A 144,179-nucleotide genomic window follows, 5' to 3' on the forward strand; every position below is an offset into this window, starting at 1 on the left:
CAAGTTTTCATGGTGCAGACAATAGAAAAGTCTTGAACTTATGATGGGAAATACAACCATAAGGTTCTGAAAGCTTTAGCCACTATGTCAGGATTTCCTTGAAAACTAATTTTGATGTCTGGAATTCTCTTTAATTTTGTGTGGAGAAATTTAAATTATAAATGTTACACCACCACTGATACTTACTGGTACTGTATATTCTGAGGAGTCCAATCCATGTTCCAAATGCACATTTGTTGAATTTCTTTCTGTCACTTTATTGTAGAGTGAACTCCAGGGCTATGGCTTAATCAGTATGAAAAATCAACTAATGTTTTTGTGTGTCAGTAACATGTGTATTAAAATTTTTGTGGCTTAGTAAAATGAGTGGAAAGGGTGTGGGAGGGTACACCAGCCATAAAAGGGAAAGAAAAAATACAAACAGAGATTAAAGGAAATCCTTAGAAGCCTTTGGAGAGATTATTTGTACTAGTGACACTTGAAAGAGATGATTTAATGTATGAAACTGAAAGAATGATCAGTGACTGGAACCCATTCCTTACAAGAATGCATGCTACCTGACATGGCACTAGCTTGGTTTTGATTAAACAGAAATACTGTTTGAAGTCAAGACATGCCGTAATGAGAACTACAAAAACCAAATAGTAAAATACTAAACTAATAGCTCAAAAACACTTGTGTCATAAATAAAAAAAATAAAAAAAAAAAGACAGTAAATGAAAGCAATGTGCTAGCCTGTCTAGAATCTCTGATATAGTAAAAGCTTGACATTTTTTAAACTATTCTCATCAGGTATTACACTTCTAAGAACTCTGTTTTGAAAAATGTATATTAAAAGGGATTTTTAATGTTTATTGAATTCACTGTACACAGCTCTGTAAAGATTCAGCTAATGCAACACTCATTTTGTTTATACTTTAAGCTGTCATTATAATAATGACAGTTTTCATTGGAAGGTAACAGAGTACCCCACACAGTCATTTGTACTCCCAAAGTTTGTCAAGCTTGGTTTTATTTTTTAGTAATAGCACTTCTGACAGCCTCAGCTCAGAAGTGCTATTAATTCAGAATGTGTTTACCTCACTGAAATCTCTAATTTTGAGTTTAATCAGACTTTGCAGCAAAAGCTGACTGGACACATGATTCTGAGCGTTCTCTTGGAAAATATTTATCTGGCATGTTACAGTAGGAAAATACAGTAGACCAGGATTTGTGAGATAAGCTGTACATTAATGAAATAATGAAGATTTTTTCTATTCATTCCAAGCAGCTGTTCAGTGGAAGCTTAAAGATAAACCCATCCTGTGTTGTCCCTGTGCAAGACACAAACATAACTATGGAGACTGGTTTACTTGAGCATGCAGATGAGCGCTTGCTGCTACACCTGTGCAAGATGATGAACAAACCACAGAAGATCAGCAAGACATGCACCTGGTGTCATGGGAAATACCTGTACTGAGTAACCAAATAAGTCACGTCCTTAATTCAAAATGCAAACTCACCTAGAAATGTAAATTCAGCCCCTTCTTCACAGGCTATTTATTTGTGAATTCAATTGATAAACTCTCTATTTAAGAGTAATTCTTTCCTATTTAATTTAGTCCCACCAACCTGTATGTTTCTGCATTTTTTCTAACAAGATCACATATGTGTCCAGGGATGGGTATTGAAATGTTGGAAAGTATGTGAGGTCAGTGTACTATATTTGTAGAACACTTTGTTAACACTCATTTTAAAAGATGTGGAAAACAGGCATCACAGAACATGAATTTTGGCCTAATATTAATTAGCTACTATTTTGCAAATAAATTAATATTAGCTAATTTTTTTTTTTGCTTAATATTTATTTATTAGGCAAAGTATACTGATCCATTGTCCCTGCAAAAAGGAAAAAAAAAAAAAACCAAAGAGAAAAGTGGGATAGTGACAAGGAACTCAAATGTAATCCTTCACCCACCTACTTTCTGAAATAGAAGGAATTGCTGGGCAGCTGGGTAAGAAACAAAAAGTGAATATTTTTAGTTGAAATTGTTTAACTCTTTTTGTAAAAAGAGAAAAAAAAAAAAACAAACCCTTAGGTAAGACTAGTGAGCCATACAGACAAATCCTTCCTCAGACTGGAGCTTTCACTGGTGCCTGTTGGCTATTTTAAATATGTACTTTATAAACTCTTCTACCTGTTGGACAGTATGGTTTATTTATTTACTTTTTTGTATTTATTTAGTGATACTTTTGTGTATCAGTTCTCCGAACATGAGTTAATATTTAATTTTTTGTGGCACTACACAGAATTCACTTGAAGTAAAAACAGGTCCAAGTTTAATGACAAGATTGAAAATGTGTTTAATTGTTCAAGAAAATAAAGGTTTTAATGGTAGAAAAGAGACATGTTTAAGTCCTCTCTGTAGAAATGAACTAACAAAGAAATAGAGCTGGGAAATTACTTTGTGTGCTTAGGCTTCTGTTAAAAATGAACACCATTTGTGTTAGGAAGCAGCATGGTGTTGATGTGTCCATGCTCAGCCCCTGTGTGCTGCCATTCGTGACACACACACTAGTGAGGGTAACAGAGCTCAGCTGGCACCACAGCTGACTGGGGCTTGCAAAGAGATGAGCCATTCTGTTTGGCTGTCATATGGAAATTCAGCCTTCATCCTTAGGGATCTGCAGCTTGTTATCCATGATCTCTTTTCTTGCCTTTAATGAGAAATGGACTTATTTCCTTTGCTTTATGAAAGAAGTTGATTCGCATTCACAGAGTGCAAACAATTTGGATGGTATGTCCCTATGTTAGACTGAGGGATAAAAATATCAAGAATTCTATGGATTTTTTTTCAGACCTGCAATTCCCACTGTGTTTCACACAACAGAAACTTTCCCTGAAAACTCAAAAGTTTTATGGGTTCCAAGGACAGAATTTTACCATTAGGTTAACACTGCATCTAATTAACATCAGTTAAATCTGCTGCAGCTGTACAGAGATTGCCTCCTAATGTGTTGAGCAACTCGGTAATGTCACATAATTTTACACTTGATCTACAGCAAAGTAGTCAGGTGTAAATATCTAGCAAGAGATACTCCTAATCTTGGGGGTAAGGGGGGTGGGCAAGCACTTTTAAAAAATGCTATGGCCAAACCATGAAAAGTGCAAACTGGTAGAAGTTCTCCCTTTCAGGTGTGATGCATTCCAAGCAATGTGTAAACAAGATGTTTATTTGAGGTGTCTGCAGCTCAGCAGTATGTGTGCTGCCCAGAGTAACCACCTGGCAGCACCTCATTTCAGAGGAAATTTGTTACTCACCTTCTTCTTTCTAATCTCTCTTGATTACTGCCTTGAGTATCCCACTGGTATTTATAACAAGGGAAATAGTCACACACATTCACTAAAATTAAAGGAACAGCAAAGGGAGAGCCATGTACCTCCAAAGGCCATAGCACTGGAGCCTGTGGCTCTGTGTTCACCCTGCCCTTCAGCACAGAGCAGGAGGTTACAGACTGCAAGGTGGAAATAGCAATGCCTCCTTCTCCTTTGAGTCTGTGAGACCCTAGAAAGGACAGGCCACATGCTCAGGCAGGACTGTGGCTGAAAAGAGAAAGGGAGATGTTCAAAGGTCCCATCTAACCCAAACCATTCTGTGATTCTCTGACTGTTTATACTTGATTGTGTCAGAAGGCCTATGAGAACACAGCTCTTTGCCTGATATTGGTGGAGTGTTGGGAAAATTCCTCATGCTTTCTCTCCTGTAAAGTTGCCCAGGAATTGTAGGACACATAAAATAACTGCCTACAGATCCTTTTAAGAAACTGCTGAAATAATTCTGTTTAATAGAAGATTGAGGGCATGTTTTTGTAGGCTTTGGAGAAAGAAACAGCATGAACCTTTCAGTCATAGACTTCATTGTGGGAAACCATCAATGTCTGAAACACAAGATCTACCCCAGCTCCCCTCTGGACACTTAGGATCCATCACTGGAAAGTTTCTTGCCAGAATGACAGATTTATAATGCAGGGAGTGGTAGCCTTCCCTTAAGGCAAAGGTGGCAAAACCTAACTAGGCCAGATGTCAATAGACTTATGCAAGTGTACATGAATCACCCAGTTTCTGTAAAGAAAAACAAAAGATCTGCTTGTCTGCTTCTCACTGTGATAAAAGGAGCACTGAATGTTTAATCTTGTTGAAAAGACTTATAGTGAAATCTTAGTTGATGTCTGTCTGGGAAACACAAATTATTGCTAGGAAATGTGCATCATGTTAATGAGTAAAATTAATATCTCAGTAGGGTTATCCAACTCAAAAGGAAAATAGTAATTATAGCAACTTTTTGAACTTCCTTTGGTAGCTATAATAATAAATTGTAGGTAGAGAAAAAGAAAAAAAGAAAACTCCAAGAGACAGTACTACATGACAGAGTAATATGTATAAAGGGAGGAAAAATAATATAACTACAGTGAAGTAACTAGTGTGATAGACAAGTGATCAACATATTTTTTTTCATTTTAAATTTGACTTTAAATAGTGATTGTTGTTACAAATGCTTAAAGATAGAAAACTTGTCAGTAGGTCATGTTTAGCACTGTCACTGATGTCAAAGAAGTCTCTCCATGTGTGTCAGAGCATACATGCATTCCAAAAATGTAACTTGTTAAATTTATCAAATTACAAGTCTTTAAAATCAATGAGGAGAAAAGAACTCTGAGTTTAAGAGGGAGATTAATGGAAAAAAACCCCCAAAAAATCCTGCATACTTAAAAGGAAAATGAAAGAGAAAGATTCTAAGACTTGTCTCTTGTCTCTATTGCTGCAGATTTTTCATTGTAATCAACACACAGCCTGGAACATTTTATTTTTGAGACCAAATTTCTTCCTTTGTCAGATCACTGAAGGACCAGTGACTAAACCTAGTTGTCTTTGTTTGCATCATTCCTGTCTAGTCTCAACAACTCAAACAAATGCAACAAAAGCATCACTGCAAATTTATGTGCTAGAGTGGCACATTTAAAAAATTAAAAATATTTCTATTAAGAGAGTAAAACTGAAGAGAGGGGGTTTGTTAGTTAATCCATGCTTAGGTCTGTTAGGCAAACATCCCACACCTGACTGCTACAAAAACTAAGACACATTCTTGATAAACCCAGAGCCAGGGTCCAAAGAATAAATGCATGAGTTGCAGATGCAAAGTAAGGGTAACAAGAAAAACCAGAAGATTCTGTAATCATTGTGTTACACATTTTATTTTCTGCTGTGCATTAGCATGGGTTCTTCACTTATCTGGAAAACACAGTTTGGTTTATCTCATTATTTGGAGTTCTAATTCTGAAAAAATAACTATTTCCTGCAGTCTGAATAGAGAAAAGTTATGCTTTTCTATGTATGTATTAGAATCTATTTGCCTTAATATACTGTATACTCTTTCTTTCTTTCTCATATGTGACAGAAAAGGCTGCAAAATTGAGTCACATCCTTGCTTTTTGTGGAATATAGTGTGGAGTATAGAATACTTAAAATAAAAGTATGTGAGAAAATAAAGGTTAGAGAAGTATTTTAATTATCAGGGTCATTGCAGAGGCATTGTTCCTCAGGAAAGTGTTTAAAGTATAGAGAAATCTGTTTTATTTTGATATCCTAATGGCAAAGACATTTAAATATAGTTGATATGATGTTAATCACATTATACTTTAGAAACAAACAAGAAAAACAAACCCCCAAAAAGCAATGTTTAGCACAAAAAGGGTGGGGAATAAACTGTCAGGGAGTATCAATCATGTTAGAAGAATCTTTCCTATCTTTCAACCAGAAAGTTGGTCAACAGAGCTGTGAAGAAGTTACTCATACAAAACAAATTACATTTGTGTTTTTTTAATAAAATGTTAAATCAAAACATAGCATGCAATTGGAATGCTCTGGGATCTCACTCTCAGTGTAACCAGTGGTGCTAATGCTATTGAACTAGATGTACAAACAATAAAAAGAAAGTCCTTGCCTCAAAGAAGTTAAATCTACATTTTAAAAACTAGGAAACAAGCTGATGGAGCATGAAAATACAGATTTAATGAGGCAAAGAAGAGACTGTTTCATCACTTAATATGTGTGAAATAAACCCACTCACCAGGGATGAGGAATAACTTCTGGATGCTGACTGCATGTATAACTATTGCCCAACATATACATACACAGAAGAGCACACAACAAACTGTCCACAACTGCCCATTATTTTCCATAACTGGATGATAAGGCTCTCCACTGTCTTACCAACAAAGCATCTGAGCAGAACTGACAAAGGTGAAACCAAAAGAAAGAAGTTATATGGGTTAGAGTAAAAGAAGGAATATTTCTAATGAGTAGTCTCTTTGACTGCTTGCAGTAAATGCAAATACTCTTAATGATATCATTTGGAGGTTCAGGAAGGGAGGCTAAGGGTAGCACAAATGAGCACTGGAGTTTATATGAACTGCAGTACTAAGCCTGTCATTTTGTGAGAGGTTTGCTGGGGCCACAACAATTGGTTGTTTCCCATTGTTCCACATGGGGAGCTGCTTGCAAGCATCAGTTTACTGAGCAAAAAGCTATAGGACAGCCTGATCCATGGTGTTGCCTCTAAATCTGAGATCCCAGATATTCCTCTTTAAAAGATGTAGAAATTGAACTATTTCAGTGGAGTGTCTCAGGATTTTCTGTTGAGGAAATGAGCTTTGAAAGCATGGAAGTCATGGGAGTCCCAGTTAGATGCCAGGCAAACATTTTCCACGCCTCTTACCACAAGCGTGGCAGTCACAGGGACTACATCATTCTGAGTCAGTTGATAATTCCTAGGGAAGCAAGGAAGTGAAATTTTTAATCCCACTCCTAAAAGTTTTGAGACTATTTGTTTTTGTCTTGACTTTTTGTAGTCATTTCTTCATTACACACTTTTGTAAAGTTGATTTGCTGTGACTTAATTTACAATTACTAATACATCAAGTAAATTTTCTTTTAAGAATGCTTTCTTTCAGTGAGCTGCCCTAGAAATAGGGCTCCTCTGATGTCCAATCATGTATGCACAGTGTTCATTTCTATCATAAAATACATGAGATCTCTAATTTCAGCTTTGATGCATGACTGTAAAAGTGCTAAGATTTAACAGCCTTGAGGTGATGTTGAGTTCATTATATGAAGCTGGCAGCACTTCTTCTACCAGATAAAAGAAATTTAATTACTGTCATCTACAGGAGACAGTTGTGTTGACTTTGAATGCTCTGATTTCTTTTATAATCTAGCTATTTATAATTTCTATGCTGTGCATTTTCCCTGAATGACTCTGGTACTTCAGACAAGGTTTTCAGCAAGAAATCATCATAACAAGAATATCTTTATTTTCTTCTCAGAAGAACTAACATTATTCTGATGGTTGAAAGGTTTCTGAAGCCTAATGGTAGAATTTCAAAGGTCTTCTTATTTATTTTTTTCGGCCAAATTCCTGATGTGCTCCCTCTTTCCTGACTTTTGGCTGATGTAGAGGAAAGTCACCAGCTATATAAAATGTTGTTTATTCAATATATAACACACAGCATTTTTCATGACAGTGAGGTCACATCATAAATGGGTTGTAAAATTTTGGGTGACATATTCAATAATTTTTTAAACAGATTTTCCTTGGTTATGTCTAAGAAGAATACTGTAGTTTATCTATTTCAAGGAAAGATGAAAAAATATACACAAGGCCTTGTTGAACATATTTTTAACTACTGAGTCTCAGGAATAAACTCAGCTATTGAAAGTTCAACTGAAGAACATTTTCAAGTGCTGGTATTGAGAAAAAAGAACTGTATCATAATTTTCTCTCAAGCCAGAGGGTAGGGAAAAGAACTTAAGCACTCATTTGGGGATGTGTGTATATTTGCTTTATGTATCATTTTTGAGGATCTTAAAGCCTCAGTTTGCCTCAGTTCAGCCTTTGTTTGGCCTCAGTTCAGCACAGGCTGCATATATTTTGGATGGAAATGGATATAAGTAGTTCCTTGGTTTGACGTATGCTGCTTTTCTGAAACGGGCCTTTCTGAGCATAATGTGACTTTTGATCAGACTAAAGTTATCTCTAATTCCTAGAATAAATTTCCATCTCTAACAACATAGGTGGAATTTTAACAAAATCATTGCTCTGCCAGGGGAATGGCATGCATACCACCAGTCTTCCAAGCCTGTTGGTAGCTCTGTGCCTGGTCTGGGTTGAAAGTTTGAAGGAAGTGAACTTGAAGGATGGTACACAGGAATTTTTCAAAGACTGCTGCTTTGGGATATTCCTTGAAAAGTCTTTTGAAAAGTCTTTAATGTGATGTCATTTCCTGAAATGTATTAACATTTGATCCATGCCAGAGCATTTGGAGATCGAACGAAACTAGACAGTAATATAAAATGGAGATGTGGATGTTGGAAGAGTAAGATGATGGAAGAGTACGAAGAGCAGATATCACAAAAGAACAAATATCCTGGAATAAGTGATGAAAGAAGTGAATGCAAAATGTGAACAAGGAGAGTTACCAGATGTAATAAACTGATGGATGGAGAAGCAAATCCACTTTTGTGTGAAGTTCAGTAAAAAAGAGACACTTAGTGTAAGGGCTTGGATAAGGTCTGGGAAAATAGCATAGAATAGAATAGAATAGAATAGAATAGAATAGAATAGAATAGAATAGAATATTAAAGTTGGAAGGGACCTGCAATCATCATTGAGTCCAACTGCCTGACCACTCCGTGGATGACCAGAAGGTAAAATACATTATTACAAGCACTGTTTACATGTCTGTTAAACATTAACAGGCTTGAGGCATTGATTATCTCTTGTAAGACAATCCTGTTGATATAGAAATAGTTCCTAAGATCTAGTCTAAACCTCTCCAGTGCAGCTTTGAACCATTCCCATGTATCCTGACACTGGACACCAGGGAGAAGAGATGAGCACCTCCCTCTCCACATCCCCTCCCTAGGAAGCCATAGAGAACAATCAGGTCAGACCTCAGACTACTTTTCTCCAAACCAGACAAGCACCTAGACAAAATGGTCTAGGGCCATTCAACTTGGAAACATGACAAACAGGAGCCAATATTGTAAAGGAATATAATACCATTAAGTTCATGGATAAATTACCAGGGAAATATTTTCACTAACCATAATGCAAGATTTAAAGGAGAGAGGGAAATTTACAATATAAAAAAAAAATTGGTTTTTATACCAATTGCCTTTATTATGAGATTCAATGCTACAAGGTGTTACTAACGAAGGGATACAATTAATTTGTCAATTGCATCAAACAAAAAATGTGTAGACGGAACCTTTGACTCCAGAATCCCAAGACTCAGAGATCAGAATCAGAGAAAACAGAAATCAGAGGCTGACCCTGTGCTTTAATTTTCCCCCACCAAAATGCCAAGTGTCTGTTGTAGAAGACAAGATATTGGGATAACGCAATTGTAATCAGATGCAAATTTCCAAGATCCTGAAAAAAATCTTTGAATCCTGAAAAAAATCTATGAGAACTGAGGAAGTGTTTGATGTTAGCATGAATTGAAGAGTCTTGAAGTAAAACTATAATCATTATTAGGAAAGCCAGACAGTAAATACAGGTAGAACATTCAAAACCTTATCTCAAAAAAGGAAAATTAATTCTGTGCACCATTCAAAAGAAAGGAATACAAAGCAGAGGATTTCCATCATTCTGTATGTCACATTACATTTCTATTCAGTTCCAAGTACATTACATTCTGTCCTTTTGTCACTTGTTACATCTTTATCTGTAATTGTTTTTCTGTTTCAGGGGATTTGTAGAGTTTTTCCTATGACTGATGGTTCCTTTACTTCACACTCTGCCTCTTCCCCATTGTTTTATCCTTTAGTCTCTGTTTCTTTTCTCTCTTCATTTAAATAATCCATCAAACAATTGTATTACATGTGACTACATTTTTAAGTTGGATCTGAAATATTTTTATCTCATTTTAGCTCATGTAGATGCACTCACCTTTGCACTGTTGTTTGACTAACTTGCTTCCTGATTAGATTATAAGAGATCTATTTGTTTTATTTTGCTGTGTTTGGGCTTTTTTCTCAAGTCCACCATTTACTTTTTGAATTAATTAGGGATGAAAATGTTCTAAGTATATGGATTACTATGCAAAAAAACCCCAACCAAATGAAACAAAAAAAAACCCCTTATATTTAAACTTAGAACAGATTTTTCAAAAACATAATTTTGTACCCACAGATTCTTATTTTGGTGGTTTAATTTTACTGGATACCTACCCTATAATTGCATTCAAGAGAATTAAATCTAGAATGCTATTTTTACTGTAGAAATGGGTTTTGACAGTTCCTTTTGGAGAGGAGCAGGACATAAAATGAAGTAGTGCAAGGTGTGAATAGTTTTGCTCAAACAATTCCCCAAGGTAAAAGAAACAACTGAGTTTGCATAAAAAAGCTCAGAGTAAGCCTCTGAATCTCAAAATTATTGATAAATTTTAGATGTATTTGTCTTGGGAAAGGAAGGAGAACACATTTGTGAATTACTACAATGAAGTTCATTTTCTTGGTGTTTGTTCCAAGTACTCTAGAATATGTATTGTGCACTGCTGAAATATCATTCCTAGTTAATGAGTAAGATTAGACCATAAAAATAACTTTTTATTTCTTAGGTAGATGGACATACAAGTTTTATCCATCAATTTCATAATAAATATTCATCATAAATAAATAAATAGTAATAACAAAGAAAGAGCCTAAGGGCCTCTAAGCTATGAGATAATAATCAAAGAGGCTGCAACTGCACAAAACTAAAAATCAGAGTGTAATTTAGCATGAGGATTAGCCCCAAAATCAGTAGGGTGATTCCAGATTTTCAAAGAAGTGTACAAACTTTCCATGGAATAGGTTTAGCCTGGTCTAGTGATTGCACCTTCCTTAGCTGGGGAACAGAATGGTCACTGCTTGTGATTAAAACTTAGTATCTACTTTGATTCCAAAAGTCTTTTGGATCTGTGTAACACAATGCTTGCATTTGCAGGTGTAACAGCTGGATGCCCTGAGGAGGTCATATTGTTCTTGATTTTTTTATATGCTGCAGCTGAAATAAAGAATTAATCATTTAAATTTTTTTTTTTATTTGAAAGAAAACTGATTGTGTAGTTAAGTGACAAATTCCTACCAAGAAGTACTATTTACGTGCTACCCCAATATTTAAGCAACAAAATCAATTATCAGCCACTCATAAAAGTGATCCTGGAACTTGGTATCTCAGCAGAGAACAGAAGATGTAAGGATAAAATGACAAAGGCAGGCTTAGATTGTGTGAACCTTTAGAAACAGGAATATTCAGGAAATCTGGATCTGTAACATCTGTTAAGCTACTCAGGATTGCTACAGAACTAAGAGTTCCCAAATTCAGGAGAACTCAAAGGGAATTATTTGCATATTGAGTTGTTGAGAGGCATGTAGGAAATCTAAGGCATCACTTCCAAATATTTTCCATATGTTGATTTTAATACAATATTATCTTACCCAGTTGCATAAGGCTGTCTCAGAATACAGTAAGCAAATACTACTACTTGAAATTTACCTACCCTCATGTTTTTGGCTTTTTTCTGTCCTGAATAAGCAAACCTCAATCCTTAGCAGACAGAAATCAATCCAGGTTTATCACAGTATTTTGGAAGTTCTTATGTCCAGAAAGTGCTATAGCAAAAAAGTCAATAGGAAATGACACAAATAATAAAAAGCAAGAGGATTGACACTGATATTTCAATATCTTAGTGACAGATGAGGAAGAACTCCCAACAAGGGAATACTCCAGGATACAGCTGATAAAGATTATTCTACCAAGGAGGCTCTGAGGCTCAATAGTAAAGTTGGGAAGGATAGAGAGGCTGAAGGTTCATCATGAATCTGTGGAAATCCTTGGAAAGAAGCAGCATTGTCAAAGAACTCCATCTTTTCCAGAAACAGAATTAGATTATTTAATCTGTCAAAATTTATCAATTAAGAATTAAGAGAAAATATGCATATATATATATATATATATATATATCCATATCCTATAAATTTTGAGCTGAATAAAAATGTTTTCTTCTGAAGATGACAGTTTTTATTGCTTTAATCAGACATTGATAATACCCAGCAGAAAAAAGATGTGCGTGCCAAATTATGTTAATCATGTTAACTTGTCTGAAATTATCATTACACCTTTGAGAAAGGAGCAACTTGGGCTGTTGAGTTTGAACTGAATCTGAGTGATACAAAGAATCCAGGAGAACCTTACAGCTCATGCTTACTCCATAATTACGGTGTTGCTTCCTGCTCCTTCCCAGACCAGGGCAGTCCTTTTGATTTTTTTGTTAGATGTGATGTAATTATTGGATTCATTTTGGGAGTCTTGAACTACTTGTCTTTGTTCTGCGGGTAGAAGAGAGCATCTCTAGTTCTAGTTATTTTGGGGGGTTTGCTGTAGAAGCTTAGAGAGTAAATGTGGTGTGAAATAGAAATACTGGACAAAACCCTGGGATGTATGAACAAACTTTATTTGGAATGGTCAGAAAAGTTCAAAAAGTGATGCCTTAGAGTAACAACTATGAAATCTTTTCTATCACTATAAAACTGGTCCAGCTCTCTGAAAATCCCTTGAGTTTAGAGATAATTTTTTGTACTGAATTGGTTTGCCTATTACTAGTTATAAAACTAGAAATCATATTATCAACCGTGAAACTATATAATTAGTTTCTTTATGGACCTGCAGTTTTTTCTAGATAAAATAAAAACTGTCACCAAATGCAGATGCCATTACGAATATGACAGGTCATTTATGGAAAGAAGGTTGTGTAGAATAACATTTGATAATTTGTTGGAAACATTAGCATATAGATAGCTATGGAATGTGTGAAATATTATCAGAAGAATACTAATCTAAATTGCTGCAATGTCCAAATAGGATTTAGTGTTTTGTTACTCTAATGCTCATAGCAATTCCAACTTAAACAATTTATAGACATAGCATTCAGCTGTGAATAGAACCATGCATTCTTTCTCTGTGTTAAAATATTGAAAGCTGTTGAGTTGAGAGCATAGATTATTGTTATTATACGAAGATATGTGATCAAATGTTCAGAAGTGACTAATAACCCTGAGGAAAAATTATTATTTTTTGCTCCAATACATTTGTATAGCTGAGGAAACTTTTTTTTTCTAATCATATTTTCTAATCATGTTTGACAAAAACTAGTAGGAGTGCTTTTACAGTTCCAGCATGCAGAAGATTAAGTCGATATTTCCTGAAAAGGAAGAATTCTTCTGTAACCATGCACCATTAGGGATTATATTAGGAGAAAAACCCCAAGCCCTACTTATTCACAGAGCAACTCTCTGTGAGTGGGACAGAAAAAACAACAGATGATACAATTACATGTGTAAATTGAATGGTTTTAGACAGAATACCCTGACCTATGGATTAAAGTGATTCATTGAAATGGAGACCAGAAATTTCCCAAGCCTGAAATCCAAGGTTACTCACAACCCAGTAAAGTAAAGGAGTGGTAAAAAGTTGGAATTCTCTTCCTGACTGCTCAGGGAACACATTACTGACAATCCTTTCTGTCCTCCACCGCTTACATGGGATATGCAATTCTTCTCAACTGTGAAATGAGTGCTAGGAGTCTTGGGTCAGATCAGAGATAATGCCTAATTTTTCACAAAGACACTTGACATTCTTTCTAAGAACTTCCACAAGAGCATTTGTAACAAAATCAATTCTCTTAACCACTGTACGTGTATACAGTAATTTAATATATTTATTTGAACACTCAACATGGGAATGTAAATTCCTTTACCCAAATGCAAATGCTTTTCACCAAACAGTAAGCTTGAAAAATCCCACAGTACATGGGAGATATAAAACTTATCAACTTCACTTCTGCCTGTTAAATAGCTTGCTCTATCTCCAAGTTTATGATTTCTAATTGAAATTTATCTCAATGAGTTTGTTTGGGTTCTGTATCTTACTATTCAATCCTAATGTACTTGTACTCCTTGTGCTTTAAAGACTTTTTTTATTCTTTCCAATCTCTGCAGAGATATAGGGAAGATAATTTTCTGCAGTTAACCACATCTTAAAAAGAGTTGCAGACTAAATATGAAGATAGTAGATTCCTTCCAGTTTATTTAAAAGAAACCCCTCTTTAATATGTCTATCAGTGATGGGAAGTAAGGATTAATTACGCAGTAAATGAAGCAATTTTACATATTTTTGTATGTAAGTGGGCCAGAAAACATGTAACTTCTATGATGGGCAGGATCTAGTTCTGAGCTTTTGGGGGGGAAATGAAGCTTTTAATTATTAATGTAATTTACTGTAACAAAATGTAATATCACCTTCTGATTTTTTTCTAGATTGAAAGTTTTTTCTATTACTTCCCTTATTTATGATAGAAAAATTATTTTATGGAAGAAAGAGTAATGAAGGGTACACACTTGTTAGATTTCTTTGTTCAGATTTTTGTTTTTAAGAAGGTGGGTAATTATTGAATTAAGTCTTGCAAAATAAAAAAAAACATAATCAAACTTCGAGGCATGCATCTCAATGGCAATTGGTATTTGTCTTCCTGGAAAAACACCTATATAGATTACACCTGGAAGAGCTTTCAGTTCATTAAAAATCCAAAATTGTTTAACTTCTATAATTAATTAGGACCCCAAAACTGCTCATTCTGAAAATACTGGGCCACATTGTCTGTTCTAAATGCATGGATCTATGTTTTTGACTGCAATTTATTAATATCTCAAACAAAGCAACACTGTGGGGTTTGGGAAAGCAAGAACCTTCTCTAGAAGTTCTGTTGTCTTTCCTGTAGCAGCTGTAATGTCTTAAACTCTGTGTCCTTCCCTATGAGGGAATCTAAAGGAACACAAGATGATAAAGCTGCTATTCATTTGGATAGTATTGCATGCTCTCCAAATTCCAGACATCTCATGGTGAATCTCTATTCTATTAGAAATAAGGGGAAAAGATAGCTAAATATAAGGAATTGTGAAGATGAACCAAGGTACTGTTGCATGTTCTGTCCTCAAAGCAAGCATAAAAATATAAAATGAAACCAGTTCGTTCCTCTCTGAATAGGTCAACTAGCTACACTGGTTAACTATTAAAATGATTGCTAAGAGAATTTCTTTTTCAAATTTTCCAGTGCAAGAGTTACACAGTCATTTGACTTGATTATCTGCTGTATTAATTGATGTTTTGAGCATTTAAATGTGTTGATTTATTGATTCAATTTAAATTGTGACATTGATGATCACAGATACGGGCATCACCCTCTGCCACTTTTAATTAATGCTCTAAAACTGGAGTGTATCAAATTGAGAATGTGTTTGTGTAGTTTTAGTAGAAGGACGAACAAGGAAATATAATAACCATAAAAACCATGAGTTTGTATTTCCTCCCTCAAATTGACACATGGGTTATGTACTCAAGGGCTAAGCAACACTAATGTACTTGCAAGCTGCTTAATTCACTTTCTAAATTCATATTAAGTCACTCATATTTTGAATTGGTCAATAGAAATGTGAGTGGAATATGTTTATTTAGAGATTAGATGATGGATATGAAATATTAGATGATCAGATATTTTATGATGTGTTCTTTTACTATTTTAAAGGAGTCTGGTTTTGGATAAAAGTATTTTTTTGTATAAAATTAGGACTGGAATAAATGTTCTTTTCTGATCAACAGAAACTAAAATGAAGTTATCTTTGGGCAAAAACTCTGAAATCTATGTAAAAGTTGCAGAAATATTGGCACCAGATTTGAAAATCACCATTTTGATAACTTAAGTTTCTCTAGAAAACAATTCACTGTACTCAGTGATACAACGAGTCTCAGGAAACAGAAGCTGGACTTTCAGGCCTGCTCAAAACATTATTTTAATGCATTAATATTGCTCTTCTGCTTTGGCCTCATTGTTATTAACAAGGATGTTATGTCCCCATTACATCTTCACAGAGCATGACCCTGATCCTCAGGGAAGGATCAAAGTTCACTCAAATTATTGCCAGTAATAAAAGAATCTTTCTAACTAGGATATTACAACTGTGAGTAATCTCCTGGCTTTAGATGCCAGAGGTGAGCTGGGGAGGATCTGCTCTGTGTCCTTGCCCTGTTGCTTTTCTGGGACATGAGGGTCGTGTGAGGAACAAGAAACCAAGACCTCAGAGTGCCTGCAGGGTTTGCATCCTGATCTCATGCAAGAGCACGCTAAGCATACTTTAGCAGACTTTATCTTTTTTCATTTACTCAAATATTCATTTAAAACTCAGCTGCAACAGATGAAATAGTACATTCCATTTCAAAACATCTCAGTGCTCTTCAACATCACATCCTGCATGCAGGATCTGAAGAGATACTAGGTGAGGTCACAGGCAATACAAAACTGGGAGAAGCTGTTGACTCCCTTACGGACAGGGAGGCCCTGCAAAGAGACCTAGACAAGTTGGAGGACTGGGAAAACATCAACCATATGAAATTCACCAAGGGAAAATGCCAGATTCTGCACCTGGGATGGGGCAAGCCTGGATGTACAGACAGACTGGGGAATGAGATAGGGAAGCCTCATCACAGTTACAACTTCCTCCTGAGAGGAAGAGGAGGGACAGACACGGATCTCTTCTCTGTGGTGACCAGTGACTGGACCTGAGGGAGTGGCCTGAAGCTGTGGAGGTTTAGGTTGGATATCACAAAAAGGTTTTTACCCAGAGGGTGGCTGGGCACTGGAACAGCTCCCCAGGGCAGTGGTCACAGCACCAGCCTGACAGAGTTCAGGAAGGGTTTGGAGAATACTCCCAGCACATGGTGGGATTCTTGAGGATGGTGCTGTGCAGAGGTGAGAGTTGGACTCAGTGATTCTTGTGGATCCCTTTCAACTCAGCATATGCTGTGATGCTGTGATTCTGTGATTCTCCTTTCTTTCTATTCATTTCTATTATTGTTTTATGCAGTGCTAAAGCACCAATTAACTGTCAGAAAACTTCCAGGTTCTCATGATTATTAATCTCTGCTTTTCAAAGAGCTAACTGAGTTACTGTTGTGTAAACCCAGAACATTATTCATGAGGCTCTGACTGAAATGGCATTTCTTTCAGTTTTCAACAAGATCAACTATATCCTTAATGAACAGGAGCAAATGGGAAATAAATACAGCAGAGGATTTTGATACTGAATCTGAAAATACTACAGTCTATCAGTCTTGGCAAGAAAATTGCATAAAAAACAGAGAAAAGGCGTTTGAATTATGCATGTTGAAAAGAAAGAAGGAAATGTGTCCTGGTTGCATGACAACATTAGGAATATTGCAGTGCTCAACTTTGCTGTACAAACCTCACAAATATCACTAGGTACACCATTCCTACTTTATAGCATATCACATCAGATAAGTGTAACTGATTATTATGACTCCAAAAAACTTTACATTTCCATGAAGCCTTGCTTTGTATATAAAATCTCATTGGTTTTTTCATTTTCCCTTGGATCCTTTAGTATATTTAGAACATAATTCTACAAATCTGAGAAAAAATGAAAATGAAACAATTTCCTTCATTTTTAAAGGTGTATTTTTTATTACATCCTTTCTATTAAGCCAGTCTTTTCTGTGAGGTGGTGAAATTCATGATCTTGTAGGAAAATCTGCTTTTTTCTCAATTTCCTTTTCATATTTAAAGTGAATCTGCCTCCATGATGACCATTTTTGCAGCAGATTTACCATCTCTAAACACTGTATTTATTCACTGCTGTTAATATTCACCAGTAAAAAGACAGCAGATTTTTGCATCAAGTAGCAGCCAGGCAGCGAGGGCCATTGGCATTCAGTGCTACCCTGAGTCAAATCCTTTCCACTGGGGTAAGGGGTTCACAGGAGATTTGGGGAGGGACTGGGTGCCCCTGCAGGGATGCAGCAGAGGTTTCTGACCCCTTCACTCTGGCAGACAGGGACTCCTTCTGGAGACCTGAAGCTTCCAGAGTCTCTGCACTGGCTGAATTATATTTTTCTGTGCCTCCACGAGAACTTTACCACTAAGCATCTGATCTTTCAGCAGCAATAGAGAAAACTTGACCTGATCCTTTAGTTCCTTGAATGCTTTTTTTACTGTACCAGTAGTCAGCAGCAGCTGGCTATTCCACACTCCGCCCAAAATACATTAACACCTCAATCACCTCTTTCTGTTAATCATCTTTTCTTTCTACTACAGCAATCACAGCCCCTTTCTGTTAGTCACTGTGTATTTTTTAGAGGCCTATTTACTTGAAAGATCTTGCCACCCAAGCACAAAATCAGAAATGGATACAAAAAGATGGGAGATTCTGAGGAAACAATGAAATTATATGAAATTATATAACATAAGGAGGGAAAGACACTTATGTCAAAACCACCCATTAACCTGACCAGCTAATTTGAAGACTGCAATCATAAAATCTGCACATGAGGGGGATCATACCTGCAACATTCTGCATGCTGGTTTGTCTGAGAGCATGTTGTTAAAACTACATTCCCATCCCTCTGTAGATGTAAATTTATTTTAAAACTAATTAGGTTTTCGTAATTTTGAAGAGATGAAAGAGGCTGAAGATGCTCAAACACTTAGAAAGCACTTCAGTCAGTTGTTACCGTTTCTTCACCTTTCATAGAAAAATTAATTTGGGGCCAAAAATTTCATTCTATTGCCAGAGTTACTCTGGCCATGGACATGACCACACAAGTCATTCTTGCATGTCATGTGGATTTGTCATCTAGAGCACAATAAGCATATCTGATTTGCCAAACCACCAATGAAGGTTTATTCTCTGAGATGTGCAGTGGATGTATATAAAACAAATAATTAAATAGATGTGAACTTATACCAGGAGACAACAAAGTCGCAGAACTGTCATCTACTAGATTCACTCTGTGCTGTTCACAGCCTCCTAAGAGGTTTGGTTTTTAATGGTCTTTGTCTCTATGCCTAGGTGGAGTATGTTACTAAGACATTCTATTAAGAAGAGAAAGAAAAAGAAAACTTCTGTGTTGGGGGATTTTAGTTCCAGCTAATTTATGTAATATTGCTACATCATTTGTACCCAATTCAGTGACAAGCTCATAAAGGGACTTTATTACACTCTCTGCCTGCAACCAATTAAGGGGAAAAAAGAGCCTTTGTTCAGCTAATCATCTGAGTGTTATCAAAATAATCCTTCTGGGCCCCATTTAAAAGTCTAAATACCTCTGGCAGTTGAAGTGTAATGCATGTAAATAATTGAAATTATAAATATCTCTAAACAAAAGAAATTGCTAGTGATCTGGTAGCTTGCCAATAAAGTCTTGCTCAGTGAATTCACTGAGTTGAGAACAACAAAAGAGGTGTTGTAATCGGACAGCATATGGCAAAGTTATTTTTAAAGTTTTCAAGTAGTGTTTTGTTTACTGACTTCTTTTTAAATGCTGTGCTATGGAAACAGAGGGCAGCTAATTCTGCTTATGGTAGGAGACAGATGTTCCAGGCAGCAAGAAAATAAAGGAATATTCTTCAGGTGTCTGACTTTATGTTTTGCTTTGCATTTTTATGCCCCAAAAATAATACCTCAGGTGTTGAATTGAGGACTTTCAGTAATTTACTGCAAGAAGTAATTTTACATTCTTTAAGAGATCACAGTTCCTCTTTAAAATAATCCAAGGAACCTAATGAATTAAACATTTTGCAGCTGCAGACTCTCAATTTTTGTTTACTTGTACTATATGTGGTAATAGTATCTTTATATGCATAATATTTGGTGTACAAATATATCTGTTTATTTATTAATCAGAAATAGCCAGAGCTGAATTAAAATCAAACAGTCAAAGAAAGTATTTTGCAGAATATTTATGAGGTTGTGGTTTGGTCTGAGTGATAGTTTACAGGTTCAAATACTTTTTTTCTGTGCACCATTTGGAAACATCTGCGGATTTTGGTATTCAAAGATGTGAAAATTCACTTCCACTTAAAATGCTTTACATTTCAGGTGCTCAAGCAAGACCTTAAATAATCAATTTCTGTTTAAATTTAAATGGAATTTTTTCAAAAATTTTCTCAGTGAAATTTAAATAAACAGACTATTAGTCTCAGAGAATAAAGAAAACCTGAACACATTCACCTTTCACTTCCATTTTGTGCATCTCTGATGAGAAATCGTGCTTGCATATAAGCAATAAGATTTACAACATTACATCAATGACTGTACTGGATGAGAAAAATGACCTACCATGATCCTATTCCCAGCTGTAGCATTGAACACAAGTCTAGGAAAGGAAAAACAGAGCACACATTTTTTGTATCTCCCACTCAGCCTTTGCCTGTCTTATCCTGAGAGGGGTCACGAGACTGATGTTGGATTGCCATTTGGTTCTCCTCATCTGATCTCTCTTCCAAGAACTTTAAAGTATCCTGTGAATCCACTTCCCCAAAATCCTCTGGAAAGAATTTCCATGGAAGCAATACTCTCTGCAATGCCCTGGCTCTTCTACCAACAGAGAAAATGAACAGCTTCTAACCCTGCTCTCTGTGTCTCACATAATTCTGCTGATCTCTCTCATGTCCCCTCTACATCAGCTCAGCAAGTGAGTTCTGCTTCACTCAGAAACTGTTTCCTACTTTTCATCATTCCCATCAGTTTTCTCTGAATCTCTTAATGTGTCTTTTATCAGGACGAGGGGATCAAAATGGGCAGGATGGGATGGAGGAATAAATAAATTTATTCCTATAGCAGGGAAAATTCTGTTTTTTTCCAGAAACTACAGGACACAACCTCAAACGTCCATCCAAAATGCTAACAGCACATTTCTACCAATGCATCATATTGCATAAAACTGATTTCCACTTCTTATTTGACTACCTAATCATAATATTTCATAAAGGCCCTTGTAATTCTTCACAACCTGCCCTGATCTCATTACCCTGAATAATTACAAATTATTCTTTCAGTATTCTACCAGTATTCTTTCTTCTCTCACTTCACACCCTGTTTTTAGATAGATAGATCATTACAATGCAACATTTCCCTGGACTTCCTCTTCCCAATGTGATATGAACAGGACAGAACAGGTTTAGGATAGATCAGGTTCACAGACCAGTACTTTTCCAAATCACTTCCTAGAAATACCCTCTGCCATCACCATTTGCTGCCTGTTCTCCTAGTTACTGTTGTTTGTTTCTGGATGAAGTCGGCACATGACAAGGAAATATATTTAGCAGATTGATTGAGAGGAACCTTCATCCTGGGCTATAGTGATGAATGACTTTCCAATTGCAAATTCTTGCAAATTTTGATACATAATGTATTTGATACATTTTAGTGACATCTAAAAGTCTGAGAATCTTGGGAAAAATTAATGAATATCAAATAAAAGTCTGCCTTTAAAATTTCAGTAAGACAATTGTGATTTCTTTCATTGTGGAAATAGTAATTAGTTACATTACATCTTCTAATCCTTGGACCAATTTTGGTGCCATCAGTTGAGACAAAGTGGTATGTCTTGCAAACCTCTAAAAGAGTATGTGCTGGAAGAGCTGTTGTTCACCACTATTAACTGCCTCTCCTATTTTAATCTGGCCAAAATTCATATTTATTTCTTTTCTTCACAGGATTATTCAGATAACTGATTAGATAATTTTTCTTGTCTCTTTCAGTGTCAGTATGACCAGATATTATTCTTTCTGTTTGCTTATTTTGTGCTACTTTTATTAAGTGATTTTTTTTTCTTGTCTGTTGGTTTTAAAAAGCATTACCATCAGTATAAGGGCCAAATTCAGTAAATATTTTTATTTAATGGAGACTATCATAGTTATTTAGATCTATATGTATGATAGAGTTAAGTTAAAAGTTTCATCAAACTGCAATTAAAACAGAGACATTGGAAAAAAAGTCTGAGGTAAAGAGATCTATAAATGTAACCTTTCAAAGGGACTTTGCAGGACTTCTGGCTTTGGTTCTGCTACTGTTCTTACTGTTGCAATGTTATGACACATTTTAGCTAATGATTTTTTTTTTACTCTGTAAATGTATAATATTCAAATTATCAGGAATATGATAAGGAAAGAGCCCCCTATTAAAAAAATGTTGGGGGTATAATTCCTCCTTGACATTTGGACTGGAGGAGGACACTAGTTTTATGTGTCATGAAATAACTCCAGAGGTCACATCAGATGTGACAGAATATAAAAGAATTCAGTGACTTATTCATCTTGTTCCTTCAGAAGCTGAACAAATCCAGAGGTCAAGATTATCAAAGCAGGGTTACAAAGGTCTAGTTCTGACACATATATATAGATATGTATTCTGAATAAAGGTCTTGGACCTTGTGTCCTAGCTCCAAAATCCCACAAAGAGTTACTGAACTGAGGCAGAGGTTCCAAGCAGACCACACACAGAAGTGAAGCCTCACTGACCTGCTTTTCAGAAGATTATTTGTTCAGAAGTTCCCACTGAAACTAATAGGACCTGCTGAAAGCTTGGCATTTCTGACAGTACCACTTTCTGTGAGTCCAGCAACAAGTAAGGACTTAAATGAAAAATCTGATAACACATTCCCTGTATGCAAGGAGAGAATGTGGGAATTGCTGATTGCATTTAAAACATCTTTACAGATGTTTCAAAATTACTTGTCCATACTGCATACAATTTTCATTTAGTGTGTTAACCCTTAAAACTAGATTCCTCTCTTCATTTCTGACAAGCAGTATTTTCATTCTCCTAATCTAAATTGAGCTGTGTGATGCTGCAAAGTACATTTCCTCAATGATAACTCCAGACTTACATAATGTTCTCACATCCCAAAGTCTAATGTGAAGGATACAGCATGAAGCACATAGATAGGAAAGCAAAATTAAGATTAAAATGTCATTACTTTAATTCTGGGGAAAATATAATTGCTAGGCTTGAAACTAATTTGAATATTATTTGAGAAACTGGATGACTGCATGCAGAGCTCTGCAGAACATGACAAATATACTTGCAACCCTCTTCCCTTTGAAAAGGTGAAAGGAGTTGGCCTTAAAGTGAAAGGCAGCTGGGGTTCATTTACATTATGTTTATATGGTTCTCCACCTGGCCATGTCAACAGTAACTGTTTTTTTCACTGGAAAAAATACCTACTTTAATTTAAAATCCATAGGAAAAGGAAGTTTTAATAATGATGTTCAAGTCAAAATTAACAGGAATTTAAGTAAGCAAGGGATAGAAAGCCTCAGGAAGCAGGGTTCTGCGCTGGGTTCAGAGCCAGTACTGACCTACTTGTTTTGACAATAAATCCTTATTAAGCTGCCATGACTACAGTCTGAAAAAAGAAACAAAACTGATCTTGTATGTACGTCCCAATGAAAAATGGAAGTAATATCTTTATATTAAACAAGTAAGGAACTCGTTAAAATGGCCTTCCCAAGGTCACACAGGGAATCTGAATAGGGACTTTCTCATGGCTCTTCTGCTTTTTACTGTTCAACCTAAAGTCTGGATTTGGATGCAGATCTGAGGATTTTTTAGTAAATCTTACATATGGCCTAACGTTATGTGACCTTGTCTGCACTATGTACACTTCTGCTCAGAGTGAAAAAGGTGAAATCCTAAATAATGTAATTCATCAGAAAATGAAAGCAAAAGAAGTACTGTAGAGGAAAACTAGAAGTCTTGATTTAATTTTAAATGTTTCTCCTTTTAATTACTCAAGAGAAAAATCAATTTAGGCCATTCCACACTTCATTTGCTTTGAAGCATGTAATTTTAAATGCTTGGTTTTGTACTTTGTCTCACACTTTTTTATTACTGCTAAGTAATAGATGTATAGAACATAAGTTAGAAAAATATGAAAACTACTTAAACTTACATTGTTTGAAATTTTTTCATTGAAAAAAAAAAGAATGAATGTGAAGTCTATTTTTCTCTTTAGTTACAGGTTTCCCAGGCTTTATAGTAGGAAAAATTAAGAAAAGGTAAATCTGAAAATACTAGGAATAAAAGTATTCATTTATTTTTAGTAACATATGTTTTCAAAATTCCTCCATTAGATATGAAACTCTTACAGCCCGTTCTAGGGACTCCTCCCTTGTAGGGTCTGCTGCTTCAGAGGGCAGTTTGGTGAACTTGTTTGAGGATATGCAGCAACATTTTGGAGTCAATTTAGAAAGAGTGACAACTCTCCTAGTCTCCAAGTCTCCAAAAGTCCCCACTTTTGCTGAGTACGTTATCCACTCCTGTAACAGCTAGAACCTTCGAAGGAGTCAGGCTAATCACTTTAAGGAATAATACATGTTACTGATAACAGAAAACTGACAGTTTTGCCATTGACAGTGACTGACTGCAAAAACTAATTTAACACAAAATACAGATAAGCTCTAATCACCAATGAGTTAGCTAACTCTATGCACCCTAATCATTTAGGGTGCATAGAGTTAGGTTCTTATTCAATAGGTGTCCCTGTTAGGTTGTGAGAGATGGCTGAGGCAGGGTAGAAATCAGGTTCAAGCTGTCAACCAAACCCAGAGGTATGATGGAGTTTTCCTTAACTTCTCCCCATTTCTATATTACTTTTATACTGTTTCTTTACACATAGGTGGAACCTGAGTGACTCTGGTCTTACATACCTTTGTTACTGATTGTTGTAAAACTCTCTCACTTCAAACATAAGATATAGTCAAGAAAATATGGAATGCATGCTCAGGGAGGGGTGGTCATTCCTTGCAAGTGGATAGCTTTGGGATGGAACTGTGTGTTAGTATCTAAAATTAGATTAAAATGAACAAAGTTCACCTGAGAGGAGCCATGGTTGCTGGTTCAGCAGCTGGATGTTCCCTATCTCCCTTGGCTGATGGGTACTTTGTGGTTTATTGGCTACTTGGAAACATCAAGTTCTCCCCTGCAAGCATTAGAACAGAGCCTGGCTGTGGTGTTTCCTCTCTGCTCCATCCTCCATCCCACCCCTCTCAGCAGCTGCCTAAAGTTGCAGGCTGTGTTGGGTGAGGAATCATGGTGGAATAGACTTTGTGCACACCAACTGCATTCCATCCAGGAAGCAGCAACTGCATTTCACCATATAACATCTGTACTGTTATAACTTCTGCTAGAAAGTGAGTATAACTGCCCAGTTTTCTATAATTTCACCCCTAGTCATCTTCCCACAACAAGAGACCATCATAATATTAGGCATGGTACAGATACATGGAAATAAGAGTTCTTCCTCTCAGAGCGCAATCCTAACATTCTCTTTCATCTTAGCCTAGCAAACATGCTGAATACTTGTTTCCCAAGATGTATTTGTATACAGAAAATAATGCATTAATCTCTAGAAACAAATAAATTATTCTGCCAAAATGACCTATGAAAGGAAAGCCAGGGTAAAAAAAAAAATCAAAACAAGAAGTGGTCCCAGATTTCAAACACCTTTGAATTCCAAAGTAGTCCAATGAGCATAATGTAAAAGCACACACCATCTGCAAATTTAATATTTCCCATAGACTGATTCTTGTAGAGTGGATAGTTGATTTCAGACCATGTGTGAATGGGTGGCAGGTTTTCTCTACAACATATTTAACAAAACCCACACTGACATTTTATAGCATTATCATGTCAGCACATGACATTAAGAATAAAGATTAAAAAACATTTAAGGCATTTAACTGACTTAATTCCAGCAAATGACCTTTGCTGACATTACTTACATGCTGTTTTGCAGTGAAACAAAAAATTAGGTTCAACTGTTCACAGCCTGTCAACATTTTAAATTACTTGAGGAACAAATCTGATTTTTCAGAAAACTGGAACCTTTCCCAGTGGCCTGGATAAGTGAGCTCTTGAACAACCTCAGGCAGTGAAGCAGATAAAGGAGATGGTGAAAATTTTTTGGGAACACCTTTACCAGAGAGGTTTTTCTCCACAGGCTGACTGATCTGCTGTCCTCTAGCTAAGCTGAAACTTCAACACGATGCTACACTTTTTGACAGGGACCTAACTATATCTCCAGTTTTTCTTTCCATTATTTTTGGTCTAATACCACCACTTGACATTTCCAGGTGTTTGTCTTGAACTATGTAAAAACAGCAGAGTGAAACTTCTGAGCTCCTTCTCCTGCAGTATGCCACCAGAAAGAACAGTTATTTCCATGTTCTTACATGGAATTTTCCACTTAGCATAACTACTTTTGTTTCCTTATATTCACATGTTTTGGACAAGAAACCATCACGAATAAATACCAATCCAATTTCTCCTGTCATCCTTCTGCTCCTTTCATTTCTGGCCAATCAAACTTGAAAGAGCCCTTTACACAGTTCATAAATCTTCATTTTTTTCTCACAAATACTTAAAATTTGTTGTTAAGCTTTAAGTCCTATATGTTTACCTTTCAGACTTACATTAGAATTTCTGTGCCTTAAGTCTCATTGACAACTAATATTTTTCTAAACTTGAATATTTTTGTCTGCAAGGATCAACCAGCTTGACTCACACAGTATCAGCTTGCTTTTCTAATACCTGCACAGGTCATTACACATCCTTTTTAATCCCTAATGACAATGATTTATGTGCATGATCTTCTTTTTCATTATCCTTGTCCATCTCCATAAACAGTTCTGTCTTGCTAGAGAACTGCCTGCTTCAGTGAAATTTTCTCATATAAAACTAAAGAGAATTTATCACACTATTTTTAAAAAGGATTTGAGCATGCAGAAAGATGTAACTTTTCCAATGAAAATTAAACACAATTAAAGGCATTATGATGTGCCATCTCCCTGTTAGTCTTTTGCAAGGTACAAAACCGGTTTTCAGCTAAAACAGCACTAGAAGCATGGAAGGCCTAACACATCATCATAACTTTAGAGGGGTTTATTTAAGCTTATTTCTCCATTTTCTTTATAATTTAAGTTAGAAATTAAAGTCTGCTAATTTTTAAAAAAGATAATTTCAATAAGAGCTCTCATTTTTATGAGAGCCCTGCTCTATGGATGCATATCAGCAAAACAGAAGTGTCTTTGTACTGACAGCAAGTAGATGAAAATGCAGAGGGCTGGTTACTGATGTTTGTGTGTTTTAGGTCTGTTAAATGCTGCACAGCAGCTCGGCATTAATAGCTGTGCTGCCTGGTAGCTTTGTCTTTGTTAGCTCAAGTTAATGTTGAACGGAGTGATTTTTCAACTCCCTGGCAATTTGAAGTGAGTTAGTAACAGGACATGGATCCTTTTTTGAAATCTGTATGGGATCTCTCTCTACCTGCTGTGCCTAATTTCAAAGCCCAGTGCTATGATTAGGAAAAAAGTGTTGTTTTCTCTTTTGTCTGTGTGCTCTACTTCACATCAATATCATCAAAAACCTCTCACGATTCTTGCCGTAAATTGATCCTGTGTAGCCCTGACTGACCTTCAGACGTCACAAAGTTGAATTTTTTCGAAGTTTAAAACCTTTCTTTGTGACAGATCAAATAGCCTGGGACACATTTGGACCTATTATTATTCCATTGAAAATATTTCATTTCCATTAGGAATGAATTTTTAACCAAGCAGAGCACTTTTCAGCAGTTAGTACAGCCCTGCTCTCTCCAGTATTGTAGAGGGTGCAATCTGCTTTTATCCACTGGCTGAAAAGAAGCAAGGAAAAAGAGGAAAGAAATTCCAGGCCTCACCTGGTAGTTGCTGCATAGGCAAAAGTACTTTATTTGAGAGTTCTTCAGGTGGCTGACTTAGAAGATTTATTGGATTTTCATAGGCATCATAGCTGTCTACAGCCTGCACTAAGTTATATCCTAGAATCCATCTTGCTCTTCAGTTCATCTTCTTCTGCAATTTATGCATTCATATTTTAGTGCAAACATCTGTTTATAATACCTGCTCCTACAGGAAACACTTTTTATATACTTTTCCTAATGCATCCTTTCTTTAAACTTCTAATTTTAAAGGCTGTTACTTGGTACAGATGTTCATTGGTTTTTGTTAATAGAGACAAAAATAAAGGGCTTTTTGGTCACTCCCTACCTGTATTTTATAATCAGTATACTTAGGTACATTTCTGTATTTCAACTCAATCAGCACAAAATTGGGATATTTCCAATCCTAAAAACTGGGTTTGGGCTTTACCTGTTACTAGGAGAAAGGTATTTTTAAGATAAAATAAATATTATCAAGTAGTGGTTTTGCACACCATTTTTTTTAGAATATATTGTTATCAGATACTAAATATGCTGGTAGGCAAAAGCAGAGCAAGAAAGGGGCAGAACAGAAAAGAGAGGGTTCTTGAATCCCAGCACAGGCACACTAGCTTCTACAGCTCCACTACATGGGACACCAGCTGCTTTTGTAATGCTAGAAAGCAGAGATTTTATCAGTGTTCTTCTAATACCTCCTGTGAGCACAGCATTCCTGGGAGAAGAGAGAAGATGCAGCCTGCAAGGCACTCTGAAAAACCCTCACCCTCTCTGTGTAAAAAGGAGGAACATTTTTTGTCTGATTCCAAATGTTTCTGAATAGCTCTAATTTTTTGTTATTGTTTGTTATGGTTATTATTACTAATTATTTAGGATTTATTAATTTTTTATTATTATTATCCCACACAAAAATTATGTCTGAAAATCTGTCATATGCAGGAACTGCATCAGCTATAAAGACTCTGTTAAAATAAAACCCTGGAGTTTCTTCAGATGGCTATGTAGTGAGTTTTCAGGGTTACAATGAGACAAATACCATTAACTTCCTTGGTCTGCTTCTTTCACCTCATTCTGCAGGTCTGATTAGACAGGATTTCAGTGGGAATTTCTCTGGAACTGAAATGCCTGGGTCATGTTGACTTTCTGTGCAAGGTCAAAATGGCACCACAAATTCCTAGACACGTGCATTCACATGTCAATGGATCCATGCAATATTTGCTCTTGTATTTGCTTTGAAAATGTCACAGTAGCACAGATAGTGCAGTTAGGTGCTTGGCTTTGGTAAGTTGCACCTGCTTTAATGTCCTTAGAACATAATGGCCTTTTTATTTCTTGTAATACATTTTCAGCTGGTGGAAAAGTACTTGCTGTTTGCATTGGGGTCCTTCTATGGCAGCAGTCTATGTCTCCAGAGGAATATAGGGCCACTTTTTATTTACTGGTGCTAATGGGGCCATATGACTTTTACTGTCAGTTGGAAAATGAGGCCACTGCCAGATGTGTGAAACAAAATTGCATTTTGTACTCAAATGCTTTTTCTCAGTGAACTCAAAGGAAGCCTGCAAAGACAAATGTTCTGGCTAGTAATGACAATCTACCTTTTTAAATTAAAATAGAACATGTGTTTTATAAAGGAGTTAAGGAAAATAAATGATAAAATGTGCTAAGTGCTGCAGCTAAATTAAAGCTCTTTTTTTCCAGGTGAAGCACTTTGATTTATTTCCCTAGACTACAAGGACTTTTTCACTGCCTTCTGCTATCAGCTAAGAAAAAGGAGCTTTTTATTTTCACAGTGGCACTCCAAGCTTTCTCAGATCTCTGGAATGAGTGATCCAGATGTTAAAGGACACAGCAGGACTCAATGGGGATTTGGGAAAGACTGGAAAGTAGATAAGGTCATAGCTTAAAGAGCAAGGATGAGTGTCTCTAAATTTGAGAAGACTTACAAGTTCCTACAACTAGAAGAAACTTTTTCAGCCCCTGGATAACTTGTGAATGTGTCCTTTATCCAAGGGAAACACTCAGATATGGTGCATCTACTGGAAGTAAATGTCATGGAAATCCTGCTAAGATTTCCTTTCCATAAGGTAACTAATAAATAATCAGTTTTCCTTAGTGTAGTTTCTTTTTCCCAACTCAATTTTACTGTGTCAATCAAAAGACTTTTCTAATCACATCTCAGTCCTCCAAAAAATTCTGAGAAGTATTAATTATGGTCTATTAAAATGTAAAATGTAAATTAGGGTTAAAATACCAATCAGAAGGATCATATGCATGAATTTTAACACACCTTGCACAAAACACTTTTAATTTAGCAATTTAGCAATTAGTTAAATTTAGCTGAAGTTTCAGACTGAATTAATAACAAAGATCCCCCCACCGAAAGTTTTTATATTGCTTGAAGATTTTACAGGAAAAAGCATACATACTGATTTCCATTTTGCACAAGCATATTCAGGATGTGTGCCAATTTGTACTCAAGTGTTTAATCTCTCCAACACTTTCAAATGTGGGGGTTATAGCAATGGATAATAGGAAAGTGTAATTTAAAATGTAGAGAAAAGAAAGTGTCTCATGTCCAACTGGTAGCAAAGTTAGACATGCAGAACATAAAAACCTCTGTTCTTCCTTTTTCTTTTATATACTTGCCCCAAAACACACAAACATCAGTTTATCTCCTTGCTGTTTCTCAGACCAGCTGAGTGTTCCTTCAGCACCAACTGTTTGCTTTTTGCAGTTTACCTCAAACCCTAATATTTTTTCATAGGAGTATCATCTCTATTAATTGCTTCTTGGAATCAACATTCATAAAACACACTGCACAAGGAAGTCCAAATCTGCAGAAAATTAAATATATATCAAGTTACAGGCTCAAGTGTAAAGGCACAAGGGAAGAATATCAAGGCCTCACCTCTTAAATGAAAAATTTTGTAAGCCACCTATATAAAAATACATTCTCTATGTGTGTGTGCATGATATTCATGCATGATACCTTTATACTGTGTCATATAGCTTTTCAAGTGTTAATGAATGATGAGCCAATTAGCCTGTCCAGGGAAGTGGACATCAGTATTTTTCCCCACAATGTGAACTGCAGATATATTTGTTTTTTGCAAAATAGAAAAGAATTTTTTTAAAGCAGCTAAAAACATAGAAGTTATAAATGGCCATGGATGTCATAAATAAATGCATCTAATTTGTTGTTGGATATACAAGTGGCTAAAACACTCCTCCTCCTTGACAGGGTGAGAAAGTGAGATGAAAAACTCCTTGGGGAGGAAGGTCAGGGAGGCCATTACCAGCCCCCCCTACTACCAACACCTTGACAAGTACACCAAGGGCAGGCTGGGAGAGTGGCACAGGGTGTGTGAGGGGACAGCCCAACCCCTCTGAGAGATCCTGTCCTTCAAACTGATAATGCTATGGATGAACCCCAGGAGAGCCACTCATCACATTGAACAGCAACTACATAATCAGAGACAGGTTACTGAAACTCTCTGAGCAGTAGTGTGACAGAAATTGAAACTTCTATAAGGTGTTGGTAGAGGCCTTGGAGCTGAAAAACCCTGACAGCACTGCCCTCCCCCAGGACATCCCCATCCCTGGCCTGGGCTCAGCAGGTCCCTGTGGGGTGCAGGAGCCCCTGCAGCTGGCAGAGACCCCAGTGAGGGGGAGTGGGGACAGCCCTGCTTGGCCAGGGACACCTGGGTCACCTGTCCCTGCACCACACAGGGACCTGCAGCCACACAGAGGGGAGGGAGGTTGTCTGTGCTGCCAGCCAGTGTGAGAGTGCATGGAAATACAAAGGGGCATTACCTACAGAAGGAAGTTTGGAAATGGGCTGGTTTCATTTCAAGCATCTGGGACTGTTGTTTATCTGTTGTGTCACCAATATTGATCCTGAATGTACAGTTCATTGATAGCCAGTTCACCGACTGCCAGTTAACTCTGCCATCAATAAATCAGCAAACCTTTAATCCTTATTTGATTTAAACCACTTACTACAGGTGAGTAGTTTTTCCCCATGACACATATGATCTGTCTCTACACTGATTCAGAGGCTGGAGATCCACTGAGGAGGATACAGGACCATGCTTGTGTCCATAAATAAACAAAAGTTCTTAGCTGAAATGGTCCAGTAGTGGCAAGGGTAAATATAGTGGAACATGGAGGATTTTATGCTCTAGAAAACAGAACTTATAACTCCATTACTAGGGAGAGCAAATTGAGAAAATGATACAGTAGGTTTTGCAAACAGCAAGACTCCTTATGTTTAGTAGTCATTATTTTTTCAGGTTATTGAAATACCACAATTTCCACCTTCTATTCACTGTTGATTTACAAAGGAGCTAAAAGGTTTGTGACCATTCTGGCTTCTGCAAGCACAGAATGGGTTTCTCTTGTTAGTTTTGAATATCAGTACTTTGTTGCTGATTGTGATTTCCAACTGGCAAGCTTGGTTATCCAGTGCTATGTGGAGATGCAATGGTAACCACCGTGTAGAGCAGAGAGGTTCAGCTGTAGAGAGGGTATTTACAGCAAAATCTTCAGCTTTCCCCAGGAAAAACAGATTCCTGCAACAGGGCACAGAGTCAGCCCAACAGAGACATTAGTGAGAAGAAAAATCTGAACCATGTTGCTCACTCAGAAATCAAATGTTCATGAAGAATTTTCTGAATATTTATCAGACAGAAGAATCAAAAAGCTGAGAAAGATAACCAAATTTTAGAAAAAAACTAAAAAGGATCAAAATTCACAGGGAAAACTTCTGCCCTGAATCATCCCTAATACAACAAAATTTCATATGAACAAAGTTTTCCAGTGTTTCAGAACACGGAAACAAATGACATCCCAGACACTAAATAAAGATTGTGGGGACATTCAATTGTTGGTGAATAATTATACCTTGTCTCTTAAAACATCTTTCATAAATTTAGTCTTTAATAAATGCAAAATAAATGTTCAAACTGGAGGAGCTTTTTAAGCAGTAACATCCAACATTTCTACTAAGTAATTACTAAGAATATTTGCTTTTATTTTGAACACATACTGGTTTTGACAGTCATTCATAGGGAAGAATGTATCTTTTTTCTTACCAGTTTAGTTCTGCAGCACTTCAGGCCTAGATAAAAGACCTGTTCATTGCCTGATGTGCTGAAAAATCTCACTTATAAACACAATCCTTCCTTACAATTGAAAATGCTATAATTAATTAGTTAATATTAGAGCAAGATCAAAAGGCTTGGTATTCTGCTGACATTCAGATGTGAAAAGAGTTGGGTGTTTCATTATACTTTGATTTGTAAAACCAAACAATTGGAAAATGCACAACTGGACAAAATTCTCTTGTAAAGGGACTTCTGGAAGCAATTGTACTTCTGGCTAATGGCTAAGGTAAATGACAAGTTTCATTGGATTTTGACATCTGGATTCTGCATAGCACCTCCTACAGAATGAGAATTGTAGAATTGCTGATGTATTCATACACATGAGAGATATTCATTGTTTCACCCCCTCCATCTGAGATTTAAATTTCAAGGCCAAATTTATTATTATTCTTTATATGTGCATGACAACTGCTGATGAATCTGGATATAGCTGCCACTGACAGAAAGCTGAATAAAATGCCATTGGAACCATGGGCAGTATTAGCTGTGGCAAGGCTGCAGGCTCTCTGGAAAATTCAGTACCAAAATGGTGCAAATTAATTCAGCACCTTTGTAGCAACAAAAAAGTGAAAATAAAGTGTCAGAATAAAAATTAAGTACTATTCCTAAAAAATTTGTCCCTTTAAGACCAGTTGGCTGTTCTGCAGAAACCTTAAACTAGTTTAAGCCAACTTAATCTCACCTTACTCTTGTCCACAAGTTCTCAGTCTTTTCCTTGTATCTATACAAGGCTTTATGCAATCAGGCATACATCCTACTGGCCCTACTGAAAGAAATCTTTTTCTGCATTAGTTTTTAGCAGAATGAGCTGGCTGAGCTGGCTGACTGGAAAGCTAATGTGAGTCATGCTGGCAGAAGTGCACAGCAGAAACACACCATGGAGAGAAGGCTGGGAAAAGTCCACTCTGAAGTCCCAGCCAAGCAGATCAACTGGAACCAAGGCTGCTTTTCCAATTGGCTCTGCTCTGAGCTATGTAGACTATTTTATCATCCATGTCACGCAGCTCCAGTGATATTGTGACAAATAATATGAACAAGTAGAATAAATGTTTTATCCTCTGTCATGATCTGCATAAGAACTGAACAGAATGTGCTGTATAAAAAAATAGGTCTGGGAAGACAGAGGGGTTGTGTTGTAAAAACAGTTGCCTTTGAAAAGAGTTGTTGATGAATATGCTAAAACAGCTGAAATTAGGACAGATCTTGTTAAGAAAAGAAGTTTGCAACAGGCTGAAATGTTGCATTTTTATTTTTTTAGTGTCACTGACACATGCATCTGCTTCTTAAGGAGCACGGGGTGAAAAGATCTCTCCTTAACTTTCTCATTCAGTTCCTGTCATTGCAGACACCTATGCTACATAGTTGCTTTAAGTGTTTATCAAGATCAATTTTTTAAGAAATTTGTTACATTTCTTATCTACAGTACTTTTACGAGGAGAGTTTGAACCCAGCTTTCAGTGGTAACTAACAGAAGAAAAACCAACTGAATATCTTCCCAGAGTTCTCAAGTATAATTTTTAAACACCGGAAAAAGAAACCTCATTTCCTCTTTCAAATCATAGTAAAGTCTCTCATGATGGCATTCTTTTTCTTCCCTAAAGGTTCTGTAGTTAAAAATGTCTCCTTTGTATTTCTGTTTCTTGAGCAAGCTACATTTCTTTCATATATTTTTTTACTTCTTCCAAAATCTCAACTTCAGTGACATTTTTTCAAAAATCAAACAGGAATTTATGAAATATGTAATGTTCATGACACATACTGATGATCCCATCAAATTAGAATGTGGCATCAGGATATCACCAGGATATTCAATAAAGATTTTTTAAATTAGAGTTTTAGAAGCTGTTTCAGAAGATTTTCAAAGAACTATTTTCTTACTTTTCTCAGATCAAAATGTGTTCATCAGAAAAAAGAAAAAATTGTGCAAATGCCTTTTCTTGAAGCCAGCAGGAGGTATGGCTTAATCAAAATTCATTATCATTTTGATTAACCTTTCACTGATTGTATTTCCGTATCAACAGAAATAGTAGCATATAATACTAAATAATTGAATCTCTTCTGCAATTTAATAAATCATAGAATCAATTATTTAAATCAAACATATCAATTTCTTCTCCAAAACATTTAAATTGCTTGAAAGGTCTGCAGAGAAATGGTTACAAAAGATTGAAAAGGAAACTAAGGAAATTCATATATGCTATACATAGCCATATGCATGCAAAATGCTTCAAGTTGTTTGTATAGCTCATGTTTGAGCTGTAAAAAAAGTCAACAAAATCCACTCCTCCCTAGAATTATCAATGCATCAAATAAAAGAAAAATACATAATGGAAAAAAAATCCTACAAAAAATATAGCTATTAACCTGATTTTAATACAACAGAAATTATTTTAAAATCAAATTTTACTTTAATAAGTTATAAGTGGCATTAATACTGCTACCTTGTTATGCAATGTTTCTTATTCAGGAAAGTATATCTGGAAACTGGTGCTCCAGAATTACTCAGGAATGAAAACTATAAAATATACACATGGAAAGAGAAATAGTCTTGGTCAGAAGAAAAAGTGGAAATTAATCTTGCTGAATCTCTCTCTTCTATTTGCACTCCAGCCAGCCACCAAAGTGAGTTCTTTTAAGGCTTTTGGTTCATAATTTATAGCAACAGCTATTGTTGGCTCACAGGGAATGTGAAAAGAAAATAATACTTTCATGGCATTTTAGAAGAATGAGTTGTGTGCACTTTCTTCTTATGCACAGGCCACAGGAGGATTTTCAGCAAGTTCTGCAGTCCTGAGCTACTTTGTGCTTCCATTTTTGGGAGCAGAGCATTGCACCTTTGGAAGATGTCAATTCCAAAGCACTTTCTCTTTGTCTTAATAAATGTGGACAGTTAATTTACTGTCCATTTTATGGCAATGATATTCCAACACTTGAAAAGCATAATTCATAGCAGACATTGCCCTCAGCTGGCCCTCTGCATCATTTACTTTCCTCATCCTTGTGTCACCCAGGCACAACAGAATGCCAAGCTGTAAAAGTTCCCTTGTTTGAGTTAAAAAATTGAAATTAACCTTGACAGAACAAATAAAACATGTTATCTCTATGGTGTGTACCTTTCAGTCACCTTAAAAAAATAAGACCTTCAAAAGTTGTAATGAATATTTCATATGTGTGAGAGGAACCATTGCACTCACACCTCATGGATGAAACTGCATTTTTGTAGGGATTCATAAAGACATACTCAGCTATTCTGGAATGTCAGAGTTAACTGGACTACTTTTCCCCCAAGCACATAAGAAAAAACAGAGGTGAAACACACTGGGAACAAACTCTGATAATTTTAACTGGGAGTTCAAAACCTGTACTACAGTGGTGTTATGAGCACCATGACTTTAATTAGGGAAGTGCTAATGGTGGCTCACACATAGAGGGGCTACTTGGATACCTCTGCTGGGTTTTGTTTTAAAGTAAAAAAAAAACATCTAAACATCTAAAAGTAAATATAGATCTTTAAATTTGTGTTTATCAACATGTGAAATATTTAAAAAAATCAAAAGAAGGTGTGGTGGAAGACAAAAACTTCTTTTGCATTTTTTCTACACAATAAGTTTTTCATTTCCTGAAAAAGCCAAGATATATTTATTTTTCATGAACTGCCACAGAAAAGAGACACATAAGCAAACCAAAGTGCACATTAATGAAGATTAAGCAGTTTTATGATGCTGCAAATTGTTATAAATATTAAGAATAAGTTTCTGGACAAAGGCTAGTGAAGAGAAGTGCCCTGGAGTGCATTTTCTAGCTGAAAATTTGAGTATTTGGAAAACAGGGTGATTTTGAGGCTTATTGTCTTGTTAATGTCTTGTCTGAAATTTTTCCAGCAACACTCAGTAGAGGATAATTGAATAGGACATGTATAATCTAAAAATAAACACACTTTTTATTTGAATTGCCATTATTGATCCAAATATTAGCTCTCCAGTCTGAATACATTTGGCTTCATAAGGAAAGCTATGGTATCTTACATGTGTACTGGATGATTCAGTAATGAACAAGTGCTAAACAGAGTTTGCTGGAGCTGAAATAGTACTGACAGAGTTTTTGCATATTGGTTTCAGGAACTGAGTGTAACAGCATTATTCTTGTCACATAGATAAGACATAAAACATGCAGGTAGATTAGACTAGCAGGATTAATCTTTTCAAATGAAGCTGTCTACAGTATGGATGTCTGAATTTAAGCTAGATCTTGTGAGATCTCTTAATTGTGAATGGAGAGAAAACAAGTACACTAGAGTGCAATTGACTTAATGCTGGACCTAAAGTCAGCACATTCAGAACAGGTCAGATACATGAAAATCAAGAAGGACTAGGAACCAGGACAACTATGTTAGAGTTAGATGCATACTTTGTACATTTAAAGTAAAATGAGATTATTGATACAGGAAGGATCTTCACACAGGAAGGACCAAGACTGACAGAGTCCAGCCACATGCCTCAATTTCAGTGAAGTTAATGTCCAGCAGAATTAGTTTAATGGGGAAAAGAAGTTACTCAAAACAGCTCAGTCTGAATTCTGGGAGTTACTGATTCCCATACAGTTGGATTTTTAAGATAATTCAAAATTAATTTAAACCTAAAGGAAAGTAGTACCAAACAGGAGAAGAAACATGGAGGTGAAAAAATATTACTCAGCTTGAGAAGACACCTTGGCAAAATAAAATATGTTCTATGTCATATTAATAAGCTTTCCATTGCTGCCTTCCTCCACAGGTGCACTAGAGTGTCCTCTGAGTCACACAATTTAATAAACTGTGATTTTACTGATCCCCAAATCAGAAAACTGGGAAAATATGAAAAAATGTCTCAAGGCATATTGGAATGTTTATGAAAGAAAATAGAAGTCAAATTTCCAGTGTGTCGATATAATGGAAAGCCTGACAGGCCATAGGACCCACTTTTCTTATTTAGAACTATGAGCAAAGTCTGGCCAAACGTAGAGAAATTGGGACTAGAAGAAAAAGTTTGTATGTTCAGCAATCTCACCTGAGGATAGATACCATCAGGTTCTGGACTAAGCAGGTGAAAAAGATGGATGAAATTGATACAAATAAATACCAAGCACATTCACTGAAAAGAGCATCTCTATGTCAGCCATCGAGGAGGGGAATGACTGTCTTTGATCGTGGCAGTAGCAGTGCAGTCTGCAGTCAATATGTTCATGAAATACTGAGAACCAAAACACAGATAAGTACACATTGTCTCCTAGAAGGGGACATTCTGTCAGTAAATTAACATGGGAAATTATTGCTCCTCTCAAATGAGAAATACATGTGTTAGCAGAAGATCTGATGTAAATTTCCTTAGGCAGAGACTCTGCATCACTGTTCTACCTGCCAACCTAAAGGTTGAACACTTAGCCCTATTAAATACTGTGCTTTTTGGTTCAAGCAATTTCTGTGATGTGTCAGAAGTTAATATGTGTGTATGTGTTTTTACACAGGTTTTTTTCAAGAGAAGAATTTTGATAAAAACCTGTAAAGGGAATTTGTGCTGGCAAATAGGGGGAAAAAGATTATATAACTAATGTTAGCATTTATATAATTCTAACATTAGTTCCATTCCTGTGCTGGGGTCTGTGGGAGTACTTTAGTGAATAAAGACACTGATAAAATGGTACATAAATTCCCTGGATTGAAGGCATAAATGTGATATCATGAGGAACGGAAACACCTTTGAGATTCAACTCCTCTGACACACTCATTAGTGTGATTCTGGCAAAAATTTCAGTATTAAAAACACTGACCTGAGAATAAAAACTTTAGTGGCAATTTGTCATTATCTTGCTCTATCTCCAAGTTAACCACATGCAAGGAGTGAGACTGTCCTTGAAAACACCTGGAGAACATTTGTGTTTTTAAGGAACAACACAGCTCTCTCCTTTTATTGGCAAGAGAGCACAATTCTACTGCATAGCAGTGGAATATAGTTTTTCTTTTATGATCACCAAAACCGGTGTACAGTACCTACCATGGGAAATGTGAATTGTTCATTCCTCTTTTTCACTGAAGAGATTGAAAAGAATGGAAATCCATCCTAATTTGGAATCTGCTTTTGTCATCCTCAACCTTTTGCACTCCATGTGCTGTAACTCCTGCTTTAAAGTCCTGTCAAGTTTGTTTACAGAAGCATCATCCCTGGAGCAAGCAAGATAACCAAAGTAACCTGGTCAAAAGACAAGGAAGAAAAAATTTCAAATACAGAATGATGGGATTCTGCAGAGGTAACCTGGATTTCTTAATAACTCAGTATTGTTTTTCAGAAGTTTCTCATCTATCCATTTTTCCCTCCCTCTTCTTACCCACACATAAAGGGTGTAGCTCCCTCCCCCTACATGCCTACCCTTTCCATCCTTCCCCACTCAGGCATTTGAATGCAGTTTTTCTGTAAAACACAAGCAATAAACTCAAAGGAGGGGGATAAATACTCCAATAAATATAGCTACACAGGAATATTCCATTTTCCCAAACATTCTACTGATTACTTTCCTCAAACATCCGCTTTTTGTTCTGTCTCTAGTTGCTCTCATGGCCTTGTTGAAAGCTTTCTAATTTGGAGCCAGAGAAGAGGCCAGCTGACTGCAGGCAGGGCCTCACCTCAATCTGCCTCCTGCAGCCTCAGCCCTCTCTGAGAGACATGGATTACTTAATTGCAATTTTATTGTGCCAGCGTTTGCCTTTGCAAGTGTAGCAACTTTTGGGAAAGCACTTTTCGAATGTGAGATAAGTACAATTTCAAAATAGAGCAGTTTGGACCATTCTATTTAATTCAGTTAAATGTAATGGCAAATGGTACTTGAAAAAAATAATCCAACTTCTTAAGATGGTATAAAAAAATCAATGAAAATGTATTTCCCTAGCTCTGGTTGCATCATTAGAGAAGCTGCAAATTTTGGATTCCATATCTGTGGGGCTTTACTCTTTTGATCCCAATTCAATCTTATGCTATTCTTCCCTAAGGAAGAGAAGAAAACTGACAGAAAACAAAACCAAAAAAAAACCAAAAAAAAACCAAAAAAAAAACCCCAAAAAAAGCAAACAAACCTGAAACACCAAACCCCACAAAATCTCAGAATATAATGCTTCATTTCACATTTTTGAAAAATATTTGCTTACTGACAAGGCAATAACGTCTAAAAATGAGAGACATAAAATTTCAAAATGTGTGGTTTTCAATGGTTAAATTACCTCTTTTTCTAGTTATTTTTTTCCAGGTAATGCAGAAAAGTATGTCTGATATAAGATTTGATGCTGAAATACCTCTACTAATATGAAGAAAGGTAACATACATAAATCCTGTATCCTCCGAACAAAAAAAGTTAAAAGGATAAAAGAAGGAAAATACCACTTTTTATTTCACCACCCCCAACATGTCATTCAACACATGATTTAAAATGAGCTTTCCAACAGAGAAACCTACCCAGGCCAGTGAATGTGTTTGTTTGCATTTCCAGAGCAGTGCAGGGGAGCAGCAGCCCTCCAGGCAGAAGCCACAGGTGTGCCATGCACTCAAAGTGCCCTAGCTCTATCTAGTGGATGGAAAGGAGATTCTGCTTGCTGTGCAAAAGCTGCTTAGTGCTTTTGCTGGACATTTGAATGCAACACAAACACCTTCTCTTTCCACTTTTAGTGTAGCTGTGCCATCTATAAATTGATGCATGCAACAGCAAAACTAGCTGTATTATTTTATAATACTTCTGTTTGCACAAAAACTTGGAGGTGGAGTTACAGAGAGAAATAATATTTTATTAGGCAACCGATATTATTGGACTAAAGAAAAAGTCACACAAGTTCTTCTCTGGAATTAAACAAGAAATTTTATGTTATGGAACAAACTAGGTCTTCACCAAAAATAGTATTATTTTCCTCTTTTTTCCCCTCTTTTTTCTTGCATTATGAGTTTATGGTTATGAATACTTTGTTTACAAAGATACTGCTTATCTTCTCTATACACAGTCTTGCATAAAAATCATAAAGACTATAGTACCAATATAATATGTAATATCTTTTAAACTTCTCTTAAGGCAATTAATTATGACATTTTTGTCTTAATTTTTATATATTATACCTATTTAGAGAAAATGAAAGACAATACAAGATGAAAATGTTTACACATCTATTAGCTAATAACAGTGATCCCTCTTGAAATGTAGCTGTAAATCCAGCCCAGGCTTCCACCTACTCTTTCCTGCAAACCCTTGTGCAAGGAGGAAGACCTGCATGGGGGCTGCCAAGTTGGGAATACAGCACAGCCCTTGCTGTGGACTCAGTGGATGCCCAAAGGCCTTGCATGAGGTGGGGAAGAAAAACTTTTAAGGGGATCCCTTACAACCACCAGATAAAAATCATCTTCTTTATTCAATTTGAGGATGGGGTTGAAACGAATTGTGAGGTCTACTCACAAAATCACGAGGAGCTCAGTGAGATTCTGTGGGAGGTCCCCTCTACATATATATATATATATATATATATATATACCTTGTTAAGAAATGCTCACTCATTTCTTAACAAGGTATTTGCCAGGCTGAAGGATGTGAAAGCTCAATTACTTTTTTTCATTATCATCACACATTGCACAAATTTATGTGTATTTAGGGTCTCCCAAATGAACTGATGAGATGTCTGCCATATGAGCTGTTTTTTAAGGCCTACAGGAAATTTATGCTTGTGCTGAATGTAGCTGCCAACTTGCTTACTGGAGTGAGAAATGTGTCTTTCTCTTCCAAGGACTCCAGTTTAACTCTGAACAATGTTTGTCTTTTCCTTTTGATCCATAAATCCCTCTACAGTTGAAACTTTCTTCATTGATCTGTTGAAACATTTTAACTAACTTCCTTTAACTTTTGCACAGAAACTCTTTCAATCTAGATATATCTTTATATATTGCAATTTCAGCAAAGGAACCAGTGTTGTAAAAGTCTCAGAAGCACAACTGCAATAAAAATTACATAAATCTAAATAAATCAGAACAATGTCAGGAAAGTAAAAGAGAAGTGAACGGGAATAAAAGATCATTGGCTTAGTTAGATTAGAAAAATATATTTTGTAAGAAGAGACAATCCTAAGTTAAACACATCTTAAGGCAATGTATCGTGTCCATATCCATGTAACACATGGACATGTAACATATCCACCTTCATTCCAACCAACTAAAATGAACTGGCAAAAATCTTTCTTTCCTCAGCATAATTGTGTTTACATTCAGATTTACAATAAGAAATATAGAAAACTGTACTGCTAAGTGTTGTGACTTTTTTAGTTGATGCAGTTATTTTTTTGGATGAACTGACACAGCTTTATAAAAATAGACAAGTTTTATTTATTGAGAATATATATCATTATTTTTAGCACGGATTTCTAACAAAGATTCTCCTTCTCCTCCCCTGAGAACCTGCAGCTAGTATCACTATAACACAAAAAGATTCTAGCATGAACCTACCCGTAAATCAATACTTTTAAAAATGTTTTTCCTAGCATTTTTCAAAGTATAGACACTTCGAAAGGTCTTCTAGTAGAGATAATGATTCCTGTAAAGAAAATTTTACCTTAATGTCCTTAATTAGCTTTAGAAGACCTTTGTTTAGACCAAAGATCTTGAGAGTCCCATGGAAGCACAGATTTTAATTGAGTTAATCTATTTTTAAGCAGTAGATGTACATATCATAATTTTCCTAACATGTAATTTTACCTACAACCAGTCTGAATAATTGCTGAAGATCAGAGAGCAAGCAACTGGCAGAGATGAGAAGAGGCAGTCTTGTTTAGTGCTTAGCTGTACAACACTCAAGTCTTATCACTAATTACTGTTTTTGCCTGAAGCTGAGGAAAATGCCAGAGGAAGTCTGGCGAGAGCACAGCTCTGTCTTGGGAGGAGGGGATGCTCAGAAAAGAATGTACTACAATTAAGATATTATTATGCTGGGGCTTGAACATTTCTGGGGTTTTTGGTGCAAGATGGTGATCCACTGAAATCATATCAATTCTAAGATATAGTGATTTTTTAATAAATAGTAATATTTATCTGAATGCATGCTAATATTTTATATGCATTCAGATCTTGTTGATTTAGCTTGTTTCCTAAATCAAAAAGTATACACCCATTTACACAGCTGATATTACATATGCAATTAGCTAAATTAAAAGCTGGAATGAAAATAGGAATATTATCACCATTTTGCAATTCCATGATTTCACAGTCAAAACTCTACCACATGAGGAAGGATTGTACAACTGGACACCTTAATGTGCTTGGATAAAAAATTTTCAAAATTCCTAAGACTTTTTTGTTCCTTGGTGAGGTTTTGCAGAAAAACTGAAATGTCTAAATATAACAGTAATTTATTCTACATAGACTGCCACTTAATTGAATTGTAACTTCACCATGAGAACCCTTTAAAAATGAGAAAGGAACCCCTCAGATTATTTCTTCTTGATTAGGAAAATAAAATAAGCGTAAAAGCCTCTACAAATCCCGAGTCCTTTTGTTGGCAGCATGAAGTAGCTGTGCACAGCACACAGATACTGCTTAGGCATTTATCTGATATACTGAAACACTGCTATGTAACTGCAATGTATCAGCCTCCCAAACAGAGGTTCAGGCTATGATGTGTAAAATATTAACAGGAAGATATAGGCTCATTTTATTTGCACATTTTGAAAATACTCACTGGAAAACTCCCAGGGAGGTGAAATGCTTCTGGTCTTTGGAAGAAGCATTTTCAGCATTTATTTCTTGGACCTTTATATGACTATTCATTATATTGCTGAAGGGATATTATTTCACCCCTACCTTTTAAAATTGTATAAATAGCTACACAGATTGTAACCCATATATTCCTGCCTGCAAGTGCTATCTCTATTGCACTTTGCCTATTAGGATTCAGTCATTACTAGAGACCATGGGCTTCACTCCCAAATTATTTGTTACTGCGACTTCTCTTCTCGCTTCCCTCCAGGCACACAACTGCAAATACAGTAAAAACTAACTGCATTTCTTACAACACCCCCTTATATCTCTTACTCTCACTCTGCTTCCAGTTGTAATTCCTGATTTGTAGACTACTGCTGCAAGCAGTCCCACAACACAAGTAATGAGTCATGCAGAGCAGTACAGAGTGCCCAGGCAAACAGGGGAAATCAGTTACATGCTCACAAGTGCTGCAGCCAGCGAGGCAATATGTAGAATTTAGACACTGGCAATATATCTAAGGCACAGCTGAAGATATAAGCCCTTCCTCTTTCACCTAGTCAGAGCCCAGCTGGGGAAGATGAAATTCATGTTTGGAGCCTGGGCCATCCCAAGAGGGCAGTAACAACAAATCAGCAAGAACAGCCTGCCAAAGGGAGACAGGGCAAGTGGTCCCTGTCTAAAATATGCTAAATGAAGGGGATGAGCGCGTGGTAGGGACTGAATCCCTTGCATTGAACAGGGAACAGCTCAGCAGTGAGAAAGGGGAAAAAAGGAAAGAAACTCTCTTTTTAAGGCTCAGTATTCTTGTGGAAGTTGATATATTGTATTGGCACACTTCTGAGTTGCAATATATATGGAAAAACTAGCAAACCTGATTCCACCCTCTCTCTAAGACAGATGGTTATGCTAGTGGAGGAACAGCAGTCAGTGTGCCTCGGGCACAGATGTGATCTTCAGGATATGTCTAAACTGCAAGAGGTCTTCTGGCTGCCAGGACCTAGGCCACACCCTGTGTTGTCCTTTACTGGGATGAATGCTGATCACAGACTGGTTTGGGTGGGAGGAGACCTTTAAAGGTCATCTAGCCCAACCCCCCTCAATGAACAGTGACATCTTCAACTAGGTCAGGTTGCTCAGAGCCCTGCCTAACATGAATCTCTCTAGGGACAGGACACCTACAGCTTCTCTTGGCAACCTGTTCCAATGTTGCACCACTTTCATTGTAAAAAACTTCTTCCTTATGTCTAATCAAAATTGACCCAGCTTCAATTCTAAACCATTACCATCAAAATGATGCACACCAGCTTCCTTTCATCGTGCTTCACCTCAGTTTGTGTGAAGGGATGGAAACCTGGGCATCCACTGCCAGTAAGGATCCAAAACATGTTACACTCTTTTCCCATTCTGGATGGGATTCTGTGGTCTGGGACCACAAACTCTTGTCCTGTTAATTCTTGTAAACAAAAACATATAAATGAGTCATGGCTTATATTCATATTATCTCTTATTGGGAAAAATGTAATCTACTCTGCTTAGCAAGCACAAAAATCATTTTCATCACGCCTCTGACAACATCACTGTGTCAGTAACACTTTCTTAGACTGCAGATGGTATTTGTTCAGTGCTGGTTTTGAAGACCCCGTGCTTCTCCTCAAGGATGCAAGAACATAAAATATGGGTGCATGTCCCAAAGTCTGTTCTCGCTTAGAACCATTACTTGCAGTAGATGACTCTTATTGTATACTTCAGGTTGTTGTGTGGAAGAAAACAACTAAGTAGATCACACATGAGGATCAAATTAAGGGCTGAACTGTTGAGTTAAACTCTGTCATCACCATGGTGTAAGTACAGAGAAGCTGTACTCATGTTGGTGGATTTAAACTGATATAAAATGAGGGTAAGTAAAACAAGGGCAAGACTCCATCCACTAAGGAGTCTTCCCAGTCCTTGGGGTAGTGTTATGCAGAATTAAGGCATTCCAGAGAGGAGTTTGAAAGAAAAGGCTCTGAAGAAATATTACCCTTGCATTATCACAGTTTGAGGTCTGATACGCAGAGCTGACTGTAGCCTACTATGTCAGGAATCATGTCTAAAATGTCAGATGAGCTGGAATAAATCTTCTTAAAGCTAATAGTTCCTTTCATTGTTATTCTTTACTCATCAAAATGATGTATTGATTTTGAAAAAGCAGAGTGGGTGGGATTTTTCCACTTCTATCTTTAAAAATGTAAAATCTTACAAGGCAACAGACAAGAGTTCAATAAGGTTAAAAGATCTCAAGGACCAGAATGTTGTGATTATTTGGGGTCTTTGCACTAATATAAGTAAGAATCCATGTATCTCACTGGAGGTGAGATTTGTTTTCTGTAATAATACTACGGGTTTTTTTCTTAATCACAGTGTCAGTTGAAACTGGTTTTAGAATTAAATACACATAGATGGTATGTACACTATGGCAGGTGAAAGAAATGTGGTTTTCTTAAAACAAAATATTTGTGTCAGTCAGAAATAAAAGATATCTCTGCATGCTGTAGAGGAATAGCTATGCAGTAACTCAGAAAAAATCTTGAACAAAGATAAAAAATGTCAGTTATTATGCACTTAGCTGGCAGAACAGCTCTTAACAGCAGAAATGACACACAAGAGTGATGAAAAGAGGATATTTTAAAACCTTTTATTTTACATAATCTGTAACAGAATAATTAGTTATAATTGTGATAATTAATAGCACTGATTTTGATTGGTATTAGAGAATATATAAATATTAAAAAGTTCTATTCTTGTATGGGAGAAAAAAAAGCATGTTTTAGATGCAGCAATCCAGAGACAGAAGACTAAGAAAATACCTTTTATTTTTCTTCTTTACAAGACCAGGGTCCAGCAAATCAGAAGGAAATTAATGAGAATAAAAATATTCTTGAAGTTCTTTCCTGTCTTAGTAGGTGGAAATTACATTTTACTATTTTTTTAGGCTTAGTACTATGCTGCTTAATAATCCATTTCTGCATGTTCCCATCTCCACTTGTAACACCATTGTAGGAAAAAATATTTTTATGGTTCTGTTCCACACAGTCTCACTTTAATAATTTGGTCTTACTAAATAAAAGGTATCAGCAGTACTTTAAGTTTTGCAAGTCAACAAGAAACACTGCAGAGTTAAACCCGAGACTAATTTTTTTTGCAATTACTCAAGAATCTTTAAAATAAAAGCCTCTTCCATGTTCATGACTCTTGAAAGTATATTTGTAGCCACCAGAAAACTAAGCTGGACACAAGTGTGAATTCCATCAAATATGTGAGTCTGCTCCCTCAGAAGCAGAAATCTGGTCAGTAAAACCAGCACATTACCCAACTGTATTTCCATTAGATCTCTCACCTAAGAAACAAATTTCATTGGATCTTTTGGGAAAGGTTTTGTTGCTTCGGGAAGCGTGTGCTCCCTGAAAGCTGCTGGATTGACATGGTGGCAGTTTGCACAGAACTGCTGGGATAGTCATCCAGATAGACAAAATTAAGCTGGTGCTAATATTTGACTGTCCACTTGGATATGTGCTGTTTGGAGTTTCCTGGTCAAATTTAAATTTGATTATCTACATATTTCTTGACCTTTAAAAAAGATGTGATGTGACAGAAACAAGCTATATGGACTTCCATTTATTTTGCTCTGAGTTTATGGGCATTTATCCTGTCTATGGCTCTGTAAGAAAAATCTGTCTAACCCCACTTTTAAAACAAATTATGTTTATGATGTGTGGGGAAACTGCACTGTGCTGGATCCAGTGGCCCAAGAGAGGCTGAGCAGACACAGAACACACATGTGCATCTCTTACAGACTCCTGGAACAGTCCTGAGAGGGGCCCAGGTGGAGTGTCCCTTCCTCTGAGCCCTTAATTTGTGTTCCCACATGCCACAGGGCTCTCTGCTCCTCTGGGGTGGTGAAGATCCACTTGTGATGAGCTGATGGATCCTGGATAGTCCTTGGAGGATACAGAGCAAGGTATTATTTGGCTTGCCCTCCATGTACCATTACTTCTCTGTGTTTCTGTGTATAAAGAGCTTTTGAGACATAGCATTCAGATGCTGGTGCTCACACAAACAAATTTAGTGTCTAGTCTTTGATCAGCAGGAAGTGCCACACTGAGAATGTGTGGAAAACGAGAAAATATTAGAAAAATTTGCTTTTGGGATCATCTTTGACATCTTTCGATACCTCTTTCACTGTAATTTCCTTAAGATCATGATTTTATGAAGCAACAGATTTCCAGCTCACACAGTGCACCCAGAGAGGTCCATTCTCTGCTGTCAGAGAACAATGATTGACACCTGTCTTTTTCCAAGATTTGTGGTTACAAATAGCAGGTAAAACGTAAGGAAGCACTGTGTGATTAATCAACTGGTTTCAACAAGACAAAACAGATTTTGTTTTGCAAGCTGTCATTTGTGAAGGTGCATAATGCAGTACATAAATGGAGAGTGCATCTCACACAAGCAGTATGAGCTGCATGGCTGGTTCTGACAGGATCAGTGGAAATATCTGTCCCCCTGCTATCAGGAGAACAGGTGGTAGTAACATCCATTTCTGTTCATCAAAGCAGCAGGGTGGGTAGTGCAGACTTTTCAACCATGTATTTTACTCTGAGCAAGTAACCCAGACCCACAAAAGTGACCCAGTGATATTCTGTGGCATCTCAAGAATTAATGAAAATTATACCAGATGACATTGGCATCTCCCTTGTCATTCCACACAGATCCTTCTGACATCAGCACTGAGCATTTGGTTTTAATGGTACAACAAGCAAAATGACAGCACAGAGATGTTGCTGCCATCCAAAACTCTTGCCATGGCAAAGGCTATCCAGGGGCTCTGAGAAATGGCCTGTACAGTTTCTAGATTTTAGAAATATATTAATCCCTTTTATTCCTTCAAAAGAAAGCAATAAACAATGTATAGGATACTAAAAGTGATGTTGGCTGAGCCCTGATCCAAATGATAGGTTACATTTTGGTGTCTGTAGTCAAGCACAGAGGCAAGGGGATGACAGCAGCATTTAAACTGTAACACCCAGGGGACAGAGCAAGGACCTTCAGGCTTCTCAGATCCAGCAGTACTGAGCTGAAGCAGCAGCTGAGCAGATGGAAAGCTGCTATCTGCTGGATGCCATTGTAGTACCAGTCCTTTATGGCTCTTTGATGAGTTAGGAGAAATCACACATCAGTCCCATAGCATGCAGTGACAGTTCCAGAGCTCAGAGTGCTTGAACCAGGCTCTCTTTAAAATGTCAGATTAACTCATCACTTAAATGTACAGCAACTCCAGAGAAGTCAACAACTAACTGAGTAACCACTGGCATCTATGTGGCTTCTTTAACTAATATTTGATGTCTCAGTGCAATGACATTATTTGACACTGTTGGTCATGTGTACTTCAAGGTCAAAAACATGCTCTGAGTGGGGAAGCTACATCAACATACTAACTGTGATACATTAGTAGTTTACAAAGCAGCTTTGTTAGCTGTCTCCAAAATAACTTTCACTTGGGAACTGCCTCTAGAGGCATCCTTCACAACCACTTCTTTGTTGATGGGTCATGTGCCAAGCATATATTGGATGAAGGATGAAGCCTTTTGCCTGAAGCAGCCATATGATCTCTGTCTTCTTTTGCTTTTCCACAATCAGCATCAGCTTTTTTTTCTCATTCTTCTGGTTTTATTGATGCCTGTATATCTGCATGAATGTTTCATGTTCTGCATGAAAATGTGAATTTTCAGCACACCAAAATTAGAGTGTAAACAATTCTATATGCATATATCCTTAGGAGCACTGCCCTAATTTTTCCATGAAAATATCAGAAAATATTAGTCACAAGAAAATGTGACTGATCTGAAGCTATTCCTCAAAACAAAACTAAAGTAAGTTTTAAAGTGATGTTTCACAGAGATTCCCGTGAATGTTGTTTTCCCAGTATCTAGTGAAGTATCCCCAAAGGAGAACTGAAATTTACTTTCAACTATTTATTTAATAAATGCACATGCTGTTAAGGCAACCAACAGAACTCTGGGATTAGTTCATCCTCACTGTCGAGCAAGGTCAGCAGGTCAGCAGTGGTGGAGCAATGTGCAGAATAGGGCTGTGCTAAAGAGGCCACCTCACTGCCCTCTGATGTTTAAAATTCTTTTCCTAGTATGTCCCTGTGTGTTGCAAAGCTACCGCATTTAAGCAGAATTGTGAGCATCCCAAAGGAAGCACAAATTTGATGCAGTAGTAGGTGGCCACATTCCATGTGCATCCTCAAAGTCAAGCTGATTTACCATTTTCCTTAACTCTACCTGTCAGTGACAGATACCCCCACATCATTACAGCAGTAATAATGATAGCCCAAATAAAGCAAGGTGCTTGCTGGGCCTTGCTGTAACTTAGTGATTTATTGTATATTACATGGGAGCTTAAAGGTGAACCTTATAGTGAATCTCCATGATTTAGCACATATTCCAGAGATGCTTAGCATGTAATTCTGTTGTAAATTTATATTGATTTGCTGTACAATATACAGAACCTTATGGTGTAGCTTCATTGGGAGGTTCTTCTTACTCACTTCCAGTATCATGCACTGTGACTGTAGCTCCAGTGTGAAATGCTCTGATTTACAGGGGGCACTGATGATTTCACTGTGCAACTCTGCTGTGACCCTCTAATGATGTCCTCACTGAGTCCTGCTGGAGGATAGGCTGAACTTCAACAACCCACTGAGGCTACCATGTGCTAAAGTATCTGCAGCCAACAAATTCTCTGTTTCAGAACAGAGAATCTGGATTAAAGCATATTTGCTTCTAATCCAGACACTAATAAGGTGTGACAAAACATGACTTGTTCACCTTTTCCACAAAAATCCTAGTATCAAAAATACTACACATCAATTACTCCCATTTCCAAAAGCTCCAAAATTTTTAATTTTTAGCTTGTACAGTGTTTTCACCTAGGTTTGTCTTAGGCCAGGGGCACAAATTTTCAAGTAACAGTTTGTGGCAGGTTGACTGCAGTCAGCAGCCAAGCACCCCCACAGCTGCTCACTCACCCACCCTCCCATCAGGGTGGTGGAGAGAAATGGAAGAGCAAACAGAAGAACTTGTGAGTAAAGACAATTTAACACGTGAAAGAACAAAGAGAAAAAAACCCCAAGTGACATAAAGACAATCCACCTCCCACAAGCAGATCAGTGTGCAACCAGTTTCCAAGCCACAGCTGCTTTGAAAGAATTTCCCCAGATTTATTGCTGAGCACATTATATTGTATATAAATGATATCACCTTTGTCAGTTTGGGTCAGCTGTTGCAGCTCTGTCCCCTTCCAATTTCTGGGCGACCCCAACCTATTTCCTGGCAATGCAGAGTGAGAAACAGAGAAAACTTTGCTGCTGTGTAAGCCCTGCTCAGCAGTAGCTAAAACACTGATGTGTTACCAACACTGTTTTACTCACAAATCCAGAACACAGCACCTTTGCTGTGGGCTCCTTTGAAGGGAATCTACTCCATCCCAACCAGACCCAGTACACTGTTGGACAATATCTAAGAAATCAGATTTCAGTAGCATTGTCCTCAGCCCTAATTTTGAGAATTAAACAATACAGTATAGAAAATAATGTAATTTATTCTTTTGCCCTGTGGCAATTTCTATGTGTTTCAATAAACAACCAGAGGTGCATGGGAGCTAAGCTCCTAACTGAGGTGTACCAATAAAGTGCCTAAAATTCTCTGGGGTGAGTTTGAGCACAATAGCTTCGAATTCAATTTAGTATTCTACATAAAATTCATATAGAGTGTGTATGGAAGAGACACAAAACAGCGTCAGTAGTAGCTGCAATTCTGTAAATGGTGGCAGCAAAACAAGAAACCCAAAATGAAACAACAACAACAACTACAAAAAGAATAAAAAACCAAGGACATAACATTACCAGGATGGAACATCATAGTCAGTGTGAGATGGTAGAAGGCTCTATTTGTGGACATTGTTATGATGAGAGCTCAGTGTCAGCAAAGAAATCAAAAGGCACTCCAAAATTACAGATTAAATTGAACAAATGTGATTGTATACCTTCAATCAAAAAAAAAAAAAAGTTGCTCTGTATTTGCAAACTCATGCAAGTGATTTCTCACTTTCAACCAGTCATTCTTCATCCAAGAGCTGGTCTTTTTTTCTCAGGTGATGAATTAGAGCTTGCACAAAGCACTCTCACTTGCTCAGTCCTCTTCACATCTTTCTCCCATTGCTCAACACTAACACTTTTAGTGGAGTTTCTTGCAAATAGCTCCTCTCCTCTTGACTTCCTTTACTGCCATATCCTGGGACTGCATTGGTGCGTTTTCCACAGACAGTGTATTCAAAGGGGTTAAAACAGCAGAGTTTCAGAGCAGCTAAATTAATGCTCTGCAACAACATTGCAGTATCAATTTTTATTTTGAGAATAAATTTGAAGAATTTTGAACATAATTGAGCTCTTTAGTTAAAAAGAGCCAAACAAACTAAATCGAAAAGTCATGAAGGTGTTGCAAAGAAAAGGTTGGAGGAAAAGGATTGCTAAGACTTAAATACTACAACTTTGTGAAGAAATTCCATATTGAAAAATGTGAGTTGTGGTAGCAGACTTGCAGAGCAAAGCCATATGGATATATGTAGTCAGAACCACTTAAAAATGGCTATCCCACATGCTGAAAGATATCTAGAATGTGCATCTAAATTTCAATAAATCAAACTCTGGGTAAAGTTATGTTTCTGCTCAGAAATAGAAAGGTGGTTGGAATAGGTATTACTAGGGTGTGTTTATTGACTATGCATTTATGATTTTCTTCCTGCAGATGGGGAAAAAATGACACAACAGTAAAATGGAAGTCTCTATAAGCAAGTAGATCTCCCAAAGTATTTAAGTAAGATGGAAACATGAAATAAATTCTACTAATGGCCTACATTACATTACAAAAATGGAATATTACCATTAAATGGTTCGTACTTTTGTTGCAATGCTGTTAAGGATGATACACCTAAAGATCACACACACTCACACATGAATATAGATACAAGCCTTTCACTGGACTGTGTTATTATCAAGAATGAAAACAATATTTTGGATCTATGGTGCTTTACTGAAAAAGCCATGCAAATTCAACAGATAATTAAGCTTAGCTAAACCAATGTAAAAGATACGCATTAGCTTTCAGCTGCCACACTATTTAAAAAAATATTGTAAGCACATATATAAAACATATGGGTGTATTTTAATGGGTGTTTTTCAGCAGAGCATGACAGCTTGAGATCCCAGAGGAACACTGCACAGAGCACTGCTGCCCTCTGGCTGGAGCCTGAAAGAATAAAATTTGAATATATACTTGGGTGCATGACATGATCACCTTGACTTGCTGGAGACATGTTAGCTAACAAATTCAATTCTCTTTTCATATCTCATGAAACATGAAGCCTGGTTAGAAGCATGGCATTTCCAAATAGAAAATGAGCTACTGTATGAAGGGGTTTGTAGCTTTTGTATTATTTTTTGGATCCTACATCAAAAAAGAGATCAAGTTATGATGTGTACCAGGGGTATGAGGTACCTCCATTTCTCATTGCATACATTCAACATAAAATTTTCCTGAGCAATGATATTATAGAGTTTCACTACATTTTCACTGTGTCCCTAGTGTTCCATTACATTATATGTCTAACTGTAGCTGTACACCAGTTTTCTGACTGCTTTGCTACTCTGTTTCTTCTGGTATGTTTTCTTCCATACACTCACCATGGATAGATTTCTCTCATTAAAAATATTGTGAAAAAGTAAATGATAAAAAATAAAAATAATGATAAAACTATTATTATTTTAAAAGCATCATTATTAAAAATAATGATTAAAAATAATTTTTAATCTCCTAAAATATATAGTGTAGCAGTCTGTTCAATGATCTCACAGCAAAATGGGACCCAGCAAACAATGAAAACGAGCCATCCTGTTACATCTGTAAACACTGTGAACATACCATGCATCAGTATAGACTATCTTAGTGCATCCTAAATTACACTGTGGAGTCCCTTATCAAAACACTGCCACTTTCCACGGTTATCTACCTGGCTCCAGTTTCATTCTCTCTAACACTCTTACGTATTCCAGATCATCTAATCTAAATTTTCCTTTATGAAAACCTGCTGCTATGTTTTAACGGTAACATATAGGAAGAAAAGATGGTATTCTGCTCCTTAGCTACATCCTCTACATGCCTGAAAACCATTAGTAAAACCTATATTCTGTCTCCACTTTCTGAGCTACACAATTCAGTTATTCCTAGTAAATAGGTCCTACCAAGATGTATTCACTTACTTTGGTGCCCAGATTTTCTCCAATAAATCTGCATGTCTTTGAAGTGTGTCACCTTATTACCAAATCCTGAGAAGAATTTAATTGAGCAAAATGATTAGGTTTTTGTTCTTGCAAGCTATAGCCTTGTTAATATTTCCTGATCTGCCTCTTCTATGCAATGCTGAGCTGGTGAAAGGAACACAGCCAGATTCCTCCCTGAACAAGCACAAACTGAGGCTCCTCACATCCTTGTCTCAGTGTAGGATCCTGCATTTACTCTTATTCAAGTCTATATTTCTCCCTTGAGCCCCCACTCTGGAAGTGTTCAACTCCACACTGAGTGAGGCTCCAAGAAAACCTGTTCTAGTGGAAAGTGTCTCTGCCCAATGCAAGGGGCTTGTAACTAGATGACTTTTAAGATTCCTTTTAACTCAAACCATTCTACAGTTCTATGATTTTATGAAATCCTATGGAAAATCATCAGGAGTATATGCAAAATTACAGATGCCGGGGTTTTTTTATTTTATAACACTACACTTATTTATATTATCAAACTAATAATGCTCTAGACATTGACCTCAGACCTGTAGAAGAGTGAAGTGTACTTTCAGGCAACACTTGAAGATCAAATGTTAATGGTACAACACTCAATAATAATTAATTTCAGCTGAGCAGAGTGAAGTAATTAACTTTTTCTTCCTGTCTTTCTAAGGAATATGCATGAAAACTTAGTTGGGGATACATGCAAATTTAAAATTCATTTGAAATAAGTTGAAATAAATGTTTTTGTGCTTTCTGACAGAGTTGGAGTTACTCTATTTTGATTACATAGCATATATTTAGGAAAAGATATTGAACAATATTGACCAAAATTTGGGACCCACTAGCTTCAGACTCCATCTGTGAACTTTGTAGTTTAAAAAAAATAGCATCCATTTGCCAGAAACATGAAATGTTTTCATTTAATCATATATCAATGTCTTTTCAGAGTATGAGTCATCAAGGAGTATAAGTCACTAGTTAGAAAATACCTGTAGGTTTATTTTACTGGTTTACCTTATCTCATTAAAACTGATTATAACTTGTAGAACATCAGAACATTAGACACCTGAGGTTTTTTAGTTTATAAATAATGGCTTTCTGTCAATCTAGTCAGGTAGTTGGACATACAGCAAGAGGTTTAGTTATGATGTTATTTTTTTCAATGTTGTGATAAGAAAATATATGGATAATATATGTAGTATATATCATAAACTTCATGTTTATTAAATTCAGTTGTATTTTTTTTTAAGTGAAGGTATACAGTGGCATATAAATTATAAATCCAAGACAAATGAGAAAATGTCTTATAAACCCACACCAACAAATAACTATTAATCTGTGTGACTACTGGGACTAAATATTAAGTATGCTAAGTAAGCTCTCTGAGCAAGTAAATAATTTTTATGTGTGTCTTCTGCCAAGTGTTTGTGAAAATGGTAAGTAACCAGAAAGAGAAGAGAGAAGACAGATTTCCAGAGCCCCCGAAGAAGTGCTTGGGCAGCAGAAGATTTTTTTTCAGAATGGGAAATTCTGCTTAAATGCAAGGCTATGCAAATATATGCCCAATGCAAATTAGCCTCTAGCAAAGAAAAATAGTCCCCTATATGCCTGAAAATTGGGCATTCAAAAATGTATCATGAGAGTAAGAGGGAGAATCAAATCCACACACCAATCACAGACATGGGAATTCATCGTGTTTCTTTAGATTATTTATTTCTTCTTGCTACCTGAGTATAAAACGAGTTCTTTGGAATCACACAAAAAGCTTTAGCATAGCAGGTGCTACATTTCAAGTACAATACTTTGTAGAGGAAGAATGGAAGATCCATCAGTAGGCAAGTAGCACATTCCTGTTCACACCTTCCTAATTCTGCAAGTTGACAGAGGCATTGACTGAATCTTGTTTTTACTCCACTGATGACCAAACTTTCACTGACAAATTCCTACACATAGATCAAAATATTGTGACAAGATAAAGAACACCAGAAATCATTGTTAATGCAGAGGTGGTGTAAGAAACAAAAGTTACCTTTAATAATAAAGGATGACAGCAGTAACAAGAACAAAGAGCAAATCTAAACCTCACCTCCTGCTATTCCTAAAAAATATTTTTCTTTACACCAGCTGCCATTTCTAATTTTAGGATTGCGTCTTTTGTCCCTCTATTTTAACCATGAATTTTCAATCTCTGAATTTGCATCTTCAATCTTTCTTTCTTATTTCAACTTACTCTTTCTGCTCCTCTCCTCAGTTGTTTTCTGCATGCTTGATAAAATCAAGTTTCCTAAAAAGTACAGTTTAAGCTCTAAATTCTCTGGCTTTTTTGACTTTTTTTTTCCTCATTTGCCATTTAAATCTGAATTAACCCATTAACCATCAAAACAGATTCATTTTTTATTGCACAGTGGCCTGACACTGCTGACTTTCTATTACTATTCCCTCTTCAAGTCACCATTTGATTTCTTTTAATATTTTTATTAACTATAATTCTTGAAAACTCCATTCAGCACTAGAATTCATGATGTATAGATTACTATATGATCCATCCTGTCTTTTTTATTTATATCCATTAAGATACTGATTCCTGCCTCTCAGGTCCTACAGCCTCAGTCCTTTGCCCCTCTCTCTACAATGTTCATTGTTCTAGCTTATGTTTTAAATCAAACTCATATTCTTTTGGTTTAGCAACCCATCAGTTACTGAATAGGCTGGAACAAATCCCATAACCAGACTGAACACAAAATTCCCCGCCTTCCCCAGTTCTAAACCCCACTCCTCATCACTGTCCTCATCACTCCCATTTTTCTGCATGTTATATGGTCCTGTTACAGTTGAATAGTTGCTCTTCTCCATTTCATGTTCTCTTTTCTTCTTTTCACCAGCAGGTCTGCCAAAAAAAACTCCACCTGTTTCTTAAAAGCTTGTTAATGTCACTTCATTAATACATCAGCTTTGTGCTGCATGATTGTATATGGACAATTAAGTGTAATTATCATGTACTATACAAAGGAGGGGGGGAAATCCCAAAGCATTAAAAAGTTTTTAAATATATTTAAAACTAATTTCAAGAATCTGAGCCATTCACTGTATGCATTTACACAGCACCACTACAGAAGAGTGCTCCTTCTAAATAAAATATCCCAGGCATTTATTCCTTTCACTATCCATTTCTTCAGTTTCTAACTCATAATGTTTCATGGCAACAAAGTATCGGATAAAAGTTTCGCCTAATGCTTCCGTAATGCACGTATCTTTCTCGAGTGCAACCAGAGCATCTTCTAGTTTCAGAGGGATAGAGGAGTGCTTCAGATCAGCAGTGTGATTTTCCTCCTCAAGCATATCATCATACCTGAGTCCTCTCTTTACTCCATCTAGACCTGCAGCAATAGTAGCAGCAAGGACCAGGTACGGGTTTGCTGCAGCAGAACTTAATTTATTCTCTATGTAAGTGCCTTTTCCACCGTGGCATTTGACATTAAAGGCACAGCTGTTATCATTATATGCCCACTTTGCATTTACAGTCTCTTTTGATTCTTTACTGTATTTGGAATAAGACTTGCGGCAGCTGGTGGTAGGAGCCATCAGGCAGCTGATAGCTGCTGTGTGCGCCAAGAGACCTGACAACCAGTTTATTCCAAGCTCTGAGAGCTCCTCAACTCCATAACCAGCAGAAAATAAATTCTTCTGGCCATTCAGATCCCACAGGCTGTGTGAGAGAGCCCCCGAATTGTAGAATCCTGATTCTGAGAAAAAGCTAGCCACGTAGTTATACTTCTTAGCCACCTCTTTAAGGCCTGTTCTGAATGTGAAGGCACTGTCAGCTGCATCTAGGCCAAATGCTGGATGAAAAGTGATCTCCATCTGCCCAGGCCCACTGGAAGAAGAAAAGCTTTCAATGTTGGCACCAGCATAATACATTCCTTCAATGAGCTCCTGAATGAAAGTCTGGTCATGGTTATTTAGTATCGTGGCTGCAGGAAAGGATATTGTCTTTGAATTTACAACCTCAGTAATGCCATAAATACAAAATTCATAAGTGAATGCAGAGTGCAAAGAAAAACCATTGTCCTGAAGCTGGCTCAGCTGTTTCTTGGCAATGTGCCTTGGGGAGGTCATTAGTGGGGTGCCCAGCACAGTGAAGGAATCACATATCACTCTTGCAGTCTGCTCAGTCCAGGGTAGTATTCGAAATGTCGATAAATCAGGGTTCAGAATTATGTCACAATTGAAATTGGTTGCATTTATGTACTCTAATTCATTATCTTTAGGATTCAGCGTCAGTTCAAGGTAACTTCTGGGCATGGCAATACCATGAATTGCTTTCTCCTAAACACAGAGCAGAATAACATATTACCAAACCAGAAAACAGCTCAACAGTATTTTTATGTATGTAAAAGACATAAAATTCAGATTCTCAGGTAGAACAATGATATTTTCATAAAAGAACACTAAAATGCAGTGATCACTGATGTGAAGGGTAAGAGCCAGTTGCTGTGTCTTTATAAAGCAGACAACTTTCTGCAAGATTATTATGAAAACTGTGCCATCAACGATCATTTTTAAAATTTCCATAAAGGACAAAAAAAATTGTTCAACACTTTTCTTGCATGGTGTTTATATAATTATGGGTATCACCAGTTAGATGCATACTTTGCAAGTCAGACTTTTATCTATAGTTAGTCTATTTTACTACCATTTTTTTAAGTAGACCCAAGTGACCACACAAGACTCATATGAATTAATTTCAGGCTGTAACTTCTCTTTAAATACTGTTTTTCAGATGCAATATTTAACAGAAAAATCTCACTTTCTAGACTTAAAAGTTTGGGGCAAAATGCAGAGAACACTTACAGGTGACAAAAATTCATAATTATACTTTCTTCTCCATTTGAACAGAAAGTGTCAACTGATGAAAATTAAATGCAGGTAAGACCCCAAGGAAGGATCATCCACCTTTGATCAAGCACCTTTACAACTTCCCTTACGATCAAACATTTTTCTAATGAAAGCTGCAATTAGGCCAAGTTCTATCAAGTGAAATTTGGCTTACCTTTCTTACCTTTCTTATTCTTCTAAGGGAAAAGATTGTCATTTGCGTGAGCAGAGGAGACAGAACAAACCCAGAAAGGAGAAATCTCAGAGCAGAAAATAGCCAATTTTGCATTTTCATATGGAAACTGCATATGGTGGCTTCTCTTAATATGAATGAATGAATGAATGAATGAATGAATGAATGAATGAATGAATGAATGAATGAAGTCTGTCTTCTTTTAAGCGGGTGGCAGTCAACAGTATCAATGTGTGACACCCATAACCAAACTCTGATGGTCCCTGCTCCAAGATGTCTAAGCTGTCCCTTTGGTACTGAAAAAGCTGTCAAAGGTGACTACCCCATAGTAGTACCTCTCCCTCCTTGAACACTGCTACCTAATTTATCCTGCTTCCTGATTGGATTTTTATTTCCTGAATCATTACTATAGCAAATATTGCTGTTAAATCATTGTGCAACTCAATGATATTTTCCTATCTTATTGATAATTATGACAATTTTCATATCTAAAATTATTGTATTTTCAGTCATTTTATTTCTTTCAGTGTTTACTCCTTTCTTTTTTTCAATTTAGAAATGTTTGGCAAAGTAAAATTTTTATAACGTGTTGAATCTGAAAATATATTTCTGAGGGAAGAGATAATTAGAACTTCAAAGAACTGAAATTATTAGCCTTATCTAATTAGATTACTATTTGGAGGAAAGGAGGAATAAATTATTGTAGTGATGAAAGGAGTCTAGATCCTTTGGGAACATGAGCAAGGGGAGGGAACAGATAATTTGCTCTAAGTTGAGTTGCTGCCTGCAGTATGAAAAAATATATAATTTAAGGATGGGGGCATGAAAACACATAAAGATACAACTAGAAACCAAAAACTTACTTGAAAAAAACGAGAAGGAACATTCTTTGATCTTGACACACCATGGAGGTCTATTGATTCAAATCTGACAAACTGCACGTTGTCCCTGGCCATCTGCTGCTTAATAAATTCAATATGAGAGAACAGGTAAAGGAGAGTTGGGTTTCCGAGGCCGTTTATGTCAGGGTCTCTGTTGAATGCTAGAAGTGAAGAGGAGTGTTCACGTCAAACAAAATGATGAATGCTGGAATAAGGCTCTCCTAAAAAGTGCAACAGTAGGAAATTGTGGCATGGGGTGTAAAAACAGAAATGACAAAAAGATATGGATCATGAGAGAGTTTTGCAAATAAACACAAGTATTTTTCCCTGACATCCTGTATAAAATACCTTATTTTTTGGAATGGTCTGTGGTTTAAACTCTTTTTCAAGTTAAGAAGAGAACACATGGTAAAACCAAGAATTTATGAGGTTTTTTGAGGGGTTTTAGGAGCAAAAGCAGTAACTGGATACCTATTTCCCACTGAAAACTGACAGAATACAGGTGCTGTTTCTTCAATGACTTTGTAAAGTGTGTTGATATGGAAACATAATAAAAAGGCACTTGTCTTCTACTAAACCTTTCTCAAGGCCTCTTGAGGAGGATTACTTTCTTCTCCAGCACAGGCAGTGACTTTTAAGGGAAGTTTAGGCATTTATACGTTTGCTGTTATGGAGTCATCAACTGTATTGCAGAAACTGTAGGGCACAATAAACTTCTTGACATGAAGGCAATAACACCTGAGTACAACTTCTGTAACAGTGCAGAGAGATGGGCACAGAAACTTCCTTTCTCCAACCTCAATCTCTCAGCCTGCTTTTCTTTGAAGTATCTATGCATTGTTTTTATTCAAGTTAAACTATATAAGGCATCAACTTCCACTTGATACAATAAACTAAAACAACCAAGAGTAAAATTTTATATTAACAGGCAAAAAATTGGGGAAAATATATTTCTTTTCACATTTCTGGGAGAATAGTGTTCCATTCTGAGGATGTGCACAGAGGAATTTATGCAGAAGTTTCAAATCCACAGTGAAAGATCACCAACAGCAAGCATTCACCGCCACCACCCTTCAAGTGGAAGTTTAAAGCTTCATGCTGATGCGCTCTTAAGGTTGGTGGGTCCATCCTAATCTCTCCAGTAGCAAAGTACCCAAACTAGAGCAGATCTCCTCTAGCAGGAGCCAGCAGGCACAAACACAGCTTTTTGACCTCTCCTTTGGGCCGTAGGACTGCCAGTTGCAAGGCTTTAATAAGGCTCAGCAGATGGCCCAGCACAAGGCTGTCAGATTATTCCCTGAGAAGGCCACGAATTCATCTGTAGTCACAGACTTCTCAGAATCTTTGAGTATTACTGGAGCATCCTCCAGCTTAGATGGCAAGAAGGATACTTTAGGTCAGTCAAATAAGAAAAAGTTAAGTAATAACATTGCTTCCTGTGGAATGGCAACTGAAAGCACAGAACAAATTTAAGTCAGTAGGAGAACAGAGTAAAAATTGAGCAGAAAGAAAATAATTTTGTTACATTCACTTCTCTTCACGACATCTTTCTCTTTGGCCTGTTTCAGCTCTAAATTCCTTATGGAAATAACTTTTTCATCCCCGATGTCTTCTATGAGCACTGGGGCAATATGCCCTCTAAAAGATGAGCATAAAATAAGGAAGTCCTATTTAATAGTTTTGTGTAACACTCACTCTGTTGCAGGTGCTGCCAAAACACAAGAGCAAGCAGGGAGGACTGGCCTTGCCCTGCCTATGCCACCAAATTATTTGAATACCCCTTCAGTCATCCTTCAGTCATGTCGTTTTACAACGTATGGGTTTACTGGCATTTTCCAGATTAGACTTTTTTAGGAACATGACCAATATTTAGATGTTTATTAAGAGGTATAAACTGTGGCTGTTTAATAGTTTAACAGAACTTTAAAACATTCTGAAAATCTTCTTAAAGTTTATATCAAGAGAAGTTTTTTTTTTTTTATTCCAGGGACAGAAACCTGAGGCTTTTACCTTTAAAGCAGTGCTTGAGGCCTTATTTTATATGTTTAATTTCCTTGGCAAAGATGGTAAACATTTCCTGTCAACCACCTGTCACACTGAGATTTTTATGTCTTTGTATTGTTCAAAGTAAGAATTGGCTGACAATTCTTGACATCAGTCAACTTTTAATGTAAATTTTGCAAGTATTTCTTAAAATGTCCTGAAATGTTGTCTGTTAAATTTTCATCTACTGAACAAATATTTTTCAGGTAAAAATATATAAATTATGAAAAAAAGCAACTTTAATTCTGCTCCAATTAATTCTTTAAAACAATATTCCTGAGAGATATAGATTCTTTTAATCAGTATCTAAGAAAAACACGAGTGTTATGTCATATTACTGATGTATAAATTCATTTTAAAAGTACAGCTACAAATATACTTAATTTAAACATCTGCCAATGGCAGATAATTTGCCAAATTTTATATATTTGTGTCTTGGAGCTAAAGTTATTTAAATAAATACATAATTCCATATGTGAACAAACATTAACAGAAAATTCATAAATATACAATTTTTCTAAAGAACACTAAGAAAGAAAAAATTAATAACTAAAGGAGAAAGAATTTGTCTTCTCCAGTTAGACTTTTACAATCAAAGATATTTTTAAATTATGAGAATAAATTGTATATATTGGTCTAGTATTAGTCTAGAATTAATCTATATACCCGTGTAGACACCCTGCTAATCAAAAGACACTTAATCATCTACAAGAGCTTTTTCCAAAATCTTTTAGAATCAACAGAAAGAGTCATGCAGCCTTCACACACTTTTTAGAGTTCATCTTTTACACCATTTTCAGATTAGCTTTCTCATTGAAATAATGTTTCTGTAAATTGTAAGACAGATAAAAATGCCACCTCTGGTTGATTTTGGAAATATGTGAGGGGATTTGTTGCTTAAGTAATAATTAGTGAATAACTAGTAGCTGCTCACTTTTCCACTGCATAGGACCCAAAATATATTTTCTGGGTAGCCGCTAAATAAATCACTGTCAAACTACATCCATGATTCTAACAAATAGTATAGTAGGGAACTCAATACTCTGTCTTTACTCAGTTCATATAGTCACCATCTGGAGCGTTAGCTACCAGAGGTAAAGTAGCTAATACATATTTGACAGGCCTAGCTGATTTAGAATCACAGTCTAAATTTTTACATTCTTCTAAGGGAGGATTCTATTCACAAGTGTAATTTTTTCTCTAGGTTTCTGAGTGCCTAGAAATAAGGGCATCTTCCGTTTCAGAAAATCTTGTTAAAGAAACAGTTCAATGAGATGCTCAAATTTTTGCTCATATTTTCATTTTAAAAATCAAATAAAAAATCCAAACTGGCCATCTTTCTTTAAGCAAATCATTAAATATCTACATCAGTTTGGGAGGACACAGAAAATAGCCAAATGTTTGTTTGTCTATGGTTCTTTCTGCATTTCCCATTTAAGTTACCACTGAGAAACAATTGGTAATATTCATGTTTCTATTTTAATTAGTACAAAATATCTACAAATATGAACTATGTTCACATATTTAAAACATATTAATTGCACAAAATTAAAAATATTACAAATACTATTATTATTATCATTATTAGGGTGTCATTCTCATATTATTAATATTTCAATAATCCAGATTGCTAAGAGCAGCTAGGGCAAATAGCTGACATCAGCTTTCCCTTGTCAGCAACAGAGAAGTGCCAAAACAGAAGAAAGTGCACGTCGCAGATCAATCTCTCATTTTCAACTTGTTCAAGGGTGTTAAACCACACCAAAACTCAAGTGAACAGTTTCTTAGTTCTAGAAGAGGCTCCTATGTTAGAAATCTAACACAGGGTGCTCTGCAGATCTTTGTTCGACCACTTTACAAAAACAGACACCTTATGTTGATGGTACTCACTAGAAATGGTACTCACTAGAAATCCCCACAGGATAATCACACAAACACACTCCTCTAAATCCTTTGGAAATTACTGTCAGAACCAGTTTAAATGTCTGCTCTTCCTTACAGTGTCTGGTTTGTATAGTTAGGAACAGCCAGTTTACTTGTTTTCACAGCATGTTGTTTACTGTTCTCACTTTTGCCTTCAAACATTAACCACCTTTATTTCTCAAACCTTATGTGACAGCTTTTCCTACAGCTGATATAATTCGTATTGCTACTTTTCTATTCCCATCTGTTTTTTTGACATGGTAAGTAGACATTAGTTGCATTCAAATGCTCTATTGATGTAAACAGTGATCAGAAGCATCTTAGCTTGAAAAAAATACACAATTTCCATTTCTTTCTCACCTAAAAAAAATGTTTCGCCAAAACTGCTCAATGATTTGATTTCTGCAGTAAAGCACATAAAAAGTTGTTTCCTACCTTGTATTTTAACTCATCTATGAGACTCTTAACAGGGGAATAAATATGCAAGCCTACTAGAAACTCTCAAAGGATACGAGACAGTAAAAACATTTCCCTGATCTGTTTGACAGTGAACTTTTTAAGTTCATTTTTTTCCATTTATTTCTTTGTCTCATGACAGTCTGCTTTATTTTTTAAACTTAATTGCAAAGCAGGCTTTTTACTGGCATGACCAGTCTTTTTTTACTGGCATGGAGAAGCTAGGCTTTTTCTTGAGTTCTCTGGCTAATTTAGAGACTACCATATAGCTTCAATCAGCCATGAATTATTCTTTCTAAACTGTATGAAAACAACATGACACAGCTTCTCAGAGAAGATACATCTTCAAGAGTCAAATGCAAAGTACATTTTTATCTTTCAATAAGTGAGAGATGAAATAAATAACCTATATTTGTCCACATCCCAGAATATTTTATATAATATCTGCAATGAATGAGAAAATCATCACAGTTGTCTACAAAATTTAGAGGATTTGAAAACAAAATGTGCAGGTGTCTGAAAGAAATTTAAGTTATGAAATACCCAATGTAATTACCTAGCTGATAATTCTAAGATTAAACTACACTGGCCTATCTTTCTTCAAAATCAAAAAGAAAATTTGGATTTATGGAGGAATCATTGAGCAAAGTTGTGTGAACCAAGGTGTACACTGTTGCAAACTGGAAAGTCCCTACTGGTCTAAAAATATTTGTCCTAATCAAAAAAAATCAGGATAATCATAGAACAGTTTTGGTTGAAAGAAACTTTAGAGATCATCTAGTTCTGGGGCCTATTCCATGGGCAAGGACACCTTCCACTAGACCAGGTTGTTCAAATCCAATCTGGCCTTGATCACTTCCAGGATGAGGGAGAGCACTATGCTTAATGGGAAACAAGGTTAATTAGGGAAGAGACTTTGTACAGTATTGAAGGTAAGGGCTAAACTTTTCATTAATATGTTGTAGAAGGAGAGGCAGCTGGCAGCCATAACAAGCAAAGAATGCATTTCCCTTACATTAGGTCCAATCTAACAATTTTTGCAACCTTTAACTATTACTGTAAAGCAAGCAAGCATGTCCAGTGGGTGGGAAGAATTACTGTCAGAATAAACCTCTTTCTCACACAGTCATGTCATGACTAGCTTAAAACAAATACCAGAGACAGATGAGTTGAATCTCAGCTGAAAGAGGACAAAATAGATCAGAAAGACTGGATGGAAGTCCTGTCTGAGCATTTTTCTTTCATATAGATTAAGAGGAAAGATGGGAAATCATGCAGAGTCATAGAGGAGGATGATTTCATCTATTAGTATGGAAGACAGAGTACTAAAGAGTTTTTGGTTGTTTTGGTTTGTCCTTAGAGTTTGTTAGGTAAAAAAGAAATGGTCAGTTGTATACAGCTTAGTTTGTAAAGAAAAGGAAAGAAAAAAAAAATTTTTTTTCAACAGAAAATACGGGCAGGAGGGTTTAGAAAGGAGCTGAGCTTCAGCCCTGCTATGCTCCAACTCTGTTCAAAATGTAGAAAAAGAGAGAAAAAATGTGTGGAGCCACAGAAAAGGCATGAGGAAAGAACATGAAGGAACAGTTTATCTTTGGTTCTTTACTTTAGGAGAACTGCAAGAATGGCACCGATTGAGTCACATACAAAGTGGAAAAGGGTACCAAGTGAAAAAGACAGTCCTAAGTCCCAAAGTAAGACATTGTTATACTGCAGGAATTACAGCAGAGCCAGTGACTATGAAGGGACCACTTATATTCCCTGATTGTCCACCTGCAGCTCCCAAAGAGTCTCCATTTCTGTTTCCTTGTGACTGACTGGTTTTGCTGAGCAGAGTCAGTGGGGCAGACATGTCTCCTCCAGGTGAGCACAGAGGACAGTGAAACCACATGGGGAGTTGAAATTTGGTTCAGACTGTGTGAGCAAATTTTTGTATGTCAAAAGAGAAAAGCTTAGGCTATTTCTTTGCTGAAGGATTCATAATTCTGTCCCTAAATATTAGGTAGCATCATTTGTTAGTGCCTCATTATTAAAAATAAGAGCTTTGAACAAGTCAAGAGTGAGAATATGAGGTTAATATTGTAATAGAAAACAAGATTTCTAATAGGATTGATGAAATCCACTTCTAAGTATGAAATACAGCCTGCTAGTATCTTCTTGAAATGTTTTTCTTTAAAAAGCCAAGTTAACAAAGGAACTTAGTGTTTGGGGTCAGCATGTGATTCTTGAAGCATTCAGACTTTCTTGTGCACTTGAAATTTCAACAGTCTCTAGGTAGCTATTGGTGCCTGCAGCCATAGCTGAAACATATTTTCTTTCTTCAGTTTCCTCTCTAGCAGTTCTTGGCCTCATGTTGGTCATATTTACATGGCTATTGACATATACTCAAGAATATGACTCCTGTTGAGAGGACCTGCTTTGGGAGCTGTCCTGGATGCCCAGCTCTGCAGTCTGCACTGAGTAGATTTTAAAACATTTTTTTATCCTGGCTACCTACCAAGACACACAAAGCAAATTTGAAGCCTCAGATGAGGGACTTATTCCAGTGCTTTGCTCACCTACAGCTACCTGGGGGTGATGTAGTTTCGTAAGGTCCAGAAGAGCAATTTCTCCTCAGCCTGTGTGATGTCACCAGCCTCAGCTGGTCCTTCTGCCCAGAGTGCCTGCGGCTGCTGAGGCCACCCTCAGTCCCTGGCTCTGGGAGCCCACATCCCCCTGTGTCAGAGGAGATGATACACCAAGAGTCTGGGATATCAGGATCCTTGGGTGCTTCATATTGCTTGAATAAAGTTATTTCCTCTGGCCTCCTCTCTGGCCGCTGTAGAATTAATATTCTAATGTGGCAGCATACAGAGCAGCACGTGGTAAGACTTCAGTTCAGAGAGGTCAGAACACACCTGCCCTATGTGCTATAGACACTATACATACAGCACATGCATGAATTCATCCTGTGTGCATGTACATACCATGAATGGTTATTTAATACTACTTGCATCTTTTTCTGTTATTCTCATCCTTCACTGTTTGGAACCATCCCTCTTTGTCGCCCAAGAATGCAGGCATTGAACAGCTTAAGAAGCTTAAGAAGGTAACTGATGACTACATACCAACTTGCAGAAATTCATATAATTATCAGATATAGACACTTTGGCAAATAGAATTCCTAAATTCAGGTTAGTGCTGGCAGTATATTCACCTAATTAGCTGCATGTGTTAGTTTCTACCTTTCTTTCTTCCTTTCTAGCTTTAGATTGAGTTTTAGCTTTAGCTTCAGCTCCAGTTTCTCTGACATTGTCCAAGTAACATTTTTCTTACTAACCTAAGTATCTTACATGTCTGCTTCTTTCCTTTTATTTCTTCCCATGCTCAAGTACTTTTTTTTACAACAGATATGACAAGAAATGGAAAAAATTCAGATCAGAATTCTGGAAAAAATTTATGGATTTATCATTTTAGAGAGATGTTAGCCATGTAACTAACATGCCTTTGTATAAATCCTCTGATCTACTCTGAATCACTGATGCCCAGCTACATGTTTTAACCTTTCTACTGATGATCTCTAGAGATTGCCCCTTAACCCTGTACTTTTATAACAATAAAGTATATTCCTGTTTTGGCCATATCTCAACACTGAGTGGATCTGAAATATAACTTCTTGTAATTTTTCCAAACATTTGGGATGAAGTCTTCTGATTTGAGCAAGTTCAAATATTTGAAAACTTGCAAATGATTGGAGGTTGTATTTCAGATCTACTCAGAGTCAAGATATCTTTAGATCCATTACCCCAGGCACTTTGGTAACTGAAATATTAACATAGTGTTTTAGTCCAAAAAAATGAAAATATTTAGGATTTGATCTTATCAATCAATAAATTACCACAGGCAACAATGAAATACGGTTTATGCAAAGGCTCATTAAACAATGCAGAAATTTATCTAGAGCTTTCTTTTCTTCAGTTAAGTTACTGAATGTATTCAATGAAAATTAAATTTTGAACACATACAGTTCTTATTAAGTAGAAACTATTTCTGTGCATTCCATTAACTAGTTGAAATGCACTGTGAGGCCTACCACTTGTTTGATCAAAGCCAAATGGAATCCAAACCTCATGAGATTCCAAAATCTTTGATACTGAATACTTTTCTGGTGAGACCAAACAGTTTTCTCCCAGCTCCCCTCAAAGTTACTTCTCACCTGTAGGTCTCTTGCAGCCATCACTACCACCAGTCACTCAGGGCAGGGTTAATCCCAGGCAGCTTTAGGCATCTCAGAGTTAGACAAATGACTCAAATTAATCATCACGGGGCTTCTTCCCCACTGAGTGGAAATATACACCCACCTTCAGAGATCAGTTTTTCATCCACCTCTAGTACTTCTCTGAAGACAAAATGCCTCTCTTTACTGACTAGGTAATAAGCTTGGATTAGCTACTTCAAGTTGAGTGGTTACAACAGGGTTGAAATCTCCCTGTGGAATCTACAACTAATCTCATCAGTTCCCTCTACTTTGTAAGTGGTGCTATGACAAAGAATAATTAGTCCTATGTTTTTAAATATACTTGCTGATTTTGCAGACAATGAGAACACAGTATTGTTAAAATTTTGATAATGAATTTTGCCAGCCTTTAACAATGTGAAAAACAATGTAGTCTGAAAAGGGAACAGCATCAATCACAGGCTGAGAAATAATCCTCTAAACTTTTTATTCTAATAGACACGAATAGAAAGTGGTTCAAGTGCGAAGTATCTTTTCACAGCTTTGTATTTGTCATGCAGTGCCTTGAGTAAACACTGATACTGTTCATGGATTTCTTTTTCAGACTTGTTCAAACTGGGTAATACAAAATGTCCGCCAAGAAATCCTGCTGCAGCTGATAACAATTGACATGTTCAAATTGTCTGTTTTCAGAATATCTATAGTAGGGTTTCTATCCAACTGTCGGGAGACTTGAAAAAAGCAGGATAAATTAATACTATTATAAATATTTCATTGCTATTATTATATTTTCTTATATAGTTAATGATGAATAAAGTATTTTATCAACGAAGAGATTCATATTTCTTGTATTAGCAAGATAAGTCAAAAGGCAAGATATCTGTCCTGGAAAGCTGATAATGTGATCTTCTACTGATGCTCATGGAAAGGTATTAATCTCATATTCATACAACTGACAAACTGATGTTTTTGTGCTTCCTGGAAACAGAACAACAAACTGTTCAAACCCGTTACATTATCACAGCTAATAATAGTTTTCAGTTTGTTGATCCATCTAGCCCAGAAGCTTTTACAAAGAAATCAGAGCCTATTAGTAGCAATTAATTGTCTCTACAAACACTTCCAAAATGGACTTACTGAACAGCATGAAAATAAGTGGAAGTTTTCTCTGCCTCATTTGCTTTTCTTCCCCTATAATTTGCAAGAGATGTTTTTGCGTTCCAGTCCTCTCACAAGACAAATAATTGAAAACACCATTCCTACATTGGAACAATTTCTACTGCTGGAAATGTTTTTAAAAAAAATAAACTTTAGGAAGTGCAGATGCCATCAGAGCTTTGCAGTATGTAGCAGAATTTTGGGAAATGCTGCCTTCACTCAGTTTAAATGAGGAAATATTTTAGTTTTAGTGAAAAAGACATGACCACTAGTGCGTGAAAGTTTTGGCAGGCAGTTGGGCTTTATAAATACCTTGCTTAAAAAAAAAATAGAAAAAGCAGCATAGATGTAGAGCACAATATCCAATCCATCCTGATCACACAGAAACCACAGGTGTCATTTCTCTCATGCACTAGCTCCGACTTAAATTTGCAGCTTAGCAAAACACCACAAAACTACAGGAGCATTTTCTTTAAGGGGAGAGCAGGTGATGTTTAAGTATCCTTACCGTCGAGGCCTGGGGAGGAGTCAAACTGCACCTCAGGAGCTGTGCTGTCTGCAGGTGTAGGAGCTGCTGGAAGTCCCAGAATAAGGTGATCCACATCGCTTCCCACTGGTTGCTGCTGATCAGAGCCGGCAGAGCTGAGGACCAGGACGGTTTTGCTCTGCTGCCCCATTCCCTCCTTGTGGAAGCTGAGATACTTTTGCTTTTTCTCTCCAAAATGGGGACTAAAAGTCTCAAAGGGCCGGCCCTGCTTGTCAGCTGCTTTCTCCTGGGGTTTCAAATTTTTCTGAGCAAAAGTGCCGCCTGCCTTGCCACAGAAACTGGGCCCATGAGAAGGCAGATGACCTTCACTCAGCAGGTTTTTCAACTCTTGTAGACTTCGTTTAGAAATGCCAGATGCCCCCTTGAAGGCCTCTGCAGTTCGGCTCCCTGGCATGGATGTGGCACTTCCCAGGGAGCCCATCTTTGTCATGTGAAACTTGACAATGTTTTCTTCCATCCCACCCCGTTCTTCTGGCTTACCCCCTGCCTGCTCACTGTGCTTCTCCCTCTGTGCTGCCTCCATGCAGCCACCTTTCTCTGCACCCCTCACAGGCTGCACACTTGTGGGCAGCTTCATCTGAGCTGCTGTATCTGTTTCCTCATGCATTTTTCCTAATATTCTTTTCCCAGTATCAGCATATTCCTGGGTTTCTCGTGTTTCTCCACACCTGTCTTCTTTACCATCGCTGCCAGAGTTGGGATTGTCATGACCTCCTCTGTCCTTTTGTGCTGCAGGAAAGGTACTGGGGTTTTGGAGGGACTGCTCTGATGGCAGCTCTGAGCAACCAGTGGTTCCTTTAAGTGGACAAGGATCTGGGATTTTTGAGGTGCAGGACAGCTCCATCTTCTCATTTTCTCGAGGAGGAACATACTTTGTAGGACCTTTGATTCCCTTTTTCTTTCTGAAACCACATATATTGTTGCCATCAACTTCATCATTGTCACTTTCAGATGTGTTCTGTAACCAGCAATAAAATATACAACCAAACAACATGCATGAATGACACAAACATGGCAATGGAGCACTACCACCTGCTGCATTCACCCTGTAGTACTTCCACTACTTCTCGATGATGGAAGTCTCAAAACTGAACAATTTTTTTGACCTTTAAAATATAACACAGAATTATTTTTCTTATGTTTTACAACAAAATTGGAGAGAACACCTTCATAATACTGCTCTTAGGCAGATTTAGTAGATTATAATAGGAGACATACTACGTTGTGTGACATCATTTACCAAATGTGTCCTTCAAAGTTGAAAAAATGTATTTTAGTACTTACAATTAAGTATATTCCTGGTCATATTAAAAGTATTTGTATTTATAAAGGAAATTTATTGCCCTGAAACCAGAACACTGGCAATTCTTATGAGTGTGAGGATTAAAACCTGAGAATAAGCAGCTTTTAAATTAATTTCAGGACGTAATTTGGACAAATAACTGAACTTTCAGAACAGTGTTCAAAAGGAAAAACTCATATCTGGATGTTTAAATAGGAAAGAACCCAATGTTTACCTTTATATATGACACTGATATAGCTTATATTGTAGTGGTTGGAGCAGATTTTAAAATGGATGTAAACCTGTGGAAAAAGTGGAAAAAGGAGCTACAAAAAGTGATGTGCTTGCATTATCCCCAGATATATCAAGTGTCTGGATGACCATCTCTGCTAAGTATCCTGATCTTATCTCAAGTGTGATTAATTTGATGGTGACAGGGAAAGGGACAGGAAATCAAAACCAGACACTTTCAAATTAAAAAAAATAGCACAGATTTCAATATTGTGAGTGATTAATTGTCACAATAGTGATTGAATTCTGCATCTCACAATGTCTTTAAAAAGACTCCCTAACTTAGTCTAACCAAAATCACTGCATATCCTATCACAAACTGTTATATTACTAATGAATACCTACTGAATTAAGTATTTAAGAGATATGAACACTACTTGGCTTGCTTGGATTGGGCTGGAATTAGCACCTGTAAAAACACTGGGAAATCCAGGGATATCCTCTGAATGAGACCATTCTTTACCTTTTCCACAAAGGAATAATCTGCACTCTCTCCAATTTCTGGATTTCCAGAAGAAGGGATCTGCACAAAAGCAAAGTGAATGCCAGTCTAGGTAAGGCAAAAGTGATTTCTTTTGGAAGACAAAAACATGTAGAAAGAAAGGCAGAAGCATCCAGTGTGCATATGGAATGAAGCAGCATGGCCTACATTAAGTTCATTAAGAACTCCCCTTCTTTACTATTTTCTCACCATACTATTTTCCATCATTTTGTAATCAAAAGAGGTTCACGGCTTCTCTCCTAAAGAAGAGCTCACAGGAATGTTTCCTCCCTCTCTCCCACCTCTCCCAGTTTACCATGACAGGCTGTATGTACAGCTCCTTTGGAGCTCACTGGGACCCTGCTGTTGGAGTGGCAGGCAGCTGGCCAGCAGCTCTGTGGGGAGGATAAACCCCTGACTCCCATGCACATATCCTGGCAGGGACATGCCTGTGGTGCCTGCTTGCAATGAAACACAGGCACTGGTGCATTCACATCAGAAGTCCTTTCCTACCCCAGTTTTAGCACTCCGTGTTTAATGAACCCATTTCTTCATCCAAGGGCTTTGGTTTATTCCCATAACACACCCTATAACACCCCATAAAAATATTCTGGGTGTTTGCTGATACCCCTTCACATTCACCCATGCAGAATAGACCTAATTCTTACAGCTCTGTACATTATGGAATAGAAACACAATAAAAAAGAAACTTTTTTGAAAAGAAAAGTGGACAAAAGCAGATTGTAATTCAGAATTATAATTTTAATAATTTCCTTAGTAATACACAAAGGGAATGAGGCTGGGGGAGAAACAGTAGTGGTGGAGGAACTAGAGTCTGCCAAATGGAAAAACACAGGTCTTATAATAAAACATTCATCATATTTAATTTCTAAATGTGTAACATTATTTTTTGAGAGAAAGTAGACAAGAGTTCCAACTATGAAAGCTATTGTCATTCAAAAAAATTTTATTATCATTAATTTATGACAAATATTTGCATTAATATCTTCTGTGGCAGAGGCTGCCATCATCAAAATATCTTGATTTACAATTTATGGTGTTTTCAGAATTCTTTTGTTTCCTTTGAGTAACTCAAAACCAGTAACATAACCTAACACCATATGCATTTCTGCTTTATAATGTATGCTGATAGCTATTGAAAAATTTTTAAATAGACAAAATTTTTGCCTGTTATCCATATTGTAGATCTCTAAAAATATTTGGCAAAATGACTGAAGGAAAGTTGAGCTCATCCTTTTTTATAACACCTCTACTAAAGTCAGGAAAAGGATTGTATAGATGTCAAAAGCAAAATGTCAGAAAACTACTTATTCATATAACTAGCCATTCTAAAGGATTTCACGAACACAAGATACTATTCCCACACTATAATCCTTACCAAAACAAATTCCTTCTGAATAGACATGAGCAGGAGAAGGACTGATCACTTGTAATTTTGTAAATGGAAATTTTCTTTTGCAACAGACTGCTAATAACTGATGTGTCTATAGTAGTTTGCAAAGGTTTATTCTCCATGAAGAACTAGGATATGGTACTGCAGTTTGATTTTAGACCCAAAAGAAATACTATACTCATTACTCTTAAACAAAAACAGTGATCATTTTTAATTTCAAATAAAGAAATCTCTTACAATTATAGAGAGAACAACCTATTAATTACTTTAGGTTCTCAGCACATTGTGCATTTTTGCAGGGAAATGACTCTTAATTTCTAAATAAACTCAGACATTATGGACTTTCATATAGAAAATGTAATTTTTCATTTTAATTTCATTTCATTTCATTTCATTTCATTTCATTTCATTTCATTCACAGTATTTTCTGCAGTGAAATAAATATTTCTATATTTGTTGCAAGGTACCACTACAGCATCTCTTCATATTAAAGACAGTCAAATACGTGAGATAGAACACAGACTTAGACTTATTTGTCTAGTAGTGTATGTGGTGTGTACCATCAGAAAAGGCTTAGTACATGTGTACAGAGAGGAGACCACCCAGGAAAAGGACTTATGAATTGTCTGTTTAACTTTTTATTTCTTGAAAGGATTTTTTTTCTACATAAGACAGGGATGATTAAGTGAAATAGTGCCTTAAAAGAGATACAATGAGCTAGCTATAAATCATTACTTAATTTAATTGGACCATGTGTCGTGCTGTGCTGAGAGGAAAGTAAAACAGTCATGGCATTAATATAGCAAATATTCTGACTACTTTTAATTTCTTTTCTGAGTGCTCCCACACTTTGTTGCTCTGCATCAACAGCATTAGGAAATAAGCTACTTTAAAGTTCTTTTACCCAACATTTGTTTCGGCATGAATTAATTTTTGTTTGCTGATTTTCAAAAATTTGCTTGCACCGTAATCCAGAGGTCTTGGCAGTTCTGAAATTTGCTTCTCTGTCCTAGCAAGTGAACACTTGGGCAGCAATTCAAATATTCCTGCCAGAAGAATCAGCTCCAAAATACAAACAGTGTGAGCCACATCGTGTGACAGATCTGAGATTTAGGTTCTAAAGTTTTATCTGATGTTATTTTTCATTGATATTTATTGGTACTTGCCCAAGCTCTGATTTCTGTTAGGTCTACTTGTGCTAGTGCTGAAATTTGTGCTGATACATCAATCCCCTCTGCGCTGGAGTTTGCACCTGGTAAGGCTTCAGGTAGAGGAGGACCAGTGCAAGTCCTACAAGAGGCAGGAACAGTAGGCTGGATCACACTTCATTTCCCTTTAGGGATAATCTCAACTCATAATAAATGACGGTTTTAACTCATCAAATGACAGTTTTACTCATCTTCACTTTGTGCCGGCTGTGTTGCTCTGAGTACACAAGAGTCTGGATGTCTGACTATCAACAGATAAGGACTACACTTAAGCTTTGCAGCAGCATGTTAAGGCACCATGCAGGCAGGAAGAGAAGAGAACAGAGGACAGTAACAGCAGGCAACTATTTCAGCAGATGAAATTGCTCGCTCTACTTAACCAGATTAAATGCCGCTTCTGGCACGTGACCGGGATTCTACATCTGAGGGACATTCTATATCTTGTGATAACACAGAAAATATAAATCTAAAGCAATTTTTCTTAATCAGTTTGTGTTCATTCAGGGCTTTGTACAGTCCTGAAGTGAAGCATTAACTGCATCATGAAATACAGCACTGCCAAAAGGCAGTTCAACTGTAAACCTGACGAGCTGAGAGCATTGGAAATGTAAAGTGTTGCCTTTGGGAGAAATAACAAATACTGAGTTTTGTGGTGCATGAAACAGGTGAAAATCCAGGGCAATTCTTGAACTTTTGCCTTAAAATGTTATTATAGGTGACTGAAAATATACCTGTAGTGTTCTATGTGGCAAATTCAGATGCTGCAGAGGGAACCTTCCATTTTTCTCCTACTTTTTGTTTGTGTAGGCATCAGTGTCATGACTTCAGGCAAGACTGCAAGCACTATTGTATTTTATAAACCTCTCTCAAAAACATATTGACAAAAAGAGACATGGAAATGAAAAAGATAAACTCTCTGTAAAGCATTTGAAAGGAGGGGAAAAAAGAGAGAAACGAAGTTAGTTTAAAAGGAGCTCTGAGTAACTCTAGATGAAGAGCTACAGAAGGATTTCTATCAAAGGAAAAGATGTAAGAGGCAAGGTGCAACTCTAGCAGGAGCTTTAGTATACCTAATCAATAAAATAACCCAAAGTTCCTGCTACTGACTACCTAAAAAAGTGATGCAAGCATTCAACAAAAGACAATAGGAACTAAGTCACATTTCTCATTTTTTATTTCATATCGTTAACTGATTGTTAAGATGTCAACTTGTGATGATCTTTTTGACGCAGTGCTATAGATTTTTCAAGAATGAAAGATTATTTTTGCAAATAACATCTAAATGTCAAAATCTGGTAAGCCTAAGAAGTAGAAGAACGTGGGAAACTAAAACAAAAGTAAAAAATATATAAAGTTTGGTTGGATGAATTTTCTTATATATGAAAAGTTAATTTCTTCACTTAGGTTATATTTTTTTTATCACATAAAACACTGCTGAAAAACTGAAATTAAATGTTTCCAGTCTAAAAAAATGTAAAAATGTTGTTCAGGTCATGCTGACATGGGACATTATTCTCATTGTTTGAAATTTTTTCTGGTTCTAACTCAAAAGCCAGTTTTTTAGTGTTTTCAAATACTGTCATATTCCAAATGCTGAGGAACTTTTTCTGTCCCACTCTGGCTGTCATGAGGTTACCCTTTACAGTCTCCCAGTTTGGTACATCAAGTTTATTTAATCTTTTTGTGTAGTAATGAATTTCAAATACTTGAAGCCAAGTCAGCAGGAGGTTTTGCACTCAACAGTACCCATAAAGCAAGTAGTTCTGTGTCCAAGTGATTTCCCTGCCCCTTTCCCTGGCAGGAGGAAAGCATTGCCCTGCTGCTTCCCCAATAACCAGGCAGCAAAGGAGCAGAGGAGGCAAGAACAAATTATCTACTGCTGAGAATTAATGAAGCTTCACTGGAGTCACTGGAGCTACAAAGATTTGAACCAGGACAGAATCTGGGCACGGAATTGTACTGAGGACAACGCAGATATTTTCAGGGAGTATCTCCAAGCACAGAGAGAGGGTTTGGCTCTTGGGTGCAGTGCTAAAACAAGGCGTGTGTGCGACGATAAACAGACACTGATTGTTTGTAAGCCACAAACATGAGGATCACATACTTTGTCAAGATATTGCTGTGACTAATTTCTCCCTCAGTGACCTTGTTTGATAAAGTGGCTCTTTGAGAGTGATTTACAGCTACAAAAACCTTGTTGTGAAGGATGTGAAAGTGGCATAAATGTTAGGTACATCTCATTATTATGCAGTTTGAGAAGCTGAAGCACAAACTTGCCATAGGTCAAGGGAGATGTGTGGCAATGTGAGGAACAGAAGGAATCTCCTTCCTTCTTTGAAACTTTTAAATATTCTCAAGATTATTAATATCCTTCATGTGAAAATTAATGGAGTGAAGTTAGCTAACAATATTGTGCTACTTATTTTCACATCTAACATCTGCCATTGTCTGTTACACCTATTCAAAGCCTTCATACTACATACACAATTATCAGAAAAGCTTCTCAAGGTCGTTGATTATCTTGCTGCTTCAAAGCAACAGAGTTGTCCTTGTAACAAGATTATTTGTAATTACTTTCCCTTGACTATGTTACCCGCATTGTGTTAAAAAAATCTCTAAATAAGGCAGAGTCTCAAAATGAATAAGCTCAAAATGAATAATGATCTTTCCTTCACAGTGGTTTGGGACCACAGAAGTATGAATTCAGGACTAGAATCTGCTTTAAAATGCAATTATATAGAAACTAAGCATTTCCATTTGGGTCAGTAGCCTGACTCAAGAGTGTCACTTTCTTACCCAGGTCAGATCCCGATCCACAGATTGTAGTGCTTTCATTTAGGTTAATGAAGTCAAAGCCAATATGTTTCTCCAATAATATTAATAGGATCAGATTTCAGACATCTATTTCTGTTACTTTTGATAAAGCTATAAATGAAATGAATAGGAAGTCAAAATCTCTTGGACTTGTTTCCTAAAGCAAATGGAGTGTTTTCAGTTTAAACAAGAAGCCTGTCTTTGACCTCCATTTCCTTCAGAATCAGACCATGCTCAACATACATGCATGAAGAGCCTTGCACATAATTCACAAGGAACAACACACTCACTTGAAACCTTGAAGTAGATGCAAGAAGTATTTTATATCAGTATATCTGCTTGGAAATCATTTATGATCAATCTCTTACCTGCTGACTAAGATCTTCTTTTTTGTTCATGTCCACTTCATTCTAGTTCAGGTCACCATTAGAAATGGCCTAGTAAGAGTCTGGTAGAAAGATATCCCATATTTATAGGCACAGACACAATGAAGGTTAGTTCAAAGAGAATTGCTGTAAAGTTCTTTTCCCAGAAGGCCACGCAGATGATGAACCATGGAGAGCAACCCCAATGACTCATGGCCAAGAGCACTGCTCTCTGGAACAGCACAGAAGTAGTAAACTGACAAACATGCATTATTAAGCTGCCTGCCTGGAAACAAAGACAACTGAGCATAAAGCTGGTTTGCTCAACTTTTCTCCTCACAAAAGGCTTTTGTCCCGTAACAAGCCATTTCTGTTCTGGAATAGAAGCTATTGTTAGGCTCCTTAGAGGTAAAACCTATACTGGGCATTACAACAGCAGTATGTTTTTGAGGCACATGAACAGGGATTTGAAAGGCACAGAACACTGCAAGAAAACATGCAGCACCAGCCAGTTATTCTGGCTTGCATGTTGTAAACTAATAGTGATGCATCTGGTTGTATTAGAATCGGAGAGGGGTCTTTTTTGCATTAGATATCTAAAAATATTTCAAGATTAGATAGTTAAGCTTGTCTTTCTGTTTTTTCTTTTTATTTTTCAGGTTTAATACGTATTCAAAGGACTGTTTTTAACTGATGTTTCATTCATTCAAGTTCCTTTGGATGACATAAAATTAAAGGATGGCCATTGTTGTGCTTACAGGAGCCCAACCTAACAACCAATCACTCAATAAATTCAAGTAAACATGATGTTCAGATTTAATTATGTGAAAACTCAGATTTGGCATTCTTTTAATACTCAAAAAACCAAAAGTTTGTTACCCAAAATAACGACTATGCACTAGGAGCTATAATTCACAAAAATCTTGGGCATCACCAGTCCAATGAATAAATATAAATGCCCAAGTCCTAAACTGGGATTCTGAAAATCATTCTTTTTCTTGTAGGCCAGAGATCCTACATATGTGACTCCATCTTTACAATTTCTGTAACTGCCCCATTCTGAACTGCCCCACTTGTCACAGACCAGAGCAGGCAACAACTGGAAGTTCACTACTATTCAAGAAATAGGCTTATTTATGTCTTGACATTTTGTCAGCCAGACATTAAAAAAAAATCAACACCAGACCATTCAATAGGACCAGGCTCCTACATGACAGATAGCATGGAAGTCAGCATTTTGCTTTCAGAATAATTCTTTCAAAAATGCCTCAGACTGCCATCATACAACAGTAGGCACAATTGTACAGTTCCTTTTCTAGGCAATGTACAGCTGTCATAGACCTACGGGCTGCCATGGCAGAATTGCTTGTGAGCCTGCTAGGATGAGCAATGTCAAAAGGACACTTCTAAACAGGACTACTCACACCAAATTGTCTGAGAGGCAGAGGCCAGACAGAAACAATTCTTCTGGCTTCCCATTTTTACCATTTTGAATGCAAGCAGGAACGACGTCAGTTCTTAATTTAAAAAATACACACTTCAGGTTAAAAATCTCATTTTTCAGAGCAATAAAAATATTCTTCGCAACAACAGTGGTCAAACACTGGCACAGGTTGCCCAGATAGGCTGTGGGATATCCATTCTTGGAGGTATTCAGAATTTGAGGGTAAAATGCCCTGAATAAACTAAGTTCTGATTTAAGTGGCTGATCAAGCCTGATAACTACCACAGATGTTATCCAGAGTAAATTATTATGTGATTGTACATCTGATTAATTTATACATATTTTTAATTAACTTCATTACATTCTTGCAAGTACAAAACATCTCTGGCACACTTCACATCCTGTTCTACTCTGTTCTGCTAAACAGATCCTAAAGACAAGAAAGAGAAACCTCTGCTTTAAACAGTGTAGTTGAGGCACCAATCTTCTGAACATCATTAGAAAGAAACAATCCTTTCATTAATGTTGAAAGAATCAACTATTTCCATCTCAAGTATTTATTAAGTCCTCTTAAAAAAAGAGTTGTTTTGTTTTGCTTTGTGGATAGAATGAAATAGGAGAGGGAGGGGGTTCTCTGCCAAGATCTGCCTGCAAGATGCTGCTGGTTTCAGAAAAACTGTGCTGATTGGAGAATCTGAGAATCAGATCCAGAAACTGATGGAAGTTTATTTCAGATCTACCACAACACACAGATTACTACAAAGAGCATTGTTTGGTCAGTAACACTCACCATCTTCCCACCTTTGGGAAATAAGATAAATCAAGACAAATCACCGTATCTCATGAGAAAAATCCAGGGGTTTATTAAAAAATGGCTTTTATAAATACATTAAGAAAGGCAGTTTCTGTAACTAAGCTTTTGTAAAAACCTGCTTTCAAATGGATTTGGGAGTTTTCTTCCTAAAACAAACCTCTGCAATCTTTCCAAAACAAAGAAACCCCAAAAAAAAACCTACAGAGGAAGGCGTTCTCTGAGGGAGAAGTATTCTGACAATAGAGAAAAGGGAAAATAAAGTTAATGGAATCATGTTTATTTTACATTTATCATTGAACTGTGCATAAGAGACACTATAAGTAGTGAATTCCAAATTCCTGAAAACCCAGTTTAGTATTGGCCACAATAAGAAAGGGCGAAAAAGTAGGGATCAATATTTACTGCTTGATCAGGACACAGCTGTGAGAAACAGCCATGCCATGCTCATCCACCCCTTGTTTCCTGGCAGACAGATGAGATGGGCTGGAGCAGACCTGCCTCTTAGTCCTGTTCTAAAATGCTTGTCCCATCTTTCATCCCCTCCTCCTTTTCCAGTTCATTAGAGAGGAACCTTCTCAAGTGCTTAAACCCTTCAAGTAGGTGTGAGAGGCCTTGAGATGGTTTCAATTTGGCATTAGCATAAATGTGCTAAAAATTCTTTTTCCAGCTGTATTGGCTACAAAATAGTTTTTAACATAATTAAAAGTAAACGAAATTTCTCAAGGGCATGTATGTTGCAGATTAATATTTTCATATTCATATATATTCTTTGTGTCACCACAGGAAATGGAGTCTGAGAAGAACAGCTCAAAAGGTGTTTTCTGGAGGAGAAACAAAGATTTACACAAAATAATCCCTTTATTTTAGAATGTAGAACTGATAGCGCGAGTTTGCATAATTGTTTAATTTAAATATACAGGGCTTCAACCGCAGTTTATCAAATACCAATATAAAAATCTAGACACTTCAGAACTATAATACGGAACAAATGTCACCAAAGTGGTTACTTAATACTTTAACTACAGATACTTTGTATGCACTGTCTATGATGAATAAGTGCTAATGAGAATGTGCAAACTGTTAATTATCCCATTAGTAGCTCTTCAGCAGCTAAAAAAAGAGAACCAGCTTCTCTGGTGACAGCTACTGTGGTAAACAACTGCCAGCTCAGGGGAACGATCTGCTGGTGAGTTGATGGGAGCCTTCAGACAGGCTTCAGCGTCATAGCTGAAGCGTCATAAAACTATTTCTGATTCCAGCTACTTACAAAAGGGTGGGGTTTTTTAATGTATTTTCAAAAGAAAAAAAAAAAAAAGTTAAAATTTTCACTGCTTGTACTCTCCTCCTATTTAATTTGGTACTCCAAGGGGGGAAAATTTCTATATATGAATTAACATCCTTTTAAACAGCAAAGAATCAGGCTTTGGAGCATCCACCAGGAAAATATTTTTTCTCCTAACTAGTGCAGGTTACATTCAGTTGCTAAAAAATGTTTTCTCCCATTTCAGAAACCTTCAGAATAAAGAGACTTTTAAAGCTGTTTAGCATTCTTATAACGTGGAGATTTCCAGACTGGTGCCAACACTACTGTGTGGATACACAGGTTACAGTATGGATACAGTATACAGTACTGTATGAATATACAGGTTACAATGTGTTTTGGCAGACTTATTGCAGGAGTTTTTTATAAAAAAGACTCTTGAACTCTCCAGCTCCAAGGCTGGCAAAAGGAGGTGTTCACTAAGTCTCTCCCACATCATCATAAACTTATTAAATTCTGGGCTAATATCTAAAGGCTAATATTACAAAGCTAAATACAGAATTGGAACATTGAAATCCCTTCAAGTAATTCTAACCTAATGTGTTCCTTCACCCAACAGGATACATTTCTTCTTTTACCTCTAACCCTGTGCCTTGCCATCATTACTAAACAACACTGTAGCTTCTATTCACAGGCCTTTTGCTTTGCATTTTTTTTTTACAGCTGATATATTATTCAGCATCAAGATTTACAAAATAGTTCATCTAATTAAATTCCATATTGCCATCTAGTAAAACAGATTGTTAGGGCTTAGATTTGTATTGCCATCTCAATTACTGTAGCTATATTTCTCCTAGGTCCTCTTAAATTTTCCTCATATGGTTTTCTCTTCCTACATTTTCAAAAGGTAGGCACAAATGGTGCTCACATTGAATTGGAACCAAAACAGGACCATGACTAGAAGAAGAATTCCTGTGCCCCAAGTTCTACCCAATACACCTTCCTTCTCCTTCACCTCTCTGGTGGCAATACACACTCACTTCCCTGGCAGTCATGCTTTGCCACAGTGCAGCTGCTGGACTGGGGAGCAGCCATAGAGCCCTGTTAGAGAATTGTGTCCTATTTCCTCCACATGCCTCTTCCAGCACAGTTCCACGTGGGAAGGCTGCCTTGCAGTGTGGCCCTACTCAGAGCTCATCACCCCATGGGGAAGTGTGACCTGTGAGGAGGTCTGAGAGGTGCTCCAGCAAGCAGGGCACAGGACAGACTGTAATTAGCAATTAATATGGATTGCAGTAAATCCAGGTAGTGCTTGTCATTCTAATCCTGCAAAACACATCATGTGAGCATTAGTACCATTGCTGCAGTTTTACAGCTACCCCTGTAATTCTGTCTCACTATGACATGCTCCCTGAGGTGAATTGCAAGAAGCTGCACAGCAGAAACTGCATAACAGAAGCCCTGACAATATCTGTGGCAGCTGGGATTTCCCACCTTAATATACAACACAAATTCCTGGCAGATGTAACAGACATTACTTGACACAGCAACACAGCAGTGTCACTGGCTGAGGTTCTGTAGCTACAGATCTTTGCACTCTGTGTAAAATCTTCATGATTTAATCTGGAACCACACGAGGGAGGCCATGAATCCATGCTGGAAGAAGGTTTGATGGTTACCATTAGTTGTCAGCATGGACTGTGACCGGTGCTTCATCATGTGACTCTTGTTGCCTCTTGTTATTTGCCACCATGCTCCACAGATTTCTTTTTCCATATACAGTCAGCCTTCAAGTGAGACATAAACTTTAAGGAATTTAGAGATTTTAGAGGAGCTAAGGCTTTAGTTAGACATAAGCTTTATTTGAGTTAATTAAAATAAATGGGTAGGCCTAGATGAAGTTAAGAGTTAGTAGTTAACTAATAACTGATTGATTGTCAAAACAATGTTTAGTTAGCTGGGTTTATAATGAAGAATATAGAAACTGATAAATAGCTTTTAGGAACATAAGACAATTGTAGGCCTCCTCTGTTCTGAAACCAATTGAAGACAGGGAGTAGGAGTTCTACCAAGGGTTCATTTGTCATATTTGCATTGAGAAGGTAGAAAGGTCAGAACGAGGTAAACTTCACTTACTTCCTCATTTTGGGACCCTTCCCAATGAAAGGGACCACCAACCCATTTCAAGAAACAAACTGTGCATGCTTAATAGCTTTTGAACTAATTACCATATGAAGCAGGGAATGGGATGTACCAAAGTTATGAATATGCATTTGTATTTTGGGTATTCAGTACTTGCATAGATAAAAGGACTCTGTAATCACCAGTAAATGGTGGTGTGTGTTTGGGAGCTATCCCACACACTGCCCAGTATCGCAATAAACATACACTTTCTAACTTTAAACTGTTACAGAGTTTTTGTCCGTCACAGCTGGATATTGGTACTAGATCAATATCCATATTTTTTAATAAATCACAGGAGCCTTTTGACATTACACCTACCAACCCCATTTTAGCAGAAGGTTGGAGAAAATTCATGGCATCTTATGGCCTTTGTTCACATGTCTTGCATGCCCTCCAGGTAAACATAGCACAATGTCCATCACACACCTCAATCACTTCAATTTTTCCAGGATTACCCCTGCATGCTGGAAAAAGAGGAAAAAAATGTCACTTAATAGACCTGGCCTTTTACTTAGACTTAAGGTGAGAGTTCAGATGTGCTTCCACACAGCTTCCAAATTGTTCCACTTTAAAGCAGACAGTCAGCTGCCATTAAAGTGTATTAACACTACAGTGAGAGGTGCTCCATGGCAAGGCGTGCACTTAGGCATGGATATCCAGTGTCTTTAGGTGGTGTCACCAAACAAATGGAAATAAGCAAGAATGTTTACTGTCTCTTAAGGGAAATAAAAATTAAAAAGAAACCTTTCATATATTCTTGAACATATTTCTGCTAAATGTTTTTCTCTTGGACATATTTCAACCCTTTGTAACAGTGTTTCAGGTGGCTGTAGTCCTATTTCCATGCTGTTCACTTGCCATCACAGTTGAAAATCTCATTAGAAAGAAAAAGTAAAGGGAAAAACATCCCTCAAGTACAACAGGATCAGACTGACCCAGCCTCTCTGCAGTGTGCAAACATAGCCTGCATGGCAGATGATTTGTCAAGTATTTTTCCTGAGGAACCATCAGTGGTTTCTTAGTACACAATTATGCAAATCACTGAAAGCACTATGTGAAAATGATGATATTTAGTATGCATTCTGAGTATACTAACAATATTCAATGCCATTCATACTACAATCCAAATTTTCCCAATTATATGTCCAAAAAGTACATATTTATGAGATAAATAATGATAAATTAATAGCATCTGCTACCTTAATTTGCACTTACAAATTGGCAAAATCTAAGAAATCAAACAACAAAAAATGCATATTTTCCCCTCATAATATACCTGGTTGTATAAAACTCTTTATATCCATTAACTTTAGGGTCTTTCTCGGGTAACACCCGGAATTTTAAAACAAGTCTAGAGGAAGTTATCTTTAAAAATTATTAATGCAATAATTTTTAGCATTCTGTAGCTGAAGAGGAATTCTGCACTGGGTGTTATGCTTAATTTAAACTTTGGCATTTCTGATTATTAAAACTTGACACAAGATTTATTAGCCTAATTACCTAGATGTTTTAATGTATTTGTGCTATGACACCACAGTTCCACTATTCCTTATTTTGATTTCCTCAGTAAATCTGTCCACTCTGAAAGTAAATTCTCCTTTATGCCCTCTGCAGGCATAGAACATTCTGGCTTACTTGTATTCATATTCCTTTTTCCTTAGTAGATTATTTGTCTTCACACGTAGAGCATATACTCCTTTTTCATTCAATAAAGTGCAGTTATCTAGGGTACAGTAGATATGGTTTGAAATCAACTCATTGATATGGTTTGAAATCAACTTATGCCTGGATGGATTTAGATATGTAATTCTGCCCCCCTTACTGACACCCTTAATAACTATGATGCTTAGTGATTCAAATCTGTATTTGAAATATATTCAAAAATGTGAGGTTCAAACTCAAAAGTAGGAAGCATTTCTTTGCCAAGAGGGAATCAAGCACTGAACAGGCTTCCTAGGGGGGTGTTTCACGTCCCTAGACTGTCAGTGCTTAAGAGGCAATTGGGCAATGTCCTTGATAATATGCTGCAACTTTTGGTCAGTCCTGAAGGAATCAATCAGTTGGATTGTACATCACTTCCAGCTAGAACCATTCTATTCTATTCTATTCTATTCTATTCTATTCTATTCTATTCTATTCTATTCTATTCTATTCTATTCTATTCTATACAACTACTGTTGCTAAATGAATAGATGACAAAGATGCTTAGTCCTCCTTGTTAAAATTGCTCTGCTTGATGTAAGCTGATTAAAAAATCATTGGGTCAGATAAAGAGAAGTAGTATAAGCTTAAATCTCTATAACTAGTGAAAGATTCTTCCAGACAGAGGGAGAAACAGCTTTAATCGCTGTCCTGGTAAAAATTATATACTTTAAATTGAGGCTGTTTTCTAGCCACCTTTTCTGCCAGTCAGGTTTTAAATTAGCATAGAATAGATGCAGTGGGGTAAAATTAAGAATCTCTACTTTCATTTAAAATATGCATTTCTATCATGTTTTCAAGGAAGCCTTGAAAGCAAGCTAGTGTGAGTGGAAACAGAAGGGAGTACTAAATTCCTAATATTTCAATCCTTGCTGGTAATTTAACAGCAACAAAAAGTAGCTGCCATGTTCTCTACTTACATTAGGTGGCACCATCCTCACAGATTTATTGTTTATGTAAAAAAGCTTAAAAACATTAATTCTGAAATTATGTTAATTCAAGTACAAAATACCTTGATAAAGCTGATGCTTGAATTGCAACTCAGAGGAACATCTGACATTATTTAGACAAGAAAGAGTACTCAAATTTTGTGTAAAAGAAATCTTCTTTGTTGAAGAAAAGGTGCACAGAATAGCTAGCAGGAAAGCAGGAATACCGATGGATTTACCCCTAAACCTTGCTCTGTAATAGGCTTATTAAGAAGCCCACAATTCACTTTTCATCTCTAAACAGGTTTTGTTCCCTGAAAAACAATAGTGAAAACCTCCTTATGATTCAACTTATTTAACTGGGTTATGATAATTTGCAGGACCTTTTCATTCTTCACTTATCAATGGAGGAATTTCTAAAAATAGTTGAGAATTGCCAATTCCACTTTGCAACATTCATCACTCTTTCGTAGTGTGGGTCTCCTTGCGTTAAAATGAAGTTAGTACTATTAGAAATGGAATGAAGGAGAGGGTAAGTGTTGAGAGCAACCAACATCAAATTCAATTAAGATCAGCCTGTTCTCAAATCATCTCTGTGTCAGGCTAGGCATGGACTTAGGCATGGATAGCCAGTGTCTTTAGGTGGTGTCCCAAAACAAATAAATAAGAATGTTTACTGTCTTTTAAGGAAAATAAATAAAAAACAAACCCTTTATATATTCTTAAACATATTTCTGCTGCATGTTTTCTCTTTGATGTATTTCAACCCTTTGTAACCGTGTTCCAGGTGGCTCTAGTCCTGTTATCATGCTGTTAATTTGCCATCACAATTGAAAATCTCATTCAAAAGAAATTCTTACAAGACTCATGACACTAGGGCTCCTGGTCTTGAGAAGAATTCTTCTAATAGCTTAACTTTAAAACTCAATGTTTAGTTTTACCAAATTTGGAAAATTACATACAGTCCATCAGATAGAAACAGGTGGGTGTGAACTGCCTAAATATTTTAGGACCTCTAAAGAGAAGTGACTTTCTGTTTCCTTGTTCCATCTCTAGGGTAACATACTAGAAACTCATTAAATCAGTTTAAGTAACCTCTTTGTCATGGCCTGAGTAGCAAGAATCAAATTTATAAAGGCAAATAGATGTTATTTGAAATTTTCATCCACATACCTCACTGCTCTTATTGCTGATGATCCTCTGATACCAAATTTCACCCCAGTGTGAACTCGTGCCATTTACTGAGGTTCACAGAGACAGGTGACCCAAACAGCCTGTGATGAATATCCCTCCACTCTGTTTATGTCAACTCAAAAAACCAACGACAATTCAAAGTTATGACTTTGGGTAGATGATTAAGGTAAAAAGAATGCTAAAATACAGAAGGCCCTAGATACCTAGCCATGACATTATTATTAAGGCTATCATATATTACTGTATATGTATAATTATCATATTTTATTATTATTAAATCTATGTATAGTACAGTATGTACGTAAGCCTGGACTGATTACAGGATGCACACACACTGTTTTCTTGCACATATTGCTGCTTCAGAGATGAATTAAGGATGACTGATCTATTTATTAAAAAACAAAACCAAGATCTTGTCTCAAATAACAGTGATAAAAGTTGGAAAATATTGCAAAGTAATTGAGTATGCATTTTCTATTGCTCTAAAAGAATACATTGGTGTCACAGTGTTTTCAAAGTTGTGCAGCAAAATCTTGCTGAAAACTACTTTTAGAAGTTCCTTTCTAATTTCCTACTGTTTGTAAGATTGTTTAAAGAGCAGATAAAATAGGTCAGTTGGAGAATGGTACTGAATAGGTGACTAATGCATGGCATTTATACAAGTTACAAGTAATCTGTATATGTTTTCAATAGAGCATGGTAGTCCTAGAAAACAGATTTGCTCCCACAAACCAGTGTATTTCTTACACACTTATTGGGGTTATAATACACTCCATACCTAGAAGGCAGAGGAAAGAATCAGAGGCTTGTTCCACAGGTTATGTTACTGGGACTGTATCTGCAGCTGTAAAAAAGAGGCTTGGCTATAAAAAACCAACCATGCCAGCTAAAAGCAGTCAATACATGCAGCAGCACATGCTACAGTACAGAATATAGTGAGTGTTCCTTTTTGCTGCAATTTTGCACATTTACTTGAGCCAGGTAATTGAAGTGGATCTCACAAATGTCATTTAGCATTTGTCCCAGTGCTTCAAGCAAACGTTCTTACGACTGAGTCACTGAATGAAACACTCATTAACTACTGGAGGCAGGAACTGGACAAAGTAAAGCTGAGTGTGCTGCCTCTGATGCCTCCTAATACACACATTTAGTGTTTCTACCCTAACCACTGAAGGACCACTAGTCAAGGCTATACAAATAGATTTATATATTGTCCTTACTGTTCTTTTAATCTTTTAAATAAGGATGATTTAAACTATAACAGGTATTCCAACAATTGCATGGAAATTTCCATGTGCATGACAGATGAATGGATTGAAGGCACACCCAAAATCAGTTTGGGAGGTTCTCTAGTAGTGCACTTGTGCTCCATCATCCCTCCTTGCCCATAATGGACTGTGTTTTGTACATGCTCATGTGCCAGGTGGCATTCAGGGCTCAGAATCGTTTCTAACAAGTGGTTTAAATATGTCAAACCCATTTTGGAAGGCACAAGCTATTAGACACAAGAGCATGACTGAGGCGGTTCCAATCAGCCTGAGGATTCAAGAGCTGCTCTTGGCAGTATTTATGCACTGATTTGCATTTAATCCAACAGTCCCATGTGGGTGAGGAGGAGATAGTGTGGCACATAAAAGGCTATCAAATGTGTGGCTCCTATGAGCTCTGCCATGGCTCTTTGAAAGAATTTGGTTGCCAGATCATTTCCTGATACTCTGATAAGAGCAGTAAGGGACTTACCCCTCTGTGTCATAATCCAGAGGTCATCACTTAGTGCATTTTGAATCTCTGTAAGCTTTTTGTAATAAGCAAAACAAAATTGGCATAGATTGTTAAATAAAGACATAGTGTAGATGTAATTACTGACTGATTTTCCTTGCTGCCTTATCAGGCCAGACCTAATATGTCTTCTCTAAGCAAATTACTTGCAATGCCATAGGCAAGTTTTCTTTCCCATATCCAGCCCAATGGTTCAAATTTCCACTCATAAATAACTCCATTTACCCTGTAGATATTTCTAATGATGAATGAATACTTTTCCTAGATACTTTCATCTTCAAGAAGTTCCTGACCTTACAAATATAATCCAGAGAAGTAATGAGGAAAGATTCCCTATCTTCTTAAATGAGAAGGTGCCAAATCCCCACTTCTTTGCTACTGATTTGGTGTAATTTAGAAGACAATTTTTTTCTAGTGATCCATATAGCAGGTTGAGCATAAGAACTCTAGATGTAGGAGCCCGAGGCAAAAGTCATTACAAAAACAGCAAAGAGGAGCCTGACCTGCATTGCAGTGAAGACTCCAAGGCAAACTGCATGCACAGAAGTGCTGTGCAATTCTTTCTTTTTCTCAGATAAGCACTACTCTATGTTGGTTCCCCTTCTAGGCATAGAAAGCCAGGATAGGGTTAAAAGTGTTCCAAGACATGGAAAGATTTTCTGAGTTCACCCAAAGTCAGTGACAGAAGCATATTTATTCTGTGAGAAAAGTACATGTGTTACACCTGATCAGCCAAGGGTAAAGCAACGGCTTAAAATAACAATGAAGCTTGCAAAGTTTTTGCAGAAGATATCTAAAAAGCTTAAAGCTACAGCTTGCTCACAACTTTCCTGAACCTGTATGAATTCTAATTGACATAATCATTATGACCTCAAAAAAAATTGAGAGGATTTTCACAGGCAGGAAGGAAGGTGTTGCAGTAATGGGCAACATAGGGACCTCAGGGAGGTACAAAGTTGTGCTCTTTATTGCCAAAAACCTGACCTTTTTAAGCAGTTAGCTGGATATCACCAGCTAACACAACAGGCCCAAGTCAGTCAATCACCATACATCACGATGTGGACATGTGGCTGTCACACAGCAGGTCTCTCACATCTCTCATGTCTCTCTAACCCTATTCCAGCTCAGTCACTCTCCCATAGCCAAAGTAACAGGCTGGAGCCATGTTACAAGGCCTTCCTTTAATAGAGCCTTACCTATCAGTAACAATTCCCCCATCTTTGTTTCTGTGTTGCACAGCTAAAACTCTGCGCCTGTAAAGCCATTATCTTATTATGACTGCTATTGATTATTTGCTGCACACAAGATACAATACACAGGGTATATATCACAATCATTAAGAACACACCAAGGATAACTATGCTATACATTACTAAGTGTTTAAGCCATGCCTCAAAGCTGAGGCTGTCAAGCCATGAAGACACCCCCCACCAATCACCTTCATCGTGTTGCAGCGGCAGTTTAGTGAGCTGCTTAAGATTACTGATACTCTTATGAAAGGACTTTGGATGGTCACTTAAGTTCATGCAGCACATGCCATCAAAATCTTCGCACCCATGGCCATGAGCCAGCAGTAAGAATTCAATGGCTGCCTTGTTTTGCAGTGTTGCATGTTGCACTGATTTAACGTCAATCAGCATTGCTGAAAGAGCGGCACTAGTGGCATTAGCTTCCTCTGCAAGCCACAGTCGAGCTTGTTTAAAGAAGAGAAAGCATGAGCAGTACCAGTTGCTGGTATCAAGCTGCCAGAGATGCACTCTGCAGTGTTCCAGAAAGTCACCGGCGGATCACACTTCTCTCTGAGAACCCATGTGCTGCACCTGACCCAGTGCTGAGCTGCAGCTGTTAGAGCTGTCTGATTTGGATGAAACAAGGTCAGTTGGCCAATAGTGCAACAGCTTTGCCTGGCATACCTTTCCAGATACACTCCCTACACATTAAGAACAAGTCCATGGGGAGAGCAATAGCACTGATACCAGATGTCATTACACCACAAGGAAGTATTGCTGAGAATACCTTTAGCAGAGACATCAAAGTTAACACTGTTTATATGAACATCAAATATATCCTCAATGTAAAAGCAAAGCATGCAATGGGACACTGCAAAGTCCCCAGTCTATCTAGTTCTTGTGGCTGCAAGAGCAAAGCTGGAAAGTTGTGCATTCTTCTCAGATCTTTGTACCATGTCTCATCCCATCCTGTGTTCTTTCACCAGGTGTCCTGGCACCACCACCTGGGCTGCAATATACTTGGAGCCAGGCAGTTTCACATTGTACAGCTTACCAAAACACTCCTCACCAATGGGTACCCCCATGAACCACGTGTGAAAGGAATCCCCAGGGGATGCCACAGAGGTGCACATAGTATCAGTGTGTGTAGCATTTGCAAGGGTGATCCATACATTTGTGCTGTCCAGCGTAGGGGGTAAGACACTCACAGTGCCTTCGCCAATCAGGATGATGCAAACAAATTTAATGTGGCGACCTGTGGAGACACAAGCATAACTCCTTCCCCACATTAGCAAGTCTAAAGGTCCTGCCCACTGCCCTGTTTCTAGGTCCTTTACCATCACCAGAGGCCTGGGATGAGCCTTTGTATCAAAACAAAATTGCCTTTTGCATGCTGTTTGGCCAGGTTCATCCCGATTCAGGAAATTGAGAACATACAGGGCTTTTGCTAACCTATCATGGAGGCACTCCAGGAAGGCTTATTTTTGACATGAGAGCCATCTCCCTGACAAATTTAAGACACCTGCAGAGTAGGGCTGGAGAACTTTACAGAATAGACCTCAAAGTATTAACACAAGCAAAGTGGCACTTTTTCCTAGGCTCATTTATTGAAGGAGCTGAATTATTTGACTGAAATATTCTGGAATTCAGCCAGAAGCACAGGAAAGATATGAAACATTTTGACTTAAACTCAGTGCTTCAGAAAGGTATAAACAAATTAAAATTGGTATTGTATAATGGGAATGGAGGCTGTTTTCAGTGGTGTCTTCAGTGGTGCAGAGCAAGTGGTGCTGCTCACACATGTGCAATAGACAGACAGAGCTCTCACCCTGCTGCATCTCTTCCCACTATTGCAGCAGGGAAAATGATCTTTTGATAGAAATGCCAGACTAGTGTAAAAGGTCATTAATGACCCATTCTATATAATACTCATTTACACTTCACTTAGCATTCCATTTAATTAGTAGCTCAAGAGGCAAACAGGAAATAAGCATCATCTGAGGACACTCCTAACATTATTCTCTACAACCTCTCTGAAGCAGACCACAATCCCCCCAACAGGCTGAGACAAGAAAAGATTTGAGAAGTAAGTGGTATATATCACTCTTTCCTGTATGCCAGCTGAAGCTAGCAAGATGTACATGCCACTATGACTCAGCACAACAAACCTGCAATTTCCTCAGGCTTTGGGCATTTGACATTAGAATGACTCACTGTCCATATGGAGAGCTGAGGAGTCATTTTCATATGACCACACCAGAGCATCTTGAGAGAACTTAGAGAAATAGCTGTAGTTCCAAGGTGTTCTTTTTCTGATAAATTTTCTTAGCTATTTCAGTTACCCCTCTGTGATTGTTTCATCAGTGAGATACAGCTGCTGATTGTGGCTCCACAACTCTTACAAAACAGTATTGCATATCTTCTTAGAAGTTCTTATGGCAGCAACTTTCCACCAAATCTTTGACATTTGGCAATACTAAAACAACTAACACAGAGATATGTTAATGTAGGTCATCACTGAATTGTAGAGAAAGGGAGCTGAGCCATATCCTACAGGCCATGGCATTTTACATGCCTAGGAATGAGAAGCAGATCCCACTGCACCCCAAAGAACAGCCTGCTTTCAGCACCAGAGCAGCACCAACCTTCCTTGCACAACCATGCAGCAGGCTCAAGGACCTCCCAGCTCCATGAGGAGGTGAAATTAAAAACGTGCTAAAATGAGCAAATCTCTCCACCCATGCTTTGGAAGGTGGCCACAGCTATCCACCTTCAATCAAGAAGTGCCACACAGAGCACAAATTTATTCCATAGAGGAGCCACTCTTTGTTACTCTTTCTCCTTTATCAGGGCATTTAAGCATTAGCACGTGGACTAATATTCCCACAAAAAATAACAGACCCTTATTGTCCAAAGGTCACCTACATCAAGCTTTGATATTAGCAATCTGATAAACATGAGGGTTCTAATCTGACCAAGGTTCTTAAACTGTCATGTAACAGAAGATTTCAGTCAAACAAAAGCTTTCAGTCACCTTTTCAAATCAATAAAGTAACCAACTACAAAACTAAAATGTGACTATAATATCACATAGGTTGGAAGTTCTTTTGCTATCATTTACTATTTCAGCCATACAACTATGGCACGGCAGCTGGTGTGTAACCATCCATGGGGGAATGCAGGCTGAAGAACTGAGGTCTGACACTGGAAGATAGGAAATGTCAGATAAATTATTTCCTGTCAACCTTTATTCTGTTCCTTGTGCAATTGTATTTCAATACAGTCTTTAATTAAGTAATCATATCCTATTCTTCCCCCTTCTTTCTTGCCTTTAAGATTTAATGCAGAAAATTAATTCCCATGGTAGTTAGAGGAAGGTCTCAGGGGCAACTCTTGGTTGTGATGCTCCCTAGCTTCTCTGCAGCTTGATCTTTCATCCTCAACTATATTTTTTGCAGGTTTGGTTTTTATTACTTGTGAGTTTTTATGAACAGATAACATCAAAGTTAGGTGAATTTTGAGTGCCTTTTACCACAGATTTGCAGGTGGCTAACAGAGGTGCTTTTTGCGCATCCCAGGCTTGAACAATACACAATGACATGAGAAAAGTTTCAATATGCTGGTTGGTCTGTTTCCAGACAAAAGCTGTTTCTAGTAAACAATTAAATATGATAATTTTTCATGTGGGATGTTGCATTTTCACTGAAAATTGCAAAAATAAGTGATACAAGCAGCTGAGCTGCAGTTATCACAAGACATAAAAGTAACATTCAACATAAAATCCCCATAATTTTAAACATAAAAGTTTGAGGTTGAAAATTGATGAGGTTGAGCTCACACCTGAAGCACTCAGTATTTCACTGTAAAACAAATATATTCTTCAAGGGAACAAAATCAATCCTCCTACTAATTCTGCTTCCAAGTGTCAGCCTGCATTATGTGAAAATGTTACCAGGCAATGGCATGACAGCAGGGAACAAATGAAACAAAAATCTCTTCTCAGTGTACTTTAACTTCCATATGAAATTTAAGAGAAGCAACTGCAGTTTTGCTTACTTAGCCTGTATCAGCTCCATTCTTTACAGTTAAAATGAACATTTAGAGGTGGAATGACCTTCCTGAAGAATACTATGTTTCTGTCCCTGACAGCCCATGCCTCCAAGTATTGAAAATACAAGCTTTTTTTCTTTTTTTCTTGGCAAAAGAAGAAAATCTGATATTTGCTGATATTTATGTTTAATACCTGCTTAAAACCATCTTTTCCAACACATCACCGATCAAAAAAAAACTGTAATATTTTTTGCATTGCCCTGAGGAATTTAATCATTCTGCTCTAGCCTATGGATGATACAATCCAGACCTCAGGTTTGCACTTCCTAGAACTTTGTGATTCAGCTGTCATGGCTACTTCTATTTTTGTGTGTCCAAACCTTCAGCCTGTGCTTCTGGGTTTGCTGCAGTGTGTGTTTGGCTGCATTCAGAGAGATGTTCTTCATTTTAGCCTCTCTTTTCAGTCTCATAACTAAGCCTAAAGTGAGAACATAAAAGAACCAAATAGTCCAGGTTTGTGATGAAAAACAAAGCTTTCTTAGATGTCATTAACCCGTGAAGCTATTTAATTAATCAAGGAGATTCAATGCTACCATATGGAACATGGGAAATATTTGAGACTTATGAAGTGTTATTATGTTACAAACTTTTGGCTGATGGGCTTTTGTATGAAACTCTTTTACAAATATTTAGGAAATCAAATTTTTCAATGTACAGCCCTGAGACTTTGTTATGGCTTGCACCAGATATCCTGTGCCTGGAGCTAATACATAGCTGCAATAGCAAAATTTGAAAGGCAGTACTGCAGATTCTTATGGCATCTTCCTTTCCAAAAGCTACTGAAATACCTTTTTCTCCACTAAAATCAGAGATTTTATCAGAAGTGGTTTGATATTGATTGTCTATATTATCTAATTGCTGTATTCATTTATAGGACAGGGAACCTACTGCTAACAAGAGGCACCTCTAACTAATCTGTTCAAGAAATGGCAATAATAATTGCTTTTGCTCATCTTTATCAAATCCACTGCTGTGCACTGACTATGACTCTTTCAGACAATCTCTGTTGCTTTGTGGAAACATTTCTTGAGAAAAACATTCTCTTTTTATAGTGTAGTTACAGGGTTATTTTCTTTTTATTATGGCTCTCATTTTTATTATTATGAAAATAAACATATGCATAGAAGCAAGTTTTTTATTATTTGAGAATTAATAAAAAATGCCACCAGTTTTTTGCATTCATGTAATTATTTTTATGTTTGAAGAGCAACAAAACATCTGTTAACTATCTATCATAATACTATACCACAAATTAATTCTTTTTCCGTGAACATCATAAAGGTATATGTGATATTGCAGTAGACTGTCATGAAAAACATTACTGTGTAATGCACATGCTTATGATAATTTTATATGGGAAATAACTGTGTGCCAGGAGGTGAACTTCAACTCTTTCTAATAAACAGAGGAAAAACCAGCAGAGCACAAATCTTACTGACCTTTGCTGCCTTCAGACAATTGCTGTTTCCTGCAGTCCTAATTTGGAGTTTTAATGTCATGTGTAAGTGAATCTAGCATTCAGCAATGAGATCCTGCTTACAGAAGACACCAAAGGAAAAAAAATTATTTTACTAACATATTTGTCCTCATTTTGTTGCACAAGTTGTTGCAGCCATTGCAAAATTGCCATAAAGAAAGAAGAATTTTTAGAAACTAAATATCTATCAGAATAAATCATATTGTTAGCTTTTAGTGAACAAAACAACTAAACAAAAATGCTTCCATCATTTTTGTGCCTAATGAAGCTTCAGACAGTTATTAATTTACAGAGGTCTAGCACTGCAATCAAAACTATTACCCCTTTAATCTTCGTTTGCTCATAATCAAGGCCTTGAATCCAGCTTTTTCATTTTCTAGTACAGTCTACTTTTTATAAATACAGACTGACTGCTATCAATTATGTAAGGGGAAGTACAGACTGCATCATGTATCCTCCTTATAATGTTTCCTTTTCCTCAATACAGGCATAACTTAATCACCTTAAAAGTCCCAATTATTTCTGCTTGAAATCCCCATGAAAAATGGACCATACATCACAATATAGTGTTTTCTTTACATTGATCAGTACATCCTCTTACCTACAAAGCAAACATTTCATCATTCATGCTCTTTCCCTTTTCTCTACTAAAACAGATTTCCATGTAAAGAATGTCTATATGATTTAAAGTATATTTCAGAATTTTCAAAAAATTCCTCAAAACCTTGCTTAACTCCAAGGCCCCAAGCCAAGTTTCATGGAAAAAGGATTTTCATGCAAAGAGGATTTTCTAGTCAGTTCTTTCTTCCCCAAAGGAATTCATAGAAGCACTTTGCTTCTATGTGCTTGAATAACTAAAATAATTTTTGAAAAAACCTAGAACTTCTTCTTATTTGGCCCTCTGAAATTCACCTGCCTAACAATTTTGCCTGTCAATTTTGAAGATAGAAGATAAAATTAGTGCAGAAAAGTAGTTCTTTCTTATGGAAACACCCCTCCCCTCCCTTACCCCCAATTATATTTAGTTCTATGAGAAGGTAAAAATTTTGGAACACTGAAATGTCTTTTTTTAAATGTTTTTATTGTCATGTAAATTAGTCTTCTTGGCCTATCTCTGGTCAATACACCTTCTTCAGCAAATTTGCTGCTGCTGGTGGCTTGCAAAGGTAATTTGCCTACCAAGTTTGCAGGTCATGGCCAAGTCACCAAGTGGTGCTTTCTGGCTGATTAAGCTGTGGGACATGTTCCAGTGAGCAGGTCTGAAAGCACACACTGACCCTATCTAAATCTTTAGCCAGGTGAAACCTGGGAACACCTCAGCTCCCCCCTGCCTCCACCTGAAGGCAACCTGGGCACCTGGTCCAGAATGTGATCCCTCTCCACACCAGCAGCCCAGCCTTGGCTGTGGGTCCTCACAGAAAATGCTTCTTCCCCCTTGATCAGACATAGCTGAAGCCTATGCACACAGATGAAGGAAGAGTTTTGTTTAAATAGCTTCTCATTACAAACACCAGTTCTGCAAAATCTGGTAGGTCAATTGAAAAATCATTTTTTAAATGAAAAACACTGAAACATGACAATTCCCTTTATTATGAACATAAAGGTTTGCTACATAATGAATTCTAACTATATCTTCAGGAGCCTTGTGATCTAGAAGCTGTTATTCTCCTTTGTCTCTTAGGAAGCTTCCTGGACAAATAACATTTTTCATTATTTACTGGAAACATCCTTTCCTATAGTGAAGAATGGCACATTTTTTATAAGAACACAGATTTCATCTGATGAGGTTTTAATTCTATTCCTCTCTTTCCCCTTATTAGACCATATTTCTGAGGTGGAGGAGTGGGACATCCCAGTCTGAAATTCATTCACACTTCACAGGGTCTTCAGGCACAGTTGGGCCTTTAAGAGACATGAGTTGCAAATCGGTGAACCTTACCCATGGTAAATTCACAGCATCAGTTGAGCACCCTGTCATCTTTAGAGCATCCAAAGTTGTGCCTTACCCTAAAGACTGGCTATAAAGGAGAAAGCATACAACACATTTTCTATGACTTTGGATTTCAGCACATCACCCATTGGAAATCTATCGGCCCAGGCACCCACTTGAAAGTCCTGGATTACTTACAGATAATGGCCACACAATTCCCCCCCTTCAAAGAATCCAGGACCCAGGAGCCAAAGAAAGCCACCAGAATATTTTGACGTGAAGTTGAGGTCCAGAGATTAAGAATAGTGATGATGGGCAGAGACAACTTGCTGGTTTTACTGCTTTGGAGGATTAACATAGAGAACATTAAAATCTGTTAAAATGTATTAAAATCTGGGCAAGCTGGATAGATGGGCTGGGTCCAGTGGTATGAGGTTCAATAAGACCAAGTGCCAGGTCCTACACTTTGACCCCCAGGCAGCACTACAGACTGGGAGCAGAGTGGCTGGAATGGGGCCCAGTGGGAAAGGACCTGGGGGTGCTGGCTGACAGCAGCTGAACATGGGCCAGTGTGTGCCCAAGTGCCCAAGAAGGTCAATGACACCCTGGCCTGTACCAGCAAGAGTGTGGCCAGGAAGACCAGGGCAGATTGTCCCTCTGAACTCAGCACTGCTGAGGCCACACCTGGAGCGAGTCCAGACAAGGGCAACAGAGCTGGTGAAGCATCTAAAGAGTGAGTCCCATGAGAGGCAGCTGAAGGAGCTGGGAGTGTTTAACCTGGAGAAGAGGAGGCTCAGGGGTGCCCGTACAGCTCTCTACCACTCCCTGCAGCCAGGTGGGGATTGGTCTCTTCTCTCAGGCAGCCAGTGACAGGATAAGAGGAAATGGCCTCATGTTCCACCAGGGGAGGTTCAGACTGGACGTGAGGAGGAATTGTTTCACAGAAGGGGTTGTTAAACAGTGGAATGGGCTGCCCAGGGAGGTGGTGGAGGCACCATCCCTGGAGTTGTTCACAAAACTACTGGATGTGGTACTTAGTGCCGCAGCCTGGTTGACAATGTGGTGATAGGTCAAAGATTGGACACCATGATCTTGGAGGTCTTTTCCAATATAATTCTGTGAAATCATAGAATCACAGAATCACTAGGTTGGAAGAGACCTTCAAGATTATAGAGTCCAACCCATGCCCTAACACCTCAACTAAACCATGGCACCAGTCTTTTTGTAAACACATCCAGGGATGGTGACTCCACCACCTCCCTGGACAGACAATTCCAGTAATTTATCTCTCTTTTGTTAAAAACTTTTTCCTAATATCCAGCCTATATTCCCCTTGGTGCAGCTTGAGACTGTGTCCTCTCATTCTGTCAGTTGCTGCCTGGACAGACAGACAACAACCCCCACCTGAGTACAACCACCTTTCAGGAGATTGTAGAGGGCTCCTTCCTCTCTTTAGTCAAACTACTGTTAGTTCAGTAATATCCACTAATCTTCTTAAGGGATGACTCGCATCCAAGCCCAAATTTCCACGTATTTCAGCCTGACTCATCACTGTTTAAGTTGGAATTGTTCTGTCTCACAGTTTTTGCAAATACGCTGTCAGTCTTTGCTTACTCATATTAATAGCTTTGCCATGGCCTCATGTCTCCCCCCACCTTTCCAGCATCTGTGGGCAAAAACCAATGTTTTCTGTCTGAGACAGACTGGAAGACTTATTGACTCCTCCATGAAAGAGGAATCTTTGCTCCTCAGCAAAGCCAGTCACAGCTTTATCACTACTTGCTGCTGGGAGTACTCTACAGCTGATCTAAAAAAGCCTTGGAAGGTGCTTGAGAATTAGAGCTGCTGGCAAGGCAAAGAAGTGGCAGTCACTCCCTGCCGCCTCCAAGAATTCACATTCTGTAAGGGGGATTTTCCTCTCATTTAAGCCTGAAAACATTCCTGAGAGGAACAGTTTGTCCTCAAGTTGGCATAATGTTGCATTAAACATTTGCCACTTACTGTTCTGCAAGCTGTTAAGCTTCCTGTGAAAGCAGTAAGATACCACAGAAGCACTCTTGTAAACAGAGTCCTACATCATTTTATTAAAGAACTGTGGCAATACTTATCTGGGAACAAAACAAGGGGAAGTTGCATCACTCTGTGGGCTGCAAATGAAGCAAGGGGAATTATTAGCCTAAATTAACACAGAAGAACAAATTATATTCAGCCAAGAAGTGTTTTACAAGGAAGAAGATGAAAGAGAAAGTTGTAGCTTTCTATAAAAGGAAAGATACAACTTTAATGATAAGCATAAGAGAGAGGATATTCAGATTAAAAGAAAGGAAGGGTGTAATTTGATCTTAGTCCTGAGTTGTAACTACAATGCAAAATAAAAAGAATACCAATGAAAATTTCAATACACTCTAAAAAAGGCATAGAAATAAAGGCGAAATGCACTTACTACAAAGATTCTGGAGAACATTCAAAGTGAGCAAAAAGTCCCTTCTTTTCTAACTGTGCAAGGACATCAGCATCATACTTGGCAACATCAGTCCCTTGCTTTGCTAAGGCCATTTCTAGCCTTACCCAATAAACCATAGATCTTATTAGGAGTCTTGAATTATAACCCTAATTGCTATGTGCTTCACAAACCCCCTACTGCTAACAATCCAATTGCAACACAAGAATTGACAGATAAACACAGATGAACATCATTCAGTGAATCCATGTGGTACCTTCTAGCCTAGAATCTCCATAAAAATGGGAAAACATGCTGAAACTTTCTTATTTCCCATGACAGACATTGGTTGAAAAACACCTGCATCCTAATCACTACCATCTGCACTCTAAACTCATTTCTTGCAGGTTTCTGTTTTTCTGAGTGGATCACAGTAAATGTAGCACAATGAGAATCCTGTACTTGTTTATATCTCTGCAAATGTGATCAGGCTGAGCCTGCTCAAGAGGAAGCAAGTAAACAGTGTAATAAACCAGTTAAAGCACTACACTACTTTACAGAAGATTAAACATGCCCAGAACTTTTTTATACTGAAACTGGCTAGACCAAAATATCCAAAACGTCAGCACTAGTGACCATTCTTTGTCTCCAAAGCCTTCAAACTGCCTGGAGGGAATAGTGTCTGTTCTGTACTAACTCCCAAGTAGTGCCCAAGAACTGCTGGGAGGAGTCTGAGCTGATCCAGCCCAAACCAGGGACAAGGTTAATGATCTAGCACTACAGATGACTGAGTTTATTACTCTGGAAGATTTAGAGTAAGAGACACCTCCCATAGCACTAACCTCAAGGAAGTCATGAGCAAGAATTAATCAGAAAACAATAGTGCTTTCAAGGATTTACTGCAAAAGCACATTCATTAGACTGCACCCCTGAATGTACCAGAGGCCAAAAACAGATCAATAGTCCAGAAAGCAACCTCCTAAAGGAGCTCTTGTTCAGCAGAACACTGCTTGGAAGGGCAAACTCAGGACTGTAGGCTCAGAAAAGATCTTTGGTAAGTTTCTACAGCAAGGCAGTTGAGTGCTGCAGCAGGGGAAGCTGAGGAGGAAGACAAGGGCATCCCTACTTACAGACAAGACTGCACCAGAAGTGCCTGACTTACATAAGCAATTTGTTCTCTTGTTTGTGTAAGCAATTCAGCTAGACCACAAATACCATCCTGAGTACTCAGGTGAAAAGTACTTGCAAGTCATTCTTCTGAGAAAATGCTCTGAAAAGCAGAGTCCAAGGCTGTGACATCAACTGCAGTCCTCTGTATACCATGACTGGATGCTGGTGAGTCATGCCATGCATAAACCACCAGCATTTGAGAAGACCTTCATAACCAGGTCCAGTAAAATTTATTGTTCTAAATTTGCAATTAACTCAGTTTAAATTGACATAATTAGGAGAATCTGACTCATAGCCTTTTTATAAGTGTATTTTAAAATCTAATTTATAAGATAAATGCATCTTCTGTTTCTGAAATGACATAAATATTACCTTTTTTTTTTTTTAATGAAGCTATGCTTCATTTCACCCAGTAAAGGAGCCAAACCCTAGTTTATTAGTACTTGGTCTGTGTCTGGCTGAGAAATGAATCAATACCCTTAAATTCTGCCCTAAATGAACTTTTGTGCAAAGTTGTGTCTTACAGCACAGCTGAGGATTTAGATCAACACACTGACTCAGATCCTGCCTGGAGCCACAACTGGATTTTTATTGCTGTTAGAGAGACCTGCGTCTTTCATCGGTCCCCTCCCTCTTTCTTTTTTTTTAATATAAAACCACCAACTCTAATTCTAACCTGGACCACAGAGCAACTTCCCCGATGTCAGGGGAGCTGGCCTGGGGTGGCAGCTGGATGGGGCTGCGCCGAGGAGAGCAGGGCTGGCTCAGCAGCGTCAGGAGGTGTCGCTAGGCAACGCAGGTAACCATGGATACCTGCATCCCCGGCGGCCCGTGGGATTCTGAGATTAGTCATTCATCTGCAAAAACACTTTAAGAAAATAAATAATAATTAATGTGTTACAATGCAACACTGTCTCCGTATAAATGTTGTTGTAATGACGAGATCCAATTTAATAGAACTTACTTTACTGGGACTTGGTGTTTGCTCCACCTGAAGACTCTGAGAACTCTAGGTCACAAAATCATGGAATCACAAAATAGTTTGGATGAGAAGAGACCCTAAGGGTCAGGTAGTTCCATGTCCCCTGCCATGGGCATGGACAACTTCCACTGGACCAGGTTACTCAAAGCTCCATCCAGCCTGGCTTTGAACTCTTGCAATGATGGGGCATGGTCTCTCAAACATTGTGAGCTGCAGCATTAGTGACAGAACCAGATCTCTGGCCAAGGGTCACATGTTTTTAAATCCTTCATTAGAGAAATACCCTGAAGCTTAAAATGCTACAAGAAAAGTAGTAGAGTTCCTTTACATAGAAATTGCCCAGTGAGATTGACTGTCCCTTCCCCAGCAGTCTGGCACTGGTGTTTGGTTGGAAAGTGTGATTGCTGGCTGATTAGTATCAAAGTTGCCAGTAATCATGTGCCCACAACTAATGCTCTCCCATCTTTCACATGTTGGAGGTTTCCAATTAGCAAAGGCAGCCCAGAAAGAGCAGCATCCTGGGGGCCACAGCAGCAGGACAAAGAGCAGCCAAGGTCACCAAGCACCTTCCTTTCAGCTCTTGCAGGAATGTGATTGTGTAAATACATGTGCACAATTTTAGCAAAGCCAGAAAACCTCCAAAATCCTTTGCAGTCTGTGGCCACTACACCCTGAGCAAAATTCCCTCCCAGCTCCAAGCCTGGGAACCCGTTCAACCCTGTGCTTATGTGCCTCACTGCACACATCACCTGCGATACTGGTATTACCAGTCTCTTTCCTACCACTTCTTTCCCCTAATGCTGAATACTTGAGTCAATAAAATCAATCTGTAGTTAGCAAAAGCTAACTAACAGGAGCATGGATTTGTCCTTGCACAAGTGGTGTACCCAAAGTGATTAGCTCAGTCATTCCTGATAGGGTCTTGTAAACAAATTATTGATTCCTGGGTGTTTGAGGGATGTTGATTAGAATTAGTTTAAAGCAACAGCTCGTCTCACTTCATCAGAAAAAATTGTAAAAAATGTATCAAGGAGATCAGCTGCTTAATAAACAGTAATTTTTTTTAATCTGTGATATGCTGGCTATTTAAAATATTACTGCAAAGGAATAAGCAAACCAAACAATGATAACACACATGCTATATATATTACCTATCTTGCCTTAATTAAAGTAGTTTACTTGTTTACTATTGGAATGAGGCAGGCCCTGTGACTTGCTTTAATCTGCTTATTCAACTTCTTTATTAAAATCATGCTTTTCAGCTGTGATCACTAAGCCAAATAATACACACTGTGAGCAAAAAGCTTATGAAAATCTGTATAAACTATTTTGATCAGTCTTAATGAAAAGTTGAATTTGGCTTCAAACAATGAACCTTTTTTTCTGTGAAGCCTTTTAGGAAATCCCACTGCAAAAATTCTCAAGCTTAAATGGTGGCTACTGAGGATACCATTTGCTTGCTGGAAACATTTAGAAAATTTGATTTACTGTGCATAGTAGAAAAACAGAGAAAGTAGAAAAAATTTCTGGATTCAGTTGTACATTTGCAATACTGACACAGTCATAAACTACTCTTTGATCAATCTTGTGGTTCAGCTTCACTGACGTCAACGCCCTTGGACAAAAGCACTTGTAAATAGCTCCATAGTTTAATAGATTTTTCTTCATGAAGCCTAAATTTATATGCACATCTATGCAGTGTCCTTGCACTCTCACACATACTTGCACAGTTAGCAGAGATTCTGATTTAGCAATCAGGAAAAGGCTTTTCCTCAATCAGAGTTGTTAAGAACCTGAAGCCTGAGCAATGGAGTCTTTCATTGTAAATGATGCATCACGGAGAGTGAAAAGTTTTAAACTAGATAATTAGGATTAATATATTTTATGTTAAGATAACAGCTATCTAAAAACAACCCAAAGAGAGACTGGAACAAGACATACTATAATGGATACATATTATCAAAACCTATTAGATTTAGTTGATGGACTATAAATCACGTGATAAATTCATTTTCACATGACTACCCAGACTTTCTGATTTAGACTGGCTCAGAAATGCCTTGGCCTTTCTCATAGTGTTACTGAATTTCTACTCCCCAACCCAGTCAAAAGCAGAGTCACTCAGGAATAAATTATTTACTAAGTAAAAAAATTACATTCCTGAACATTGAAGCTGAAAAAGCCTGTTTTCCTTATAAATCTGTGCCTTGAACTTGTTTGACTTTGGCCAGACAAGGCACAGGAAACACTGCTTTTCACAAACTGTGCTGCCCAAATGAAGTTTTTCATTCCAGGCTTCAGGCTCCCTTTTCATGCACATTCTAATAGAGTATACATTCCTGTTGCAGACTTTAATTAACAGACTTCCTCTCCTCTAACTGTTAATTTATTTGCATAAGTCTTGGGGCTTAATTATTTTTGAAATGTTTACCACTTTGTCAGAGTAGTAGAAATCAGACAGAACTTTCTAGTTATTAAGGAGGATTCAAAAAAATCACCATATAGGTAGAATTACCTCAGCACACGCAGTTGCACAAAGCTCACTTATTTTTGCAAACAAAAACCCCAAATCTAAAAAAAAAATTACAGTTATGGATTCCAAGATTGTTTTATTTTTATTATAATCTATCTTTGACTTTTTTGTGCCATTATCACCTGGGAAAGCTTTTAAGACTGATTCTTGGTTCAGATTCCCCAGTGACAGCTATTAATCTCTTCATACCTGAACTATCTCTTAAGGGATGGAAAGCTTCTTTCTCACATCTTCTCTTCGTTATTACCTATTCACAGAAGTGTTGGAGTTGGTTCTGAATGCTAAGGAGGATCATCTCAGCTTGCTAATGAGGACAAACACAACATCAGTACAACTGTGACTAGCTTTAGAATAATTTTCTGAGGTGATAAAGCTGGTTCTTTACACAAAAAGGTGTTGAATATTCCCACAGGGGAAAAGCTAGTTTGTGTATTTCTCATATATCTCTGCAATATTTATTTTTGAACACAGTGTTGGAACACAGAGTTCATACAATGTGATCAAGTGAGTGCTTTTACATTTTAAACTGTGGTAAATGGATCCTATTTCACTCCTCCTGAGCTTGTGGCTGAGAACAAATTAGATTTCTCCACAAGAAAATAACTGGAATTGTCTGTTTTTCTTAATAATTTATTTCACTACTTAATGTCCTTCAATTTAATAGACCAGTATCTGTAATAAACTGCATTATTAACATCTGTTTTCACAACATTTTCCCTATGGGGTTCAATGAAGCCCAGCACTGTGATGCATAGTTTGTGAAATACAACAGTTCATGGACAAATTCAAGCACACCAGAGTCAGGGTGGCCAAAATCGATCCCACCCATCTATAATCTGGATTTTGGGCTGAATGTGCCTGGACCAGAAGTGACTTCTCATGCTACTTAGTTTCCCTCACCTGCAAGCAATATTACAGCTACTGGACACAAACAGGACCCTCAGGCCCTGTGTATACCAAGTTTGTCCACATTTGGTGCCTTACAGAGTGCAGTAGCCTGGGAGGGCAAACACGAGGGCCCACACATCTGCAGCAGTGCTTTCCCAGTCCCTGATCCGAGTTCTACAGTACCCACTTAAGGGACATGGGATAAAAAGCACAGACACTATTGGGAATACACATTTTCTCATTTCACATAGCTTTTTGTCTTCCTAGGTCTATGAATTTTTTGCATTCTTTTTGGCATTGATCCAACTTCATCTGCACTATTGATTATCTGCCAGCCTGGTGCTTCCCCAGACTCTGAGACGAGGAAGATGTGGGTTCATCATCTCCCAGAACAAAGGTGATGGCCAAGGTCTTGCATTTCTTGGGCAAGTGCTCTAATTCCCTAGCTGCTGAACAATGGCAAGTATTTCTTCAAATGCAACTCAGGGCTGGGGAATTCCAAGGTGATGTTCCTGCCTGCAATGAGTCCATGACAAAGTTTCAGCCTCTAAACAAAGTGTAGTGCAGATGACCAAGCTGTGCCTTGTGTCCATCCTGCTGAAAATAGTTTTTAGATCTTAGGAAACTCTAACTTTTCTTCAGAGGTAAAAAGCAACTCTGGCTCACATAACAGGCACAATGTAAAATTGCCAGAGCTTGACTCCTCAGTGATGGGTCCACTGTAGTGGCAAAGTAAAAACCTCCCATCTAAGATATTTAGCAACAGTATGATGTGGCAACAAATCAAGAGTGGTCTTTTCTGTCCACTGTAAAAAAGTCTAAAACACCAATCGATTCTCAATTAGACTACAAGGAAAAGAAACTTAGAAAAAAATTGTCTGCTCTGTTGATTGATTAGAATTTTGTAGCTTATCTTTTGAGGCTTTATTTGTGTAGGTTGCTGACCTTGGCAGGAGGGTGACTGGCATCTTGCAGGAGTGCCATCTGACTTAAAGGAAGAATTTTTAAGAAATCATAGAATCTTAAAGCTATAGAATCATTAAAGTTGGAAAAGACCACCAAGATCATCAAGTCAGACCTTTGAGCAAACACCACCTTTTCAACTCAACCATAGCACTAAGTGCCTTGCCCAGGTATTTCTTGAGCACCCCATGGGATGGTGTCCACCTCCTTGGGCAGCCTGTTCCAACATTTGTGGTCACCCTTGTAGTAGTTTGAAAGCAAACCAGAGGGAGATCCCAAGTCAGAAATACAATTTAATAGGAAAATTAAAATAAATGCAATAATATAGAAACACTGACAGAGTATAACCCGACACCCTGTTGGTCAGGGTGTTGGTAGCAGTCTGATTAAATGGTGGCTGCAGTCCTCCAGGAGTGACAGATATGGTTCTGTTGAAGCAGTGATCCTGTAGAAGGGTTTGATCTTCCTCTAAAGGTCCAGTGGTGGTTATGAGGCTCTTGTACTCTGGGAATTCACTGGATAAGGCTGCTGTGGTGTTCTAAATCTCAGATTATATCCAGGTAGAAATGCTTGGCTCCTTCCCCTAGGCAGAACATCTCACAACTGGGTGATGTAATTTTCATCAGCCATGCAGTGACAATCAATGGCTCATTAACAGAAGATATCTCCCTGGAGGGAGGATGGGTCATGGAAGAGATAAAGAACACTGCTCCACCTGGTTTTAACAGCTGGCCCATTGATAGAAGATATCCCCCAGAGTTATCAAGGATGAGTTAAGAAAGAGATAGGGAACAATGCCCCACCTGGTTTTAACAGCTTATGAAGATGGTGATAGAACACTTACCTTTGGGTACATCTGACATTGTAACCTAAGACAACCCTCAATGAAAGAATTCTTCCTGATGGCCAACCTGAATTCCCCTGGCAGAGCTTGGGTCCATTTTCTCTTGTCCTATTGCTGGCTGCCTGGGAGAAGAGGCTGACCCCCCACCTGGCTACGACCTCCTTTCAGGCAGTTGTAGAGAACAGAAAGGTCTTCCCTGAGCCTCCTCTCCTCCAGGCTAAAAACCCAAACTCCCTCAGCTGCTTCTCATGGGAGTTCTGCTCCTTTGCTTTTCTCTGGGCTCGCTCCAACACCTCTGTCTTTCTTTCAGTGAGAGGCCCAGAATTGGACACAGCACTTTTGGTGTGACCTCATCAATGCTGGAGCCAAGAACAGAGGGACAGTCTCTTCACTGGACCTGCTGGCCACTCTGTTATTGATACAGATACAATGGCCAGGATGCCATTGGCCTTTTTGGCCACCTGGGCACACCCTGGCTCATGTTCAGCTGCTGTTGATCAGCATCCCAGGGGTTTTCTGCTGGGCAGCTTTCCAGCCACTCTGCCCCCAGCCTGTAGTGATGCCTGGGGTTGTTTTGACACAAGTGCAGGACCCAGTACTTGGTCTTATTGCACCTCAAACTGTTCATCTTGGTACATCAACCCAGTCTATCCAAATCCTTCTGCAGGTGATAAATCAGATTAAATTTTCATTGGTGAAACGTATGGAAGATTTTATATCTGTCCTGATATTTCATTCTTTATAAACACAAGTGGAACACAATAAAGACAAGCAAATGTTCTAGTTTTCTATGTAAAAGCATCTGGTATGTATTTATATGTATCAAGTATTTATATACACATAAGGAAAAAGGATGTAAAAATAATCATTCCCCAACTAGCCATCTTAAATTAGGAGTCAGGTTCATACATTTCACCAGAAATGGGACACTGAGAAATCTGGAGGATGAGCAATTGGCAGTTAAAATTTACTTAAATCAAATTGCAAGATAACAGTTGTTTAATGTTCTACTTTGATGTAGCTTATTTTTCTGCTTGACACATCTGTTAAGCTGTAAGTTCAGAACTGCTCTTAGTGAGAATCTGAATACTCATCACCACCTAATTTGCTAGGGATCACAGGAAAGTACATTTGTATTCCACTATATTACACCACACCTCAAACATACATATTGTAATTTAGGTCACAAAGTACATGACAGTGAAAAGGTAGCATTACAAATATAACAAATTAGACAGTAGTGATCTTTTTTTAGATGGTTGAAAACATTGCCAGTCCCAGGCTGGTCGTCTGTCTGTCTGTCAGTCAGTCTGTAGGAGGCTGTTGGTGAAACCTGTGAGCAATCCCCAGTTGACTTGAGGCAAAGGTGTTTGGGCTGGTATCCCCTCTGTCATGGACTATTTTGTCTGTCTTGTTTGAAATTAGATTAGAAATTGAATGCACAAGTGTTTTGGCAGCCAAGTCATAGAGAATTAAATAGAGAATTAAATAGCACATTTGGGGCCATTAATGGCTTCAGCTGAGACAGGTTCAGAGGAGACATTTTCCCACAGCCTGATTGATGCCTTTCACATAATTTAAGTTCCTCATCCAAAGAATCTGAGCTTTCTGCAGGCAAAAGATTTGTATTGGAATGTGTTTTGAGTACCTTCCTGAGGTCAGGAAAGAAAACTTTTCTCTTTTTTGCTAAACAATCGTCTCCCATACCTGAAAGTTTTCTAAATATTTTTTTCTTGTTTTATTAAAGCAAATGGGACCACATGTGGTCATATTCATGGTCTGTGACAGTATATGGTACAAGGAACTTTCCTTCCAGGATTTAAATGGTGGTGCAAAGTTGGGGTATCATTTTCTAAATCACCTGCACACACATGACCCCATCAGGCACGGTGCACTCCAGGGTTTATGGCAGAACAAAGCAGCCAGAGTCACTGACGCAGAAATGGCTTAGAGAAAAGCAAAACAGTGCTGAAGAAACACCACTGTTTCTGGTGGTCAAAGAAATTACTTTAGAGCAGCTTTCCTCATCATCCAGACCTGAAAACTGAACTGCTTTTATAAATGCTTTTGCCATAGCCACATCCCTGGATAGCATACATGAGCTCTGCAGAACTCTGCTTGACTCATTTTATTACACTTTTTTACTACTTTTTTCCTTTCAGGTGGACATATTTTTTTTTTTTATCTAATGTTTCAACATGACAGTATTAGATTATGCAAAGCAAAGAATTAGTCAGTAAAAAGTGGCATTTAAGCATTGTGTGAATAAAACACGCCCACTCTTGGGGGTTTTTTTTCTTTTTAACTATGAAAAGTCTATAATCTCTGCAGGGCTATTTTTTATTTTGCCTTTTTTTTTTTTTTTTTTTTCAATTCTGGCAAAAATTTGCCCTTGAAATTACCAGTTCCAGCTACAGAGAGACCTGAAACCTGTGGTCAGATGCATTGGGACACAGCCAATGCAGAGAGGGCAGTTGGGAGCCCGGGACGGCCCCAGCACAGGGAGCACCCCATGAGTAGACACAGCCCCGTGGGAGCAGGGAGCCTCAACAGCCACAGCAGGAGATGGAGCAGGCCCAGGGGCCACCCAGGGTGCTCAGGCAGGAGCATCAGGGTCCAGAGACAGGCACACCTGCTCCATCCACAGTTCAGGCTCAGGAGAAATAAAGGGCAGGGGTCCCTGGGGGAAGGGTGAGGGTCCAGGGAAGGCTCATCAGAGCCATTAAAGTCAATTCATGCCCTGACATGTCTCACCATGAAGCAGCAGCAACACTTATTAACAAGTCTTTTCTATTGCAGTTTTCCTACAAGTGAAAAAATCAGTCCCAGGGCTATACCAGTATCAGTGTTATCAAAAAAATCTTACAAGATTGACAGTAGAAACTTTTATCTGATATTACATTTCATCTATCTTGAAAGCCTTCTAAATGACTATTCTATATCTTAGTACTACATCTATCAACACTGGACATAATTTCTTATCTTGCCATGTATTAAACTATCATTATCTATCCCTTATAGATGTTTCAGTTAAGGTCTATGCTGCTGGGGCTGTGCAAGTATAAAATAAAAAGCAATCTTTTACCTCAGCAGAAGTTCTTTAAACATAGCACAAGGCACTATAATAAATACAGTATATCAAATACAGTAAGTTGTGGGGGAAAATGGAAAAGAAAAGACAAAGGAAGTCAAATCGTATGTTAACAAAAGGCAGCCAAATGAACCTGCATCATTTTGTTTTGGTTCTTCAGTTGAGAATCATACCTAGTTGTCAGAAACCTCCTCTGGATGTTTATTTCCAGTGATAGTTCTGGAACACTGTTTCTATTCAGTATAAAATTCAACTTGCATAATTTTTGTTTTATTTCTTTTCCATCAAAAAAATTTCTAGTAATAAGAATTCCTGGCACTGCATTTAAAACAAACAAAAAAAAGTCTTTATTGCCCTAGGATCTGATCTGGCATTACTCAATGTCCCCACTGCTGACTGGCTAAGGTAGTGTTTTGCAGTAATGGAAAATGTATACAGGTTCTGCTTTTTCTGAAGAGAAGCAGCCAAGGAATGTGAATTTTACAGGAGATACTCTGCTCTTCTGAGATGAACTGGGAACACAGATATCTCTGAGATACTCTCAAATTCTACACATCTGAAAATCTGGGGGAGGAAATTTATATTAGTCACAAACCTTTAACATTTACAGAAGATAAACATAAGTGTCCTGCCTAAATTATCTGATCACCACAGTAAATATCTGGTCTGCTAGATACCCTTAATTTGTAAATAGCCTATAGAAAAAGGCAGAACTAGAGAAAATGAAATCACCCCCAACCCCAATGTATGCTAAAAAAAATTTTCTAAAGTCAGCCAAAAGGAACCATTTTTTAAAAAATAAAAGGCAGTCTGGTCTCTTTTTTGGAGATTTGATTCCTTTCTTAAACCAGTAGTTGAGTTCATCTGTCCCCAGAGATCAAAGCTAAGACTTACCCATGGATGGCTTGTTCTAAAAGCCACATTTTAAAAAAACTAGGCAGTGAGGCTTATATTCAAAACAAATGAAAACTGAGGACACAAATCTATCCTTCAAATTTTATGCATGAACATCAATTTGATGCCACATTTCTTTTAGCAAGGTAGAAATGCAACCTCAGCATTATCCTTCAGTTGAGGAAATTCAAGCCCAAATAATTTTGGATTGTACCTTGAGCACCAAACAATGGACTAACTTGATAAAAAGTGTACTTGCCATCATTCTTGCTCTAGTTGTCATTGTACACAGAAGAACATAGTGATCTGGCCACAAAGCACAAATGCATGAGGGAATATGACAAAGTAGGCATAAACACTCTACTGGGCAAACAAGAGAGCAACCAGAGCTCTAAGCACTGACACTTTTCCAGAGGAAAACATAATACATTAAAACATTATTAAAACGTAATATATGTTTTACATGTATTATCTATGATGCTCCACTATCAACAATCATCATAGAAACACTTCAAAATTCTAGTCACTCTTCTGCCAGTGCACAATCTAATTATTACTCATGGGGTCAAGATCTCTATTGTCTTCAGTCTTCACAGCCTGGTGGAATGGTTTTCATTCTCCAAATGCTTTTTTTCCAGAAAAGGAATGAGCAGAATAATTTGTTGCTCATACCACTGTCCACAGTAGGCTGAAAGCAGACTGCATCAGAGCAGATAGAAATTATCCTTTCCTGGGATTTGCACATCTTGTAGACATACTGTAGCATCACCCCTGCAATAACTGAAAAGATAATTATTATAAAGAATATGAATAAAATATTCAATAGTTATACCTTCCCTGAAATCTGAGATGGAAAAATTCTGACTATTTTTGTTGGGACCTTTACTTACTTTCTGTTCTTGTGCTCCTATATGTGTTGGCCTTATTCCCACAAATCATCCACAGGCTAAGTGGGTCTCAGCTGTCCATAGCATCTATACCTGACTGAAGGGCAGGGAGCTTATAGCACTGTTTCTCACAGCAGGAGGAAAATTCCAGGCAAATTAAGGCTTTTGGACTCTTTGATACCTTAGGCTCTATTATAGTTACTTTTGTCAGGGGAAGGATAAAGTGTAGTTTAAATCTTGGGATTTACTGGTCCCAGAAATAAATATAAGGAGGTCAAAGGCATAGCTCCACAGAGTCCAGGCCAGCACATGGATGTCAGATGATATTTAAGAAACCAGGTATCCCTAAAGTCAGCTTGCATACTCCAAAAATATCAGTAACAAGTACAAGGGCAAAAGTTACTCAGTTTTAGATTCAAACTATTGCAGACTGACTGCTGAGATGCTTGTGCATGTAACTGGGTTAGAAAATATTCCACTGTAAAAACTTCTGGAATTCTGGATGCTTTTCTGAGAGAACAATATATGTGAATACTTATAGGTCTCCAAAATTTTTCCCGGTGTGAATCAAGCATGGTGTTTTTGCACAGTGAAGCCAAGACACACTTGGTACCTATTTCCTGCAGTTAATGTGCAGAAAACCTATATTAACATTTTGTGTCATCTCTCCTTGTCTGTTATCTCATGATCCCCATGTGCACCAGTATGTCTACCCCATAAGGTAAAGAGCAATAAGAGATCAAGAGAGGCCTACAGGAATATAAAGTATCTCTGTTGGGTAAACACAGTATCTTGTGGAGCCAAGGATATAAAACACAGAAACTGTAGTTCTGGTGCCCAAGAAAATGGGAAGGGGTTAATCAGAATCACAATCAGCCTAGCTTCCCATAAGTTTGAAGAGCCCTTTTTTAGGGTAGCTTTCTATGAAGCTGATCAATCTTGGGGAACTTCTGTTAATAACCAAGACAGTTGCAGTGCTGCACATACTGACATTTAGCTCTGGTTACAGTGGTATCCAAGTTCTCAAAATTGGTAATTACTGTAAATCTCTAGACATTTCCTATCTGTATAATGATTTTAAAAAATACATTTCCCATCTTTCATCCTCCCATGTTAATCACCTACAGGGTTGCTTAGCCCACTGAACCACAGACAAGCAATCAGCTGAATACATTACTTAGAGATACTCAAAAACCAGCTTTCTGCTACTTCCTTGAGCTTTTCTCCATGACAGATTAGAGTCTGGCTGGTTTCAAGTCAGGACTTTTCAGAAGTGTAAACATGGCTGAATTCTACCCCTTATCTAGAACTATAAATTACTTCTATTATCATGAACAATAATGATCTTAATGAATCAGTATTTAATCTCCTCAATGAATTAGATTTTTCAAGAAGCTTTTCAAGAGATTCTGTCACAAAGGCTCTTTTAAAAAAGTTCAGTGTCAGGAGAAGAAGGAAGGTTCCTCTCACGGTTACTGGTCAAAGAACAAGCAACTAATACTAGAAAGAAATGGCAGGTTTTTCATGGAGAAGGAAGGTGCCAGAAGAGTCCCTCAGGTATCTGTGTTTAGACATATGATATTAAATATATTCTTAAATGATCTGGTTAAGAAATAAAAAGTGAGGAAAAAAATCTCCAAATGGAACAAAATTACAAGAATCAGCACTGGAAATAACAAGGACAAGTTTCAAAATGGTCTTATATGCTCCCATATATATATGATAGAGGGGTGAATAAAATTTATCATTCATGAAAGCAAATCCATACCTATCATTGTGAAGCAGAACAAACCATAAGGTTACAAACTTAAATATATAAATACTAGGATTCAAATGACCATGAGGAAGGTGATCCTGGAAGTAGATATTGTGTAAAGTTCTCTGAAAACATATTTTCAATGTTAAAAAATGATCAAAGCAAAAAAATAGAATATCAAGAACTATTATGAAACCAGTAAAGAATCAAATGGAAACAAGGTTCTGTGATCATACCCCAAAGAGACACAGTAAAATCAGAAAATAACTATAATTGGAGACTTGGAATTAAATAAACTAAGATTTATGGGGAAAAAATGGAGAAATTTGAGATAATTATGAAAGAAAAAATTATGAAATTAGAAACGCATACAGAAAATGTTAAAGGCATAGAGAGGGTGAATAGGCAATAGCTATTTATTGTTTCCCATAACATGAAGACAAGGTGGAACACAATCAAATTACCAGGCAACTGGTTCAGAGCAAAAGGAAGTATCTTTTCATGAACACATAATAAAACTGTAATACTCATTGCTACAGGACATTATGGATGCCAGAAATATATAGGATCAAAAAGAAATTATACAAAATTAATGGATGAATTAATGCTAGATCTCTGTTCTGAAACTCCCAAAGCTTCAGACCAGTGAAACTTAGGAAAAATTAATTATGTCCTTGTCTTTCTCAAAATATCTACTAGTAGGCACTGTCAGAGACACATCAGTAAGCTAGACAGATCTAACAAAGTTCTTCTTCAACACAAGAATTCAAGTCTTTTTTTGTTGGAAGCATGAACTTCACTCATATTCTAAAATGAGAATTTTTTTTTAAAGTCATAGTTGGACTTTATATTAGTGGCTAGATAGTGATTGGATAGTGGTTGCAAGCTAGTGATGAAAATACTGGTTTGATGTCTCAATTCTGGCACTGAGTAGAAGCTTTTGTCTGGCTGATTTGATGGCTGATTCGTATGATGGGGTCAGTCTGATTCCCAGAAATGAGATGATTCCACCCAAAAACCATGCTCACAAATAAAACTCTGAGTGAAAAGCCCATTAGTTCAGTACACTTCAGCCCTCTTCATTAGCAGGACACATGGATTGGAGTACATCACAAGGCCTGCACTGACAGCTTTGTGTGTAAGGTTGGCACTGGCAATCTTGTATGCAAGATCTTAGGATGAGCTTCTGTAAACCCTCAGTAATGTAACAGAAGAGTAATATTCCAAAAATTATTGATATTATTCAGGATGATTCCCTGCACCTAAGCAGTTTTCAGGACTGGGGCCCTTGTCTAATTTTACGTAGTGTAGGGAATGAAAATTTCAGACCATTTCTCCTTACCATGGAAGAGCTCCAATCTAGAACATAGCAAGTGACAAGATTAGTGGAGGGAATATGAATGGAGCCCATGGTCGTAGACTTTATTACTTTGAGTGATGAGGCTGAACTGGAGTTTTACCTATCTTTTAGTATGTGATTTCCTAATAGATAAGAAGGCATTGTGCTGTTGAATAGCTAAGGGAAGGTGATAGGGTAGGCAGGAAAAGGAAAAAGAAGCAGAGATTCTTTCACAGCTGTATTACTAATGGTTAGTTTATTGGATGCCTCCTAAACATAGTGAAGGACTTAGAAACTATTGAAAACCAATCATAGAATCACAGAATGAGATAGAAGAGACCCACAAGGATCATTGAGTCCAACTCCTGGCCCTGCAGAGCACCATCCCCAAGACTCACACCTTGTGCCTCAGAGCATTGTGCAAACACTTCTTGGACTCTGTCAGGCTGGTGCTGTGACCATGGCCCTGGGGAACCTGCTCCAGTGCCCAACCACCCCCTGGGTGAAGAACCCTTTTCTAGGATCTGACTTAAATCTTTCCTGACACAACTTCAGGCCATTCCCTTGGGTCCACCATCCCTTTGGATGGTGACTCTCCAATAATTTAACAACTTTCTTATAGTGCAGCAACCAAAACTGCACACAGTATTCAAGGTGAGGCCACATAACTAGTTCAGAAAAGACAGTACTACTGAGACTTCTTGCTAATAATCAACACTTTATTTTTTCCATAAAAGGGGCTGTGTAGCCCCTTTTTGTTTTTCTGCATGGTTTTCATTAGAGTGTGCTTTCTCCTTGACTATTGTGAGAAAGTATGGTAATAATTATTTTGTGGAATATAACTGGTTTTTTTCAATGTTGTTAAATAGTCTTGCTTGGAAGACAGGCAGATTGCAGGACGTGGATTCTGAGGTGTATTTTGCTCTGCAGAAACCATTATTAGCTGTTCAGATATCACAGAAGATAAACCAGATACAGACACTGAAGGGATTTAAGATAGATCAAATTTAGATGGTTTCAACACTGACAAATCCACACCTACAAGATGCCATGAGAATAGAACAAATAAGGCTGTTTAATAATAGTTTAGCAAGTTTTTATTGCTAAATATATTGGGAAGAGACGATCTCTTGATACTTGTTAAATTCCAGATAGTCTGAGACGTGACTGGGATTCTTTCTGCCACTTTGTGCTTATTGCACAGCATTGTTGTAATTCAGGCACCAGATTGCTCTAAGTTTAGCATCAATGTCAAATTTTTTACTTACCGCTGAAATGGGTCTATGAAACCTGAGGTCCAGAAGAATAGGCAGCAGTGGGAGGATGGCAGGAACTGCTTGCACAGACATGGTATGGGGGTTAGATTTCATGGTAATCAGCATTTGAAAGACAGCAGCAAGCAGCTAATTGTCTATAAATGACTGTATTCACCAGTTCCACAGGGCAAATTCTAAGCTAATGATACTTAAATTCAATAGCCTGCTACACAATCAGACAGACTACAAATTAAATCTTTTGAAATTACAGCTTTCTCACAACAAAGCAAACAAATAAATGAGACAAAATAATGTTTTCATTTGTAGTGCTTGCACGTTGACAGATTTCTGAGGTTTAGATTGACTCAAATGCCACTTAACACTTCTTCTGTACTCGAAATAATGGATTTATTTAGCTGAAATATTGTAAAAGGTTTTCACTCCAGCTATCCATTTCTGCCCTCTCAGGAGATAACTGCTTACTTTGCACAAAGTTGCAAGACCAGCATACCATTAATGTTCTGAACACATATTCTTAATTCAGTTGTTTTTTCTAGTTTTGCTATTACTTGTTACTTAGAACTGAAGTGCATCTGCAAAAGGTGTTAATTTTGCTATGAAAATTTTTGGTAGGCTGATGCATCTATAAAATATGAAATAACATATTTTAATCTTATTTCTTATTCTCTCTAAGAATATGAAGACATCACTTTCCATGAAACTTCTGTCTTGACCCTTCCCCATTGGTCTGAAATAAGCTTGTCCATCAGTTTTATATTTCTATCCTGTTGTGTCTTCTATGCCTTGAGAGGCACACAAATAAACCATTTAATCTTGTATATACCATGGAGGTGTTTCTGCTTGTACTTTGGCTACACTTTATTGTCTTTGCCACGTAATAATTGCTTATGCAAACTCTTTGAAACCAGTCCCTCAGAAAAGGAGTAAGGCAACCATCTTGCCTCCCATTTTTTTACTGTCAAGTTTTTAACACTGAGTTTTTTGCAATCACAACCTGTTGGAAAAGTCAGAGCTTATTAGACATTCACTGGCAAAACAGGTCTACACCAAATATTTTGATAAACTGCTAATAATGCATTCTGATAAATGTAACCTTACATCCTGAGTAGATAGTAAATATAGCAAGATATAACTGCACATTGGTGTCTTTCAGATGCTGATACCTCACCTGAAACATCTTCCTCTAAACAAGTTCTTTGCCTAGGGACTACTGGGTCAGGGAAACCACAGCAGTTGTCTGAGAGCTGAATAGCATAAGCTCTGAGATACAGGGCCAGTCTAAAGAAATAATACACTTCAGCTGAGGCCTTTTATCTGCATCCCCTGTGAGATATTAAAGCTGTATTCAGGCTACTAACTGAGTGCTCTTAAGTCTGACACCCTGAGTGCAGAGGAGGATTAAATGAATGTTTGAAGCTGTTACTGACTTAAGCTGTTTGCCTCACGCTTTCTTTGAAGGACCACTATGGACATCTCATGACGTCAGGAAAGAAAGGGCATTTTAAAGGTTGGCAGCAAATCCAATCAAGTCTTCCAGATTATATGAAAATGCCTTCATCCTTTCTGGAGATGGTGACGTTGTTTCCTCTAATGTGTAAGACTATTTGCTACAGCTGAAACCAAGGAAAATTAACTTCAGTATCAATAGGGAGCTCTGCAGCTAGCCCAGGTGAGCAGTACTCTTGTTTCTCCTCCATGAGTATGCAAGGTTTTCAATCTGCATGTGCTTTAACTTCTTACTTTTTTCCATTCTATGGACACACAACTGGGCTCTGGGTGTTCTGCAAACAGGGACATCTTATGGGTTGGATTTAAAATCCATTCTGCCTCAGAGATATAATTATGAAGTGACCATTGTGAAGTCCTGTCCAGAATCCTACCCCAGGTCCCATTTTGTCTCTGGAACTGTGGCCTGTCTGTACAGAGACCACATCTATCACATATATCAATGTCCCTGTCACATTACAGCCACTCAATGACTGATTTCACAGACTGAACACAGTCTTTCCTTCATGTGCAGGCACCAAGCTTGTTCAAACAAACTGTCACTTGACCTATCCTATCATCTCTGCAAATTTTTCTCCCCAAGCAGAATCAGTTATCTCCAGGGAATAATAACCCCCTCCTTGCAGAAGGACATCTAGCTGAAAGAATTTTTTTCTTTCAGCTTCTTTCAGCTGAAAGGAGCTGAAAGAAAAAATACCAATAGTATTGGTAATACTATGTATTACCAATCATAGTAATACACTTTGCAAAACTTTGCTTTTCCAGTGACGCCATATTCCAGATGATACTATTTCTTGCCTGGGTGCTTGCCTGTCCTTGCAGTATCATGTTTTGGTACACTATTAGGCAAATGAATCTAGTCTTTTCTTGCATTAAGCAAAAGGGTGTTTCCATACTCTTACCAGGCCACTTTCCTCCCTTGCTGTGCTGGGGTTCACCATGGCCTTAGGTACTCCAGGATACCAAGGAGAAAGACAATCCTGAGTTCACAGCAGAGTATGTCAGGAAATTAAACCAATTTTCCAATACCTAACAGAGGCTCAGGTAAAAAATTTCTAGCAGTCACTCTTTCTTCCTTAGCATGTGATACATGGGAATGTCACTGTCCTCATTTAAAACTTCTGCATCAACTCACAGTCATTACAGCATAAATAACACTGATTTTTCTCTTTAAAAATTTAGAAATTGAGTGGGATGAAGATGGGACCTAGACAGGTGGTGATGAAGTTAGCATGCCCCAGCCAGCCAGTAGATCTGGACTGCACAATTCCCATGCTCTAAGTGTCCCACTGAGCTCAGAAGTGATTCAGAGGCTGGGCACACATCCGTACTTACCTGCAAAAGTCCTTCCAGTGCAGTGTTCATGCTCTCACTCCAGCCCAGGTGGGAAGTCAGACAGAAGCAGTCACTACCTCTGGCAGACTCAGCTTCCAGGGCAGCTGCCTCTTGGGGCAGCAGCTGAGCTCTGAAGCAAAAAGCAGATGAGAGAAGTGCTGGATATCACAGATTTGTGGAAAGTGAATAAAAGATTAGTGTGCTGGTTTTGACTGGGACAGAGTTAGACACAAAACAAGAATGATCACACAAAATACACAAGATAAACTAGCACAAAATCATAATATATGATTTTTCCAATGCAAGCAGTGAGCATTCATGATCTGACCTTGCAAGTACATATTGAATGGGTCCTAATCTGCTCTATCAGATAGTCTGGCTCTGCACAATAAAGTATAACTGTTCTTATCATTGAACTTCATATCCATGTCTAAAATCAAATAAACCCTATGTTCTCAAACCTGTTTTATAAATTCATATTCAAATTCCACCTGAAAGAAAACACAGACTGCCTTGTGTTAATGAACACAAGATTAATTTTTATTACCACTTCCTGAAAATTATGATCTGAGAAAGAGCTTTTGGTTTTATATCTATTTTAATACACCAACTTGAGAGTTTTTCTCTGACTAACAAACTGTGCTGCTCAGAGAGGTGGGCAACACAGTGTTCAGAGCCCCATCCAATCTGCTCTTGAATACTTCCCCATCCCTGGAAGTGTTCAAGGGCAGATTGGACAAGGCTCTGAGCAACCTGACCCAGCTGAAAATGTCTTTTTGGGGAGTTGGACTAGATAGCCTTGAAAGGTCCCTTCAAACTCAAACTATTCTATGGTTCCATAAAAAACAACAAAACAAGAACTAAAAGAATGTCTTGTGTTGATGGCAAAGGACAAAACTGACAACAAGCAAACTGAGAACGACTGAGGAATGTGGATTTGCCAAGATCAGAAGGTCTGTGGTCTGATAACAGAAGAATGGCAATAAAGATAGCATCTTATTGTGTATATCATTCCTGTTATTCTACAAGCAAGGCAGACTGTAAGCCTAAAGATACCTCAAATAAGGAAACATACAATGAGCAACCCCTTTTCTAAGAATTATGAAAAGAGAAATTAAATTCTGAAACAGAAGTATCACCCTGAAATAATGTTTGATTTAGAAATGATATTGAGCAGCAGTCCAAAAAGCCATTTGATATCACCAGTAAGTAAGAAAACAAGAGAAATAGTGAGGAATCGACAACTGTATCCTTTCCCATTGCTGTAAACCACAGATGATCCTTGCCAGGCCACTTAGACAAACATTTTTGCTTTTATGTGGGTATGAGTGGGTGAAAATCTAGGGTTGACTGAAATCAGGGGTGTTTAAATAATTTTCTCTAAGTTCTCACAAGTGGTTTTCTCCATAAATTTCCCACAAAGCTGAGGAGAAAAAGGATGTGACTGTACTATACACCTAAATTTAACTACTACAGGTATCTAAGCTGTGGAACTGTTTTATTTGCTAGTAAGGTCATAGCCTTAATGTCTGCTCTGAGGTGAACTAAATTGTTCTTCTGACTCCAACTGTGTTGATTAGATTTCCATTGATAATCATGGGCCATAGGCATGTCTATATGCATCTAAATATGAAAAATCTAAGTTGAAGGATCTTAATATCTGGCCCAGTATCACTGTCTTGTTATAGATGTCATCTTTCTTTGCATGTGTCTCTAAATCACAATTTAGCAATGTTTATTTTATTAATATCCTTCTATTTTACAGTGTAAACAACATTTTTAATGTGACCAATTGGTATTTTTTTATTACTTCGTTCAAGTAACAGCATTAAATATCCTTAACTTATGCTAAAATTAGGTATTTATTGAATTCATATTTCATTTTATGCAGTAGAATTTTTTCACACATTTAAAAATTGACATATTCATAACTGCTCTAGTTCTTTGGTGTTATTTATGCTTAGCACAAGAGAGCTAATGTTGGCTGGGTTAATGTTTCCTGAAGATTAACAATGTACAGATTATGTAAGGTGAAATTCAGCATATCTGGAGCAATTATTTGCTGTTTAGCTTGCATAAATTTTCCATTTTTCAGAGGTAACATGCCATGGAAAAATGTTCAGGTATTTCCATTTAAACAGATCAGATTGCATTTTACTTTTTATAGTAAGAGTAAACTCCTGTTCTTGAAAGTCCTGACAACAGTGATATCTGAAATCTTTTGTTTAGGCACATAGCAACATTCATATTTAATGATAAAGTAAATTCATCTGCACTTGGCTGCCAATAGTTTAAGTGCTGAGTGAAATAACTCCCATTTTCAAAAGAATGTGATTAAATCTCCTCTTTCTTTCATGCCATTCTGGCTTGTAAGCTCACTATGACTATACAGTTGTGAGAGTACACATAGAAATCAAGGCATTGAGGTTTTATTAGCCAGTTTTTGCTGTACCTGTGCTGCACCTTAACTTACATTTCTATGTTTCTTTGTGTGTGGTGTTTATTGTACAGTCAAAAATCTCATACAATTCAGTCTGTAGGCAAATTCTAAGTCATGTAGTTTGCAAAATGTTGCTTTTAAAATCTTATTTACCCATCTGAAACAATAGCTGATTTTAGAATTAATCCAAAATCACAGAATGGATCAGGTCAGAAGGAACCACAGGGGATCATCTGGTCCAGCCTCCCTACTCAAGAAGGGTTATCCTAGAGCACATTTTTACACATTTGGCAAAGAATTACATCCCACTAGGCCCTGTGCCACTCATTACAACCCTCAGGGACCTGCCATTCAGCCAGATCTCAAGTTCTGATTATTCTTCTTGCTGTTACCCACAAGGACCCTTCAAAACTTCGTTTTGATTGTGTTTATGTTTGCCTTGATCTGGGTCACTACAGAAAGCTTCAGGAAGAACTATCTGCTTTGCTCCCTCACAGTGGCTGTGGTATGAAGCCAAGGAAAGAATGCTGCACTGGGAGTGCAGGAGTAATGGGAATGCTTCCTCCTGAAGAGGCACCCCCTTTCATCCCTTTAACTGGAGCTGGAACCCGTGGAGTTTTCCCAAAAGCTTGGCATCCCTCCATCCACACACCTTTGACAAAGCTAAATATGGATGCAGCTCTGAGCAACCTAATCCGGTTAAAGATCTCCCCGCTCACTGAAGAAGAGTTGGAACTAGATGACTTTTCAAGGTCCCCTCTAACCCCAACCATTCTATGATTCTCCACCTTCTTTGCTGATTATAGTGCTATAGTGTTGGGTATTTCTGCACAATTTTAGTAAATATTTATTTCTTTTCATTTACAGCCACAAAGCAGATGTCTAAATACAAGGGAAATGCACTCTAGAGTTGATACAGAAAGAGTTCTCCTAGTCCACATATATCCTGACCATGGTGTAATGCACACACAAATTTTGATAATAATTTCTTTTTCATGTTTGTCAGAAGAGGTATGATGTAACAAACATCTATGGAAAATGAAAGATGAGTGGTAGAACCTGAAACTCTTTTCTTTCTTGATTGTACTAACAGATTTGGCTTATCCTGTTGCCATTTAATCTTGCCAAAAATGCCAAAAGTCACTATGTAAATTATCCTCAAGAAGAATTGTCCTTAGGCTAAAGTTTGAAGGGATTCTTTCTCTGTTTTGATACATCAGTATCTATTAATGCTTAGTATCTGCCTAATGGGATTTTTGAAAAAGATTTTTTTTAAATTGTAGCTTTTATTCTCCATAAACTGATTTTACTGGTTTGTTCCATTTTTCCAAGCTCAAAATCTTATTTTTCAAAATGTAAAATATAAAATATAAAATAAACTAAAACTGAAATCTAAGCCTGACTCCCTTATAACCCAGTTTAAAACTGGTCCCTTTTCTTTTCTTTTTCAACAAATAAATAATTATTTGACAACCTGAAACTGTTTCAATGTGTCTTTTTCTCTTCTAACCCTAACCCATATTCTGTTGATTAAGGTGGTCTCACAGAAAGGGGGAAAACTGCTGCAGATCGTGATATATTAGATTTTTTTTTTTTTTTGCCTCCCACATAAGTGGGAAAAACCCCCAACATTGCTTTTATGTGGGAGTTAAAATATCCACTACCACATGCTGCAAAAGTCTTTGTATCATTCATTGGAAATGTTATAAAAGCATCCTCTAAATTGGTCCCCTAAGAAAAGATAGCTGAAAAGATGCCTGGTTTTGCAATCCTGCAGGATATTATTTTCAGTGTAGGTGAAAGCTTTGCAGTGTTATCCATTTATCCAGTCCCTGCAAGGTGGCAGAAGCAGGTCAGCGGCAGAAATTCACACGGTACATGAATTGCAGGATTATGTCTCTGCAAAGCTGAAGAAGTTGCCTCTACCTGAGTGAAAGATTTTTACATTAAACACCTTTTGGTATCAGACCTTACTACCTCAGATGATGGAGAGAACCATTATCTGCCCACCTTGCAGGGACTGTGGGGAAATCCATGCCTTAAAAATTGCAGGGCTCTGAGTCCAACACATAAGTAGTTGCTTGCCTCACTTTCTAGGATAACACACTGTGGTCAGGACCTATGAGAAGATGCTTGGTCTAAACAGATGGACAATGCAAAATAAGAGGGTGGAAAATTTACAGATGGCACAGAAATATTCTGAGGAATTAAGCCAACATTTTCAAGTGTAAATTCTCAGAAACCATGCACACAGTAAAAGAAGTACCTTCTTTGAAGGAAGCTGCTCAGAAGTGTTAACTCCACCAATGTAGACAGATCCTGGTTATTTATTTCAGATTTAATTTTAGTTTCAGGACTTAAGTGAGCATTCAAGCTTGAAAATGTTTGTCTGTTGCTCACTTTAATGCTCCCAGCTAGGAGTAAGGTAGGTCAAGCAAGTCATGCCATGACTATGAGTCAATCAGCCTGACTCCCAGGTATCAAGATCACTTTCATTATCTAAAGAAGAATTAGAGCATCCAGCACTTGTTACTCATGGACATCAACTCATCATTTTGGACAAAAATTTGTTCCAGGAAAACAGCAAACATGACAGTCTGTGTTGATATAGAAAACACTTTACTGCAAGATTCTCTTTCCCTTCTTTTAGTTTTCTTATTTTGCTCTATTTAGTTTATCTTTTCCATTTTTCTCACTGTATTTTTTATCTCATTTAACCTCCTCCTGAAATTGTATTCCCCAAATAAGTCCCCTATTTCTCTAATCCTACTCAGTAATTCCTACAATGGTGTAAATAAGGCTTAGGAATCAGTGTACTGAAATTCTGTGATTGACAAGTGAATGGAAAAAGTGCATTCAGATTTCTGAAGGTGGTATTTCCTACCTCTGACTGACAGAATGAGTTCAGGACAGATGATTTTAACTTCCTCTCTTTTTTTTTTTTTTTTTCTTCTTTTAACCTAGCCCAGATCTTTATTTTTACTCAATGCCTTACAGGACTAAAATTTCTCATTTCTCTTCTTTTCTTCCTCCTGTTCTCTTTCCCAGTGATGTCTTCAGAACCTTGTCTTTTAGCTCTCTTTTTTTTTCCTCTTTAAGAAAAATATGAATTTACCTTATACTATTTCTTTATGGTTTTTATTCATGTTTAAGAAACAAAGTACTCTAATGGTGCAAGGAAGGACTTTTTAAAGTTGAATAGTGGCATACAGTTTTAAAAATTTATGACAAAGAATCATACAGTATTTAATTTAGTTTATGTAGTTCACAAAACAATGCTTTGCATTTCAGAATATGTATCAAAGCATCTGGTTATATGTACATAATGAATGGATATATATCTATATGGAAGAATAGGCATGTATGCCTATCTGTGGATATATATTATAATTTCAAAAACAAGACTATTAATATAAAATGCAAATCTGTCATAAAAACACATAAAGGCCCCAAATGACTGAACTTTTACTTTCCAAAAAGCAGCTGGTTGATGAATAATTTCTGCATTTGTTCCAATAAAATAGTGTGGTTTTAATTTCTACTAGTAAATTAATGCCTTTGAGTCTTCTTTTTCTGCACAGGTCATATGGCAGTGCATTATCTTTTTTTTTTTTAAAGAAGACAAATGTATGAATATCAAGAAGATGTCAATATTTTACCAAATTTGAAACAGTTTTGCTATTGCAGAGGGTAAATTCCATGTACTTTCAGCAGAATTTGTCCTGCACAGTTATGGATTCAGTTCCAGTATTTCCAGTGTCACATGACAGAGGATAGTGCACTTGTAAATAAAGCTATCTAATTAAACCCAAGACATTTCTTAAATCGTAGCATATTTGAAGGGCACTTAATTTTTTATGCCAAAGCATTATGAACACATGATCCTTGAAATGAATTCCCAAAGTAAATTTGGAGGCAGACAATCATATCTTTTTGTGGAAAAAACAAATTTTTTTCTAAATGCTGTATCTTCTATTTTAAAGCCTTTGACAGCATGTTTAGAATAACCATATGTCAGACAGTTATTTAAGGGAGAATGAGAAATTAGCAGTGTGTAATTCAGAAAGGAACCAGAATACCACTGAGTTTGGAAATCCAGAGAAGAAAGCCCCTCTTCCCAGCCAAGCTTTGCCTCATTCATGATTGCTACACACAGCAGCAGTACTTCTCCTGGGCAGTAAAACAGATTTTTATGGAACAGTTGGTTGAACTGGCATTTTCACCTTACCCTAACTTATGATGAAGAAAGAACAGTTTATTTGAAGCTACTCATGGAGTAGTTTGAAAAACTCCCTGTGCTGTTTTTCTCAATCGTCTGTGGGTTTTGGGCAAGCAAATTGGAGGATGGCTTTAGAAAATGCCAGTATAGCACAGACAGAACATGCATTCTCCTGATGGAAGAATCCCAAGAGAAGCAGCAGAGCTGACATGTGAAACACATTGGTTATTAAATAACACTTCAGGGAGTGTAACAGAAGTGGATTTCCCAGCCAAGCCCCAGCTAATAAAGATGAACTGCAGCACCTACTGTATTAGTAACTCTCCTGGAAAGGCAATTATTGAGATGACATGGAAAACAATCCCATTTGCTGATAGCTTTTGAGAACACTTTCATTTTCATGCAGAGTGAAAAGATAATAAAGTAGATTTTTTTTCCCAATGAAATTCTGTTGAAACAACTCTTTAAATTTCAAGAACTCAAGTGGGATCACTAGTAATAATTTAAAAGCCCTGCCAGAGATTAATCATGCTATTAAATTTTGCTGAAGATTTCTGAAAATCAACACATCTGAGAAGTATTTCAGCCATAGTAAACTGGATATTTGAACATTTTTTCATTTTAACAAAATAGTTTTTGTTATAATTCAGAGAAATAATGCGAATGCTACCACTCCTCTCTTGCAACAGTGCAACTGCTTCAGTAACACGAATCTTATTTTGCAACTTCTCTAAGAAATTAGTTAAAAGGAATAGGAAACAAATGCAATGGAGAACAGAGATATTTTGTGATCCTCATTCTTCATGGGTTAATTCAGATCTCTTGTTTTCAGAAATGATATTTTTTTTTTTTATTTGGCATTATTTTTATTATTTGCTATCACTTTTGCACTGATGTTCTTTTGCAGAAATAAAAATATTTTGGACTTGTACTGATGTAATTTGAGGCAGAACAAAGCCCTAGAATTACAGGGAGAGCAAGTGTCTGAGATAACCATAGCCAATACTTTCAGGAGAAGTTGGATCAGATAATTTTAGCTTGCCAGTTAAAATGTGCTTAAACAACACCAGTTGTTTAGGATGACAGTTTCCATACTAAAAATCTGGCTGAGTCTGAAAGCTTTTAGAAAAAATTAGCAATAATACTTTGGTTATTTGCAAGAAGGAAATAAGGAAATCCAGATTGTTTTCTACATAATAAAAAAAAATCTGAGGTCTTTTCTTGCCAGTATTTTAGCCCCGTCTCACTCTTTCTGTCTTCCTCTTTTCCCTACTTTATGAAATGGTTTTGAACTTGAGCAAGATACGGACATTTAAAGGCTGAACTTGTCATTGTCCCTATGAAACACCATCTTAAATGGCTGCATTATAAACTTTAAAGTGCCACTGACACACAGCCAGAGAGACCTGTGAAACAGAAGTCAAAATCCTCAGAAATTCCATACTCACTGAACACATTTAAGCTATACAAGACTTGTAGTGATGAGTAACCTGTTCCTACATCATATTCACAAAGTGAATGATTTAACACACACATATTTAGATTTTTTTTTCCCTGGCTGTCTCAGCTGTTGTGCCTGGGACAAGAAGTGAAAACTGCAACCATATAATCTGTTTTTTTAAGTATTAAGCACTCACACTGTAACAGTTGTTAGAGGAACCTCTGCTCTAGACATATGGCTTACTAAAAATACTACCTTATTTGAAAAATGAGGCCTCAGTCTTCTTGGTTAGATACATGAAATTAATGGACCCCTTTGACCTTAACCTCTCCATACTTGAGCTTCCTTCACATCAGATAAGGATAAAATATTCCGTCGTTTCACATGGCATAAAGTAATAAATCAATGCATTTTGTGGTGCTTCCAGATGCAAGTGATACATCTCATAGAAAAATCTGTGAGAAAGGCAATGATTCACAGAAGAATTTCAATAGTATGCACTGTCAGCTGTAATGAATTAGGTAATATTTTAAATATGTGCTTCTGTGTCATAATACATAAGCATTGCGATGCCAAATAAAGACTGTAGATGCATTTTTCATTTTGGCACTTACAAACTTTATAGTGCTTGGTTTCTCAACCTTACTCACATTTTTATCTTTGTGCATATGCCTGTAGTCTTTAGAACTGTAGATTTTGCTTTTGCAGCACTATAAGTCTGTAGTTAATGTCAAGTTCTACAGGCCCTGGATAGAAAAAGACTTATTTCTGAGTGCCAAAATTTTGTTTTCCTTGTAATTGTTATTAATCACTACTGAGAGTATTTTGCATTTACAGTTTTTCTGACTGTATGACCTGCCTTGCATGTTTGCAACTCCTGTGTGAGCTAGAGACATTGTAGAGATAATGTCCCTTACTGTTCTGCAACCTAATCTTTCAGTTGCTGACCATCAGGAAAAATAAATTATCAATACACTAATGGAGAAAGGATTCACTCTCACTACAGGCTATGAAATCACATAAATGCACAGCAGAACACATAACAATTCATCATTTCTTGCCATTTTACCTCTAAAGGACATTTTTATTGCCCAACTTGTTTTAGCATCACTTGACTTTGAAGGTTAGAAATTTTTGTCTGTGCCACATAGCCTCAGACTTTATAGCATTTTTAACTGTTGCCAGCTAAAATCAGCCATATAAGTATGTTCTTGATGTTAAATCCAGAGATGTGAATGGAGTTAGCAGGAATGTGAATGGAAGTAGCAGGAATGTATTTTCAACTTTATTTTGTCAATACAAGGGCTCTCAATTAATAAAGAAATAGCTTAACCCCATAAGAAAGTGTCAGATTTACAAAAACAGTGTTCAGGGAAAGTCATACCTTGATGCTTCAGCTAGAATTGGAATACACTAGAAACTGCAATATTGAATATCTTAGAGTTGATAGAAAACTATAGATTCATTTCAATACCAGAGCTAAAGCCAACACAGAAAAACACCAAAAGTAATAGATGCTCTGGCAAATTCTGCACATTGTCAGAAGAAGAACTGTTGTTTTATTTGTATGCTGTTCAAGCAGGCAGATTTCTAGAAACAGCCTTTTAAAAAAGGCATAGTCAAAAAGATTGAGTCTCGACATAAGGACGGCAAATAGGTCACCAAGAAAACAGCAACACAACAGAAATAAAACAGAAATAATCCTGAAGAGGAAACCTACACACAAAAAAACCCCAACAAACAAACAAACAAAATGAAAAAAACCCACTCAGGGATCTAGCTGAAGCAATCATTTAAATCCTAATGAAAAAACAGGTTAGACAAAATAATTTCTCTAAGAGAGGTCAGTATAAATCCAGATCAAGAAAGATTAAAATAGAAAATTGAGAAGTTCACCATAGCAAATCACTTTTACAAAGCAAAAGTCCTTTATCTCAGTGTTAAATTAGAGACAAACTAAAAGCATGCAGAGAAAATCATATAAAAGAATAACTGCAACCTTTGGTGTAATACATGAAAGTTAAGCCTGGAATACTATCCATATTTTAGCAAATGTAAAGATCAAACACATGAAGAGAAGATAAAACTTTTGATGAATCCTGTACATTAGAAATATCCCAAAATCCCAGACAGAAACAGAGTCCTGTGTACAAAGAAACTATTCTAAGCAATGAATTATGAGCAAGATACAGACCGAACTTGTTTTATTCACTGGAACTTTTTCACAACAAAAGTGATGGGCTTTTGCAAGAGATTTACTTTCCCAATACAAATTTATCCATAATGATGGTCACACAAATTATGGATGTTATGATAGCATACAAATACATGTGTATGTGCATTAATTAGATGTAGTAAGCTTCTAGGGAACAAATAAAACACCACAACAAAAGACCAGCTTTTAAATGTGACATCCTAAACTTGCAGGACGTTAGAATTCATTTGACTGTGCATTGTGGTTTCTATGTTACATCAATAATGCCAATGTTTTAAACTTTCCTACAAAATACACAGAAACCAATTGCATTGCAGTTAGAAGAGAGTTTGCATCACATGTTTCAAACATCTAAACAATAATGTTCTATTTTGTCTCCTAAATGCTTCATCAGAATTCCCAAAAGACAAAAGGAGCTTTAAAAATACATTGAAAGGTAACAGGACCATGCCATCAGCATTGTTCTCCATAAATTCCCTGTAAATACCAACCAGCCAAATGTGCTGTTGCTGACTTGATCACGGCTAACGTGCCTGTACTCTTCCAAACCTTCCTCCAGAGATACAAACGGTTCCATTTTGTCAGAATAATATCCAAAAACTGTTCCTCCTTTAAATTTTTATACTCGATGTCTAAATGAGATAATGATCATGATTCCATCAAGTAAGCATAAAAATGTTTGCAACTCTAAATAGCTGCCATCTTACGACTTCAGTTAATGAGAAGGTCCCTTAATACGGTACAGGACTAACAGAAGGCACGTAAGTGATAATGAATGTAAACAGCACTGGACCACCTCAGGTCATGGCATAACAAATACTTGTAGGATGTACCTCTAACATGAACTTCAGAAACAGACTCCCTAAGAGGTCTCTGTCCCATTCTTCTCCTTTTTTTTAATAATAGTTTTCTATTTACATCCTACCGACTGAAATTCCAAGGCCCTGTCTCACTAAGCTCTGACCTCAGGAGAAAACCTCCACTGCACAAAGTTTCCCTTGAGTTTTCAAAATTAATTCAGGGATGTAGCATGGATAGTCTACTCTTTCAGTTACTCAATGATTTATTAAAATTATGCTGGTCTTAAAATAGACCAGTATTTTCTTCTCCCTCAGCATACAAATGATTCAGCCTTACCTAGGGGCATGAAGACTTACTTAGGAGTAAGGAAGAGGAATACAAAACATGTACAAGCACTGGTATGTGAAAGATAAATTTAAGCTAACTTGGGCAAGTTCACAAGCTGTCAGCACTTCACCGTCCCAAAGGCCAGTACCAAGACTTTCATTTGATTATGGACATTGGGTTGAAAGAGGAGTTATAGTAGGATTCTAGGCTTTTCCAGCCACTAACAAAGGTTAAGGAGGTCTTTGCTACAGATTGCTCACCTACATTAGCATTTAAGCAGGTAAAGAATATAAATACATGCAAAAAATTGCTGAGCTTTTAGAATACTCTCTGCTTTTGTAGCTTTAGAATGTTAAATAAGTGACTCGATTTCCTTCTACCAAAGAAGAAAGGTTAGTTTCAACGCGGCATTTTTACATTCATAAACAGTTGTTTCTTCTAGTACAATCTCATGGATTAAAAATTCTCAATAAGGAAGTTTGCTAAATTACTAGTTAATCTAGCCTATTCCTCTATTAATGCAATATTAGTAATATAAAAAATATATTTATTTAAATATATATTATAACAAAACCAGCTCTTCGTGAATATCAATATTTGTTAATTGATATCATTTACTTGCAATTAGCAGATAGCAACATCATTAGCTTATTTTGTAGTTATATGAGAGTACAAGTTTACTTAATCCTCATGGATATCAAAAAGGAAGTTTACCCCCTTTTTTTTTTAACTTCATGTTTTTATGCTACTTTTCCATTATTTCTCTTGGCAATCTGCACAGCTGAATTGAATCTCTCTTTGCCTTTCTCATCTCAGTTCTCCAAATTACTAGACAGTGACCAAAGGTGATTGTCAATTATTAATAGGGAGTGTTTTTACATTTTACAAGTACTGCATAAGTTGCATTAATCTTAAATGGCATTTTACAGAAATTGAGAAACTATAATTTTCTTAACATTTTCATTTCTTAACATCTACATTTTCCCAGTCATAACCACAGAAGAGTTAAAAACAGTAATTAGTCTGGTGCTGACTCACTCCCTATTGCTTCTGAAGACACTTGTGTTAAATCAGTATAAACATAGGTTTAAAAGGTATTTTAATCATGAACTGAGCAGTAATGCATTGATTTTAATTCCAGTTCAAAAAGTTTGCAAATCAAAACTGCAAACACCTTTTTCCATAATTTTAAGAAGGGAATAAAACAGGTTGTAATGTTATTTTGTTGCTATGTTCAAATGAGAGAAAGTGTCTTGCCAAATGTGAAGAGTTTTCACTGAATCAAAAAGCTTTTTCTGTAGAAAACATAAAATTATATCTTTTAAATACTGTTCTGAAACATCTTTTTAGCAAAAGTGGGTTGCAGTTGTCTGTTGTAGTAATAGAATCTAATAGTTTGGTAGGAGCTCAAACTGGTGCTAAGTCAATCTGCTTCTGTCAACTATTTCTACAGCATTTTGTCTCAGTTCATCCAAAACACATGAAAAAAGCTTTCTTCTTCTTCTTCTTCTTTCAAGTCAGTATTTGCCAGGAAATAATTCAAGGCCAAATTGCTCCAAGCCAAACATCATAGCTCTCAGTGGCAAATAGGCTAGAGAAGATTTTTCTAAGAATTTTCTTCTATGAACTTTTGGAATGGTATCTCCCTTTGAAAGAGCAAATAAGATTGGAAAATTTAGGTTCTCCACTCCTTTGTGCAGTGTCTTTTTTAACCTACAACAAAAGAAAGGAGATACAGAAAAATAATATCTGAAATGGTCATTTGCAAGCACATGCAGACCTGCTAGAACTGCACAGAATTTTCTACCAGTGCAAGTTTTTTGGAGGACCTGTTTTTTTTTCCCCTTAATGAATCCAACCATCTCACCCATGTCTCTCCCCTCTTCTTAAAATAACTCAGTATTGTAACAACTGCCTTCTGGCTCTCTCTGGTAAATGGCCTATCAACTAATTTCATAGAGGTAAAATTAGAGGCCGAAAAGCTTCACTCATTTTGGCAAAAAAAAAAAAAAAAAGCATAGCTTCACAGCTTTTCAACATAACTTTGTTTATTTTTATATTTAAGAAGACATAAATTACATGAAGCTGAGCCTGTGTCTGTGAGACTTCAATCCCCAAAATACCAGCAGCATTACAATCATAGAAACAGGAGTCTGTAGAGGCCATCCCAATTTAGCTGAAGTATTGCTCTCCTGACACTGTCATCCCATAAACACAAAGCTCTTCCTATTCTCAGCTCCCACTTGCAGTTTATAAATAGCTGTGGTGCGTTGTGCAAAAACAGGTTGCAAACAACATGAAAGGAGCCAGCAGTTGGAAACAACCTACTTTTTTCCTGGGGTCTAATTGCTGTTTGTACTGCTGCAATGACCAGAGTCAAAGCACTTCAGTGTCCTGTGTGCTTTATAAATGAACTATGTCCTTTCCCTCTCCTGCAGGATTTTGTGTCATTAAATTGGTGGCCATTAATACAAGCTGATCATAGAGCAGTTCAAATTAAAAATAATTTTCCTTATTTATTCTCCATACTACCACTCCTTCATGATTCTTCAGGCAACATTTCTGACTGGCACAGAGAGAGGAAGTGAATGTTTGGTGGGATGAAGGCAAAGGAGTACATTTTGTCACTCCAGCAATTAGGAGGTACCCAATGGCCCCAGTGGCAGCAGGAGTACAAAGAGGACCTACCAGTCACAGGCACTGGCACACAGCCCATGTCGTCTGGGCTGCCTGAAGAAGGGTGTTGTCAAATTGGACTTTGTCTGGCCAAGACTTGTGGGACAAAGAGCAATTTGTATAGGAAGCAATGATACTAAAAATCCCAATAGAGAAATGCTGGACTTATGCCAGTCAGTGTATTCAGAGCATTGGGATCTTTTAAAGTGGTAAATTTCCCCTTGCAAGGGGGGAAACATGTACTGCCCTACACATGTACTCCTTTGCTTTTATTTTTTTCACAGAGATACTATTGACCTTGCAAAAATCCAGTAAGCCTCTAGTCAGACAGTTCTTTCTCCAGAAGTCCAACCAAGTCTGCTCTTAAGACTCAACAGCACCTGTTTTTCCAATAGTTTGCTCCTGTGCCCTCCCTGTCCCTGGTATTTTCAAGTGGACACCCTTAGCCTAAAACCGCACTGCATCCTCTATTTAAAGAAGATCTGAAAAGAGACTCAATAAAAATATTCAAACAGCTGGTCCCAGGAGCAGCTTTCAAACTGAGGGTTTGGCAACCACAGGACACATATAGCACATAGCAGTATGTAAGTGACTAAGAACGACAACACAATGTGATACCCTGCTGCCCAGACCATCAAACATCCTAGGATAGTGACATGTCTGAAATCCATCCTGTCCAGAAATGTTGTGTGTTATGCCAGACAACATGCCAGACAGGCACTCCTGCCCCTTCATGATCCACAGCCATCAGTGCTTCCATGAGAGTAGGCTGGAGCTGTATTTATTCCTTTCCTTCTACACTGCAATGAAATGGCTCCTGCATAACTGCCTTGATGCTAACATTCTGCTAAAGGAGGGAATGTCTTAGATTAATATCTGCCTTCAGACTCATATATATATATATTTCCTATTTTCTGGAGAATTTCCTAATTGACATGCTAGTTGTAGGTGGTAAGTAAGGTTCCAGAAAGAATTCTAAGAATTCTAATAAGGTTCCAGAAAGAATATCTAAATATTAAAAGGGAGGATTAGAGGTAATTAGGAATTTACAGACCAGTCAGCCAACTGCAATTCTCAGAAAAATACTGCAATAAAAAGCAAACAATATGAATGCCTTTAAGAGATAGTCTAAAAGTTTTTTAGAGAATCTCTGGCTTTAATCCAATCTAATCTCCTTCTAAACCAAGCAAAGATCATACATAGTAACTTACAAAAATTTTTTTGATACTTCCACATGACTTTATTAAAAGCAATCACATAAAAACATCTTGATGAAACTAAAGGAAAATGGGCACAAAAACATTTGGGAAACCATTTCAACAATTTATTTTTAAATTAAAATTAATAGTTCATTGTCCAAAGGGAGAGATGATTGAGTATAGAACCACAAATATTTTCTTTGTACCAGATTCTACTCAGTAATGTGAATAAGTAAATTATCAAATAAAAAAGTAATTTATTAAAGTTATACTTTATATTAGGCTTTGGAGAGTATACAAGCAGATTGAAAGGCAAAATCAGAATTTGGATGCTTGAAAAAATTGGAGGATAGGTCAAGAGAAAAAAAAAGAAAAAGAAGCAGACAAATGCAAAGTATTACTCTGTTTAGAATTTACTAAAAGTGTAACTGCAAGATGACTTGGCAAAATTTCCTCAGAAAAAGAATCTGCAATTCACTGGATTCATCAACCAAAGTGAATCACTGTCTTACCATTTGAAAAAATAAGCCATACTGACATGCATAAACAACAGTATTGCAGATACTATATTAGTAATATTTAACTAAATTAGTAAATGTATTTTAATAGATCTGTTTTAGCCTTTATAAGTTAGGGAAATATTTACTGAAAACCAAGGCATTTATAATGCATGCCTCTGTTTTTTAACCAGATGACTAACTGCTACCAACAGGAAGCTGGGCATTAGCAAAGTCTTCCTTTACACTCTTTAGTTCAGAAGAAAAACTTTGACAAAAAGTAAATAAAAACAATTATTTAACTATTAATAGTCAATTTAGACTTTTAAAAAATTGTACAATTTTTTAATTTACAAAGGCCTTAATACAAAGATCTGAAATTATCACATACTTAGTCCAGTGAGAAGAAAATCTGTTTACTTACATAAAGTAAACTTAATTTTGGATTACAGGACTTCCCTCCCAAATTACAGGGCGATGTCAGACTTTGATAATCAACAAACATAATTTATTACAGGCATAAAAATGTGTGGAAAATGGTGCTTCCTAAGGTCTGTATTTCACGTTAAAAGACCTGACAAATGTACACTCTTTGTCCAAAATCATACCTGAATTCTTTCATTTCAACACTGTCTATGGTTGAAATCATACTTTTAAAAGCATGTTTAAGGACTGTGCTATTGAACCTTTTAGATAAGCAGAGGAAAAAAAAGATACAATCTGGCTGAACGCCTCCAACAGAAGGCAGTAAACAGAATACAAATTCCTTTTTGTTTCACACTAACTAACATTATGTCTATAGTTCAAGTCAAGTAAATTCACAGCACAGAACTTCATTAACCCTACAGTTGAGGGTTTTGTCCCTTCTAAATTGATATCCATTTGATTGCTAGCCTTTTAGTGTTCAGTCTTATATTATGCCAGATTGTTTAAAATATGTTTGAAATATATTAGACCTCCTCGCCTTTTTAAATCCAGATATTAGAAATAAATTACTAGTTATTAATGCACTTTTCCTGCAATGTTTGAGACTTCTGTTTAAACCATTATCCATAAACAAACTGATGCAACTTCCTACTCAGGATAAGAAGACTGGCTACTAGAATTCAGAGCAGAATTTGTGATGGGGCAGTTGGGGTACTGGACTACTGATGATACTGCTCCTTTATGATTATAAAACATAATCAATCAGTGAGCCAAAGACCAAAAGAGTAGAAAGGTAGACAATTCCCTAACAGTTTGGCATGAGTATTTCAGTAAAGATTTTTACATCTTGTTGGAGAAGCTCTAGTCACTCATTATGTAATGAAGACACGGTGCAGTCTGAGAATTAAGGGAGTCTTCTGAGAGATGCAGTCTCAGATCCCAGAAGAAGCGTGAGAGGATTAAACTTAAGGTCTTGCACTCCTATCAAGTGTGCTGACCCTGCAGTTTTAGGCCAACACAGGGACATAATTGTATTTGGAAACCATGTGGGGCCCTTTGTTTTGCTTTGTTTTGGTTTTTTTTCGTTCATTAGAAGTACATAAATCATTTTAGGTCAAAAAAACCTTTTAGTGTTGCAAAAAATGAAATTAATTTATAGTGGATTCTGTTCTTTGTGGTTTCTAAATCTTCTCAAGGAAAGGATAACAAAAAAATTAACCTATTACATAGGACAACTTAAAACATCAGTCAGAGTGTAGGAACATATACTGCTCAGAACTGAGCTGGACACAGCATGGTTTTAGACACTGATGGGGTACTTTTTTTGGATACATTAGAGCCATTGGTAAGGAGAATTCATGCCACTCTAGAGTGGTAAGATTCAGGTTACCTCATGTGACCAGTTTGAAATATAGGTGCTTACTGCAATTGCTCATTCTTTTTCTACAGTCATGATAAATACTGCTGAAAAGCAATTTATCCCGTCTTTAGGACTTATGCCAGAACAGAATTTATCAGGCTCTAGAAGGACTTCTCTTGCTCTCTGAATTAGAGAGTTGTCTAGGAAAAGCCTAGACAACTCTCTTAGATTTGACACCTAACTCATGGTAGCAAAAGGAAGCTGGATGTCTCCTACTACGGTAGGTTTCTACACAAGGTGCAGCCCAACACTAGTTAGTCTGTTTTTCCACTTGAAGTGAAATTACTTTTATGTAGCTTTAGTTAAATGTCTGAATCTGTGTAAATACCAATTAATAAATTTACTTCTGATTAGTATATTTTATAATTTGGTTTCCTGATTTGCATTGTAACTTACATTATGGAAATTAATGAGTTTCCCTGTAAATCAGTCTCTTAAGGCAATGACAGTTATTTTGAAGACATTTTACATCATTTTTCCTAATAATTATATGACAGAAGAGAGACCATAAGGATACAAATATGTAAACTGGAAAGGACAGGTCAGGTCAGGGGAATTTTGTAAAAGCAGTATAGGAGAAATATAGAGCATGAGGGAGAAGACCAACTTCTTGATCCCTAAGACTAAATGTAAAACTGCAGTCCTGATAATTCAGCAAGGGCAAATAGAATAATACATTTTCTGAGGCTGAAGTCTGTAATCCTTGAAGAATGTTCCAAAGAAGACTGAGATACCTGGGTGCACAAGACACAGGCTTAAGATGACAGCAATAAATATAAAATAAATATGCAGTCTTGGGGCAAAGAAGATAAATAAAACAATATTGCTGGTACCTATAATGCCAGCAGACATAAAGCAGAAGGAAGGGTTACCAAACACAAAGAAAGTGAAAATCCTTAAAAATACAGAAGTTGTACTGCAAGTAGAGAAAGCAGTACACAAAAGCAGTTAAGATAATTCATAATTGTATCAGTGAAGAACGCATGCTGCTTTAGTTTCTAGAGAATGAATGGATTCGCATAAAGCAGCAAGTGAACAAGAAAATTGTAAGCAGGAACTTTAGGACCCCTTTTTCCATTACTATGATGGATAAATAGATAATTTTAAAAATTAATTTTGTTAAAGCACTGTTATCCTCATAGTGTTAGACTGAAAAGTGTTTATAAAGTGACAGGAGCAGTCATTTACTTTGCTGAGAATTTTTTTACCTGCAGGCTGTATTGGTATCTCTTCCTTTTTTGTGTAACTATTCAGTATATTTAAAAATGTTTTCTTAGAGACAATGGTATCTTTTAAAAATATCTTTTTTTTAAAAAAAATATTAATTTTGTGTTTATATTCAAGATTTTATCCCCATGTTTACCTATTTTTTCCCTCTTTTTGACTGCAGCCTGGCTAAAGAAAGTCAGCTTCATCCTCTAAGAGTTGGCCAAGCTAATTCAAGTTTTATTTCTCTCCACTATGGTTTTTGTCTGCTGTATTTTTCAGTGAGCCATGCTGACTCCTACTGATTCCATTTTTAGTTTCCTAGTCCTTCTCATGTTTTGAACAGGAATCTGTGATGTGTAATTAAGGGTGTGAATTCCCATATGCTGGAACTGTCTAAAGCTGAGCATCCCCAAGCAACTATTCCCTCAGAAAGCATGACTTTTGCTCTAAAATAATATAGATAATTTTGAAAAGTAATCTTTTAAACTAAAGGGCAACTTCCAAAGGTAAAATATACTTTTTTGCTTGATCAGAGATGTCAGGTATTTTTTTCCAAAATTAATATAATATGTTAGATTGTGCCTGAATAAAGCAGAGTAAAATCTGACTAAATACTTCAGGCTATTTACTGAAAGAAGACTAAAAAGGATATTTTTCTTCCCTAAATAAGGATGGTGAAATTTCACAGAAATTGGGAAATAGTATTGGAAAAAAGCCCCAAAATATGAACAGTGTTTATGATCAGTTTTATTCCTAATAGTACCTTAAGAAAAAAAAGTCAAGGTTCCTGCATTACCTTGCAATGTATTTTATTCAATTTGGAGAGAAATTGGTAGCCCTTATCTTGTACAAGCAGTGCTTGGTTCTGAAAGCTTCTGTTCAAGTCGAGGCTTAGTGGATCACTAACAGGATGAGAGGATGTATGGATGAGAGCTGCCTTCTGAGCCTTACAAAAAAGGCAGTAGAGCATCCACTGAGCAGCATAATGAGCTTGTTTCCAGAGGCTGTCTCCAAAGTTTGTAGTGTTAATCTTTAGGAATAGTGTCTGTAAAGCTCATTGCTTAGACATTCGAAAATGTCTCCAGACTGCTTCTTGCTTGCTTGAAAATGACTAAGCAAAATTAGCTCTTGAATTATATATTGAAATTTTATTATGTTTTCAGCAATGGAGTTTATTTAAATACTGGCATTTCTAATAAAATTACAAGCTACAAGAAATATGTCAGTAAATTTTGGGGTCTGGTTTCTTTTAAAATATATTTTATGTAGTGAAAATTTGAGAGTCTGCTTCTAAGCATCCTTAGTTATCCTAAAGTACTGCAGAAAAAATTATCAGTTTTACATTAATCTTGTTTGCACCCTAAGAATTTTCTTCTAGTAACTAGAAGGCCTCTGCATCAAGTTTCTTTTGATATTTGAAATGTTTCCATATGTGACAAAGGATGTGCAGAAAATATTCTCTCTACTGGCATATTGAAACTTCTTCACTTTTTTCTATCATTGCAAATATTTTTAATCTGAAATACTTGATAAGGCCTGTTTAGTGAGACTAAGGACTTAGTTCCATATCTGTCTACTCCTTTTTCCTCCCTTCCAAAGGCCAGCCTCAAGGACATGAGTTTCACTACATACAATTATCCACAGTGGGGTGTGTCACAGGACAGAATATTTTCACATCTACTCAGGCAACCTTAAACCAAACTATCACCGATTATCTACACTTCCATAAACCAAGTACATCCTGAATACACAATGGTGCACTTGCTTACCCCAATGGTTATGATGATATTTCCCAGTTTACATAGTGCCCTTCTGAGTGGTGTGTGTCCCTAGGAACAAAGCAATCAGATTATTTCTCCTTTATGGCTCTAAGGACAGTGGTTATTTTAGCTTGCCACCACATACACCTGAGGTACTTCTGGCCCCTAGAGCTCTGACTATTCCCCACTTGCATCACAGACACATTAAACATGCTTCCCATTCTGTTCATGTTATGATGCAGACATCCATGTGACATTCCATGTCTTTTGGACAGAACCAAAATGTGAAATTACCACCATGATATTTTCATGACAAAATGGACAGTCATGGAAACTGTTTGAATTGTTACTCTATCCCCCAAGTGTACACTGGTGTTTCAAGCAGGAATTGTGCAATCCTACAATGAGAACATTTAAACACAGATAGGGAATAGTTGCAGAGGCTCCAGAATTTTGTATCTAAGCAGATGTAGAAACAAATGTGACCCACTTTTCTTGGTGTGGAGATGCTAACTCTCATTATTAAAAGAAATTATCCATGTGGCATCAGAAACATGTTGAAGTAAGAGTTTCAGAGAGGAGGATTATTCAGAGAGGAGGATAAATGCATATGCCTACAGCTGGTAGTTCTGAGAGTACATATGAGTATGTGAACTGCAGGAGTATTAGACAGGAATATACAGTTTTGGGCTTGATGGCAGGTTCAAGAATACCAGTTTGAAAAATTTAAAAAGGGCACTAGGGGCACAAAAGAGGCAGTTCTGCATAAAGAAATTTGCACAGAAAAACTACAGTGTATTCAGTTACATTTTCAGTGGGGTACAGCTCCCTACCATTAGTTTGGTATGTATTATTTTGACCAACAGTCTGCTGACCAAAGTAATATTCTGGCTGTGCAAGCCCTGGGAAAAAAAAAAACAACATAATCACATACATAGAAAGGCTGGTGCAGAGTTCATCTGGCAGATTGGAAGCAAAATAGCTTGAGACCAGGAGTACCATTGGAATGTCATCTATGTCACAAAAAGTACATGTTTATTGATAGCCTGACACAGTGTACCTGCTCTAAGACAAAAGTCTTTTTTTTTATGACAAAGAGTTAGCATATTTTTGATCTGCTGAACCAGTTTACTCAAGCAAAAGGCAAAAGAAATTAGGGATCCAAAAGAATTCCAGCACTAGATTATGGAGGCTGACAGTTCTCAGATGCTTTCTTGTTTAAATCCAAATACAAAAGCCACTATATTTTCTTAGGACATGTGGAAAATTACTTATCTTTTCCTTACAGCTTCCAGCTTCCATCTTGATTTTTATACACATGAAATTTCCTTTCTTTAGATTAATACTAGTTAATCTCCCTTGTTTGTGATCTTTAGATCATAAGATTACACATATTTTGGTTTCCAAGTGATTTGCTTTTCCTGTTAAATTGAACACAGGTATATCTCTCTTCTAATACATTGACAATTATAACACTATACAAAAGAGAAATGTTCTACAATGGGAACATTTAAACACAGATAGGGAATAGCTGCAGAGGCTACTACTAATCAAAGAAACAACAAAAGGACATGTATAGATACCAAAAAAAAAAATTTTCTTTTACATGTTCTAAATTTCCTTCTTGTATAATAATTTTGTCATTTAATAGTATAAGGTCATATTTGAGCATGGAATAGAATTGCAATAGAGCTTCCATTACCAACTTTAGCTTCTATTCCTCAATTTTTAATTCAATTCTCATAAATAAAATGAAAGGCAATGATTTTTAACAATAATGGGATTCCAACAGTAAACGATAAGATAAACTTTGAGTCTAGTGACAGTCTTGTGAGAGCATATCAGCTAACAAAAGAATATAGTGAGTTATATGAGTGGATGTGCAAAATTTTCCTGTCTCAATAAATTGTTATTTTGCTGCACAAAACAACAACAACAAAACCCACAGAAAAATCAATGAGCATTCCTCCCTAGCAACAGAGGGGAAAAAATCAGGAGCGGTGTGAGGAGGATGCTGAACAGGCAGTAAGTGACTGATAGCTGAAGTAATCTGAACAGACTGAGCAAAGGGATTGCAGTTTATTTCTGGTTGCAGCACTAATAATGCAAGGCAATAAAATATGTGGTTTATATTTTAGAAAAAAAAATATAAATGAATTTTCACACTTATCCAAAGAAACTTTTTAAAAAAGAAAAATTACCAGTCCTTATAATTGCTGTATGCTCTTGTAATTGCCATGAACATATTTTATATTACTATTAAGAGTATCAGCTTAGCAGTTTTCATGGGTAGCATTGTTGAAAAACTGTAACACACAAAAATGAAGTATTTTAACAGCAGCTGTATAGGATCCTTACACCAAAATTTCCTAAAAAGTAATAGTAAATATGGAAAGCACTGTTAGCACCTAAGGCCCTGTTTGTCATAGCTGTGGCAGGGCTACGTTTTGCCACTAACATACTTGAGAAAATATTCCCTGGCTGTCAGCTCAAACAGCTTCCTGAGATAAATGCTGTGATATATCCAGAATGTCAAGCCATTGGACTGTTCCAAAAAGGAGAAAACCTAATTAAACCAAAAATGTCCAGTTTTCCTAGTGTAGAGGCTTTTACTTCAATAGGAATAAACTAGCAGATATGTTGTAAAAGAGCCTAACAACAGAAAACTTACCTGTAAGCAATATTGTGCAAATATTTTCTGAAATTATTCATCTTTATAATTACTCCTGTAATACTTAAGTACCATCTACTCAGATTACATGTTGCCTAAGGGCCAATAATGAATGTTAAACTTACCAAATGACTATTACACCACATGCCTATAAAAGATCATCATTTCTTCAGTCATGAAAAATCCTTCATTACCACATCTTCACGGCTTTAATACAAACTGGGTATTATGGAGACAATTCTTTTATTGAACAGACAGAAGCAATATGAGAAATTCAACAAATGTTTCCAAAAAACAACTGAAAAAGGGCTCCACATTGGTTGCATTTGTGAAGTCTCAGTAATAGTGTTCTAATTCCTCTGACCAGTCCAGGGCCAATGCATTTAACCAGGGTTCCAGAAAGAAATTAAAATGACCTTCTCTTCAAAATACAGAAACCAGCTTTGGAGCTGAAAATGGAAAATAATTGTCATTATCACAAAAGCATATAGACAAGATCTAGCCCAAGATCATGAAACCAGAAACCTTTAGCATACCCAACTTTGTATATGAAGTGCTCATTTCCATGAACGGTGAAAAGGTCTGTGTTAAATCCCCATAATGAATTCAGAGTATTTTTTTATAAAGATAAAAAGCCAAGGATGCTGAACAAATATGAAGAATCCACTGCAAAGTCTTTCAGTTTTGATAGTGTGGTAGAGCATCACAAACAGATTTCCTGGTAAAAATCCTGTATCCCTCTTCTAGCACATCAGCACAGAAATTTCCACAGCAGAAAGGTTCCCATGTAGCAC

General features: G+C 37.1%; 1 protein-coding gene across 3 annotated transcripts; it reads right to left on the minus strand.

The window, feature by feature from the left end:
* Positions 1 to 56,367: 56,367 nt before the first annotated feature.
* Positions 56,368 to 117,348, minus strand: LGSN (lengsin, lens protein with glutamine synthetase domain). 3 transcript variants are annotated; one of them, XM_054630480.2, is made up of 5 exons: positions 78,131 to 78,160; positions 72,309 to 72,368; positions 70,234 to 71,230; positions 59,915 to 60,093; positions 56,368 to 58,309 (listed from the first exon to the last, which is right to left on the minus strand). In XM_054630480.2, the coding sequence occupies exons 1-5, from the start codon at positions 78,158 to 78,160 to the stop codon at positions 57,110 to 57,112; spliced, it is 2,466 nt and encodes an 821-aa protein (XP_054486455.2). In that variant the 3' UTR covers positions 56,368 to 57,109. The 3 variants fall into 3 exon arrangements, with proteins under 3 accessions (XP_054486455.2, XP_054486454.2, XP_054486456.2); XM_054630479.2 differs by lacking the exons at positions 72,309 to 72,368; positions 78,131 to 78,160 and adding an exon at positions 117,235 to 117,348; XM_054630481.2 differs by lacking the exon at positions 72,309 to 72,368.
* Between the last annotated feature and the right edge of the window lie 26,831 nt (positions 117,349 to 144,179).

The sequence above is a fragment of the Agelaius phoeniceus genome, chromosome 3 (genome assembly GCF_051311805.1).
Source record: "Agelaius phoeniceus isolate bAgePho1 chromosome 3, bAgePho1.hap1, whole genome shotgun sequence".
Lineage (NCBI taxonomy): Eukaryota > Metazoa > Chordata > Aves > Passeriformes > Icteridae > Agelaius > Agelaius phoeniceus.

Bases quoted from the DNA above. Each gene is read 5' to 3' on its own strand.
- LGSN (XM_054630479.2), bottom strand. From the start codon at position 117,348: ATGCTGATTACCATGAAATCTAACCCCCATACCATGTCTGTGCAAGCA. The intron at 71,231-117,234 runs GTAAGTAAAAAA...TGCTGGTTACAG, and splicing joins TTCATAGACCCATTTCAGCG to AACACATCTGAAAGTGACAA. The intron at 60,094-70,233 runs GTAAGGATACTT...CTTCACTTCTAG, and splicing joins CTCCTCCCCAGGCCTCGACG to CATTCAACAGAGACCCTGAC.